The sequence below is a fragment of the Trichosurus vulpecula genome, chromosome 8, assembly GCF_011100635.1.
Source record: "Trichosurus vulpecula isolate mTriVul1 chromosome 8, mTriVul1.pri, whole genome shotgun sequence".
Lineage (NCBI taxonomy): Eukaryota > Metazoa > Chordata > Mammalia > Diprotodontia > Phalangeridae > Trichosurus > Trichosurus vulpecula.
The window spans coordinates 195,820,079-195,964,257 of record NC_050580.1 but is presented as its reverse complement, the minus strand read 5'-3'; the positions used below and the strand labels follow the sequence as shown (position 1 = coordinate 195,964,257).

General features: G+C 38.5%; 2 protein-coding genes across 4 annotated transcripts in view; both read right to left on the bottom strand.

Moving 5' to 3' along the window:
• Positions 1-18,399, bottom strand: part of MAPKBP1 (mitogen-activated protein kinase binding protein 1) — an 85,853-nt gene extending 67,454 nt beyond the window's left edge. Inside the window, exons 1-2 of one of the 2 annotated variants that reach the window (XM_036735526.1) lie at positions 18,237-18,399; positions 17,511-17,726 (exon numbers count right to left, since the gene is read on the bottom strand). In XM_036735526.1, coding sequence (XP_036591421.1) covers positions 17,511-17,627 — 117 coding nt within the window. In that variant the 5' untranslated portion in view covers positions 17,628-17,726; positions 18,237-18,399. The remainder of the gene's footprint in view (positions 1-17,510; positions 17,727-18,236) is intronic. The other variant, XM_036735525.1, reaches the window with a different exon arrangement.
• Positions 18,400-29,508: 11,109 nt separating this feature from the next.
• MGA (MAX dimerization protein MGA) lies at positions 29,509-124,720 on the bottom strand. Of its 2 annotated transcripts, none has more exons than XM_036734255.1 (24): positions 124,641-124,720; positions 115,401-116,543; positions 104,004-104,952; positions 103,162-103,240; positions 102,391-102,486; positions 90,067-90,198; positions 89,761-89,865; positions 87,476-88,128; positions 85,962-86,307; positions 66,140-66,366; positions 61,733-61,894; positions 55,794-55,866; positions 53,643-54,163; positions 51,708-52,002; positions 50,109-50,738; positions 47,989-48,282; positions 45,811-47,414; positions 42,395-42,522; positions 40,743-40,794; positions 38,815-39,021; positions 37,697-37,808; positions 37,209-37,442; positions 35,457-35,633; positions 29,509-33,527 (listed from the first exon to the last, which is right to left on the bottom strand). In XM_036734255.1, the coding sequence occupies exons 2-24, from the start codon at positions 116,462-116,464 to the stop codon at positions 32,245-32,247; spliced, it is 9,423 nt and encodes a 3,140-aa protein (XP_036590150.1). In that variant the 5' UTR covers positions 116,465-116,543; positions 124,641-124,720; the 3' UTR covers positions 29,509-32,244. The 2 variants fall into 2 exon arrangements, with proteins under 2 accessions (XP_036590150.1, XP_036590151.1); XM_036734256.1 differs by having other exon boundaries at positions 51,708-51,855.
• Between the last annotated feature and the right edge of the window lie 19,459 nt (positions 124,721-144,179).

Here is a 144,179-nt window from a genome sequence, read left to right as displayed (position 1 = left end):
CAGGGTGGCATGTGATTCATATTCCTACTCTCCTGTTGGCTGATCATACGCCCTCTTTAGGGTCATGCAAACCCCCATTCTGATGAAAAATGATCTAGACAGTAAGTCCCCAGGGATAAGAAAAAAAAAAAGTTCCTTTTTATACTAGTTCTAAGGAGTCAAATTGGAGTTCCACCTGGTATTAGGAGGAGAACACAATACTAACAAGTGCTCACTCATGCCCACAGCGGAAGTACAAGGGTACTTGTATGAAGGACATACTTCCTAAGCAACCTCAACAGTATGAAGGAGAGTTCAAGTGCTCTAATGCCACTAATCTGCCTCTGGTTCTGAAAGAACAGCTGGGGAAGTGACCAACTGGGCAGCCAGGGTGGCCTTAAGAGTCATGGCAGAAGGAGGAGACACAAGACAGGACTAATATGGCACTAAAAGACCTAATTCAGGAATAACCACTCTTACTTAGCAGCTAAAGCAGGGCTAAGGGAGTAGAGTAGGTAAGTACTTTCTCTCCCCACTGAAGAGAGGCTGAAATTTCGAGGCAAGGGAGAGTGGAGAGGGCCCGTGTTCTTCAATGCCCACAGGGAACCCCACGTGGTTAGAGCTCACCCACACTCTGCTCATACGGGAGCTCACCAGACTAACTTGGACTGCTGACAGCAGTTTCCATGGCAATGAATATTATATTGTCACAAGCTGAAGAATTTGATTTTGTATACAAATGGAGGAGAGAAGGAAGTAGGAGCCTCAGCATCAAGAGGAAAAGAAAGAGGGACTAGCTAAAAGACCAAGTTGTAGGATATTTAAACACCAGCACCCATCGGGATAAGAAATAAGAGAAATAAGAAAACGGGCTACTGAGAAGCGACAAGAATCTCCTCCATCTGCCCATGAACCAGGAACCTAATAGAGACAGTAGTCCTAGCAGTATTCTCATAATCGATTCCTTTTCTAGAGCTACCAAGAGGAGGAAGACAGAAGATCTCTAGATATGTCCCCGGAATCCCCAAGGTTATTTTGTTTGGGGGCCTCAAACCACTCTTTCCCCATCCTACAGCCCTTCCCCTTCTCCAAGTCCTTTCTGCTTGTCTCCTGAATGAAATTAGCTTTTACAAGGGGTTTGATCAGCTTACTGTTAATGGTACTGACACTTTAACTCCATAACACCGTAAGCTTTAAAAGTGTAATTTCAGCAAGGCAGTGGACCAAGTGTTTTTGGAAGTAGGAAAGAACTCTTCTTAATATCCATTAAATGACACCACATAGACTCAGATCCACCTATTTATAAAGCTGGCCTTAGAAGGAAGGATTGGGCAATCCTCTATTACTTTTTTCAAAATGCCAAAGAGTTCTCAAAAAAAAAACTTAAACGATTACTAAGCATATGAAAGAGCGCTCCAAATCATCAATTACAACAGAAATTCAAATCAAAACATATTTAAGGGTTCACCTCACACCCTGGCAGGGGACAAGAATCCATGTTGCAGAAGACAGGTGCATGAGTCATTGATAGTGGAGCTTGAAACGGTCCAGTCATTCCAGAAAACAATTTGAAATTAAGTTTAAAAACTGACTAAAAATGTCATTGCTCTAGGGATCCTAAGGCATATATTCCAAGTAGGCCAAAGAAAGGAAGACAGGTTATAATCATAGCAGCACTTTCCTGTGGTAGTGAAAAACTAGAAACAAAATAGATACCCATCAATTGGGAAACAGCTGAGCAAATTACAGTAGCTAAACAAATCATACACCGATGTAATGTCACTTTGAAATGATGTGAAACTCAGAGAAGCGTGTCAAAACTTAGATGTACTGAGACAGGTGAAGCGAGCAGAACTAGGAAAATGATATATACAACGACAACAATGTAAAAAGGAAGAACAAAAAACAAATGAAGCATGAAAGCTACGTAATTATAATGACCAAGATTGGCCCTGGGAAGTTAAGAAAAGGCACCCGCTTCCCTTCTTAACAGAGGTGGAGAATTACAGATTCGTGAGCTGGCTCATATACTGTGAGACTTGAATGTGTCAATTTTGTTGAAACTGCTTGTTTTCCCTACTTCCTCATCGTCTATGTGGGCTTCATGTTTGTGGGAGTTGCTAAATGGTAATAAGCCTGGAGCAACAGGGGCCAACAGCCTAGATCTGGAAGAGATCCTGACCCATTTAGAGGTGTACCAAACACTAACTTTTCCACGCACCCACCAGCAGCTACAGAAGGAATCAGAATAGTTTACAAAGCCTGTGGACTTCTGTTGGTGGTTTGCTTTCTGGTAACAGAGAGAAGGTGAAATTCTCCCCAGATGTACGGTCCCTCTGCCAAGGCTTCTAAAGTGGCAAAGATTTAGTATTCCTTCCATTTCCACACTCCTGCCCCCGCCTTGATTGAGGGTAGAGACCCCCAAGGAAGAGAAAGTCCTGATTGTGGGGCGGGTTAGGGGTATGGGGGGAGGGAGGAGGTGGCACAAGGCAACAGAACTGGCTGTATGCAACCCCTTTAGGCATCTTACTAAAGATGATCCTAACCCATGATCAGGATCAATGACTATTCCAGAAGTGACATCAACTATCCTACAGACTTGATGTTCTTGGTACGGCTCCTCCTCACCTGCTCACTGGCACTGCTTTACATCAGGAACCCACTGTGAACTGCAAGGATTTGGCACCTATCACGCACCACATGGACCAGATCATTAATATCTGGACTCAGTCCTTCCAAAGGGTGGAGGTGGGGAGTGGAGCCTGGGATTTCTGATCTTCATTCTCTTCCATATTCGGTCATTCCCTCAGGAAACCATTACATTGCTGCTATCTTTCTGTTTGAATCTCCTTTTGTTAACTATTAGATGGTCTGTGCAGGTCTTGTTTTCCTCCTGTCTCTAACTTGTCAAACCAGCACGAGACAAATATGAACTACTACATTTTGCTGCCGTTCAATCATTTCAATCATATCCAACTCTTTGTGACCCCGCTTGGGGTTTCCTTGGCAAAGATACTGCAGTGGTTTGCCATTTCCTTCTCCAGCTCATTTTACAGATGAGGAACTGAGGCAGACAGGGTCACACAGCTAGCGTCTCAGGCCACATATGAACTCAGGTCTTCCTGACTCCGGCCAGGCCCAGCACTCTATTCACTGTGTAACCTAGCTTCCCCAATTTCTCTGAACTCTTTATATTCTTCATTAGGTCATATAATCTATTACATTTGTGTACCACAATTTGTTCAGTCAGTCAAGCCCTAATTGATGAATACCCGCTTTCCTTCCAGCTCTTTGGTACTACAAAAAGCTGCTATAAATATTATTTTTGTCTGTAAAGGACTTTTCTATCTCGGGATATATATATATACATATATATATATATATATATATATATATATATATACCCCTAATTGTAGTATTAATGGGTCAAAAGGTATGACTACTTGTCTATTTCTAAAACACAGGTCCTCTCTCACCATTTCCTGTCCTTTCTCACCTTTGGATCATGGTAGTTGTCTAAATAATGGTGAAGGAACTATGGACTATCAAGGGTGCTCAAAGCAAAGACTAAGATTATTGGATTTTTAAAAAAAAATAACTCTCACATGGATACATCTACTTTTTGCAATGAAAACAAAAGAAAGAAATTCAAATCCAAGCTTAAAAAAGAGTGAGACAAAGCCAGTGAATGTGCTTCAACTGACAGAGGCTGACAAAAGAGAGTGGAATAGGCAGTGGGCATGGGAGTGGGCAGAATGAGAAGACTCTCCCTCACCTCCATCTGCCCCCAGCCCAGGGCACTCATATTCTCCTTGAGCTCTAGACAGAATTCCCTGAAACAAGAAGAAAAGGCCAAGACCCTGTCTGGGAGGGGACAGGTACACATTCATGGTGGCAGAGAGTATGTGAAAGTCTCCCACCAGCCAAGACCAGTGGGAGTGAACCCGGGGTGCTCAGAGGCTGATCCTCGAGAGCCGCTGCTCTAAGAAGCCCACCTCAGGCTTGCCATCTCTGTTTCAGATGAAGGAAGTTCTCAGTCCAGACTGCTGGGGGCTTTGACAATAGCTCCTTGACTTTTCCTTTCCTGAGGTCTCAGGTACCTCCCTACGTCCTCAGGTCCCTGCACAGAGTTTAAAAGTTTAAAGATAATCTCAAGTTTACAGATGTACAAAGACTGGATCCATCCACTGCTCTCTTATTTTCCCTTCAACCAGGAGGGCAGAGGGGAGGTTAAAGTCTGAAGCCCAGGATTTCACTGCAGGCCCTGCCCCTGCTCCCTTGTGTGGCCTGGGGCGAATCCCGTAACTTCTCTTAAGTCTCCATTCCCTCAACTATAAAATGAAAGGACTAGTCAACTGACCTGGGATAATAATAAAACCAAAAATAATAATTATCATTATTATTATTATTATTAATAATAATAATAATAAATATATACAGATTTTTTATGAAAAATGCGTTGGGAGGGTCAACAATTTTTTTTGTTAAAAAAAAGGTGCTGTGCCTATATAAAATTTGGAAACCACTAGTTTATGCCAATCCCTACAAATGGAATTCTCTTCCCCACTATCTCTGCCTGTTAAAATCCATCCATCCTTCAAAGACCTTTAGTTCTTCCCCCAGAAACTACTTCACATTTACTTTGCAAAGACTTATCTGGGGGGCAGGAACTATTTCATTTTTGTCTCTTACCCCAGGGCTTATCACAACTATGTATGGATTGAACTACCTCAAAGATCTTTCTCTAATCTCTCTCCTTCCTCTCCGCCCAACTTTGCAGAAGAATAATCTGAGCTACCTGGAATGGTAGAGAGCTGTGCCCTATCTCCCCTACTAACTTCTGTATTCTCTAGGGGCAAGAAACATCTTCTAAATCTCTTCATTTCTCACCCATGTCAAGTAATCCCACCACTTTTTAAATACAGCACCCATGTGAATGTCACTACAGCTCTGAGAGGTGAGCAGGGCAGGTATCACTAGCCCCATTTTACAGATGAGGAAAAAGGGGGAGGGGGAAGAACTCAGTACGCAAATGGCAAAGTTGGATCTAGAATGCAAATGTCCAAAGTCCCTATTCAGTACTCCATTATAATAGGAGGGATTCTTCTCATTTTTTTTTTAATGTGTAGGGATAACGCTGGCTGCCACCCTATTTTATTCTGCTCCTGGGCTTCTATAAAGTAAAGTTAGCTAAAGTGAGGGAAGAAATCTTATCACTTAAGAGAATGTCACAAAAACTGGCCAGGGCCAAAACTAAGGGCAGGACAGAAAACAGGACAGAGAATTTTAAGAGCTGAAAGGAATGTCCGTGGTTCTAGTCTAGTCCAAGCTAGATCCAAAAGGAATCCCTACCACAACACATCTTATTGAAAAAAAGTCCTCCACCCTGTCTGAAGACCTCCAGAGAGAGGGAACCCAGCGCCCCCTTTGGAAGCCTCTTCTACTTTGGTACAAATGTACTGGTTAGGAAGTTTTTCCTGACAGCAAGCCTAAAAAAAATTCTCTTTGCAACTTCTACTCACTGCTCCTGATTCTATTACGTAAGGCCCTCTTCTTCACACACATTGAGTCGTGTCCACCCCCACCCACCCACCCCCCACCTGCCTTCTCTTCTCGAGGTTAAATACTCCCAGTTCCCTCCACTGACCCTCCTGTATTCTGAAATTAAGGCCTTTTGTTCTCCTGGTTGCCCTCCTCTGAATGCTTTCCAGTTTATCTACACCCTTCTGACCACTTAGAGCCCAGAACTAAACATAATACTCCAGACGTGGTCTCACTATCACAGAGTACACAAAGCCTATACTGAGAAGAAAAACCCTCAATGCAGCTGTTTTTTAAGCTGTCACATTGCTTACAGTCCACTAAGCCCCCCAGATCTTTTCTTTCAGTCTATACTTCTAATTCTGTGCCCTCTAAAAGCTACAAATCTTTTTGGAAGGTAATATATGCACTACAAAGAGATGCCAGATGTGCATACTGGTGCGCTGACAAGCCAAAATGGGGTCACTTTATTTACCCAAGCTAACTGAAGCAGGCTTTCGTGAGGTAAATGAGGAGTGATTGTCTCCAAACAGATTAACCAGGTATTTCTGTCCCACTGCAGGAAGAAGACCTCAACCAGCAAGCTTCTTGTATCGGATATACTTTCTCAACCAAATAACTAGCTGTAAATTATAATTTAAGTAATTATATTCGTGATTGCTTTCAACAAAACATTTATTTTTAACTGAGTTTAGCCTGAAATGTGAAACATGACTTGCCCTCTTTTTTTTTGGTTTTGCATCTGCCTGTTTTTTACACCACAGTAATTCTCCTATATCCCCTCCCTGCCCCAAACACCATGATCCAAAAGACCCTGTAACAAAGGAAAACATCTAAGCAAAACCAACTGGGTCTGACAGCCTACTCCGCATTCCCTGTCTGATTTCTGCCACCTCTTTACTGAGAGGACTGAGACTGGTCATTACAATTAATGAATCTGACTGCTTCTTAGTATAATTCATCTTGATTTTTAAAAACAAAAAATAAAATATTTCATTCAGCCCAATAGGAGATACATAAAAACACCGGGTTATGTTGACTCTTTGTTCATCCTGTTTATTCAAAGGTTGGAAGAGAGATTTTTACTTGTTAAAAGTTGACTTCTTAATTTAATATTAATTATTCCAAAAGAAGAAACCAGTTCCTCCTATATCTACAGGAGACGATGCTGTTAAAAGCTCAATTATTATTTCAATAGTCTCTGATCTATCCAGGTGTTTAAAATACTTCTATCCGTTTGCTGATAAAAGGTTTTCTTTGAAAAGTTCATGAACAAATATTTTCTGAATGGTTCACCCTTGGCCCTGAAATTCATTCTATAGTAGCTGCTGTTACAAAGAGATATTAACTGTTCATCTTCAACAGTTGAAGTCCTGAGCACTGAGAACACCGGCAAGAAAATAGTTGGAAATAGGTCACTGCTATTTACAGACAAAAGAACTGAGAAAATGAATAAAAGTTGGACACAGAAGAAGCTGTACCAAAAAGCATCGACCTGTTATAATCAGAAGTCTGCAGGGGGAAAAAAATGTCACCAGAGCAAGAAAAGGTTCCCTGGTAGTATGGAATCTAAAGGCAAGGAGGAGAAAGGTTGCTTATGACACACTGAAAACCCTTCCAAAGGCATCTGAGAGAAAGGCCTGGGCGCAGCCACCACTGTCATCCCACACCCAACCAACAGCAAAGGGAGTCAGCCAACCCGACAGCCTCTATACCTGGCTGAAGCTGGAGAAAAGACAAACTTCTGCACAGCAGAAGCAACCTGAAGCTACAGGCTCAGAGCCCAACTTCTCCCAGTCTTACCACCAGGGGCATGCCTGGAGAAAGGAGCTAGTTCAGTCCCAAGTCCAACCTCCAAAGGCAGCAGCTACCAGGAAGGTCTTCAAGAAATGGCTGACATTAAGACTTCAGAGACCCAATGAGACCCCCCCCAAGGAGAAGACAAGAACAGGTCCTAGTCTAGATGGGCTAACTCAGTTATCACACTGGCCGCTTTACTTACCCCTATGCTAGGCGGGGGCACCCTATAGTACCTTCAGACCTTCCTAGCTCCCGCATACCCTGAAGCTGAGCCATGAGAGAGGCACCCAAGAGACCCACACTTCTCACCCTGGTGATGTCACTTACACAGCAGCTGAAATTCCCAAGAGAATCTAGGGTTCTGAAATGCTCCTGGACCCTCTCTACAACAAGCACAAGAGTACCACCCCACCCAATTCACCTGGCTTAGGGGAAGCATCTCATTATTTGGCAGGACTGCTACCTAGGGAGGATAGGGAAAATCCTATCACCAACCCAAACTACAAGTCTGATGAGGGGAAGAGCACATAAGCAGCCCAAAGGACAAGGAGGCAGGCAATGTACTCCGTTTCCTACTCCCTGAAACCCCAACAATCAACACTCATATCACCCTTGGCATAAGGGGCTTCAGCTCCAATTTCCTCTACAGAAAATATTTGCCATTTTGGACACAATTTATGTCTCACAGGAATTCAAATGGAAGCTCTGTGCTCTGTTCTGGGCACCAGCAGAAACAGAGGAAGGCGGAAGGTAGGAGAGACCCGGAGAAGGGCAGAGCAGCCCTGCAGGGGTGGGTGCTCTGCTTCCAACCTGGCTACTGAGGGACAGAAGAGTTTTCAATTACCAAGATACACACCAACCATGACTTCTGTCCGTATCCTCAGGACAGAGAAACAGCAACTGGTTGTGGTTTATGGTCAGCTGGAAATCACACAGCTGCACTATGTCAGTGTCGGTCTCGCATGCCCACACTCCACACAGACCCTAGCAGGCTGCAGAGGACTAGATGTGTGGGTATTAACTCAGGAAGACAAGAAGTTGGGGGGTGGAGAAAACTGGTTAGAGAGAGAAACAAAGAGTGGATAATTGCCTTAAAATTGTTTTTTAAAACTAGAAAACAGATTAAAGATACTTTTTGTTTATTTTTCTTGGGTTTTTTTGGTCTGTGTTTTCTTTCACAGCATGACTTACATGGAAACGTGTTTTGTATGACTATACACATATAACTTATGTCAACTTGCTTACCTTCTCAATGAAGGGGAGAGGGAACGGAGGGAGAGAATTTGGAATTCAAAATTTGAAAAAAGAATGGTAATATTATAGTTTTTACATGTAATTGGGAAAAAATAAAATATTAAACTTTTTAAAACTAGTAAAAACCATCTTTTGATGGGTAATGACAGGAATAATCAAGGAGCTGCCTGGGTTCTTCGAATCCAGCTTGTCAACAGGATAGGAGAACCAGAAATTGCATCTACTCCACCAAAGAAGGATTAGGGAATCAAATAATATCAGCTATTCTGGTGATCAATACCATGATCTGCACACACAGGTCTGCAACTTATTAAAATCAATTCATTCAACGAAAATTTATTAATTTATTTTTTTGGAGGGGGGAAGGCAGGGCAATTGGGGTTAAATGACTTGTCCAAGGTCACACAGCTAGTAAGTGCGTCAGTGTCTGAGGCCACATTTGAACTCAGGTCCTTCTGACTCCAGGGCAGGTGCTCTACTCACTGCGCCACCTAGCTGCCTCTCAATGAAAATTTGTTAAGCTCCTATTACATGCAAAACATTATGTTGGGCACTAGGGGAGATAAAAAAGAAAAAGATTAAGTCAATTCCTGCTGTCATGGACCTCTGTCTCACAGGCAAATACCCACGTACAAATAATACATTAAGTGCACTAAAAAGCACAAATGAAACACTAGGTAAGGTCTAGGGGTAAGGAAAAGACCACAGTATCCCCTCCTACTATTCACACACACACACACACACACACACACACACACACACACACGCCTGATAACCCAGATGATTTGTGGTCCAGAACACTGAGATACACACATGAAGACGTCTATTCTCCAGAAAGCGACAATAATTCTGATATGGCCATCTGGGTCTCTAGAAATTCAGACCTCCCAGAGGAGAGCTGGGAACCTGGCCAGGGTACATTAAGATAGCCAGATGGAAGGAAGTTAGGTAGTCTAGGGAACTCAAGTGTGAAGTGATTTTTTTTTCCTAAAGCACAGGTCTGACCATGTTACCCCCCACCAATAAAACTCATTGGTTCCTTATTGCTTCCAGGATCCAATATGAAGTCTTCTCTTTGGCATTCAAGGCCCCTTCCTATTCAAATCCTCTTTCAAATCTTTCTCTCCTCCATGCACTCCACAATCTGATGACATTGGCCTACTTGCTGTTCTTTGTCTCTTTTCCATCCTTGAGAAACTGGCTATCTTGGCTTGCCTAGAACACTCCCTTCTCACCTCCACCTCTTCACAGCCTCCGCTTCCTTCAACACCTAGTTCAAATGCCACCTTCTGCAGCTTCCTAAGCCCCTCAAGCCTTCCTCTCTAAGGTTACCTTCCTTTTACTCTGTATATATTTGTGCTTGTACCTATCTATTTCCATGTTGTTTCCCCTAGAATGTAAGCTCCTCGAAGGCAGAGGCTGTTTTTATCTTTCTTTATATCCCTAGTGCTTAGCACAGTGCCTGATAAATGCTTGTTTATTGTTTGATATTCAAATCTAGAAGTACATAGGAGCCTTCAATATTATTATGTGTGCCAAATTTCTAAGAAAGAAGACTGCAAGACCAGAACATAGTCATGAAGCAGCATAAAAGACCACTCCAAGATCTTCAAGTGAAGGACTTCAGTAGAAATGAAAAGAAAAAGGGAGACAGATAACGAAATATTCAACTTCATTCCAGCCTTGGAACTGAAGATAAGGATTAGCTGGGCAAATACAATAACTGAAGGTTGGAGAATTCTTTTCTCTACAGGAACTGGAAGGGAAAGAAAGAATTACAGAAGTTCTCTCTGAAATGGAAAGGACAGAATTTAAGTTAGCCAACACCCCAAGCGCATTCTTTAAACGTCCTTCAATAGCAGGGGAAAATATTGTGGCCAATCCAGTAATGAAGACCTTGCCGATACAGTCACTCGCAGAGAGTAAACCAAAACTTGGAAAATCTGAACATATGAAAATACCAGTCCAGTGGACCCACACAAGATCCTGTTTCACACATTCACCACTTTTCTAAGAGGGAGAAGTAAGAAGGACAGGGCTAGGATTGAGAAATAATATGCATATTTCTTAGATCCTAATATCCTACTCTGAAACATAACAGTATTCTGATTTTGGGCTACGCTAGTAGAACACAAGTTCTGGCAGGTCCCTACAAAGCTGGAAATGATGAGTAGAAATCCAATGACAGACCTTATGTCTGTAATCTGTGGACCAGCCTACCTAAATGTGGTGGGTGTTGCCACCAGATTGGTTTCCAAGTAACAAATTTTTCTAGTACTTAACTCATAAAGTCTAAATCAGGGGTGGAGAACCTACGGCCTTCTAGGTCCTTTGACCGAGTCCAAGTTTTACAAAAGAAATCCTTTTACTAAGGGGATCTGTTGTGTGAAGTTTAGATTCAGTCAAAGGGCCACACTTAAGGACCTAGAGGGCCACATGCGGCCTCGAGGCCCCAAGTTCCCCACCCCTGGTCTAAATTGCTTCAGTGGAAGGAATACCACATCAACAAGTTCACAAAACTGAGCATTAATTTGGCAGCTCAAGTCTGAATACAGATACAAATATGAATGCAAACTTCCAAAAAGATGATCCTACATCCAAGACGCCAAGAACTGTGTTCTTAAGGAAGGAGACAAAGAATCTAGAAATGCCACGTGACAGATATGGCACCTGGAGAAATAAAGCAAGTGACAGAGGAGCAAAGCAAATTAGCACTTCATCTTTTTTCTATCGGGATTACTGTCTAAACATGAAATGAAACCAAGACACACTCTCCGGACAGACATAAAGACAGGATCCCCTGGAAAATGTTTTGAATTAACACAAGTCCTGAATTTCATTTCGGGCCTGCAGCAGTTTTCCAAACAAAGGTAGTAATGACAGCATTAAAGTCTAGCTTTGGACTAAGAGGGACAGGTATAGAGATCAAGATAAAGCCTCATCTCTGCTAACGTTTTCAGGAGTAAGAAAATGAGAATGTAGGTGTAGGTAATTAATGGGAGATAGAAGTATCAGTGGTCCCCACAGATATTAGAAATCTCCCAATAGGAAACAAAACTGTGACACAAAATGACCCCTAGCATTTGTCCTAATTTGCAGTGGGGGGTTTGGAAAAGAGCAATGCTGTTAATTCCTAGTGTGATAGAAGCCAGCAGACCAGGAAAGGGTTTTATAAGCCAATTTGTGACTCTACACGCCTATGCTATTTTAGGCAGTGGAGGAAAAGGTATTAAGTCCTAATGAAAGAAAAAGAGCCTCCCAACTCCTCAGAGATTCATTCTAAAGGCTAATCAAGACAGCAATTAAAAGGCCAGGAAACAACTTCCATTTTATAATATCTGTTCTGAAGAGGTTAAAACATTCTACAAGTAAATGTTGGATTTTTTTCACTGATCTAGTGAAGCAAATATACATTCAGAGATGACAAGTAAATTCAGAAAGGGCTTGTCAAGTCCACACACAGAAGAAATTCAGAGTCAGAGCTGCTGGCAACAGGGGTCTCAACTTTGTTCCCTGTTCTAGTCAATAGAGCAAAAAGGCACAGGAATGGGTCTTCAGTGTTAGAGAAAACTACCAATTCTCCTATGAGTCCCAAGGGAATTGGATAGTAGAGCACTGACTGAATCAGCATAGTGAAAATTGAACCTGACCAAAGTATAAAGCAGAATTCATTATTCCTATCCCCGCAGGAAGCTTTTGCTGAATTATTAAAGCTCCTAGTGCCAGATCTGAATCTAGGTCATTCAAAGTCAAATGACCATCACATCCTCATCACATCACATCAAGAGTTCTGAACTAGGGGGTCTGCTGATACATTTCAGAGGGTCTGTAAACAGGGGTGGGGGAAAAACTGCATCTTTATTTTCACTAACCTTTAGTTTAGAGGGGAAAGGGGAAAGGAATAAGCATTGATTAAACACCTACTATATGTCAGGAACTATGCTAAGCACTTTACAAATATTATCTTATTTGATCCCTGGGAGGGGATTTTATGGCTGAGGAAACTAAGACAGACAGAGGTTAAGTTACTCACCCCGGGGAACTGGATTTGAACTCAGAACTTCCTGACCTCAGGCCCAGCACTCTATCCACTTCACCACCTAGCTGCCTCAGAGAAGGGTTTAAAGGCTTCACCAGACTGTCAAAGGGGCCCACGACACAAAAAAGGTGAAGAACTCTTGCTTCAAGACCTATCATTGGAAGAGGGGTTTTCCAGGGTAGTTACAATAATGTCCTGTAGAACAAATGCCAGGAGACACAGTGTGATGCAGTAAACAGTGTTGGAAGTGAAGTCAGAAGACCCAGGTTTAAATCTTATCACTAACACTGGTTAGCTGTGTGATCAATCAAGTCACTTAATCCCCCTTGGTCGGTAAAACGAAGCTGTTGGACTCAATGACCCGTAGAGCTCTAGCTCTAAATCTCTGATCCTAAGGGGTTAAATCTACCTTCTGGGTTGGTATAAGGCTTGAATGATACAGTGTACATAAAGTGCTTTGCAAACTCTAAAATTTTATATAGTGTCATTCTGATACCTCAGAGATGACACAATGCTGACATAGATACTCAGAAAGAGAAGGATTCTTACTAGGAAGACCCACTAAAGAAGCCCCAATTACGGACCCAGGTGATAAACTAGTAACCTGCAGAGGCATCCAGGAAGTTGGCAAGGGCTTTAAAGATTAGGAAGCTTTCCATCACCAGAGAGCAATGAGATGACAGTCTCATTAAGTAGTTATAAGCTGCAAGTAATCAAATAATCAGTAATAACCTAAAATATATTTCAACCTTTCTTCCTGATGAAACCCTCAAATCTTTCTTGAATATATGACTTGGTTTAAATACAACCCTATAACTCTGGGAAAATTAATACATAATGAAAAGGTAAGGTCTGATAACATAAGATTCTAAGGCCAGGATGGTGCCTCAGGAGAATCTTACTTTATTTTCCAATCTCCGGGAGGGACAGCATTTAACCCAAACCAGATTAATAGCTCTTTTCTTAGACGCGGCTCTTCTCTGTATACTCCACAGTGCCTCACACAACCACCTCAACATAAGAGTCATTCAATAAACTTGTTCAAGCGAATGTTCTAAAGATATCTGAAACTCATTAAATCCAAAACTGAGCTCATCATCTTCCACCCTAAACAAACGTCCTTATCCAATTCTTTTATGATATTAATAGCTACACAATAGCACCTAGGCCCTCTTGGTTCACACTCTTGAATGAAGTTTTTAATTCTTCACCTCCGCGTTGGTTCCCACATCCAAACCACATCAAAGTGAGTAGGCCTTTCTGCGGGATGCTTCTTAGATCCTTTCTTTCCATTTTTACAGTTAGCGCTCTACGCATAGCAAATCCTAGTCAGGTTACACCTGGATTAGTTAAACAAAAAACTTTTCTAACCATCTCCCTTCCCTCAAATACCATTTTTATTATATCATACAGATGGCCATCATGCACTGTCCCCAATTCCCTTCTGCCAAGGTGGGGAAACTTTTTTCACTGGAGAGCCAAAAGTAGTCACAAAAAGTTTCCTTCAGGCCAGTAACCTATGTAATTATCTGCACAATAATCAAAATGAAAATCCCAGTTTCTATTTGTCTAGATACCTACACAGGGTTTATACTAACGTTCAGTAAGACAGTATCGAGGGTCACCGAAGGAAGGTCTCCCATGCCTGCCCTGTTGAATAAAATTTAAATGCTCCACGTTGGGGGAGCACCCCTTAACTCCTCCCCACAATTCCACAACTTCACAAAAGTGCTTCCCTCTTCCCCAGCTGATGTTGCTATTCCCTACCCATAACTCATCTGTTTTCATCTGTTCTGTACATGGCTTTTCTTTTTTCCTGGACTATCCCCACCCCTTTTTACCAACCAATGTCCACATAATCTTTTTCAAAACTCACTCTCCTTGAAGAAACTTGCCATGTTTAACGCTACCTAGCGTCCTCTCCCCTTAGTATGCCTCCAACCCACGAAATGCATTCATTTGCATTACCTAATACAACTAACACATCTGAAGAACACTTATAAACCTTCTCTGGTGCATCCTATCTTTCTGACTAAACTAGAAGCACTGAGGATGTGGGCTGCTAGATCTTCTATTCGTTTTCTAACACTTTCCAGAGCTCCTATTACAGCGCAAGACATACAGCATCCAGGGGTGAGGAACCTGCGGCCTCGAGGCCACATGTGGCTGAATCCAAACACGTGAAGTTTGGATTCAATGGGCCACACTTGAGGACCTAGAGGGCCACATGTGGCCACGAGGCCGCAGGTTCCCCTCCCCTGGGTAGGCACTCATCTTCTGACTGACTGAGCCCAATAAGCTAAATAGACAACTTAGCTGAGAATGTCCAAGTCTTCAGTTCTAATCTGTATTATAATTCCAACTCTGAAACCGTGAAGACTTTTCAGTTTTTAGAAGCTTTTACACGACCCACACAGGTTTCGCCTGACTGGAGCCACTGCTTGCCCTCTCAGCTTTCTGATCAAAGAAAACTCAGGAGCAGGTGGCAATATTTATTCTCTCATATACTGAATTCTCATTATTTAGGTGGGTCCAGGGACGAGAAAAGATTCCCTGGTTGAATCTGCTTCCAAAGTTGAATATGACATTCCAGTTTCATAAAGCAGATCCCCGGATTCTGCTAGAGGTAGAATAAATCCAAATAGAGATAAATCTTTATCACACTGGCTCTTTTGTTCACTCACTAATTTTTACCTGCCGGTGTGCTGTTTCTGTAGCATGCAGATAAGCCCACATGGGAAGCAGAGAATCGTCTCCTTCAGCATTTATTTCAAAACCATTTAAAATCCCACTTGGGCTGACCTATGCAATGCTACAAAATGGCTACTGTCACTGAGTTACCAGGGAAGCAACATGTGGACAGTATATTCCTTCTCACTCTGAAAAGATGACAGTACAGGGCCCCGTCATTCTCATCTTTAAATTCCATTTTAGAACTAATCCCACAAGCACAACTAGAGTTCCCCCAGTAGTCAGTCACCATTAACACCAAAGAGGACCAGCTATCAGGGCAACTGGAAAGCTCAAGGATTTCAGAAGCTGTTTGGATAATCATAAGACTCCCAAAATAAATACGGGGTTCCTTGTCAAATTTTTTAATAAGTCTTAAGAACTGCCTGAGCTAAAAGGCTGCTTTTCATCCTCAAACCAGCCGATGGACCCTGGTCTTTAGGAATACAGCCATATAAAAGCAGTTGCTATTCTTTTGGACACTAAAGACCTTTCTTCGAATCCCTGCTCACTTAGATCATGGCCTTACCCTTTTTGGTCAAAGCTACACAAACTTTACTAAAGTCTTTCCATCATTGCATGGCTCTACATTAGGAAAAGATATAAGATTCCTGTTTTGAAATATGGATTTCCAAGATCTGTATTAAATTCTCCTCCCTGAACCAGAAAGGTACAGCTTCCACAGAGCTTCCCAACTTCTGGGGCAAAAATGCAACCAGCTTCACACTATTTGCTGACTAAGTTCCCTTAAAAAGTCCTCCAAACTCCACCATTATCAGCCGTCACATACAGGCTAGAGACACAAGCTACCTGCCATGCATCTATACCAGCATTTCTAAGGATAACCCAACATTTCTAAAAATCAAGATCACAGATTTAGAGCTGAGAGGGACCTCAGAAGGCATCTAGTCCAACCTCTTCAATTTACACATATGGACACTGAGGCTTAAAGAAGTCTAAGTGATTTAGTCAAAGGTCCCACAAAGTAGAGTCAGCTGGGATCAAATCTATATTTATACTAACTACAGCAAACTGCACCGGAGGGCCACAAATCCCAAAACCATAGCAGCATGGAAACAGGGTCAGTTTCAGACCAGGGCTGTTTCTTTGCTAGAATACACAGAAAGGCTGTTTACCCACTGACTAAGTCCAAGTAAGGTTCTCCTGAGGCACAGGGATCTGAACAGAGCTCTCTTAAAACTCTACCACACTGGATAGTAGTGCACTAAATCACGGGCTGCCAGGTTTGCTCACCCAATGAAGAGATGCAGGCAAAGCAATAAAATGTAGCTGTCTCAAAACTCGTCTCCCTGTGGCAAATCCTCTACTCACAGAGCTGTTCTACAAGTTTACAGGCCTAGTAAGACACAAAAACCTAATCTGATCCTGTGGAATTGAAGCTCTGGTTTCCCTCAGGGATCAAACTTCACTCTACTTTGGCATTCCCAAGACTGTGGAGTCCAACAAATGTGTCCAGCACATGAACCAGAACTCGAAACAAAACGAAAACAGAGAGAAGAAATGAAAAGGACTAACTTAAAGGCTTAACTCCCTCCTAGGATCCTTTTGCAGGGATGTTTCCCATTCGGAACCATCCCTCTTCTAGGTTTTGAAATGAAATACCTACTACACTTTGCTGGTAGGAAGCAAGGGGGCTACCTCCAGGTTCTGATGGGCATCAACCTCATTATGCCAGCAGAAACCAGGCAGACTCCTTAACATCTTCCTTTTGTTCAAAATTTCTAATAAAAGCTGACCAGTTTCGTACTCATGCTTTATCATAAATAATTTGCCTTGAGCTCTGGGGATGTTACCTAGGAGAGCACCTAAAATCCAAGCCAAACCCCCAGGCTAAATGTTTTCATAATCCTCTTCCTGCTCAACGAATTCTCACCTGCTCAGCCCTCGAGGAGGACTCAGCATTAGTCACAACTCAAGTTTCTAAAAAGGCACACAAGCTACCACTATCCCCTCCCAGGAAGGGAAACTGAGTCACAACAGGACAAGTGGCTTACCCAAGCACAATCAATCTGTAGTGAGGCTATGACTGGAAATCAGGAAGCTTACTCCCACTGATCTGGTCCGATCTCTTAAGCCTCCCGGCCTCCGCGCCCACCCCGACCCCCCAAGCCCTTCTTTCTCGCTCCAAAGTCGAACCCAGCCTCACCTTGGTGCTGATGTCCTCCCTCCGGCTACCAGCCTTGCTCCTGCGCAGTTTTATGGATGGGGACCTGAGCAGGTTCTTGATCCGGCTGGTTATGGTGGAGCCTTCCACAGACATCATGGTGAGGGATCCCCAAAAGGCGCAGGGGCTCAGGCGGATCCCCGGCCTCGGCACGCGCTCCTCATTCCATGGGGTCTCCCGATCTGCCCCAGCACCGACCTACATGGGCGGGGGTCATTACATCAGCCCTGCCCCGGCCAGGCTCCGCGGTTCTTTCTACGCTACACCCCTGGCCCGCCGTGGGCTGCTAACACGGCCAGGAACGAAGACGGGGAGAGGAAGGGGAGAAGCCCCGAAATTGGGAGGAGGGGAACAAGACGTCAGGCCCACCCAACCATCCGTGCGACCGGGAAGCGAGCGGGTGGGACCGGCCCGGCGGGAGCCCGGGGAGATTCCCTCTAGTGTTCCCATGGCAACGCGCGGTAGGGGATGGGGTGAGGGGGGGCGCGGAGCTGAAGGGAGGGGGCAGCGGAGCCGGGAGCAACAGCCCGGAGACCCTAGTCCCAGCTCCCGCCGCTCTCACCTCGGTCTCCAGTTTCCACCACCCTCCCCCCCAACCCGACCCCGGTCCTGCCCCTTCTCCGCCCCCTCTCCCGAGGCTCCTCCAGGATCTCCGGCCTCCAGTCCGCGGCCCCCCAAACACAGCCCCACTCCGGGGCCCCACCTCACCAGCCCGGGGAGCCGAAGATCGTCCCGTTCGCAGGTCCCTCGGGCATCGCGCTCGCAACTCCAGCTTCGCCGCAACTGCGGCTACAGGCAGCTATGGCGGCACGGACGGCTCAAAACGCGAACGGAGGCCGGGGCCGCGACTCCCTCCCGGGGGAGGAGGCCGGCCGCCGGGACGGGGCGGGGCCACCAAGGAGGGGAGGAGCCAGAAGGGAGGGGCGGGGTCTTTTCCAGTTGGGGAAGGAGGAGGAGTTGCAGAGGCGGGGTTTCAGAGAAGAAACCAGGCTTGAAAGGGCAGAGCAGGAGAGAGACTGGACCCCGGGAGGAACGTGGATAAACCGTTCCTGGGGAGTTTTGCACCAGAGAATGCAAGAGTGGGAAGGAACCTTAAAAGTCCACCTGGGCACATTCTCTTATTTTATGGGGAAGGAAACAGGTCTAGAGAAAAGCAGTTAGGTACGTCTGAGATTTGACAGCTAGACAGCAAGATCTACGCCCTGCTGAGCACTGAGTTCATAGTTTCCTTACACGTAGGACCCCCTCAAAGACAAACCCGTCCCTTCTTCACCCCGCCACCCGCGAAGAATAGCGCGCGTGGAGGGGTAGAACTGGTCCCTAGGCGCGGAATAAGCTGGACCCGGGTGTCCAGTTGCCCAAGGGAGGTTCGTAGAGTCCTTGGCCTCTGGGTTGGGGATAAAGGGAGTTGGAAAGGGGCTTGCTGCAAATGTAGCGCGGTCAATCTTAGTGGTAACGGAGGAATTTTGCACCCCACGCGTCCGGGCTGCAGCCTTGTCCTTGAGATTTAAAAGAGCTGTTTCAGAGTTTCTTGTTCAATTTGGGACTCCAGGTTGAAGCACCATTTCCGAGGCCGTAGTACATGACGTCAGAAGACGACGTGGAACGAAACTCTCCATTCTTCTCCGGCCGCTTACTACGGAGAGCCGGAATTTAAAGTACTTGGCACCGAGCCATGGAAGGCCCATGAGTAGACGCCTCCGCTAAGATAGTTCCTCAGCCAATCACGAGCCGGCTGACCTGTTGCTATTTGCATAGAACCTGCAGAGAGGCCGACATGAGGGACTACAGAAACATTTTCTCATTTTTGGCTCTTTGGCTGTGAGATTTAATTGTCCTACCCAACTACCTAGATAGACTAGCGTGAGTCTAGGGAGTCCTGTACCTAGAGCTTGGCGGTGAGGGGGTGCAGGGACTGGCAAAAAATGCTCCTGGGCTTCTTTTCTGAAGATTTATTCTAGGCAAAATTAAGCACAATTTGGTTTCATACTAGTTTTAGAGGTTCCCAAAGTGAGTGATACTGCCCCCTGGGAGTGCTGGAAGGATCCAGGGAGGGGGCGGTAGTAGCCGAATTGGCTAAAAATAAGGGGGCCATGGAAGCATAAGGAAAGAAGAGAAGAAAATTCTGAAAAACCTTTGGTACGTGTTTCATCTGTTGTATAACAGAGTTAAGGTCATAGTGTTTACATTATTTTCCAAATAAACATACAAAATGCAAGTTTTAACCTAACAGTCGTCAAGTTCCCCAACAGGTCTTAACAAGCAAGTGTTGGCAGGTGATGGTGTTTCGAATGGTCTTGAAGTACAGCATATGCACCCTCAGGAATATATGCATGCAATGACTTGTTTATAATACTATACAGTTACATGATGCAATAATTCATCATCAAAATTTCAATGTAGGAAAAACTCACAAATTTACAATAAATTCTTAAATTTAAAATACAGCATTTTTTTTTAAAAATCTATATAATTTTTAAACGATGCAAATTTTTTTTAAACTATCAAAAGTTTAAAGAAAGTAAATTTCCAGGAGGATACTGAGTTTTTGTTATTTTTTTAAAGGAGGTAATAAGTCAAATAACTTTGGGAACCTCTGAGTTAAATGAACAAACAAGAATTTATTAAGCATATTATATGCCAAGTACTAGATTGAAGACAAAAGGAAAAGGGGATGGCAGGGGACCAGAAGGATAGTGTCATGGAAACAACAAACATGAACTTGGACAGACCTCAAGAGATAGTGGAGGATAGAAGGGCCCTGTGGGGGGGTCACAGAGTCACAGGACTGAACAACAATATGTCTAAGTAGTGGAGATTAAAAAATATAAAAACACAAAAGAGAGACAACAATAGAGAAGCTAGCCAGTGAGCCCCTGGCTGTTTAACATCCTTATCAATGACTTAAAGGTAGAGACGGAATGGTCTTTAAAGTTGCAGATGACACAAAGTTGGGGTTGATAACAAATCGGTTGACCTAAGATCTTGACAGGCTAGGGCACTAGGTTGCAACATGCTAAGTATAAAGTCTTAACATTGGGTTCAAATAGTCAACATCACAAGTATAGGATGGGGATAGCATGGCTAAAGTTTGTCCGAAAATAAAAATTTGGATGTTTTGATGCACTGCTAGTATGAGTCAGCACTGTGATGCCGCAGCCTTAAAAGCTAATGTAATCTTGGGATTAAACAGCATAGCTATAAGTCATGAGGAGGTGATATTTTTTTCCCATACCTTGCCCTGCTCAGACTACATCTATAATTTTGTGATTAGTCCTGGGGATGAGAGTTTAAGAATGACATTGATAAAGTGGAGATTATCCAGACAGCAACCAGGATGACCTGGGGTTCAAGTCATATGAGGATTGATTGAAAGAGCTGGGTATTTTTTGCCTATAGAAGAGAACACTTAGGGGTATGTGATAACTGTGTTCACATATATGAAGGGCTGTTAGATGGATTAGGTTTCTTTTGTTTGGCCGAATACAGCAGAAAACAGGAGTCATGGGTGGATGTTTCAAAGAGATAAATTTAGGCAAAGTGGCAGGAAAAACTTCCTAAAGATAAGAGCGGTCCTGGAATGTGCTGCCTCAGGTCATTGAGAATTCCCTCTCAATGGAAGTCTTCAAGTAATAATAATAATAATGTTAGCTTTTATTTAATGCTTTAAGACTTGCAAAACACTTTACATAAGTTACCTCCTTAGATTCTCACCACAGCCCAGGGAGGTTAGGTACAATTATCCCCATTTTACAGACCAGGAAACAGAGGCTGAGCAGTTAAATGACTTGCCCAGAGTCAGGTAATTAGTGTCTGAGGAAAGATTTGAGCTCATTTTCCCGACTCCCAAGTCCAATGCTTTTATCCAATGCACCCCCTAGCTGAGCAAGTAGAAATTGTAGGTCTACTTGTCAGGAATGTTATAATGAGGATTCCTTTTCAGGTATAGGTTGGACTAGAGCAGGGCTGGGGAACCTGCAACCTCAAGGCCACATGAGGCCCTCTAGGTCCTCAAGTGTGGCCCTTTGACTGAGTCCAAGCCTTATGGAACAAATTCTTTTATTAAGGGGATTTGTTCTGTGAAGCTTGATTCAGTCAAAAGACCACGCTCAAGAACCTAGATGGCTACACATAGCCTTGAGGCCGCAGGTTCCCTACCCCTGGACTTCTTCAAATTCACTTCTGTGAGTGACTTGTAATCAGCCCAGAAAAAGTGGCTAGAGTCAGATTGAAAAGGGCTTAAATGCCAAACTAATGAGTCTGTATTTTATCCTGAACTCAACAAGAAACCACTGGAACTTCTTGAGCAGAGAAGTGGCACGGTCAGACTTGTGCTTTAGGAATTTCAATTTGGTAGCTGTGTAGAAGATGAACTGGAGATGGGAGGAACTAGATGAAGGAAGCCTAATTAAGAGGTTATGGGCAAAGGAGGGACCAATTCCTAAAGCAAAGGTGATGAGGCCCTGGATGGTGTGACTGTGGTGTAACTAGAGAAGAGGGGACAGACGTAAGAGATGTTGGCGAGCCTGAAACAATTAGATGTAGAAAGTGATTGAATGTGGGAATGACTGAAAGGAGTCAAGGTTATCTTCTAGGTCGCAAACTCAAGAATAGAAAGAAGAGTGGTGCCCTTGACAGAAATAAGCAAGTTAGAACAAAATGCGATTTTAGGGAGAAAGCTCTTATGAGTTCTGTCTGGTTTGGACATGTGGAATTTGAGATGTTAAAGGACATCCAGGGATTTCCTGCAGACAACTGGAGAGTCAGAACTAGAAATCAAGAGTTGAAGGTGGTATGTGTAAATTTAGGAGTTATCTGCATAAACATGATAATTGAATTTGTTTGTTATTTGGTCACTTCAGTTGTGTCAACTCTTCATGACCCCATTTGGGATTTTCTCGGCAAATAGACTGGTTTGCCATGTTCTTCTCCAGCTCATTTCACAGGGTCACACAGCTAGTGTCTCAGGCCAGATTTGAACTCAGCAAGATGAGTCTTCCTGACTCCAGGCCTGGCACTCTATCCACTGAGCTGCCTAACTACCCCAAATAGATGAAAGCTAATGATATTACCAACAGAAAAAAGGGCCCAGGACACAGCCCCTGGGGAACACCCACAGGCAGGATCCATGACATATGGATGATGATTCTGTAAAGAGAGAGAAGTATAAAGACTTGATCCGACAGTCAGGAAGAAAGCCAGAAGAGCAGGAAGTGGCCAGCAGTGTCAGGTGCAGAGATGATGAAGGATGAGGACTAAGAAAAGACCATTAAGAAGGAGATGCAAAATTTCAGTTGTGGTGGGACAGAAGGCAGATTAGATTCTCAGTTTTCTTTGGGGTGAAGTAAAGCCTTTCCTGCATTCCATATATTAGCCTGAGTGCTCAAATAGGAGCTGACAGCCCTCTAGAGGGTGAAGTGAGGTGAGTAAGGAATACATTCTAGGTATGGGAATAGCCTATAATCAAGACAACTCTCCCTTTCTTACATAGGAACTGAATTCAAATTCTGATCTACATAATTTAATGTTGAGCAAGTCACCTACATTCTCTGGGCCCATTTTATTCATCCGAAAAATTAGTCAGTTGTCTTAAATGATTTCCAAGTTCCCTTCTAGTTCAAATCTATAGTCACGTACATGACATTCTATATCCTGTCCCTGTGCATCCTCCACATACAGAAGGCACTTCAGGCTCACCTATGGCTCATAGAATCCTTAGCTTCTTTTAAAGCTGAGCTCAAGCGCCGTGTTCTAAGCAGTATCTATGACTTAATAAATGCTAGTAAGGGGAATTGAAATGCCAAGTTGTCAGAACTACTTATAAATCCACTAAGCTTACAACACATGAAGGGAAGTAACGTGAATTATCTGGAAAGGTTGGTTGGAGGCAGATTGTTAAGGGTTCTAAATGCCAGACTTTGTACTTTATCCTAGAGGAAACAAGAAAAGTGCTGAAGCCTTCTGAGTTGGAGTGGTTATACCCTTCCCCCAATCCCTACCCGTAGACTCCTATTGTTTTCTCTGTCCGTGTCCGAACTTACCTGTTCAGTGCAAAATCCTCCAAAGTCACTTGCTAGCTAATCCATCTCTTTACCTTGGGGATGGGGAAGGGAAACAGGGAATTAAGCATTTGTTAAGCACCTACCACATGCCAGTCACTGTGTTAAGTACTTTTACTAACATTATCTCATTTGATGAGATAATTGGAGAGTAAGGAAGGTCCTCACAGTGTTTCCGATACTAGTGGCAGAGGAGTTGGAGTGGGGGAGAGGGGGACCAACAAGAGAGTTTATCACTCAAATCAGACCATCTGACAGGAGATCCAGATCTTGTGCTGAGATAACATCAGGTTCCCCTGGGACCCAATTTACTCTTTCCCCACTCTGTCCCTACCACTGTCATAAAAAGGCAGCAGAGTGGATAAGCTGTAGCTAGATGAAATACAGGAGATAAAAAGCTATTTTTGGAGTCAGGAGGACCACCTGAGTGTAAGTTCCCACCTGTCATCTCTGAGACCTAGGCTGGAATTCATTCTCAGATACTTAATGGATAACAAGTTGGCAAGAAGTCATTTTACAATACAATACACATTTATTAAGCACCTGTGCCAGGCAAGGTGCTAAGTGCCAGGGATACAAATAAGAAAAAGACCCTGCCTTCCAGGAGCTTACAGTCTAATGTAAAAGCTTACCATCTAACACACAAAAGGAAGCTGGAAAGCTGGGGAGGGTACCCCTTGGAGGGGACGGGGAAGGAAATGATGGTGGAATCAAAAATCAAGCAGTACAACTGCTGGGAAATAAACCTTCGCTCAGCCCTAAGGACAAAGACAACTGAAAATTAAAGAGACAGCATCACCAAAGCTGAAGCAACCTCCATAAAGCTTGGTGAGGAGCTGGGGAATGATGATAGAATTGAAATAAAGCAGCAAAGCAAGTGGGAAATGAAGGGTGGGCAGTTTTTAAGCAGCCACTGGCACTTCCCAGGAACAAAATAACTTAAGGGAAGCTGCAGCCCAAGAATGGTAGGGATGTAGAAAAAATTGTTAGGAGCTGAAAGGCAGGATGGCACAATGGAGAGAGTTAGTCTATTTATCTCTGACTTGTACTGGTTATATGCCTCTGTCTCAGGACCCCCAAGCACTCTAATACTCTAAATTGCAATTAGTTGCCAATCTGCATTGGTAGGAGTTTCCTCCAACACCAAAATTCGCCAGTCTGAATCAGTTAGGGACCACAATGATCAAGAAATTGCTTCTTTTCAGGAAAGTGACTTTGTCGCACATTTACATGTTTCCTAAGTAATGCCCAGAGGATAGGGCCTACATATCGTGTGTAGGTTTTGTAAGTGGTTTACCTACCATACCTGGATAAAAAAATTTCAATGGTATCCAATTGTGCCACCAAGTGTCAATTTTTGGTACTACAGGCTTCAACCTAGAGCTTTAGGTTTTGTTGTTTCGGTTTTGGTTTTTTTTTGGAAGAGGGAAGGCAGGGCAACTTGGGTTAAGTGACTTGCCCAAGGTCACACAGCTAGTGTGTCAAGTGTCTGAGGCTGGATTTCAACTCAAGTCCTCCAGACTCCAGGGCCGGTGCTCTATTCACTGCACCACCCAGCTGCCCCAACCTAGAGCTTTAAATTGAGTTCTTAACCTGGTTTCGGTGAACTTTAAACTATGTCAATGAGATCGATTTCCTTGGTAATCTCATTTTAATTTTATTTTCATTAAATTTTAATTTATGCAATTTAAAATGTCATTCTGAGATGTCCACAGGATTCAAATGGATCCATGGCACAAAAAACTATGAAGAACCCCCTTTCTACATCCTCAAGACAAGCTAGGTGTATTCACATAGAGGCAACTCTGAGGTCCAATGGCAGATCCAGCAACACCTGATCTTTATCCAGACATCGTCTAACATCAGACCAAACCCATTAGAAACATTGTGGTTAAAAGACTCCTCCAGCTATCCCCCCTCCCCAATTCAATAGAACTTTTCAAAGGCACACCACTGATTTCTATACAATTTCTTAGAAATAACTTGTCATTATTGTATGAACTCAATACTGTGCCCTATCTCCCTTCTATATACCTCACCTTATACCTCTACCTTCACACTATCGATACTGGAAAAGGCACTTGATCAATTTTATTTTGTATCTACTCCACATAATATTCTAAGATTTCAAATGTATTGGCATAGATTTCACGTAATTATTTAGCATAATACTTGAAGATACAACTTTTGATAATTCATATTATGAAAAGTAATATTAGTTTGTTGGATTTTGGAAAACTGCAAGCTGTAGTCAACAGTCACCGCCTGTTTTGACAAATGTTTATTGAGCTCCTATGGTGTACAAAATGCTGCAGGATAGTGCTGATCAATACTTGTGATTAGAAACAGACTTTATCTTGTAAAAAGGCTTTCAAATCCGTTCAGGAATTCACCTAACACAGGAAGGTTTAATAAAGTATTGGTGGAAAATGACAGTAGTTCCCAAGTCTGGAATTTTGGCGCTTAGTGTGTATGACCAATCATTTCCTACTTCCGTTAGAAAATTTCCAAAACATATTATCCTTATTTGAATGATTTTGCCAATTATTCCTGAGAATTGAGGTTCAAAGTGGTCCAAAGCATCACCCATGGTGACCCAACAGTTGAGTCAGGGCTGATAGTCAAATTCGTTTCTTCTGGCTCCAAAGCGTATACATCCCCCTCCCCTCCCTGTGCCAATACACCCAATAAAAAGTAATTTTGGAGGGGAAAGCGTTAGCACCTTGGGGGAGATGCACAGGAAGACATGTTGTAACGGTAGAGGCTTTTAGATCTGGCGGCTGATCAGGTAAGAGTGAGCTGAAAATGACTCCTAGGTTATGAACCTGAATGACCAGACGGATGCTGGTGTTCTTTGTGGAAATACGTTCAGAATGGGTAACCTCGGGATAGGGGTAGAAGGAGGGCTTGAGATGGGGACGTCCAGTTGGAAATTGTCTACTGTGTTGGGACTGGAGGGAAACAAAAGCATTTAAAGTGCCAACCGCCAGGAACTATATTAAGTGATTTTCACAATTACTTCACTTGCTCATGATAACCCTGAGCAGGGGCTATTAGCATACCCGCTTTACCATTAAGGAAACTGAGGCATATAAGATGACATTCCCAGAGCGTCTGAAGTCATACTTGAGCTCACCTTCATGACTCCACACTCAGTAACACTATGCACTCTACCACCTAGGTGGTTGACTAGACTTGGATGTACAGACCTGGGAAACTTCTGCACATAGAAAATGAAACCCATGGGAGTTGGAGTCACCAAATCAGAGTAGAAAAAGAGGGCCCAAGACAAAGCCTTGGGTAAAACAGAGTTGTGTAGTGGGATGTAGATGATGATCTGCAAAAGATAACGTAGTCTGAGAAACAGGAAAGTAGTAGTGTCATTAAAATCCACAGGAAGTGGACAAATGTCAAATGCTGCAGGTGTCAAGAATGGGGACTGAGGCCATTAGATGTAGCAATTAAGAAATCATTATTAATTTTGGAGAAAGCAGTTTCAGCTGAATAATGAGATCATAACCCAGACTTCAAAGGGTTATGAAGTGAAAACAAGGCCACTGAAAGATTGAATTTATCCCTAGGAGTCTCATTGGAAAAGGCAAAGATATAGAAAAATAACCTGAGTGAGGATTAAGTCTACAGAAGATGGGCAGCAGGGAAAAGACCATTATGCAAGAGAGATTAGATTTGAATGGTCTACAGAGAAGGTAAAATCATGTAGAAAACTGCAAGATGCAAAGTAATGTACTTGAGCACGTGTAAAAGGTACCTCTTCAGAGACAAAATGAACAGTAGTGAACCATGTTAAGAGATGAGATGTGAAAAAATCACATTGTTTCAATAAAGTATGAAGTAAAATTTTCAATCTGGGGACAGGGGTAGATGACAACCTAGAACAGCCTCTATTGATTCAGCATAGAGTTAGGGAACCAATTAGGATTAAGTTAATTGCCTTGCTACAATGGAGACCCAGTTGAGATTAGCAAACAAATTTGTATAGGATTTCCCCATTCCTCATTTCTTTTTGTGTACCTGAAAGAAAACTTGGGTCTATTTCACGGGTGAGGAACTTGGGGCCTTGAGGCTACATGTAGCCCTCTAGGTCCTCAAGTTCGATCTTCCGACTGAATCCAAACATCACAGAACAAATCCCCTCAATAAAAGAATTGTTCTGTAAAACTTGGACTCAGTCAAAAGGCTGTACCCAAGGATTGAGAAGGCTACATGTCACCTCAAGTTCACAGGTTTCCAACCATTGAAGAAGTGCTACTGTACTACAACGCAAATTACTTGATGGCTAGACTTTTTGGGGGGGGGGGGGTGTGCGAGGGACAGGGGGAAAATGAAATCTTCCAGTATCTTTAGACTTGTCATACACAAATGAGATTAGACCTGGATACACAGAAAAATAGGACCAGTGAATGACAGTTCGAAAAACTAAGATTGGTCTAATGTATTCAGATGGCAAGAGTCTGCTTTTCAATCAGTGAGTACTTATTAAGTACAGGCATTTTGCTGGGTGCTTAGGATACAAATACCCAAGTAAGGTAATTCTTGATCCCAAGGAGGATAAAGTCTACAATTCAATTCAATGTAAGGAAGACCTAATGACTAGAAAACAAGGAATGGAATCCGGAATTAATGGATTCCCTCTCACTTGAATTCTTTAAATGAAAACTAAATAATCATCAGGTAGGATATTGTAGCATAGATTCTCCATGATGGCCTTGCAGGCCCTTTTCAACTCTTGAGATCCTATTTCTTAACACCCAAAAAAAAATTCTCAGCATTAGTGGTAATAGGCTATAGGTGTGAAATATTGCATATACTGTTAGCTATCATCAGTGGATTCTGATTAGTTTTGAACTGCCTTTCTTCTTTCGAGATCTTTGTTAAAACGGAGGTCCCTCTGTGTAGGAGTAGGGGGAATGATATATTCATAAAGTTTTTTTCTTTAAAGCACTAATCACATCTACAAAAAGTTTCTCAACATCCTAGCATCTTTGTAAAATTCCATTACTGACAATACCATTACATGAAAAGTATTAATAGCAGCTTCATGTTGGGTAGTGATTAGTCAGCAGAGTGAATAATCCTGAGTGTATTCAGTGGTCTCTCACCATCTAAATCACTTTTTAAAAAAGTAATTCATCATAAAATTTTGCGTTCCTTAATATTGGGCATATTTCTTAGGAGGTAGGTACGTTGGATTGTCCTCACACAACATTTTCCTTCAACTTACCTCATCTCCCTCTCAATCTCAACCAGCACTTCGAGAAAACCCCAGCTAAATTCCCAATCCCAAATAAACCACACATGTCCCTCTTTCCTTTATGTTCAAAACACTTTTTACTTGTTGGGTATCAGCTACTTGACCTCCAGCTCTCAAACAGCATTTCTAACAATAGGTTCATTTTAAAATTCTACAGAGAGAAACATCTGCATGGCATTCATATAATGGCATGTTACCTGTAGTTAATGATCACAAAACAAAGGCACTAATGGAGGACAATATTGAAAGGGACTCATCAGTGAATCTTTTCAATAAAGGGAAGAGATTTTCTGCAATATAATAATGAATTTATTAAAGTAGATCAATCCTGTTCACTTTTTGAAAAAAGGTTGTCTTCTATGTCCTTTGTAACTCCAAAAAGCAACAATTAACACAGTGCTTTTGCATACCCCTAGCCTCAGTTCACTGTGGTACAAGGACCTCCTCTAAAACCTAGATACTTGAGACACAGAGTTTTGAAGCCATCCACACCTTATAGTATCTCAAAACTTTTCTCAAAAGGTATTGGCAGGAGGTTTCAAAAAAAAAAAAAAAGCCAGTCAAAGATAAACTTTCAGTGTTAAGGTCTGTCTCGGTATTTCCACCCCCATCTCCAAACCAGCATAAACCTCCCAACACCAGATCCTGCTTTAATCAACATGATTGATTTATTTCAGGTTTATACATTATGCCTCTCTCAGTCACCAAACATTTCCTATTGTTAGATTTCTAAAAAAATAATCATTTTTCAAAAGCAGAAAAGAGGGAGTTATATTTTTAATATATAAAAGGAAAAGCTAAATTTGACATTATTATATTCTTAAAAACATTCCATCTATTTACAGATGTGTAAAAAACAAAACAAAACAGGATTCTTGGTCTAGCAAGAACATGCTCTTTGCAGGGTGGGGGTGAAAGCCCACTGTCCTGATTTCAGATTTCACAATCCCTCTCCACACAGCTATATCTTTCACAAATCACATACGTAATTTTCATTCAATCCCTTGGGATAAGAATAAGTCTGGGGTCAGTGAGGAGCCACTAAAATTAGTGGGAGAAGAGGGAGCCTTAGAGATTTCAGATTGCTGGCAAGTTATAGGAAAAAGACATGTGGACTCTTATTTCTCTCTGAAGTCTGAGCCCTTCCCAAGCTGGCCTTGCCAAATATTAGCATTAGGCAGCTCAAGAGCACTACACAATTGGGCAGTACACCATTTGCAGCAGTTATTCCTGAAAACCTCGGGCCACCTATTCAAGTCTTCATGTAATTACGCAATACCAGAGCCAAACATGGCCTCCATATAGGAAGAGGTTATTTATTTTCTTCCAAGAAAGAGAAAGAAAAATGCTCAGAGTCTAAAATGCTCCTTTTATCCTGAGGATGATTCCCTCGGTTACTGCTGAGTGGACCGTCCACTAACAGCCACCAAAGGAGCCTGGAGAAGCCAGGAGGAACAGTTAAGAGGGGACAAGCAAGGGAGGCAGATGCTGGTCTCCTTGGCTAAGGCATTGAATGAAATCTTTTGGACATGGAAAGGGGAGAAGGATGAGGAAGGGTATCCTTCACCTACTTCCTTCTTCATTTGGGAGCAAGGAGGTCAGAGCTCAGGACTTCTAGGTCCTATCATTAACAGTAGAAGACCAACAAAGCATTTATACTTACTGGACTCATACCTTGCCAGTATCTTTGTATATAATAAGACTACAGGGAAGACATCCCATTCTTTCAAGACTGGCAGGAAAGATGCCAAACATAGAAATTAGAAAGAACTTGTCTGCCAAAACCATATCAAACAACCTCACAACTCAGGTTGGGAAGATATGCTGTGTGGGATGCAGGGTAGAGAAAAGGGGAAAGAAAAGAGATAGCATCTCCTAGGCACTGCCCAGGAGCTTCAAAAGCTGGAAGCTCTCGTGCTAGTGTTCTACAACACAAGGAAATCCTGCCAATGAAGGTGGTGAAGACAAGGGTTACATTCCAAAATACAATTACGTAAGAAAGGCAAAATGCAGCAGCTAGATCCCAGAGTCAGAACAATTTCAGAGCAGTGATTCTCACTTCTAGGAGTTTTCAAGAAACCCCTCAAGTGCACCATGATTCCTACTTATTTACAAACCAGATAGGAAAAAAACATTTCTATACGCATTACAAATCTCATCTCTTAGGTTGAAAACTTCAGCCTTTAAGGAAGCTATGAAAACAACTGTGTACAAAAATATAAATATCTTTACAGGCTGCCAGGCCTTAACAACCTGATAGCTTATGAGTGAAAAGGCTCTATATATCATTGAATCCATGGTGGCAGAGAATAAAAAATACATCTTGTGATTCAAATACTGCCCTATTTCCCTGGTAATGAGTGTCTGCTATGACTTTATTTTAATTTTTTTTTGCTATACAACCCTGTGCAAGTGCAGCAAAACCTTGTCCAAGCACCATTCTTGTATGCAGAGGAGACTAGTTTGATCTAGCAAACAGCCCCACAATTTTTTTTTTTTGGCTGTTGTCTTGGGGAAAAAAGCATACCTTCCACGAACCAAAACCATATCTTAGCAGGGTTGTCACTGGGGTGACTCAGAACAGGGAAGGGATGAAAGGATTCCCATACACACCCTTAGGAATACTCCAGGAGGTATTTTCTGGGGTAATAAAATGCTAATTTAGGAGCCCATTAGGAGAGTAAGAAGGAATATAGCTATTAAATGAATTAGGCTAATTAATTAGCTTTGAGACATTTAAAAGCTTCCCTACTTTACCAGAAGGTTTGGGCTTATAGCAGAAAAAATTTTGGAGTGAAGCTTATGAGTAAAGTGAAGCTTCTGCTGAGAAAATTCCTCCCTTTTGGTACTCCACAGTATTTATTCCCTCTAACCCCTAACTCCTAGAATGCCAGTAAGTTCCTCTGGACTCCTTTGCACAAGCTCATCCAGTTCCTTGGGTTCTACAGAAACTTCAGACACAACAACCCTGCATCTGCATAGACAGTTCTGTACCAGGAGCAGAATTCATAGCAGCTCCTCAGCCTCAAGCAGCTTTTTCTCTGGGAGGAAGAAATCAGGGCTACTTTCCCATGCTTGGAAAAATACCTTGGTAAAAGGGGTTCCCTATGTCCAGCAATGATGGATGACCATCCTCCCCCAGAAAATAATGGAACCCAGCACCAAAAGTGAGGTAACAAACTTTAGCATGATCAGAATTTCATAGCACTGATTCCAGGGCCAACACTTTCCATCACTTACCCCACCCTCAAATTAAAGGACCATAGTCCCATGACAAAAACATAAGAAGATGCCTACAGAAAAGAGAGTGAGCAGGAGGCAGTTTTTTTCCCTTTACAGCCTTAACAGTTTTAGGCTTTTTAACTTGGCTTCATGACAAACTTCCTCATTTGCCTGAAGAACTAGAAGAGGACCCAGAGTTACTCAATTTAGCCACCACAGGTGCTAATGTTGGCATCACTTTGTTCTCCTGTCCTTCGTGGTCATTATGGCCTACTACTGTAGTTTTCAGCCCAACTGGCCCTCCTTTAGCAACTATAGGTGCCAAGCAAGGCATCACTTTAAGACTCTGTCCATCTACATCACTGGGAGGATTAGCTAATTTAAGCCCTAATGGTGCCAATTTTGGCATGGGCCTCCATAAAGTATCTGTGCTGCTGCTCTCTTGGCCAGTCTTCATATGAAGAATGGGGGGTGAGGACATGTTTTCAGGCTCAGCTGGGAGGACAGAGGTTATTTTCCCAGTATCACTGGCCCTCCTATGGGAAGGAAATGATTCTTTTATCTCTGGGTCAATAACAATCTTAAGGACATCTGTTTCTGGAGGTTGCCTTTCACCCTCAGCAAGGTCATCATCCTCCAGGTGCAAAAGGAGGGGACTGATGGAACCACTGACTTCTTGTACCTCAGGCAGCTCTTTCAAACTACTCCCAAGCGTGCCAAGCTGAAAAGTGGCTCTACTGCCAGAGGCCAGCTTGCTGGCAACAGCCCGACGGGCATTTGCCAACCTAGGGAATTCTGCACCTATAGAGCTGGGGAGCTCAGTCATGCTGGAAGAGTCATCATTTAGCTGCTGATTGAGGAAAGTAATCTCATTGAGCAATGAGGTGAGTGTCTCATCTGTGTCATCCTCCTCCTCCATGCTAGACAGAAGCTCATTAGGGTCCAGTGTTGCTTCTTCAATGGCAGAGGCCACTTTTCTCAGCTCTATCTCTATACTTGAATCTTTAAGGTCTTTCACCTGCAGTTTGCGAAATGGAATTTCCTTTAATTTCAACCTCTCACCTCCTGATTCAGTTTCCTTCCTCCTACACTGGCTCCCACTCACAACTCCTCCAGAAACTTTTCTGGATAAGGTCTCTAGAGGTGTCCGCATACTAGAAACATTGACTATTTGTGGGAAACTAATGTCTTTGTTTTCCACAAAATCCTGTGCTGGCCTTGGCACTATCCTCCCATCTCCATGATTGTTTCCAGAAGAGATTCTTGTCAGGTCTTCAAGGGATGTATTCTCATTTCTGATGGTTTCTTTTACTATCTGGTCAGGTGGCTTGGCATGAGAAGCTTCATGAGAATGCTTACTGGCACCCACATCTAAGCTGAGGCCTCCATCTGGGGCCAGTGAGGTCACATTAACAATCCTGGGCATCATAAACAAGTCATCACTTTCTGCAAAACCAAGAAAAGTAGAACTCATTATTAAGATCTGTAGTGGTATCCATGTTATCTTTTATCAAATACAATAATTGAACATCCCAAGTAGTTATATTCAAGACCCACCATTCAATCAATACTCTCCCTACTTGTCCCCTGAAAATAACAGCATTCCTTAAAATATTAGAACTAGGCTAACAACAAAATAATGGCCTGGCCTTAAGACAGTCTCCCTATAGCCTATGTGGATAAGTTCTTAAGTGTCCTGTGTTAAGAAAATGCCTCCCAAGGCCACTCCTGGCTAGTTCCAAGGATCTATTCTTTTATCCCAAGACAGATACTCATCTCAGTCTTGCTTATTATCCTATTCCACAGGGGAAAACAAAGCCCCAATGAAAGAACACCAATTACTCAATTATTAACCCAAAGCAGGTTCAGGGCTATTGTCACTGTTAAAGCCCTGGGGGTGCTGTCACTAGAAGACAGCATGATGGGACTAAGGAGATGTAAGAATGCCTTTCATTTGGATAGCAATTGGCGTATCCAGAAGCTGACTGAAACAAGTGCCCGTTCTAGCCCCTGTATTTGCCCAATGATCTACTTCAGAGGTTCAAGAGGCCTTAATATTGGAAATCCATTTCCTCCCTCCCTCTCGCTTCTGTGATTTAAGGTTTGCTCCCTTCTCCTTTTGTTCTTGCTATTGAGCAAGGCAAGTGCAAGCCTCCACACTCTAGGAAGATCCTTCCTGATAGACGAAACATAGCCCTTATATGCCAGAAGCTTTATACTTGCTCTAGCATTTATTCTCCTAGTTTTGAGGGAAATCTTCCTCTGCTTTTTTCTCTTAACTACTCTGTTTCAAAAAAGTCCAGGAGAAACAAATCTATGAGCTTCTCCTGCCTAAAAGTGTGCTTTTAGAAATGGTTGAAATATATTCTTTCAAAGTAACTGAACCAATGAATTCTCACATAGAAAAGTATGCACCTAAATAGTTACATATACATATATTCCTCATCATGGGCCTGAATTTCAAACGCTAATCTGCCTCCCTCATTCCTTTAAACAAGAGGAACAGACATATAGGCAGTGAGGTGGCAAACTGGAGGTTCTTCCCTCTAGCTTTGGGCTGTATGTTGAGGTACCAACAATATCTCTTCAAAGATTCCTGAGGTAACAATTTAAAAAGAGACCCAAAACAAATACATTTTCTTCCTACCAATTACAATACTGCAAAAAGTCAAAAGTGAGATGAAGAATCAAAGAAAACTATTAGGAATATTAAAGCTCACAGAGGGAGATGAACTTCCTCATGGTCCAGAGAAGGAGTAAGAGGAGCTTTCTTGCCTTTGGACTACTAGATCCCAGATGCTGGCACATATACTGATGGACTGGGGAATCCACTGGTGGATTTGAAGCAAAAGTCCCACAAGCCTAAAGGAACAACCCCATAAGCAGAAATGCCTTGCAACCCCACATCTGCAGCTATGTATCTGCCATGAGGCAGAATGCCAGTCAAATGCAACACAATTTCATTCTAGTAATTTGATTTTGTATATAAACCCCAAAGAACAATCAGTACAATATCAGTCTATAACCACTAAGAAAGTGGACACTAGTCCTCATAGTACTTTTCCCTTTTATCACAAGAGGCATATTTTCTACTCTTTTATCCCCAACTTCCACTTAGAGGTAGTAGCACTTCACAACATAGTGCCTTTTTATGGAAGGAGATCAGCAGCAAGCCCCCAAAAAGTCAGTGGGTCATTTTAACAGGCCAGACTAATAAAAACTGCAAAGACAAAATCAGGTTAAAAACTACATCTAGATAAGATCACGCTTGATGGCCAGCAAGGCAAAAGACCATCAGATATAAAAGCTTCCTCTGCATTTGAAGATGTCAGAGACAAATTTCTTCACAATGTAGGTAGGACAGCACTGACATACCTTGCTGAACTACAGCACTGTTGGTAACTTGAGGCTTCAGTTCACTTTGTAATAGAGCAGGAGAAACAGTTACCATTGGTCCTGAGACTAAGGGTCCCTTCAAGGTGAGCACTTGCCCTTGTGGAGTCATCACGAGACTTGCAGTATTATGTATTGTGTGAGAAGGTGAGATCTTTTCTATAAAGAAGATCAGAAGTCAGTTAGGATAGAAAGTCTTTAAATAAACCTAGGAGTCTAATTTAAATTTCTAAAAGTGCTCCTTCTTTTAATAGGCAAACACAGCTTAATTTTAATGTAGGTCAAGAGCCACATTTAGGAATACTTTTTTTTTTTTTTGAATCACAGTGAACAAGGAGTTAGTTTCAGTTCCTTGTTTACTATTCCTCCACATGGAGTTATTTTTCCTACTAAAGAACCTATCTTTGATACTACTGATTCAAAGAGGAGCTTTGACAACAATTTCAGCAAATACACCAAGATTTTATACAGCTGTCCAAGATAATCAAAACATCGGTTTGTTACACCTTTTATAAAAATGTAGGGCAATATAGTATAATAAGAGTGTGCATTTATATAGGGCTTTAACGATTGCAAAGTGCTTTAGAAATGTTTCATTTTATCCTTACAACAACCCTAAAAAACACCGAAGAGAAAACTGAGGCAGCAGTTATGGGACTTAATAAAGGTTACACAGCTACTAAGTGTCTGAGGCCAGATTTCAATACAAGTCTTCCTCACTCCAGGTGTAGCACACTATCCACTGCACTATGTAGCTGCCTCTAAGTATAGAGGAAAGAACAATGAGAATGAATCAGTAAATCTGGATCCTAGCACTAGACCTGCCACAAAAGTTACTGATTTGGGGTTTCAGTTTATTAATTAATTTTTTAAAATGGAAGATGGACTACATTATCTCTGAAGTTCCATCCTGCTCTAAGATTCTCTGAATTGACAGCTTGTGAAAATAAGTCCTACTCAGGACTCAACAGCATGGTTTCACCATATCTATTACAATAACTCATTTATCATCAAAAAGTTCAATTTGACTATAGCATTAGAAAAGTTTTAGTTACCAAGTGGCTGATTAGTTTCTTTTTCCTTCTTAATTTACTTGTCCAATAGTACCTTACAGTGAAGAAGTAAGAGAAACTCAAACTAGTCCACTTTGCTTCCTATTGGTAAAAAAAGGGGTAGCAAATAGAAGTTCTAAGTTAGAAACCATCTTCCTACCTAAATCACAATTATATTTTGGGGTTGCTATTTATCGAAGCTATACCTAGAAATACTGGAAACCCAACCTAGAAACAGAACTACTGGAACAAGAACTGAATGCAGCCAGTCTGAAATTAGTATCCTTAGAATCTTTTTCTCAAATACTGACCATTTCAAATTAGCAGATAACTTGTTGCTCTAATCACAGACTGGGTTTTTGTTTTGGGTTATGGCTTTCTGTTTTCAACCACTATGCCACCTTACTAGAAACCAAATATTCAAAATATCAGTTTAGATTCAGGCAGGTCTTAGTTACCAATTATGGAAGTCTTTCAGAATTTGATTGGAATAGGTAAATAAATTCTCCTCGGAAATATATACTGAAAGGGAAATTAAAAATTTATTGTATGACATAATTAGATACGCAATTTTGTTTTTAGTATATTTCATAGAAGAGCAAATAAAGGCCAAGGGGAGTTACTAGTCCAGCAAATTAGAATGCTTTGTAGCATTCCTGAAATGATCATGAAACAAACCTACCTGTGGATGGTGCTCTTTTCCTGGCGAGTATCAATGGCTTTCCCCGTCTGCTGGTCATGACCACCTGCCCTAACTCTATAGAGGATGTGCAAGCTCCTTCTTGCTGTTTGACTACTCGAGGGGGCACAGTAGGCTCATCCTGGTCCATCTTCTTCTTTTTCTTTTGTGCTTCTAATGCTTGCTGTTTGGCATAAATGTATTCCAGCTTCTTCAGGACAACTTCTTCTGTCTTACCTACATGTTAAAAAGAACCTAAGCAATCTTCTCTCACTATCTAGGGCCCAGATAAAAATGAGAAACAACAGCAACTGAAATCCATTTGCTCGCAAGCACCACTTTTATAAAGCAGCACTGGCTGTACCTCTGAAGAAATTTCCTCATGAGTTAAAGCCAGTACACATCTAGTCTCTCAAAACACATAAAATCTGCCAAGGTTTGTTTCCTTCCTAGAATTACTATTCCTTGTCTTCCCCATCTATAAGCCTTACCTGAAAGAGAAGACACTTTGCGGATCAGATTATTCCGTTTTCGAGTTAGGAGGTTTTTCTGTCCTATCAACTTGTCTGCCTGGTCCGTTAGTCCCTGGATCTCTCCAAAGGCCTAGAACAAAAGGAATCCCACCAAGTCAGTCAATTCACTTTCTTTAGAATGGTTTGGTATTATATTCTATGCTGAAGTCTGCCATTATATACTCGATATGGTGAAGGATGAAAACCCACAGATGAAAGAAAACTTTAAGATGCCATTTTAAAAATCCAGAAAGTATTGAAGAGTTTTGTTTATTTTTAAAATTACAGATGGTTGGAAGCTTTATACTAGCAAGGCTCTAATCATTATTGCTATTTCCAAAGTATATCCCTGGATATTTAGTATTATACTGACAAAGAGCTGAGTTCCTATGGGGTGTTCATTCAACAGATCCATCCAGTGGTTGATAATACACTACTGTAAGGTCACCTATTTGTTTTCACAATTAAAATGGCTTCAGAATCAGCAACTTAAATAGCTCACCAAATCACTCTATTTGAATATTAAAAGTTTTTTTATCATTTGATTAATATAATCTTTCTTTTACAACTGCTAAACTTAATCTAGAGAAAGTATGATTAAAATGTTCTAATGCCTTCATGTAATCCATGCTAGATCACCTCTAGATTTAATAATTTAAGATTTTAAGATCCTCTTACGTTGACACGAATAGGATATACTCAATAACCCAACATAGGGAAATTTTTTTCCTTCTCCCTTATCAATTCCAAACATTTACTAATCTATTTTGTACATAGCAATGTACTTGATATTGTAGAAAATTATAAAGTAGACAGAATGTGATCCTCTCCGTGAATCGTTTCCCTCCTTAACTTCAAGAATGGGATAATCTGGCCATTTAGGAATTAGTTTGATGCAACAAATGAAAATCCCCCAAACATGAAAATATCATTGTGTTTTAGTGACTAGATTTTTAATAGTCTACTTACCAATGTAAAATACATCCATCCCAAGTTACAAACGATTATCAGAAGGTAGTCAATACTCCTCCCTCTTAATCTCTCTGAAAATAGCCTTTTAGCTCAATCCATATATACCAATTGAGTATAAAACTCACCCTTGTGAGAATGAGGCTTTTGGAGACCTTAGAAGAATGAAGCAAACCCAATGTTGTCTTCAATTTCTCAAAGAGCTCCCGCATTTCACCACGCCGACGTCGTTCATTGGCAGTGTGTGTTCGGCGATAATAAGCAAAAGCTTCTGCTTCTTTTTGTAGTTTTTCACTCCAGAATTCAGGTTTCAGTTTTACAGGAATTGGTGTTTCCTATTAAAATTAAAAATGGACAAATCAACCGAACTTTGAACCAACTCATCCAAATGCATTGAGACCTAAATGGAAAACCAAAAGTATCCTATAGAACTGACAATTTTTCTGTTTTAAGAGTGTACTCCTTTCAAATTCTGGCCAATTTGCTCATTCAAAGGTGCAAAGACAAAGATGGATGGTGAGTTTATAACATAAAACTTTGTAACATCAATTAGGTTTAGGTAGAGAACATATGTCAGAAGAGACTTAGGTCTATCTAACCTATAAATAGGCTACATAAAGGCAGTTCAGGAGAAATGGTTACTTTTTTGGCTACATGTAATGCAGTGTTGAATTAGTTATAATGTTGTACTACTTAATAAATGTATATTATTAATACTGTATTTCTCCCCTCTGTCTATGACTGTTGTGCATATCATCCTGTCAGGTGGTATACTTTGCAGTAAGAAGTACACAGAATGTACTGTGGACTTGATGTACTCTTAAATTATTTTCAGGGGGCTGAAAATTTTTGGCTGCAGGGAGAATGTAAACCTTGCTTACAGCGTCTACTTTACAGAGACTTTTGGGTCTGTTACTATCTTTTTAACAGCCAGATAAGAATTCAGATTACTGCATTACTGTAACTTTAAGATGCAGAAAGAATTATTGGGAGAATGGCGATTGGGAGAGACAGGTAAGAAATGTATTGATATGAAATATCTCTCTATAACATTAGGGAGAAGGTATGATGACATATTTATAATCAATGTACCTTGCCCTACAGAATCCTGGCAAGAACGTAAAACTACGAGTATCTACCCAATAAAAACTATTAAAAATATTAGATGCAGAAGAGGACACAAAAAAGAAAGAGATAAAGAGGTCTTTCTTCCTAAAAAAGCTATTTTAAATTTTATTTTATTAAGAATATTTGGTAGGAGAGACTTTTCATAATATCTTGAGAGACAATGAAGTAATATTATTAGATTGTAATCTCCTTGAGAGCCAGATCTGCCTTCAACCTTTTTTTGTATCTCCTGGCACAAAGTAGGAGCTTAATAAATGTTTTATTATTATAATATTGAATTTCCAGACAAAGGAAAGAGGCATCAATGATATTTTAAAAGTATTAGGTAACTTTGATCATAGCCAAGATATTGAGAATGTGTATGCATAAATACAAATTATATATCTTGATGTTACTACTGCTCTCATTTGTTATTAAGTTATATATGTGGGTCTTAGTAATTATGTTAGTAATTTTAAGACACTAGTGTTAGCCAGTCTCCCGCAAGAGTTGCCCTCAGGAGCTAGGGTAGGAAATCAGTCCTCTGGTGAACTCAAACCTGTGAGTGCAGGGGGCATGGAGAGTGGGGGGTGAGAGATGATATGCACACACCAGTGTGTTAGGAAGCGGAGCTGAGATATGTGAGAAGGCTATATTGGAATATTAAGCTTCACAAAGATTCAGAGCAGCAATTGTGGGAAAACCATAAAGGACTCATTTTGGCATGATTTATCCAATCAAAGAATTGATAGGACACCAGCAGACTAAGCTGCCTTCAATCAAGAATAGCTAACAAAACTTTCAACAAAGAAAAGACCTAGCTATGTACGTGGCCCTTCATTTCTACTAATAAGGAAGGAAAGGAGGGAGGGAGAAAGGGAGAAAAAATGAAAGAGAAAGGAAGGAGAGAAAGAAGGAAGGAAGGGAGGAAATATATATTTGAACAGACCTTTCGACTCTTCTCAGGTGCCTTCTCTTCTGAAGAAACATGGCTATGGCACCTGAAAAAGTAGACAGAGTCATTTCAAAACACCCTATAATTGTAATTTTATGATATTACAGCAAGTCTTTATTCAAACAGTCAGTTCTCTGGCAACTCTTACCTAATGACTGCACACCCCTTTATATACAAGTATAAAAATGCCTGAATACGCCTTGAAATCATATCAAATTACATTTACAGTATGCTTGAATCATATCCACTCTTAAGGCAGCTTGTAAACGGTTTTGAAGATAAAAGAAACTACTGTCTTCTCACGTTCCCAGCCCTAACACGAGTTCTCTTCTCAAATTTTGCTTGTATTATACTCATTGCTGTAGACATTGTATCCCTGACCAGCATGATAGAAGATCATTGGAGAAGACACTCTTATTTATGTCTTTGAACACCTAAAATTTAGCACAGTGTCTTATAGATAGAAAACACTTAACATCATTTACTGAAAGGCATTTAATGAAGAGGGAACTAAATGAGCATAAGGAAGTTTGTTATGCTTTCTCTATTCCCTATCAAAATATGAAAAGAAAGATGGGGTAAGCTGCTCATCTCAAAGCCCATCCTTTCTATTTTCTGCACAGAGGAGATGAGACACAGCCATAAGGTAGGGGATAGAAAGCTGGCCCTAGAGCCAAAAAGACCTGGGTTCGAACCTTCCCTCTGAGACACACCAGCTATTTGGCTCTAGGTAAGTCATTTAACCTCAAGCAACACTCTCAGTCCATACTTGGCAAAGAAGGCACTTCTCATCCAGAAGCGCCCTTTGTCAATGAAACCCTAGGTCCAGTGTCTCTACCTATAAAGTGAGTATTTATGCTATATAATCTATGTAAAATGGAAACGCAGGTGGGAAAAGACAGTGTGTTTAACCTGGAAGATGGTCCACAAGAGGCAGTCTTCACTACACATGCCTAAAAACCACTGGTGATTTTCGAAAGACCATGGTTTCTTTTTTTCCCTATGTTTTTCTTTTTCTATGGTTTCTTTTCATGAAAAACTCTGTTGCCTAATTACCTGTTCACTTCAATGTCATGTTTATTTGCCTTTGCTTTTCTTTTGTGCCCCAATTTGCCATTTTCCAGAACTTTTCTTTCAATAATTGTACAACTAACTGTTCCTATTTTTTCATTTTTTGGTGTGAGGTCTAAAATGTTATCTACTATCAATTTCAAAGTTTAATGTAGAATTCCTTAAACTATTTTATAAAAGTTTTATATAAGACTAATATACACAATTCATCTAAATCCCTCCCCAGGGAAGAAAAGGTGTTTATGGAAAAGGTTATTACTATTTTGTAAGTTATTTCTAATGAGTATAGATGACCTCCAGTGGGTGTGTTTAAAATCATTGTCTCTCAGTGCCAAAGTGTCATTAAAATAACTAGATTAGGTAGCTGTAAAAGAGAATGATCAACATAACAGTGAGTAAATTCTTAATCTAGTAATTTCAAAAGAACTGAGTATACTTTTTGAATTTTAACTCATGTTCTTCTATTATCTAGAACAAAGCTAAGAGGCTAGAAAGGAACCAGGGCAGTTACTGAAGTTTCTAAACATTACATTAAATTTAAATTACTTAAGAACAAATTAAGGAGAAAAACTTACGATTGCTTAGGAGAACGTATATGAGCAGCTGTGGCCTTCAAGCGAGCAATATTAATTTTCTCTGAAAACTCCTCAACAGTTTCAATGTCTACTTGCTCTTCTTCTTCAGTGTAGTCCATAGAGTTACTCTAAAATAAGTAATTTTAAATGGTAAGCTATATACTAGCTAAAACAGAACAAACCTGGGGCTTTCATATTATTTCTCCCATCATGAAATTAAGCTTGAGAAGGCAATGCAACACAGCAGGGAGTCAGAGGACCTTGTTTCAAATCCTGACTGATTTTCACTACCTGTAGACTTTAGGGTAGTCATTTAACTACCCCAGACCCAAGTCTCTTCATCTAGAAAAGAAGGTGATTAGACTGGATATTCAACTTACAAGAGATACTTATTAGCTATATCACATCAGGACACAGATCTTCAGACTGAAAAAAAAAAATCTAAGTCTCAAAGGACTATATTACCTAACTCATGCTAATGCTAATTTTTATGAACGGTAATCTTAAAAATTTACGTGAATCTCACAAGAACAGAATCTGATTCAGGATTTTTAAGGAAAAAAAAATCCAGCAATTAAGGATCAATTTAAAGTGAAACTCTATGCCAGAGAATCACAAAGTATCACAGGATTCCTCAAAGTATCTACACAACCAGAATAAAACACCTGGCATATTTTTCAATCCTATAGTTCGTTTTTGAAAACATTCAGATTCCAGAGCAAGTTCCATATCGGATTATCTACTATATTATGGCATGTTATCAATTAATAAGAATTTACTGAGCAATCTACTGTATAGATACAAAACTGTACTTAAAATGGCATATGATATAGCCATTTTAACATCAGTATAGGGTGTCTCTATACTAAAAGATTTGGTGTAGTGAGATAAAAAGAACAATTAACATTTAGCCAGAAAATCAAGCCTGAATCCGGGCTTTGCCACTTTCTAACTCTGGGTCATTGGTTAAATCACTTAAACCCTCCTCCCTGAAAAGTGTTTCTTCAGGTGCAAAATGGGAAAAATCACTTTACTTCCTGCCTCAGTTATGAGGCTCAAAACAAGATGATGTGAAAGTGCTTTGCTAACATAAAAGTGTTATATAACCAGATGTTATTAACATTCTCTAGCTTTAAAAATAGTTATTTCCCACACCAGAAATAAAGAAGCCTTATTTAAAACTTCTCTATGAAGTGTCAGGCTTGAATATAACTCAAGCAGTACCCCCTAACTGCTTAACAAAATCTGAAGTTGATGAGATTTATTTCATCACACCCTCCTCAATTCCTACTGAACTTGCCACCATTAATGAGTGAAACAGAAGCTAGATTCTTCCTTCATGCTTGGCAGACAAGAGTAAGGTTACTGAACATTTGTTTTCCACAATCACAATATAACTACTGATTTGTTTTTCTGTTCAACCCACACAGTCTAAGTATCCTTTTCTGACTGAACACCAACCTTCCTGACCAAAAATTCTTCTGGGGATGGAGTTCTTCCAAGAAGAGGTATTGCTACTCTATTGCTCTTAAAAAGCCTACTTTACTACCCCTTACAACTAGGATATACAGGAGGTCTAACTACCTCTCAAACTCAATGAATTCCATGACGGAAAAGGGCAAACAGTGATATAATCTAACAGCTCAGTCAACATTAGGTAGTTGTCTAGGGATGTGCTAGATGCTGTATACAATTTAAACTAGATTTTTTATCTACCAAATGAATGTCTTCTACTGGGCAAGCTTACTGACTTACTTTCCAGAAATGGATATAAATAATGGAGGGATGAGACAATCACTGACATTCCAACACTAAAATGTCAGCTCGAAAATATTGTGAGCAACAGATATAAACACATACAAAAAATTTAGTGCATGCAAAAGCATCTTTTTTTGTTAGGTTGAGCAAAAGAGCAAACGTTATACAGTGTTACTAGCTACAACAACTAGCTGGTTTTAAAAGCTGGATTGTTCTTGGTTTTCTTGTTTATCTACTACTGCTTAAAACAGAAGACTCTACAAAAACCTGAATATTTCCAGTAACACATTCCAGGGTCACTAGATTAGAGAAACTTGTCTTTCAACTTCATTGTAATCTACTAGAGAGGACTAAGTGATAGCAAACAGTTGAGTCATAATAAGACATTGGCATAAACATATTCTGAATGGTTTATTTCATCAATGTCCTACTCTGGTATCTCCATGGCACAGTGACCTAGAGTTTTCACATGTTATATGAAGTTCTGGCAGGTCTTAACAGATTCCAATTATGGGCCTATTGATTGCCCATCTGTTGTCTGAGGAAGTTTAGTCACGTTGAGAGAGGCTCATCACCATGTTGCATAGTGGTTAATTCTCTGTTCAAAGAAACTTCAGAAACCCATTTATATGTTACAGAGGGACAGCAACCTGCTTTAATGCACTAAGGACCCATGCTGATAAAATTACAAATTCCTGAAGTACTTAAATATTTTTAGCTTAGTTCCACTTAGTTCCCTACATCCCCACAAAATTGAACATAGTTTTTGTTCTTGCTCAAATATGAGAGAATATGTCAACACAAAAAAGTTAGGTGACAACAGGGAATGGATAAATAAACAAAAAGAAGGGGTGACTGAAACAGCTTCAAGTGGAGTATATTTAGGGTAACCAGCTAACAATGCTAAAATAAGAAAGATAGAGTGGGGATGGTGAGAGATCCAGGTAGATAGCTAAAGATTATTCAGAAAAATCTCAGGCTACATTCAGCCCCTCATTTTGACACGATAGCAGCTACTTCTCTTTAGTAACAAAAATGGTTAAAAAATACACTGAGTTATAGGGAATAGTGATTACAAAGTAAGAATTCAAGAGACTTAAAGATCTATTTTTGAAAGACGTGAAAAATCATTATGGCAAGATTAAATTAAAAAGACTAAATATAGTTACTTTATATTTTTAAAATGTATGTTCCAGTGTAAAAATAATTCATTTAATAGAAATGAAGGTAGGTGGGTTCTATACCAACACAGTTGTGATAGCAACACTGAGACTCACATAGAGAACAGAACCTCAATCATACCAAATAGAATAATGGTTTGGAAAAAATAAAAACATAATTTGTTAGTATGATTATTACCACGAAGTCTCAAGAGAGCCAAAGTTACTTTTCAACCATTTCAGATATTCAAACAAGTGTCAAAAACGTGCTCTCAATATGGTGAGCAATTTGTATTTGTTGCCTGACAGTATGGAAATCCAACAGCATGGAAATCAAAACTAGAAAAGTAATTTATTTACTTATGACTTAAGTCTAAACACCTAATTGAAGATAGAAATCTTCAATAAGGTCTTGGTGATCCTCTGACGAGGCAATTGGCTGTATCAAACTACTGAACTCTGTAAACTCCACAGTTAAAACAAAAAGGAGCTCACCACCTTTTCTACTTCTTCGACTTCTTCGCTCTGGTAGTCAGAGATGCCATCAACCATATCATCAGCAGAATCATCAGTTTTCTCCTCCTCCTCCTCCTCTTCCTCTTCTTCTTCCACATCTGAAAGAGGGAGGTCAACAACGGTTCTCCCACCCTTCTTCCTTTGCTTTAGATGTTGTTGTATTTGCTCTCCTGGTAGGAGCAAATGACCTTGAACAACTTTATCCTCTTTTCGGGCTCTGTCAACCACCTGAGGAACAATGGGAAAGGCTGAAGAATTAGGAATCTTGTTCCAAGTATCAGATTCAACATCAAAATTTCTGGCGCTCTTAATAATTTCACTTTCCTCCAATAAGCCAGAAGAGCCTTGCTTTTGATCAAGAACATTAGGGTTTTCCTGACTTGCCTCAGTTCCTTCATTCAAATGCTCATCTCCAGTTTGCACATGTTCTCTTGAAACATCATCGCACTTCTGGATCAAATTCTCTTTCAGGTGGTTTTCCTGATTTTCTCTTGCAGTACTTTTTTTCTCTATGGAAGTCCCACAATCCTTCTCTTTTGCTTCAGGCTGTGCTGTCACCTCTTCCTGTATTACTTTGCTCCTGGATAATTTTTCTTCCTTAGAGCTAGTTGAAAGTTCACTGTTCATCAGATTCTCCTCTGGGTTCTTTATACCTCTCTGCTCCTCATTTACACTTTTCAGCTGAGAAATCTCTCCCTGAACATTAGGGCTTTTCAGCTGTATATTATTCATTGTTTGAACTGCTTTATTTTTGACTTCTTGGGGGATACATTTATCTTCTGGAACCTCATTCACTTTTTCTTCTGAACAGCTGAGATTACAATTCCCTTTCTCTTCATTAGCCTCTTTATTGCTTTCACTTGCCCGTGATCCACTGATGTAGGAGTGGTCTGAGGATATGACATCAGCAGGAATATCCTCTTGTAAAAGGGGGTCTTTATTGGAAGGACCACCCCCACCTTCTTGGAGATCTTTCTGGGCTACTTCAGAAGCAGTAGTAGCTTGGTCTTGCTTTACTGCATCAGTCAAAGGTGCCTCAGTCCTACCAGGTAATTCTGCTTCCAATCCTAAATTATTCTCTGGCTCTGTGACATCTCCCTCTTCTGAACGTAAAGCCTTTTTATGACTCTCCTGCTTCAAAGAAGTTGTTTCATCTTTCTGATCCTGATTTTGAGACTCTCTCTTCATCTGCAGTGAAGCAACATGCTGAATAATTGAGTTGGGAACCGGCTTCTGTCCTGGGAGCTGCAGCAAAGCGAAACTACCAGACTGGAGAGGAATGAGACTAGCTGTACCAACTGGCTGCCCACCTGAGCTGTAAGTTATTTTGGATTCTGAGCCCGCTTGACTTGCAAAGCTGCCTGCTCCAGGAGGGGATATTCTCAAGGTCAAGGTACCAGCTTGAGACACAAAGCTAGGCACAGTGGAAAGCACAGATGATGCCTGAGTAATTAAATTCATAGGTGGAGAAGAGCCAACAGTCTGAATCACGGGACTCATAGTTGAGAAAGTTGAGGGAGAAGCAGAAGAAGGTGGTGTTTCAGGAGGTTTGGAAGGTGCAGGTAAGCGGATTCCAACTGCAGAGCCTATGAGAAAAATGAAAAGACAAATTGTCATTCCCCAAATACAGCCTCTCTTCTTGTATAGAACACGTCGCTTTTTGAGAGATTCAAAAAATATACAATTCACTCACTATAACAAAAATCTGGATCCCCAGTGTCTTAATTTGCTACTTTCTTTAACAAAGTTCTACCTAACCTTTCATCTGCCATGAACTCAACATAAACATGACCCTTTCTTATTGTGTTATCTCTCTCAATTAGAACATGAGCTCCTTGAGAGCAGGGATTATCTTAACTTTCTTTTTTCTTTTTTTGGAGGCAGTCAGGGTTATTAAGTGTCCAAAGCTGGATCTTAACTCAAGTCCTCCAGACGCTAGGGCCACTGCTCTATCCACTGTGCCACCTAGCTGCCCCCATCTTAATTTTCTACTTATATCTCCAGCACTCAGCATAGTGCTTTAGCACATAGTAAGCACTTAAATGCTTTTCTATTCGGAACAAGATATACAGTACTAATTCAATTCAACTAATTTCAGAGGGGGGAAAAATAAGGAACAGTCTTGTGTGAGAAAAAAGTTTATACAAATGACTCCCATACCTGGGTTCCGAAGCATAACAGGCTGTAAGTTGGGCTGCGTACTAGAGCCCCGCACCTGCTGCAAAGGAACAAGCTGGACAATCTGACCATTGGGGTGTCTGAACAGGTTCATTCCACCAGGGCTCCTGACAGGTTGCAGTAGCATCCTCTGACCCTGAACAAGTTGCATATTTTGGAGGGGTCGAAGACCAGGAGAGCCTTGCTGCACAGGGATCAAGAGTAGTCGAGGTCCAGCACGCTTTTCTGGGCTAGGAGAGACTGGAGAGGTAGCCACTGGAATCTGAGGAGCATTTTCTGAAAAACAAGGAACAGACACATGGCATCCTAACCTTCTTTCTCCACAAACAGAAACCATTAATACCATGGACTCTAAACCAAATGCAAATTGCCTTTCAAGATGCTTACTTAAATTATGAAATTGGGAAAATCCTGAAGCTCTGGATAGATCCGTCACAGAACTATGGCTCTGTTATGCTATAAAAAATTGCCTTGGGGTAGCTAGGTGGCACAGTGAATAGAGCACCAGTCCCGGAGTTAGGAGGACCTGAGTTCAAATCCGACCTCAGACACTTGACACACTTACTAGCTGTGTGACCTTGGGCAAGTCACTTAACTCCAATTGCCCTGCCCCCCTCAAAAAAAATGCCTTCCAGATATAATTTTAAATTTAAAAAGTTAGAGACTTTGTTAGAAAAATGCATTTAGAATGTTTAAAAGGAGAATCACCTACTGTAAGGAAGGACAATTCAATAAGAACTAAGGATTCTGTTTTATAAGAAACTTAGACAAAGTTATAAAATTTGGGTACTCTTCAGAGTATAAGCAGGAATTTTGAATTTACAAATCCCTCATACTTTCACTACTCTTTGTGTGAAGTACTGCTTGAAGCTGGCAGCACTATGGAAGCATGCTTGTAATGTTGTAAAATCACAAGGAACATTTTTAGCTCAAATTCACATGAGATGAAACCAGGGGCACAAATTTGAGTTGTAAAAGGTGCTTCATTTCATAATTCATTAAAGAGTGGGCAGCAGTTTTAAGATATTTAAGAAACATTTTCAGAAGGGGAAAAAAAAGGAAGACTCCACCTGTGAATAGAAAATCCAGGGGGGAATCCAAATGAAGCCACAGAGCTAAAGGGAATGAAATCTACACAGAGGCTGGACAGGAAAAGGCAAGACATGATGTTAAAAAACAAGCAAAAGCAGTAGAGATTGTCACAATACTTAAGTACAAGTGACTTTAAATAGTTAAAAACGAATTATGGAAGAGCTTTTATTTTTATATCTAAACATATGGGATAAATGTAGACACAAAAGTAGCTCTGCAGGGAGTAGAGCACCGGCCCTGGAGTCAGGAGGACCTGAGTTCAAATCTGGCCTCAGACACTTGACACATGTACTAGCTGTGTGACCTTGGGCAAGTCACTTAACCCCAACTGCCTTGCCCCCCCCCCCAAAACCCCAAAAATTTTTTTAAAAACATGAAAGAAAAGGAGTTATGTAATTAGCTACAAGGATATAAAAAGGAGAAAGTTTCTGGTAATCAACAAAAATAAAAAGTTTAACCTAACCATTTAAGATTGGTGTATTTGCCTCAAAAATATGTTCATATTGACCCACTACTATGAAGCAGGAGATTAAATTAACCAGAATTAATAGTGACCAACATCAGAACTGTTTATTCCATATATCATATCCCAAGTTGATAAAAGAAAAACTACATCCTTAAGATTTACATTAGTCAAAGAAGTTGTATATTATAGAAAGAAGACTGCTTTGGCAAGAAAAAAACACTAAAATCACATGGCTCCCTGTCTGGCACAGAGTAGACCCTTAACAAATACTTGCTTATTAAGTGTTTTAGATAAAAAGTCAATAATAGAAAACAAGAAATTCCCATTAAGATTTCATTTGACCAAGTCAACAAGTAAAAGTTTAAACATCCAGCCTTGAGATGAATACAAGCATCTGACATGATTTTGTGGGGTTTCAATCCTATAAAGGTCCTCTATTTTCTGTACTTTCTCCCTTGACATATCTACAATCCTATTATAATCAAACCACAAAAGTGATGAAAACATTTATACAATAAATCAGCTAATAGCATCTAGGCCTTACCTGGTCTCTGGCTCACTGGTGGACTCGCATTAATTCCCGACAGTATAATAGGAACAGAGCCAAGAGATGAGGTTGGTGTGGTCACCATGGAGGAAGATGCAGCTGTGGTCACTATGACTACAGAGGTGGAGGCAGTGGAAGCAACAGGAAGAGTGATGGTTGGTGAAGATACTACAGATTTAGGTAAAGCAATGGTAGTTATAGGGGCAGCTATCCCAGTAGCTTTGGTAACGTTCACAGTGGTTGAAGGCAGTGTGGGTGTAATAGGGGTGCTGACGCTAGTTTCAGACATCTCAACAGTCCCTGCAGAAGTGGTGCCAGAAGGAGAATGAGTAGTTTCTTTAGTTCCCAGGCTGGAAACAGCAGTCACAGGAGATGTCACAGTAGTAATACTTTCTAAAGATACTTGAGGGGTGGTGGTAGTGACTGGTTCCATCACAAGGTTGCACACCTGAGATGGCTTGGAAGAAACCACAGGTGTGACGACCATTACTGGAGAAGGCCTGATACTGAACTTCTGTGGCCCTGTTAGGGGTTGGGGTGTGCTAACGCCAGGTATCTTCTGTTGCAGGGCTCCAACTTTACTCATCACAAACTGTGTGAACACACCACCAGGAGAGGGTCGAACTGCTGCAAATAAAAATTTGCAGGTCAAAAATTTCAACAGGCTCCCATCCTTCACCCTCTGAGTGACTGTGTTTGTTAACATTTCTTATACATTGTTGGGTCAATTTTCTTACAGGTACCACCTACCTGCATTATACATGCCAATTTCCACCCATGACAGTTTAATGCAATTCTCTTTGATGTCCAACCCCCTTTCACTACTCAGAGAATAGGGCTTTTTTCAGTCTGCCTAATTAACTTAATTTTTCTGGTCATGTAAAAGATTCAGGTTGTTGTGACACTAGAAAAACAACATAAAGCAGCACACAATCTTATCACACAGAACAAATGCAGCATGAGAATCTAAGGGATTTCTCTTAGAACTCTTATGTAAGATTTTTTTCACCATCTTCCTCCTCTCCCAGCACCTCCACCTCCTTCACTGCTTGACTCTTGAAGGTCAGGACTAGAGTCCTTCATATTCCTGAACCATGCATATAATTCTTCTTTCACAAAAAGGCAGGAAAAGACTGCATTTTTAATAGCAGTTAAAGTTGTTCCTCAATAAGGGAAAATGAGATCTGTCAAGGAACACAACACATCTTCCTTGGCACAACTCCAGCTTTTGGCCAATTCAGAGATCTCAATGTATTATAGCAATCAGCACTACCACCATGTCTTAGTCTAACAGAATACTGCTGAATCTAATATTCCCAGGGATCCAAAAGATCTGCAAACAGCCTGTAAAAAGGGTAGTTCCTAATTGCTAAGTCCAGTTCATGACATCTAGAAAAAATTCAAATCATATGGTCAACCAATTACCAAAAATAACACTGCTTAAGAGAACTATAAAAAGGAAAACTATTATGTAAAACAGACATCAAGAACAACACTGTAATTCTTGCTCCTAATCTCTGTAACCTCTCTATTTGCACCCAACCTTCAATTATTTAACTACAAACCACATAGAAAGACAAATGGGTTTTAACTTACCAATTGGCCTCTGTGCTGGGACGAACGCCTTCAGAGTTGTCATCGTGGAGGTGGTTGTAGTGCTGGATGACATCGTTTGGGAGGTGGATGGCGAAGGCAACTGGGTGCGTGGTATCCTGGATGCAGCCACCTTGGCATTGGATGCTACCTTGGAGATGACAGTACTGAGGGTTGAGAGGTCCAGGACTGAGGGTCGCAACCTGCCTGTGATATATGCAGCTAGCCTATTGGCTGGATGCAATGCCCCCATCTGTCCCAATAGCAACTTAGCCTGCGGGTAACTTTTACCATTAACCTGAAACAAGTGGCAAAGAGAAATTCTGTAAAAATAAAATTCTCTTGCTAACTCACCTCCCTTGACAAGTGCCGCTTAAAAAAAAAAAAAAAAACTACTTCAGTGGTTTGTTTTTTTTTTCCCCAAATTTAAAAAGGGAAAATTAGACTCTTTTTACTCAGGATGATCTGAGTAATCAAGGGGTGAGAGAGAATACTGCTACCTAAATAACCTACATGTTTCTAGTGTCCACTTTGTAGTTTGGAAAAAGGGAATCTTAGATGCTGTTCATTTCTCAGCACTGCAATTGGGGGAAAATTGTATCAAACCAACCGGGATTTTTGCTTGCTAACAAGCAACTATGATTCAATAATTTATTGCCAGAAAGAGGGAAATGACTTACGCTCCTGAAAGTTTCTTTTAGAGGGTACCATAAAGTCCTACTGAGGCTCTCTTTTGTAGGATATCGTAAGTTTTCATTGTTACCTCTTACATTCAGTCTCACTTTAACTAATAAGCCCTCTATAACTTCGGCTGCTAAGTCAAATCATTTTTTAGTTGGCAAAATCAGGAATGATACCTCATTTTCTCAAGGTTTAACAAAGCTTGGGCTAGCAATAAGACAACTGGCTGAGATTCAACCTAGCTTATCTGAAAATCTAGCAAGAGTAAGTATAGGTGCAGTTAGGAAGAAGAGGATATAATAATGATCAACTCTGCTGCCTAGGTTAAAGAAATAGGCATTGTCATAAGAGATAGCACAGAAAAAATATCCTGCAGGATGTTAAGGGACAAAATATTTCTCTCCCTACTGTTTATCAATTTGTTACAAAAGCAAGCAATGTTAGGCAGGTACGGTATGCTTGTATTTGCAAGCTACGCTTTTCCTCATGTATGTCACAAAGACTACAACAGGCCATGAAAATGGCCTGTAGCAAATAGGTTCTTTCACAAGATCAGTAGCAGCTAAAAGGTAGATATATTGAGGAAAACACAGTCCTGTGATTAGGCCTTCAGGTTCTATTTAGAAAATTCTCCATCTCAAAGTTTTTCTAAAAAAAAGTCTGGTCTAAATGACTTTGCAGTGAATAAGATGGGCAAATTCGTGCTGTTACAATGTCCCAAAAAATATTGTAAATGACACTAGGGAAAGTAATCCTGTGGCCCTAAGTGGTTCCTGAAACCACTGAGGAAAAAACAAAAAGTTAAATAACTAAAAACGTGCATGTATTTCTCATTTTAGGAATGAGTATATCAAAGTGAACTACTCAATAAAATTTCCCATCCTAAAGGTGGGTTAATAATTAATTACTGTCAATGATAAATTATAGTACACAAGTTACACTATTAATCTTATTGGTAGTAAAAAGAAGTAAGAAGTTCATGGGAAAAATCAAAAAGAAAATGCAATCTAATACATGGGCAAGATATCTACTTCTACAGCTATTTCTGGCTTTGTTACTGGCTTCCACTGTGATTTTGGTCAATTCATGCCTCCAGCTAAGGCCTGGCTTTCCTCATTTATGAAAGATGTAATTATTTGCCACCCAGCTACTGGATATGAGAAAAAATAGCATTAGGACCACAAAGGGTCATAAAAGCAAATTTATTTTTCCAAGTTCAATATCAAGTGTTATATACAGATTAAAGATAGTTCTCACCTCTATTGGTCCTGATGTCCTTGAACTGGGTTTTTGCTTATAGGCCACTAGCTTCCCTGCAGGAGAAAGTCCAGCATAGAACGGCAGAGCTTTGCCTCCATGCAATTTTTCCCTCAATGCTTCTAGGGCATTTGCCTGTTCAAAGGTGGCATCATCCACTTTTCTGTGTGATGGTGAACCATCAGGAGTCTCTGAGTCAGAGTTTTCAGCTGTATCATCCTGATCTTGGCATGATGGCATAGATATTTTCACCCGAGAAGAATAAATGGGAGGGTTCTTTTCACCCCGACTCTTTCTCTGAGAAGCCAACTCAATGATGAAGCTGCCCACCTTTAGGGATTGTGGTGGCATGTTGCTATTGATGTGCTGGGACAGAATGCTTAAGATCTTGTTTCGATCTTCCTCCCAATTGCAGTCTGAGATGATCTCTATCAGTTTGGTGGGCCCACCAGGGGAAGTCTGATGCATGTAGGAGGTAGAAGATGATTCCCCTTCATTGCAGGAGGACCTCCAGCTTTTTTCTGAAAAGAAATTAAAATGAGTTTCATCAAACCTCCTTGAGACTAAACTGTGATTAATTCATATTTTCTCTTAAGAGTTCAGAAAAGCACCTAGCAAACATAACACCGTATATTTCATCTATATGTGACTCTAAAACAGATCATGTCTGTCTCACAATTTCCATTTTAAGAGGACAAGTGTTCCCTTTCTCCAGGATATGATCCAGGAACAGGAGATCACAAAGACTTTCATTACCCCACTGAGCAGAAATTTTAAGCCTGTAAAATTGTGTTAACAGAATTTTAATGAAAATCCTACATTAGAAAGAGCTTTCTTGCCAGGTCTGCAACAAAGGCTAAGCTTTTGTCATATTCTACCATTCATAAATGTAAATCAAGCACGAACAAGATGTTTAGCCATTTAACATATGAAGAGTTTGACTAGTCCATCAGATCAAAAAAGATGTTGTTATGGCAACAAGCTGCATATTCTACCTTCAAAGGTTCCTACTGCAAGTTGCTCAGAGATTGCTTCTACATAAGATTCCTGCATCTCCACCTCCTCACTAGCCTCCACTTCATCTGCTGTGTCGTTATTAGTGTGCAATAAAGAGGTAGATTCTAATAAATAACTGCCCAGCAAATTCCAGTCTATAGTCTCTTAATCATTTAGGTATTTTGGTAGCTGATGGAAATGAGAAAACCCTTGTCATTTTTCTTTCCTTCAAACCTACTCCAGCACACAACCCTTTCTTTCTCATCTCTGAGGAAACAAGCTCCTATAGACAAAGTACCTTTGTCCAGGAAATGGTGGAGAAAGGGTGGAGAAAAATCAATTGGAGAAGAATGCTTCCCCTCCCGGTTAAGACCCAGAAGAAGTCTACTTTTAATAACTAAATCCTTCTGGTATCCCATTTGAAAAAATTGTTTCATCATTAGAGGAAGAATATGCTTTAACTGAAAAAAAAAGAGCTAAATACTTCTGTAGGAGAAAAGAAATGGAAACAAAGTAGATTTCCATCTACTGGGAATGGCTTAAAAATTCTGATTACATGAATTGTGATTACATGAATAAGAAATGATGAATATGAAGAATACAGAAAAGCATGTGAAACCTTATATAAACGAATGCAAACTGAAGCAAGCACTACCAGGAAAACATACATACATAATGACTACAACAATGTAAACAGAAAGAACAACAAAAAAATTAAAATTGAATATTGTGAGAAATTAACAGCCAAGGTTGGCCCCCAAAAGAGCTATGGGAATGTACCTCCTTCACCTTCTTTGCAGAAGTAAGGGACCATAAATGAAGAACATAGAGTATCAAGAACTTGGTTGATGCATTGCTCAAATTTTGCTAAACTGGATTTTGCTTTACTTTGTTTTTCTATTTTTAATTCTTTACAATAATGGGTAACTACTGTTTGTGGGTAAGAGATTCATTGAGGAATTAAAGCAACATGAAAACAAAGGATATCAACAGAAGTTGCGATTTTTAAAAGAGACCCACTAATAATTTTAACTTAGTGCATTTATTCTTAGGTAAAGGGGCAGCTCTAACCAAGTCCATTTTCAGAGACCTGGATTACTTTATTTAACTGCAACTTAAGATAACTATACTATAAGAGCAAGTTTTAGTCTTTACCTCCTGATTTATCAATATCCTTCTCCATTTCATAAGTATTCTGCTTCATGGGTTGATGTTCAGAATCATGTTCCTATGAGAGAGATTAGAGAGAGAGAAACAATTCAATTGAGCAAATTTACTTAGCATTTACAAAGTACGTAACAGATTGAAAAATTACATTTGAGCGCATTTCTGTCACTGCAAAGTAACATACAGCTACTCTAATTTTTAAAAGACTAGAGTGGATGAAGGATCATATGACTGACAAAGGAGTAATTAATTGCTTTCTGCAAATTTCTCAAACACAAAAATCTTAAAAATAGGAATTATCAACCATATATAGGCTGATTTATCAAAACAAGACAAATGTCGAACAAGGCAAAAACCTCACAACTTAAATACAAAGATACCTTCCGTTGAGCATCTTCACCTCCACCCCCACGCTACTTGGGCACAAGGCTCAATCAGGATAAATAACCAGCAGAGCCAAGGAAACAACATACGTAATGACTACCGTGAAGTCCCCTCAATCTGGAAATATCCTTCCACCATGGTGAATCTCTTTTCCCACTGACAAGTTCCTCCAGAGCTCCGAGGCCAACCAGGGGTGGGGAACCTGTGGACTCAAGTCCACATGTGGTCCTCTAGGTCCTCAAGTGTGATCCTTTGACTGAATCCAAACTTCATAGAACAAATCCCCTTAATAAAAGGATTTGTTCTATAGAAACTTGGACTCAATAAAAAGGCCACAGCCAAGAACTTAGAAGGCTACATATGGCCTTGAGGCCGCAGGTTCCCCACCTCTAGCCCAGGGTAACCTTCATTTCTTTCTGGGATTTGTTTCCAACTTTCTGGACATCAATACCATGCCCCTGGGATCCTCATACCCTTCCCCACCTTTTTGGCTCCCTTGATTGTGTTATCTTCTCCAATCAGAATGTAAGTTTTTTTTAAGACAGGCCCAATCTTTCTCATTGCTTGCAACAGTATTCTTTTTTAATATTTTATTTTTTCCAATTACAAGATTTTTAACATTCTTTTCCAAAACTTTGAGTTTCACAGCAATACTCTGACATGATCAGCAATGAATGACTTAGCTATTTTCGGCAATACAATGATACAAAATGACTCTGAAGGACTTGGAATGAAAAATGCTATCCATCTCAGAGAAAGATTCATGGTGTCTGGATACAGATTGAAGCACACGGTTTTTACTTTCTTTATTTTTCTTGAGGGGTTTTTTGGGTCTATATTTTCTTTCATAACATGACTTAAGGAAATGTTTTGCATGACTGCACATGTATAACCTATGTCAAATTGCTTTCCTTCTCAATGAGGCGGGAGGAGAACAAAGGAGAGAATTTGGAACTCAAAATTTTTTAAAAAGAACATTAAAAATTGTTTTTACATGTAATTGGGGAGAAATAAAATGCTGAACAATTTTTTAAAAATCAAAAAAAAAAATTGAGTTCCAAATTCTCTCCCTCACCTCCCCCTCACTAAGAAGGCAAATAATTTGATATAGGTTATATATGTCCAGTCATGAAAAACATATTCGCATATTAGGTGTGTTGTGAAAGAAAACAGACAAAAAAAGCCAAGCCCAAGAATAATAAAATTTTTAAAAAATTATATATGCGTCAGACACCATCATTCTTTCTCTGAAGGTGGATAACATTTTTTATCATGAGTCCTTCAGAATTGTCTTAGATCACTGTATTGCTGACAATAGCTAAAGTTGTTCACAATTGGTCACCATACAATATTGCCATTACTGTGCACAATGTTCTTCTGCTTTTGCTCATTTCACTTTCAATCAATTCATGTATGTAAGTCTTTCCAGGTTTTCCTGTAAGCATCCCGCTTGTCATTTCTTATAGCACAACAGTATTCTATCACAATCATATGTCACACTGTGTCCAGCCATTTCCCAATTGATGGGAATCCCCTCGATTTCCAATTCTTAGAAGAGGTGCTATAAATATTTTTATACATATAGGTGCCTTTTCCTTTTTTTTAAATCTCTTTGGGATACAGACCTAGTAGAACTTTGCCGGGTCAAAGGGTTTGCAGAGTTTTATAGCCTTTTTGGCATAGTTCCAAATTTATAATAATAGCCTGAGCTCGTAGCAAATTACAAGAAACAATCAAAAGTTAAAGCTGCAAAATTACAAATTAGAAGCATACTTCTACCCCCATTTTTGGAAGAGGTAGAAGGTCCATGGATATTATATTTTCTGACTTAAGAAGATAGCAGAAATGAAATCAGATTTGCAGAGCTCTCAATGAAGAATTTAAAAAGGGGGGGGGGGACTGTGGAGAATATCTTCAAAGAAGCAGAGGTTCTGAAATAGTGAATAGCAAATTTGGAATGCAAAAATACAGAACAAAGAGGCACTAGCTTTCATAAAACACATTTAACTCTATATGTGATTAGCCTTGAAGACACAATGGTAACTTAGAGATCATAGGTCTCCTGGAAGAATGTAATAGATGAAAAAACCTGAATACTACAAAGTAGGAAATAATACAAATGCACTTCTGAATATAAATTACTGTTGAACTGAATCCACAAATAACTTCTAAAGAAAAAGTACCATCTTTAAAATTCCAAGATATGTAATAAATTTCATAATGTCAATAAACAAGCAAGCATTTCTTCATCATATATAAAGAAATGCTAATTTAAATAGTTTAGAATTATTTCACCACAGTCAGGAGAAAACAAAGAAAACAGAAAAATATATTCAAAAAAGGAAAGGATCTCAAGCTATATAACCCAAAAGATTATATCTTGCAAAACTAAGGTGATCATCAATGAAAAAAATTGGATCTTAAACAAACAAGAGGCATTTAAGGGACTGCTAGAAAAGAAACCAAGAACAGGTGAACAGAATACTGGATTTGAAAAGACTCCAACCAAAAAGACAGAAGTATAATCACCAGGAATAATGAAATCAAGTTTCTCATGTTTATGAGATGTTTAAAAAAAGAAAGAAGGAAAGAAATTCAACTGCAACACAGAAGAAAAAAAGAGGGATTAAATTGATAAGGGATGGAAGGGACTAAAATTTTAAGGGAAACTTTAAGAATCAGGGAAACAGGAGGAGGAAGAGCTACATTCCTTAAATTGATTGAATTCTGGTAAATGAATCTCGTAAATCTCGTAAATGAATCCATATATTGTAATAAGGATAACAATAACTTGCCTCAACAGGGAGAGGTAAGAAACAGAAGGGAGTCAGAAATGGCCATTCCTCCCAACTCCCCAGCCCCGCCCAATGACCAGAGAAAATCATCTTAACTTTTTAAGTCCTAATAGGAGTAGAGGCCCAATAACATTTTAAAACAATGAAATGCCCAACGCCCAACATTGATACTCCCAAAGTATACTCCACAAAGGAGACAAAAGTTAGCCAACATATGGGGATTTTAACACTCTTATCTTAAAAATGTAACCAAGGTAAATGAAAATTGAAGTGCAGAATTGAACTGCTGGAGAAGTGAGAGCTCACACCATAAGTCAAAGACTTATGGTTACTTATGAAAGTGAACACTAAAGATTTTGTATGTATATATTTCTCAATGATATGGTACCTTCACAAAAAAATGACCATGTGGTAGACAGAGCACGGTGAAATCACAAATTAACGAAAAAGGGGAGAAATACTAAATATCTCCACTAGAGACTACAATGCAATAAAAATAATAACATAGGAAACACAAAAACTACACAACAGAATTAACACTGAAAATAGTTAAGTGCTTCTGATAAGCCACAGAAACACAAAACCATGTTGGAGAACATGATGAGACAACATACTAAAATTTCTAGGACGCAAGTTAAAGTCTAAATAAGTCAAATTAATTCTCTGAAAACAAATTATTTAACAATAATAGACCAACATTTAACCAACGCGGCCAAAAGTGAAATGGGAAAAATCAAATATGAACAATGTGCAATAGCCAGACACAAAAATTATCAAAATCTATGACACATAATTAAGGTCTAACAAGACTCTTAAAGGAAATGGATTATCTATAAGTTATATAAGCTATAACATAAAATTAAAAATCTTAAAAAACCACCCAACAAAATGTCAAAAACAAAACCTCAATAAAAAATAAATTCCTAATTACATCGTTTTCACATTATCTATGTCTGAAATTATATTTCTCTTTTTGCTTCTTTAAGTTCATCACCTCTGTTAGATGGTGGGTAGCATGTTTCATCTTCATTCTTTTGGACTCATGGTTTATTATTTTGTTAATCAGAATTCTAAAGTCTTTCAGAATCATTTTTCTGTATAATGTTATCATTATATAAATTGTCCTCCTAGTTCTGCTCACTTTGTATCCATTGATAAAAAGTTTTCTCATTTTCTTCAGACATTGTAAATTTCAACATTTTTTCTGGTACAGTGATATTATGTTACATTCATAGACCAGATCACAGCTTATTTAACCTTTGCCCAATAAGGAGGACAGCCTCTGAGTTTCCAATTTTCATCTACCATGAAAGGACCAAGAAATATGTAGATCATTTCCTTTTTCTTTGATTTTTTTCAGGCATGGGCGTAGTAGTGATAAAGTTAGCCAAAGAATATACTCAGGTAATGGCTTACCTATTCCTACAGCCCCTACAATACTTGTTATTTTCTAATTTTGTCGTCTTTGCTAGTATTGGACAAGGCATGAAGTGGCACCTTGGAGTTGCTTTAATTTGCATTTCTCCAGTAACTAGTGATTTAGAGCATGTATTAGAGCTTTGATTTCTTCTTCAGAAATCTGCCCGTTCATATCTTTTGACCATTTATCATTTGGGGAATGGCTCTTGGGTCTTAAAATTTTTTAATCAGCTTCTTATATAACTTGAAAATGAGACTTTTATCAGATACAGTTACTAAAGAGATTTATTTTTAGTTGTTTCCATTTTTACTATATTCAATATATTTGTAGAAAAAAACTTTAATTTTTATAATTAAAATCATCCTTTTTAATCATTTGTGGTCCTCTATATCAGTGGTGTCAAACTCAAATGGAAACAAGAACACAAAACTGCATGCAAGGGTCCCTGGATATAACATATTGACTTAGAAAAACCATATATTAATATTATTTGTGGGGCAGCGAGTAGAACACCGGCCCTGGAGTCAGGAGAACCTGAGTTCAAACGCAGCCTCAGACACTTGACACATGTCCTAGCTGTGTGACCTTGGCCAAGTCACTGAACCCCAATTGCCCTGCCCCCCAAAAAATATTATTTGTATTCTATTGTATTTTTATTTATTTTGTTAAATATTTCCCATTTATAGTTTAGTCTCTGAGCACCTCTGCTCTATATTAACTTGTAGTTTATCAGGTTTTTATACTTTTTTGGTTTGTTTTTTTTTCTCCTCTTATTGTCATGGTCTGACCTTTTGCTTTTTTTAGTGTTCTTGCCTCTTTTCTTGTTATTACTTTCTATTTCAGTTTGGTGTATTTAGAAAACGAGATAGGTAAACTTGTTAGAATTTGGTCCTGTGTACAAAGTGCATGTGCTTAACAACTGCTTACGAGTGATAGTATGAGAAGAGCATCAATAATGGAGCTAGAAGGAGGAGTTGATAGGAATGAAGGAGTAAATTTGCCAGTAGACTATGGTGAGGAAGAACTAGCTATGGTTATTCCTTCAGTTTCTTTTTCTCGTCTTATTACTATTACCAGCGTTTCTAATACTGTGTCAAATAGAAGTGGTGACAGTGTGACATCCTTGTTCCACCTCTGATTTTATTGGAAAGGATTCTAGTTTATCTCTGTTAGATGTAACGGTAATTCTTGGGTTATTATACTGTTTGCCTTCTCAATAAGTTAGAGGAGAGTCTCAAGGGAGGGAAAAAAATTTCAAAATCAAAACCAAAAAATAAACATGAAAATATTTTTAATTAAATAAGAAAAAAGAATAAGAAGTATCTCACCTTTGTACTATAGCTCTTAGTACTAGGTTGACATGAGCTCTGTTGCCTTAATGGTGATGGTTGCTCTCCTTCTTCTAGTTTCCGTTCGTATACTCGAACTCTAGCACAAGTCATCATGCTCTCAAAGTACAAGTATACAGGATCTTTGTCTTCTTCTCGAATCTGTAAGTTAGACAAAAGAGGACTCCATCATATTATACTGTGATACTGTAATCAAGGTGCTTTGCAAACTCCAGATCACAAGTTAAAAATGAGCAAGACAAACAAATAAAAAACTTCAAAATTTGAAATATGTCTACTCTAAGTACTAAACATTTCAGAAAGAATTATGGGGGGGGGGGGGCGCGGAGCCAAGATGGCAGCTGGTAAGCACGGACTAGAGTGAGCTCCGTACCCGAGTCCCTCCAAAAACCTATAAAAATGGCTATGAACCAATTCTAGAATGGCAGAACCCACAGAACAGCAGAGGGAAGCAGGGCTCCAGCCCAGGACAGCCTGGATGGTCTCTGGGTGAGGTCTATTCCACACGGAGCTGGGAACGGAGTGGAGCAGAGCCCAGCCTGAGCGACTTGGACCATCCAGACCAGAAGCCGGGCGGAGGGGGCCCTAGCGCCCTGAATATGTGAGCTGCGGCAGTTACCAGACCCCTCGACCCACAAACACCAAAGACTGCGGAGAAGGTTAGTGGGAAAAGCTGCGGGAGTGGAAGGAGTTCCCCCTTCAGCTTCCAGCCCCGGGGGCAGCGGAGGTGGGGCAGCTACAGCTGTTGTTACTTCCGGCTCCAGGCCCACCTGGTGGGAGGAATTAAGTGGTGGATCAGAGCAGGAGTGCAACAGCCTGCTGAAGATCTAAGCCCAGTCTGGACTGGGGGTCCTTGGGGAAGGAGGAGTGCGGCTCTGACAGAGCTGGCACCTCCCCCCCAAACGTAGAACATAGAACTCGTTAGTCTACAAGCAGTCATACCCCACTGAAAAACTCAAGGGTCAAGTTAGTTGGTTGGGAATATGGCCAGGCAGCGAAAACGTGCCCAGATTCAGTCTCAGACTTTGGATTCTTTCTTTGGTGACAAAGAAGACCAAAACATACAGCCTAAAGAAGACAACAAAGTCATAGAGCCTACAACCAAAGCCTCCAAGAAAAACATCAACTGGCCCCAGGCCATAGAAGAACTCAAAAAGGATTTGGAAAAGCAAGTTAGAGAAGTAGAGGAAAAATTGGGAAGAGAAATGAGAAGGATGCGAGAAAACCATGAAAAACAAGTCAATGACTTGCTAAAGGAGACCCAAAAAAATACTGAAAAATACACTGAAGAAAACAACACCTTAAAAAATAGACTAACTCAAATGGCAAAAGAGCTCCAAAAAGCCAATGAGGAGAAGAATGCCTTGAAAGGCAGAATTAGCCAAATGGAAAAGGAGGTCCAAAAGACCACTGAAGAAAATACTACTTTAAAAATTAGATTGGAGCAAGTGAAAGCTAGTGACTTTATGAGAAATCAGGATATTATAAAACAGAACCAGAGGAATGAAAAAATAGAAGACAATGTGAAATATCTCCTTGGAAAAACCACTGACCTGGAAAATAGATCCAGGAGAGATAATTTAAAAATTATTGGACTACCTGAAAGCCATGATCAAAAAAAGAGCCTAGATACCATCTTTCAGGAAATTATCAAGGAGAACTACCCTGATATTCTAGAGCCACAGGGCAAAATAGAAATTGAAAGAATCCATCGATCGCCTCCTCAAATAGATCCCAAAAAGAAATCTCCTAGGAATATTGTTGCCAAATTCCAGAGCTCCCAGATCAAGGAGAAAATATTGCAAGCAGCCAGAAAGAAACAATTTGAGTATTGTGGAAACCCAATCAGAATAACCAAGATCTGGCAGCTTCTACATTAAGAGATCGAAGGTCTTGGAATGCGATATTCCGGAGGTCAATGGAGCTAGGATTAAAACCTAGAATCACCTACCCAGCAAAACTGAGTATCATCTTTCCAAGGCAAAATATGGATTTTCAATAAAATAGAGGACTTTCGAGCTTTCTCAGTGAAAAGACCAGAACTGAATAGAAAATTTGACTTTCAAACACAAGAATCAAGAGAAGCATGAAAAGGTAATCAAGAAACGGAAATTGCAAGGGACTTACTAAAGTTGAACTGTTTTGTTTACATTCCTACATGGAAAGATGATGAGTATGATTCATGAGACCTCAGTATTAGGGTAGTTGAAGGGAATATGCATATATATATATATATAAGTGAATGTGTATGTATGTATATCTCTATGTGTATATGTATGTATGTGTATGTATGTGTGTATATATATATATATATGTGTTTATATATATATATATGTAAAAGAGAGAGAGCAGACACAGGGTGAGTTGAGGATGAAGGGAAGATAGCTAAAAGAAATAAAATGAAATTAAGGGATGAGAGAGTAACATACTGAGAGAGGGAGATAGGGAGAGATAGAATGGGGTGGATTATCTCGCATAAAGGTGGCAAGAGGAAGCAGTTCTATGGGAGGAGGGGAGAGAGCAGGTGAGGGGGGAATGAGTGAACCTTGCTCTCATCAGATTTGGCCTGAGGGGGAATACCATACATACTCAGTTGGGTATCTTACCCCACAGGAAAGAAGAGGGAGGAAGATAAAAAAAAAAATAAAAGGCGGGGGATGATGGAGTGGAGGGCAGATGGGGGTGGAGGTAATCAAAACAAACACTTTGGAAAGGGGACAGGGTCAAGGGAGAAAATTCAATAAAGTGGGATGGGTTGGGAAGGAGCAAAATGTAGTTAGCCTTTCACAACATGAGTATTGTGGAAGGGTTATACATAATAATACATGTGTGGCCTAGGTTGAATTGCTCAACTTCTTAGGGAGGGTGGGTGGGAAGGGAAGAGGGAAGGGAATTTGGAACTCAAAGTTTTAAAATCAGATGTTCAAAAACAAAAAAAGTTTTTGTATGCAACTAAAAAATAAGATACACAGGCAATGGGGTGTAGAAATTTATCTTGCCCTACAAGAAAGGAAGGGAAAAGGGGATGAGAGGGGAGGGGGGTGATAGAGGGGAGGGCTGACTGGGGAACAGGGCAACCAGAATATAAGCCATCTTGGAGTGGGGGGGGAGGGTAGAAATGGGGAGAAAATTTGTAATTCAAACTGTTATGAAAATCAATGCTGAAAACCAAATATGTTAAATAAATAAATTGCATTTAAAAAAAAAAAAGAAAGAATTATGACTAAATACTACAAGTGACTAACATTAAAACCATAAGAAGTAAAGCTTCAGGACAGCTAGTAGCACTTAGCTGATATCAGGGATAATAATCATAATATCATCACCTTATGTTTATGATGTGTTTTCTAATTTCTTTAAAAGCGACTTTTATATGTTTTTTCTTTTATTTGACTCTCATGATCATTCCATAAGATAGATATCGTAAGCAAATACAACTTACCCTGCTAGCAAGTAGAAAAATGGAGACATTAATCCAAGCCTCCTAACTCCAAGGTCAATACTCTTTTCACTAAACCATGAATAATAAATACTCTTTCACAGTATTTTTACCACTATAGCATTTTCACTATACTTGCCTCTTGAGCAGGTACCATATTAGAGTGGAAGATTTTTCCTCAGGGTAAAGAATTTGTTCTTAGCCAAGAAAATAAAACTTAGTAGTTTGAAATTTGTTGTCACAGCTTCTTCATATATTAATACAATTCAGGTACTGTCAGATGTCTGATTACAAAATTCCCCATTATTTTCTAATCTAGAACTTAATGCTTCTAACTATAAAATGTTTCATAAAGGCATCCAATAAAAAAATTTCCTTGGTACAATACAGATTTCACATTACAGGATGGGCCATTAATATGGGGCTTGAGGAGGTGAGGGAGCATGCCATGGTACAAGGCTCCTTTTTCCTACACTACACCAAAATCAGTATCAAACATCTACCTTATGGCTTTGCACATAATAGGGGCACATCAAATGAACTGTGGAAGGAATGAATGAATGAATGAACCTCACTAATGAAAAACAAAAGGTATATCCTACTCAAAAAACTCCAAAAGAAGAGACTTCTGAAATACTACAAGCTAAGGCATGATAAAATTAAATTGATGAGTATTATTTATAAGGATGTCAAAAAGAGAGACTACAACTTTTAGTTTAGGCAGTTCTATTTGTAGAAAGTGAATAGTCACAATATATCACACCTCTATCCATGCTGACCTTTGAATATTATAAATTCAATTTGTTAAATGAAAAGACAACATATCAAATAAAAGGAACAAAAAATGATTCATAGAGAGAATTAACAACAAATTTGATAAAAATACACTATTTTTATACATGAAAGGGAAAAGGGTCCTGTCTTTAAAAGTGAAGCCCCAGGCTTACCACAGGGTTGGGTTTGGGAGTATACACACGCACTGGTTTAACTCCATTGGTAAGTTTGTTCTTGCTGCTGGTAGGCAAAATCTCTGGGTGGGGCAGAACTGTTGGTTTCACTGGCTCAACAATAGAAGGTGTTGGAATATAAACTGGCTCCGGATCTACCTCGCCTTCTACTTTCACCCATAATGGATAATGACGAATGGGCTGTTCTGGTTCTGTATCACAGATAGCTAAAAAAAGAAAGAAGAGAAAAACCATGGTTGACTTTAACAAGTTCAGGTCTAAATAACATCCCTCAAAGCACTGCCAAGATAATGAAGAATAAAAACACCCATAGGAAAAAGGGCCAGGTTTATAATTCAAACTCTCCTGAATCTCATGAAACTTTGGAAAAACAAAATGTCTCCAATAGAAATTTCTTCAATTACTCCTTGTCATGCTTTTTCGTTCACCAAAGTTCACAAGGCAAAATAGTCCTAATTCAATGGAAGAGAGTGTGTGTGTGTGTGTGTGTGTGTGTAGAACTATAACAGAATAAAAGAAAAATTTCATTAGCATGAAATACTAAATATGGAGAAAATCTTTTCACCATTTAATCAACTAATAAATTTACTTATCACAAAGACAAATATTCTGTAAGCATGTCACCCATACTAAAAAAAACAGTGGGGGAGGTTATAGCCTGACATACTTTACTTTGCATTACACAGTGAACAGTTAATACATACTTGTTGATTGAAGATTTAAGAAGAAGCAGATAAATAACTGGCAATACTATTTGTTCTGATCTCCCATGAAGGCCCAACTCAAATCTGTCTACTTGAACAACTTTTTCTTCCCTCTGTACTTTAGTTCAAGGTATTCTTTCCCACCTCTGAATTCCTGCAGCACATATTGTCAGTAACACATTTAGCAAATCCTTTACTGCTTTGTAAAAACCTTCCCCATGGGACAAGTTCCCAAATGGCTAAGATCAAATTTAATTCTTTCAAATAGCTATCTAGTAAGTATTTAGTTCTATGTGCAACACTGTACTAAATGAAAATATCAAAAGTGTAAAATGCAGTTACTTACGATGCAATTTACTCATGAAAAGTACAGAAAACAATAAACATTTAAGTGCTAAATTATACAAGACTGTAAGTGTTATAAAGCTAGTATTGGGGTTTAGAGGAAAGAGAGAAAGAGATCAGTGCTGGCAGGAAAAGTTGTGAAAGGATTCCTGGAAATGGGATTTGAGCCAGGTCTCAAAGAATATACAGTATCTGGATAGGCATAAATGTTGGTATTCAAGAAGAAGCAAACAATGAATGAAAGCACAGAAAGAATGAACGTAGCATATTCCAGGACAGTGTGATATCAGATCAAACTAAAGGGGAAGAGTGAAACATAGGGAGAAGTGGTAAATATGAATAAAAAGCCTCAAAAAGACACAAGTTCAGAGCAAACAGAGAAAGTAAGCATAAGCAGTATTGAAGATCAGAGGGTCCTTTAAGGATTAGTTTGGCAGATGAAAAATGAAATAAAGTGAGAAATACAATCAGGGATATACTGTAACAATCCAAGTATGACATAATAAAGATCTGAACTAAATTAATAAAAGTAACAGTGCAAAAGGCAAGGATATCATACATATTTCACAGGAAAGATTAAGACAGCCTTGAGAGGGGATAATAAAGGGGAAAAGTGATTCAAAGATGACTCTTTTTTTAAATTTTAAACCAGACTATGTTCAATGTTTAGAGAGCATCAGAGGCATCTTAAATCATCTAATCAAAGCCTTTTCATTTTACAGACAAGGAAAGTGAGGTCCCAAGTGCTGTCTTTTAATAGAGGAGTTGACAGAAACTAATTTGAAATAGATGAAAACTCTGATTTAATGCAACAACCAATCCTAACTCCAGAACATGGTGATGAAGCATGCTTCTCACTTCTTGAGAGACAGTTAACAGACTTGAGTTACAGAATGAGACACATTTTCAGAAACAAATAATATGTGAGTTTACTTGACTATATTTGCTAAAAGGGAAGGCTTTTTTTTTGAAAGTGGGAGAGTTGTAAGGTGAGCCAATAGTGATTCAAAAACAAGAGAATAAATAAAACACTTTTAGAAATACACAGTAGACAGAATAAAGTTCAGATGGGAAAAGACACAGATAAGGTGGTGGTACATTTCACATATGCAGTTTAAAAAATCAATCTGTACATAACAGATTCACATACAATCCTCATTTTCTGCTTTTTATATGTGGATATGTTCATATTTATTAATATCTGTCAAGTTCATAATTGTCACACAGCTAGTACATGTGTCAGGTGTCTGAGGTCACATCTGAACTCAGATCCTTCTGACTCCAGGGTTGGTGCTCTACTCACTGCACCACCTAGCTGCCCCTCAAGTTCATAATTTTAAAAAAAAATGCTCCATTTAGGATATATAGAAACACATTAAGTAGAAATGTCTAGTAACAGCTGAGAATAGAAAATGAATAATGTAGCTTTAGAAATTTGCTGTCAACATATACTACTCTCTTAGCCATGTAACCTAACCCTTCTACCACCCTTCAAAGGAAAAAGGAAAGTTGTCTTCTCATATCACTTCTTTGGAGTCAAGCTTATGCTTTGTTATTTTAAAACACTTTTTTTTATTCTATTGTAGTTGTTGTTCCTTCCATTTACATCGTTATAATGATTGTGTATATTGTTTTCTTGGCTACTCCACTTTGCATCAGCTTATGTCAAATCTCTGCATACTTCTCTGTATTCATCATAGGAATTGTCTGATAGCATACTATTTCATCACATTCATTACCACCATTTATTTAGCCATTCCCCAATGTATTGGGAATTCATTTCCAGTTCCTTTGCTACCACCAAAAGTTCTGCCATGGTCTATATGGGGCCTTTCTTTTTGATCAATGATCTTCTTGAGGTACATAGCTAGCAGTGGAATCTCCAGGCCAAAGGCTATTGAAGCTCCACCAACAATGCATTAGTATACCTGTCTTTCCACGTCAGAAAACTAGGTGGCAGAGTAGATAGACCATTGGGCTTGGATTCAGGAAAGTGCATCTTCCTGAGTTCAAATGTGGCCTCAGACACTGGCTGTGTGACCCTGGGCAAGTGACTTAACCCTGTTTGCCTTAGTTCCTCATCTGTAAAATGATCTGGAGAAAGAAATGGCAAACAACTCTAGCATCTTTGTCACAAAAACCCAAATAGGGTCATGAAGAGTTGGACACAACTGAAATGACTGAATATCAGCTTTCCACATTCTATCAGATACTGACTATTCAATGTTTCACTATCTTTGCCAATTTCTTAGGTATGAGGTGAAATCTCAGGGTGGTTATGATTTGCATTTTTCTTGTTACTAGTGCATTTGGAACATTTCACATAGTTATTTAAAATTTGCAATTATTTTAAGAACTTTTTTTTTATCTTTTGACAAATCATCCCCTGGGAAATGGCTTATAGTCTCCTATTTTTCGCTAAGTTATCTATATATCTTGAGACCCCAAACCCTTATCTAAGAAATCTGATAAAAAGATTGTTTTCCTAATTATTGCCCTTCTGATCTTAGATGAGATGTTTGTTTATATAGAAGTTTTCCAATTTTGTACAATCAAAATTACCCACTTTCTCTTTTGGAAGAGTTTCTATACTTTGGATAAGAATATAACTTCTAACCATAGCTATGAAAGGTATATAAACTCTCTCTCTTAATTTTTGTATGGTATCATCTTTGACTATTCAGATTACATATCCTTTTTAAACTTACTGTTGAATAAAGCATAAAATGCTGGTCTAGGCCTAATGTCTTCCAGAATACATAGAAGTTTTCCCAGAAATTCTTACCAAAATGGCAGTTATTTCCTCTGTCATTTATGTTTTCTAGCTTATTAAACAATGGGTTGAATGCCAGTATTTCTGAATCTCTCTTGTCTAGCTATGTATTTTTTAAACAATACCAAATGGTTTTGATAACTACAGCTTGATAATGTAGTTTAAGAACTGAGAGTACTATTCCCCTTTCATCTCTCCCTTTTTTCATTACTTTCTCCCATATTTTAAATACTTTTCAAATTTTAATTCTATAAAATATTCCTTTGAAAAGTCTATAGTGAATAGCATTTAAACTGTAAATTAATTGATAGTATAACCATTTTTATAATATTGGCAACAGTCTAGCCATGAGCACAAGTATTTAAGTTGTTCTATGTCTTTAAGGAGGACTTTATAATTGGATATATACAATTCCTGAGTTTGCTTTAGTAGATTTATTCAAAAACATTTTACGCAGAATGCAGTTACTTTGAATGGAATTTTCCTTTCTATTTTTGCCTTATGGTTTTTGTGCTTGTTATATTTAAATGCTACTGATATTTGTGGACTTATCTGGTAGCCTGCAACTGTGCTGAAGCCATTAGTTTATTAACTGAACTCCTAGACTTATCTTGGTAAATAATACAATCAGCAAATAGGAATACCTTTACCTCCTCTTTGCCTATATTTAAGCACTAAATTTCTATCTCTTCTTGTTGTTGATACCATTTCTAAAGTATGTAAAATAATAGGGAAGAGAATGGGTAGCCTCTTGTATTTATTAGGAAAGCTGCTAGCACATTCTCATTGTATATATTTCCTTTTGGCTTTAAATATTTCTGTGATATCCAATAGCCCTGTCTCCATGAGTATGAATGTATGTATGTATTTGTGTGTCTATCACATACGTACACTTTTTTAAGGCATAAATGAGTTTTGTACTTCGACAAAGGCTTTTTCTGCATCTATCAGGGTAATCATAAGGTTCTGGATGTTTTTGTTTAATATGATTAAATGTTTATTTTTTCCTAATATTTAATCATCACATGCATCTTAGTTGAAAAATATTTGTTAAATGTAAAAATTTTTTAAATGTCTACTATGCTAAGCACTAGAAACACAGCGATCAGTCTAATGGAGTAGACAACATGGAAACAATTATGTACGAACAAGCTATATGTAGGTAGAGTTGAGGAGAGACAGCATTCCAGCAAAAAGGCCTGGAGTCAAGAGATGATATGTTATATCTGAGGAACAGCAAGGACATCAACGTCACTGAATTATACAAGACGTGGAACAGAGTATGGTATAAGAAGAGAGAGAGAGAGAGAGAGAGAGAGAGAGAGAGCGAGAGAGAGCGTGTGCACGCGCAAGCGCCAGGTCACGAAAGTCTTTGAGAGCTAAACAATTCATATTTCGTTCTGGTAGTGATAAGAAGCCACAGGAGTTTATTGGGGGGTGGGGATGGGGCTAAAGGGTGACATGGTCAGATCTGTGCTTTAGGAAGATCTGATAGAGGATGGACCAGACTGGGGAGAGACTCTGACAGGGAGACCAACCAGCAAGCTACTAAAATAATCCAGGTACGAGGTAATAAAGGCCTAGACCAAATTGGTGGCAGTATCAGAGGAGAGAAAGGACATATATCAGAGATGCCACACAAGTAAAATCAACTGGACTCTCTTAGTGAATGGTGTCAACTTTTTCAGTGAAACATGAGGCAAGATTCTCAGATGGGGGAATGGGAGCTATCATTTGAAGCAGAATGAACAGGTTTGGAAAAGCTGTTACGGTGAGTGGAAAAGTTAGTTGATTAGAGAGGTAGAAAAGGATTGCCTTCTCATGTTTATGTTATGCAATCTCAGCTGGTCTCTTTTCACTTCTCATGGTGAGAGCCAGTTGAGGTTACGTAATATAAATTTATAGTGAACCTAGTCAACACAGCTTCATGATTTTCTCCAGTGGCACTCCACCATCACTTAAGAAGGACTGATGGTGGGAGCAATCTAGGGCTGAGCTTGGCAAGTGAGAACTGGTGAAACAGTAAGGCGGCAAGAGTCTCAAAATAGGAGTGTAGGGTTGAATACAGTTCATAAAGAGGTGATGGGAGAAGTATATAGCCAGTAAAAGGGTGATAGCCTGGGAAAAAATAAGAAGTAAAGGATATAGGTCACAACAAGGGATGAAAAACAAGTTTGAATAATGGCAGCTAGAGGGTTCAGGATTAATGGAATGAGTAAGAGGCTAGCTGGGTGGGATTTTGTTAGTCATTGACAAACTGAGTTCAGGTGGGTTATTAACATTATGAGGGTTTCAAGTTTTAGGAGTCTACTAAGGTTGTTAAGGCGGGTCAAATAAGGAGGGGTGAGGTGGGGTGGGGGTATTACAGAGGTTTCTGTGTTTATAAAACAATGTTTTTCTCCTATCCTTCTACACGCAGGCCAGGGCAGGAGACAGGTGGGGAGTACAGGAAAGAATGGTGACTCTGTCCCATTCAGATGGAGAGGAAGGCACCTCTGCAAGTCAGAAAATCCCAGCACACTATGGAATGGCACCCCTCTGATTGCCAATGCTTAGTACAGTGCATGACACATAGCAGGTATTTAATAAATACTTACTGAATGACTACTGACTTGAACTGGGGTCTTCTTGATCCCTTACTGGCAGGAAAAAGTCAGGTCAGGGGAATGCCACGCTCTTTGATTGGAGACAGAAGGTATAACAGATCTCCAATATAAATCCACCTTCGTAATAATGCATAGTTTTCTTGGTAAGATTACTCTTGTCTATTTCACAAGATATTACTTAAAATTATTTAAGATATTGAATTGGTATTCATTAATGACATTAGATTATAAATCTCCTCTGCTTTTGTGTTCTCTGGTTTCAGAATTAGGACTATATTTGTCTCATAAAAAGAGCTTGGAAATCGTCTCCAAATTTTTTAAGAATAATTTGCATAGTACTGGTAATAATTATTCTTAAAAGTTTCATAGAATTCTTCTGTGAATCAGCAGGAGGGGGCAACTTAAGGCACCTAAGTAGAGCAATGGTTCAAGAGCACTGTACTTGGAGACAGTGATCTGAACCTAAATTCAAATCTTGCTTCAGACTGTTATTGCCTGCCTGTGTGATCTTCGGCAAGTTGTTTACTCTCTAATAATAGCAATCAACTTCTCAGGAATGTTGTGCGGGTCTAATATAAAGCACTTTCCAATATTAAAGGACTATATAAACGCTGTGATATATTCTTTTTATTAATCCATCAAGACAAGGAGAATTTTTCTTTCCTTTGGCAGTTCCTTTATCCATGTACTTTTTTGAGATTGGAGAAGTTTAGATCTCTGTTTGGTCTTCTGCTACTTTGAGTATTTTGTATTTCACCTTATTCTCTTCATTAATTCTTTTCCCCTTCTCTCTAGTCTAAATTTTCATTCTCTGGTTCATGATCTTGAGACATATTTATTTCTTCTTTAGTCTTTTTGTGTTCCATGGAATTGAAGCTTCTAAAGTATGAAATTTGAGTTCCCTCTTCTAAACAATTCCCAATGATAATACTAATTTGTAGATCTTGTCTCATCTTTTTCCTGTTATCATGCTCTTAAAAGTATCAATTCATGAAAGTAATGAAGATATGTATTGTCTCATTGTAGGGGTTTCCCTCCATCCTAGGTCATTTAGTCCAATTCTATCTTCTGTTCTCCCTATGATCATTTTCTGTTCTAGTCTGCCAAACAATCTCCTCTCTGGCTCGAAGTCCTTCTATCCTGACAGATGTCAGTTGCCCCCATGGAGCTCTGGTTTGTTTTCTCCCAAGGCAAGATGTTATCATGGAGGGAGGTCCATATTCTTCTAGAGGAAGAAAGTAGTCTCCCTGCATACCAAATTCCTCCAGATTAAGCCTACTGCAAGGTTCGCATTTCTCACTGCAGAATAAACCTCTTCCTCCATGGACATCTTCTTTGGGGAACCCTTTCCCACTACAGAGTCAAGTTTTCATTCCTTTCTCTCTTTTCACTCTCCTTCTGACACCACATCCATTCTTCAGGAGCCCATCTTCTTCCTAAGGCGCTCAAGGAGTCGTTTTCCCTATGTTGTTTATGATGGATTTGATTAGGGTAGATTCACCTGTTTCCCTATCTTCTACCTTCTCTCCGCCTAGCCTTAAATTTAATCCTACAAAATTCCCTGATTCAACTGTAAAGGAAAGGGTGGATTGTAGGGATTTAGTACATGGTATTTCAAGTCTGCGCCCAAATCATTATCTCTCCTTTTTCTTTAAATTCCACTTTGATGGAATTTATCTCCTTCTGTACTTTTAAGAAAAAATCTTTTAGAGGTCCCTTTGTTGATTTTTTTTTCTTTTAGTAGCTTTAGAGATGGAGTAATTTTTTTATTTATGCTTTCCTCAAAAATTGTATTTATTCACATTTCATGCATTGTTATTGTTTCGGGGTACTTGTAAATTAAGAGTGGTTTTCCCCTCAGGAACTTCAAATGTCTCACTGGAAATCCACCTCTTTCACTGATGATTAGGCTCAGGTTTACAGGGTATGTAGTTTTGGGTTGTATCTTGATCTCTTCTTTTTTAAGGTTATATTTAGTCCCATACTTTTTTGAGATTTTTGATGGGTAGTCTTGTATTATTCAAAAAAGTCCTTTCTTTTACATTTGAGAGTATTTCCCTGGTAAAGTTTATCATTTGTTGTTTCTCATTAGAAATGTTCAATTTAGCCACTATGTGTACTAGACTTCAAAGCATAAGAGAGTTTGGGGTTTTTTTCCCCCACAATTCTAGAGACAATCTGTGGATTCTCTCTATTTGTGCCTTATTTTATGTAAGGTCCTGGGCAATTTTCTTATCGGTTTTTTTTTTCATTATGATGTCCATGTTTTTTTTTGATTTATGCTCTTGTGAAAGGTCTATGATCCTTAAGTTATCACTTCTCATCTTGTCTTTGATATCATGGTGTTTTTGCTTGTAGAAACCATGTGTTCTTTTAATGCTGTTGGTTTTTTTTAAACCCTCCTCCTTTCAAATGGTCCTTTACTTCAATACATTTGTATTCTTAGTCTGTTGTTCTTTCACTTCTTTAGAAAGACTGACCACCACAAATAAGTATTTCTATTTTGCTAATTATTTCTACCATGCAAATCATAAAATTTTACTTTTTGTTTTCATCTAAATTCTTTTCTCAAGTTCCTAATTTCTCTCAAACTATTCTGGAACATCTTGCTATGGTTCTAAGCTTCTCTAGACGGAGGTCTATGATTCATCAGGTACAATTTCCTTTACCTCAAAATATTTGGAAACATTTACAATCTTTCAAATGTCTTATTACTTATCTTCTTATTTTATTTTAATATATTCCTTGCTAATTTATCTGCCTGCCTCCCTCCCCCCCACCCCCTTCCACTCCTGCCTAGATAGAGCTGAGGTCCACTGCTTTTAACATAAAGTTGGGATAATGATAGGGCAGATAGCATAGCCAACAGCGAAATTAATAGGTTCTAGACCACTAGTAGTGCACCCTGGGAAGATGGCGTGGAGGAGTACTGAGTGAGGGCTAAAGATATGAATTCTCTAATAATTCATAAAGAAAATAGAGCTGTGAGGAAAGCATTCTGTACACCCGAAAGTGCTATATAAATGTGTAGCATTCATATAATTAAATTCAAGTGAAAAAGAAACATTTATTAGTTATCCCTATTGCTTTACATATAAGGCACTATGCTAGGCGAGAGGGATTTAAAAACAAAAAGGAAAAACAGTCCTTGCACTCAAGGAGCTTACAATATTACTTACTATTAAACTTTCTAAACTATTATATAACTGTCATTCCAAAATCTTTAAAGGCTCCTCTGTGTCTATACCATAGCATTTCAACACCTCAGTCTTTCCTCCTGTGATTTTGCCCCGTTTTTTTAAATTCCCAGTGCTTAGCACACCACCTGGCATACAGTGAACACATAATAAATGCTTGTTGACGAATTTTTTTCACCCTCCACAGTCTACCCTTAATTTGCCTTTTCACACCTTTATCCAAGACTCCTGGCCCTGCTTCCAACCTGTTGACCCACCATTATGAACTTATGACCAGCAACTACCAATGAGACAGACCAAAAGTCCTTGGGCTCACACATACTACTGGCTGCTTCCAGCCCACAACCACTATCGAAAGGAGCAATTTCTGCCTTCCTTTAAGTGTCAGCTAAAAACCTACCTACTACAGGAAACTTTTTTAGTTTCTGTTATTTTTAGTACCTTTTTCTGTTATTTTGTATTTACCCCACACATAGCTTGTCTGTACATAGTTGGTATGTTGCACCCTCCCCCCACCCCCCGCTGGAATATGAGCTCCCTGAAGGCAGGAACTGTCTTTTGCCATTTCTTATATCCACAGCACTTAGCCCAGTGCCTGAAATGTATTAGGCCCTTAATAAATGCCATCAAATGCCAACCAATTACCACCCAAAAAGGCTGGAAATCCAGCCTAGCTGAAGTAGTAAGGCATGCTAAGGACAAGACATGAGGTGGCATGTGCCAGGCAGATCACATCACTGCCACTAACTCCCCTCATAGCCACATAAACAGCCCAGATTAGGGAACCGAAGAAGCCAAGAAATAGCTTGCCACGCCATTCACTCTCCAACCAATGGACCCGATTCCAACATAGCCCCAAAAGCTGTGGAGATTCAATATGGCGACTGCTACTACAGGTTAGTTATAGTTCCTTCAGCAGTCATAACTACTGAAGACCCCAAAAAGAAAGTTTTCTCCATCAAAGTCCTTGGTACTATCAAGTGGTTCAACATCAGCAACAGTTATTTTAACATAAGAAATGTTTTACCAATGGAAATGTCATTAAAGAAAACACATTACCACATGCTTTGCTACTACATTTAAAGAATCTTGAAGCCTTTTCATCTAACTTGCTACTGAAACATCTTCTATCTTCCTCACTAATATGTGAGCTCCTTGAGGAACAAACAGTCTTGCTTTTCTATTTATATCCCTAGCATTTAACACACTGCTTTGGACAAAGTTACGTATTTAATATACTTTTTCATTCATATGCAGGCTGAACTACTCAAGTATGTGATGGATACTGGAAAAGAAACATACTTAACAAGTATAAATCGATAACACTTCTAAACCACATTTTCATATAATACTTTACTTACTGAGATGCCATCAAATAAGTATTAAAATATATTAGGAGGAAGCATAATGTAATGAAGAATACTGGATCAGGAATCAAAAGACCTGGGTTCTCATCCTAGTTCCACCACTAATTAGCTAGCCATGTGTCTGACCTTAAAATTAAAAGTCACAAAAGAGGTACAGAGATTTCATAAATAAAATAATGATATGTCCATTGCCAATCTCACAAAGCTGTTAGGAGAATCAAATGAAGAAACATACGGCACTTTTGTAAATGACAAAGCCATATGTAAAGGTGGTATTATTGGTAGGATTTTAAAATAAACTGATCACGTAGTGTGCCACTTCTCAAGTCTGATGCCCCTCGTTCTGGATAATATCCTCCACCAACCAGATCTGAACATCACTCCACCCTCAGTCATACATAAGGATGGTTTTACCTTTGATTTCATGCTCACTAATACTCTACCTCCAAGATCAAGAAGTTGGCATTCTGCTTCTCCCCAGACTTAAACTCTTCTAAACCTAATTTCTATTCATAATAACATTCATAAAATGCTCTATAACAACCTTCTATTCATGAAAATCTCCATTTACCCCTCCCAACTTTCACATACCTTCACCTCTGCTCTGGTCTCATTTTACTCTCTTCAAAATTCTGACCTTCAGAGTTTAGCAGTTCAACTTCATATGCCTCCTTTACTCCACCTTGTTGCTGCTTATCCTCTTCCCAAACCCCAACCCAAATACTCACACCATCCGCCTTATACACTCTTACAATTGTACTAAATGATGCTGCTAGAGTAAGTCACCTAACTGGGCTGACTAGGTATACTATGTGGTTGACATTGGGTAACAAATTTGTAGTATACCTAGTCAGGCCTAGTTAGTTGACTTACTCTATAATCTTTCTCAGTGAACTCTGCTCCCATGGGTTCAACTATGATCTCTAAGCAGATAACTCCCAAATCCACACATTTATTTCTTATCTCCACACTGAGTTCCAGCTGGCATCACCAATTAGATATTACCCCTTTAAAGACATGACAAATTCAACATGAGCCAAAAAAACTCATTACCCTTCCCCTTAACTTCCCTAATTTTAACAAAAGCACCTTTATGTTTCCAGTCACTCAAACCTTAACTTCAAGTCCAGAATTTCACTTTCCTATGCCTCCTTACAACATCCATTCAGGTGCCATATATTATTGATTTTATATTTTGCATTTGTCCCATGATCACCAATGAAATGCTCATCAAACTAATTCAAGCTTCGTTCTTTATCTCTCACCTGGGCTGCTGCAATAGCTTCCTAATTAAGTTTTCCCTGCCTTCAGTCTCTCTCCCTGCTCCAATTCAACTCACACAGCTGCTGAAAAAGATTTAAAGGCTTCTTATCGCCAATAGGAAAAAAATACAAACTTATGTTTAGTGTTTAAAATGCTTCACAATCTGGCTCCAACCTATCCTTCCAGATTGATTTCTCCTTACTTGTCTTTGCTGACTCTACTTTCCAGTCAAACTGTCCTACTGGATATTCCCCAAAGACAACATGCTATTTTTGGACTCCTTGCTTTTGAATAAGCTGTTCACCATGATAAAAATGATCTCCCTCACCTACACTGTCCTGGAATTCTTTCAATGATCAGTTCAAAGACAGGTCCTAGAAGAAGTCTTTCCTTATTCAACCTCAATAAGCATTTATTAAATTTTCTGCATGTCCCAGGCAACATTCTAAGTGCTAGAGATACAAAGAAAGGCAAAATGATGATTTGTACTGTCAAGATGCTCACATTCTAATGGAGGAAACAATGTGCAAATAAATATGCATATACAAATTATGTACAGCATAAATGCAAGGTAATCTTGCAGGACAAAGATAAGGTTGAGGGAGTAGGGTGGTTTAAAGTGGGATTTTGAGTCTTGAAGGAAGCCGGGAAAGATAGGAGTCAAAGGCAAGGGACAGCATTCCAGCTAGTGCAAATCCATTAGTCAGGAGACAGATGGAGTGTCATGTGGAAAAAACAGCAAGTAGGCCAGTGTAGCTGTATCATAAAGTAAATAGACACTGCAAAGATAGGAAAGGGCCAGGTTTTAAAGCGCTTTAAACGCCAAACAGAGGATCCTGGAGGTAAATGAGAACACTGGACCTCATTGAGCAAGCAGGGAATATGGCTGGTCCTTCACTTTAGGAACATCATTTTCAGAGCTAAGTGAAGGATGGACTGCCTCAGCAGGGAAACCAATCAGAAGTGTGAGAGGTGAGGAGGGCATGCGCAAGAATGGTAGCTGTACCACTGGAGAGAAGGAAACACTCATGAGAGATGTTGTGAAAGTTAAAATAACAATATTTGGCAAAAGATTACTTATGTGAGGTGAGACACTGAAGTTTCAAGACTGTATGTGAGAAAATGGTGGTACCTTCAACAGTAACAGTAAAGTTGGGAAGAGAGAAGGGCTGTGAGGGAAGAAGAGTTCTGTTTTAGGCATATAATAGTTCAAGATATCTATAGGACATCTAACTCATGATGCACAAGAAACAATTAGTGAAACATGACTGGAATTCAGGAGAAAGAAGGTAACTAACTACATAGATAGGGGAATCATCTGTACAGAAATGACAGATGGACCCAAGTGCTGATGAGATCACTAAGCAAGATACCAGTGAGGGAAAAGAAAAGAAGGCCCAGGGCAAATCTGCGAGTGAAATTCATGGTTAGCAGGTGAGACTTAGATAAAGATACAGCTAAGAAGAGTAAGAGAGGTAGAATGGATCCAAGAGAGAAGAGTGTCATGAAAACCTAAAGAAGAGAGCTTTCAGAAAGAGAGGGTTATCAAAAGTGTTAAGGGTTGCAAAGAGATCAAGAATGATTAAGATTGAGAAAAAGCTACAAGATTTGGCAATTAAGAGATCATTAGGGGACTTCCGAACCATGGTATCAACAAGATGGAATGCCAGACATTTTCTCTAATCTCCACAACCACTCAAACCTCCTCAAAAGAGAAATTATAAACCACAAATAAAACAACTTCAGCTGTCTCCACGGTCTAGGAGAAAGGTATCAAACATATAATCACTAGTACTCCCAAATGTGGCCAGAACCAGATTAAAATGTAATCAGGAAATAGTTAACAAAATAAATAAAAGTATAGATAAAATTGCATTTTAAAACTCAATCAAAACGCGGCCCAGAGGGATCCCTATGTATGGATTACTGCCCTGCATTTTTATTTGAGTATGACACCATTTGTCTAGGATACCCAAGAACCCCCCAAAACATTTTAAAAAATGAATTGATACCTACCCCAAGATCACCCAACACCCCTTTCTCCCTCCCTATGGTCCACTACACTACTAGCAATGAGGCTGCATTAGCCAACCCAAGTTATGGGCTTGCCAGAGAATATCAGTATTCTGGGGCCTCAATGACCAGTGCTGTGCTCAGCAGCACGCGGTGATGCAAAAGATCTCTGTCAGAAAGCAAAAGAACACAGAGTAAGGAACAGGACACGTTTCTGGGTTTGAAACAGAGGTCAATCACACACCCCAACTCTCTTCTCCTCCCAATCTCCAAATGACAGAAGTCATCCTCACCTGCAGTGGCGAATCAGTGTGGCAGCACTCTGAACTGCTGCCAGGCCAGAGAACTGAGAAACAGAGGGAATGGGACAAGACCCTCTGTGTGAGGGGACTGTATAGCACTTCACTAAGTTGGAGGTCATGGGGCCACTTGTCACTCTTAAAAGTCATTTGGGGCAGAGATTTAGGCTAATAGACCCATGAATTGTCCACAGTAGGAGGAGACTGAGACACTTCAAGATTCAGCCCCCAGGGAAATTACCATGAGAAGGGATAGTAAGAAGGGAGCAACCAAGGAAAATAAGTAAATAAGTGGGGCGAGGGGTAGGGGAGAGAACAAAACTAACAAAGATCTCAAGAAGAGGAAAACTCAAAGACTTTGAATATAAACAGCTAAATCTACTGGGAAAACAGTAATAACAAAAGGAAATATGGCCTCCAGATCTAGTAAATGAGTTCAGGCATCTATGAATAAATACCACAATACAAAGGAAAATGATCCACACTTGATGAGACAGAGGAATGGAGAACATGGAACCACATGTTCTTCCCAAGTAGTTTAAAAGAGAAATGAAAATTATGAGAGCAAAATTTATGGCCCGCACAACAAAAATAATGGACAGAATAGAAAAACTTTAATCTAAGATGTCAAATCTCCTGAAAGGAACAAAAGAAATAGCAACAAACTGGGGCTGTAAATAGAAAGAAATGAAGAACAATCTAGAAGAGGAACAAAAAACAATAACATTAAAAGAAAATTTATGCTCTAGCTACACTGATCTTGAAGACAGGACATTATAGTGCAAGAAATAAAACAAGAAAGCTACCCAGAACTTCTGAACACAAGAACTTAAATATCAAGTGAAAGAATACATTGATCACCTCCAGAAAAAAACCCAAGGCTGCAAACTCCAAGGTTAGAAAGAAGTCAAATTAAACAATTCTATTCAGAAATAACAAGTTTTGCAATTGAACAGGAAAAGGACTTTCAAATACATAGGAAATGAATTCTGAACAACATAAGACTATTCCGTCTGCACCAACCAGAAAACTCACGAAGGAATGGAAAAATGTATTCTGAAGAGCAACAGAGCTTAGAATGCAGCCCCAGGTGATCTATTCTGCAAATTTGACCTGAGCTACAAATGATTAAAAAGATGAACAATTCAATAACAAAGAGATATTTGAAACATTCTCAGAAAGATAACCAGACTTGAAAAGATTATTTGCTTTTCAAACAGCCCAGGCAACAGAAACGCAGGAGGGATGAACAAATGCAGCAGCCAAGAGCAGTAACAGAGTGATGCAGAAAGACCAGTAAGAGATTTCTTTCTAAATATACACAAGGGGACGAAACAAAGAGACAGGAGTACAGGTGGAAAATCAAGTGGAGGTAATATAGGAGAGGTGCGCCTGGGGCATGATGTACAGAACCTGGTGACATGCTGCCTACAGGTGAATCAGTGATGAAAGGTCATGAGAGGAGGGTGTAACATGCCTGGGGCAAATCGAGGGCTAGCAATTAGAGGAGCAAGGAAGAAACTACTTTTTGGCAAGAGGAAGAGTTCATGACCAAAGAAGGGTCAGAGGATCACAGATGATAAAAAAGATAATTTTGATTACATAAAATTTACAAAACGAATGCAGTTAAAATTGGAAGGAACAGGTAACTGGGGAAAAAAAATCTTGACAAGTTCATCTGATAAAGATTTCATTTCCAAGATACAGAAGAACTAATCTAAATTTATAAGAATAAGTCATTCTCAAACTCATAGTCAAATAATTTGAACAAGTAGTTTTCAAAGGAAGAAATCTAAGCTATCAATTGCCATATAGAAAACTTTTCCAAATCACTAATAAGAAGAGAAATGAAAATTAAAGCAACTCAGGCTCCTTTATCTTACTCCCACCAGAAAAGTCAAGGTAACAAAAAAGAAAAATGACAAAGGTTGGAGGAGCTGTGGGAAAATAGGCACATTAGGGCATTGTTGGCAGAGGTGTTAAATGGTACAGCCATTCTACAAAGTAATTTGGAAATAAGCCCCTGAAAATCATCTTGGCTTATCTGTTGATACAGCAATGCCACTACTATATGTCTATATCCTAAAAAGATAAAGAAAGAGGAAAAGGAGGCATATGCATAAAAATATTTATAGCAGATCTTTTTTAAATCAAGGCCAAGAATCAGAAACTAAGTAAGCGTACATCATTGAAGAACAGCTAAACAAATTATAATATATGAATGCAATAGAATACTACTGTACCATAAGAAGCAACCAAGGAAATATTTTCAGAGAAATCTAGGAAGACGTATTTGAACTGAGACAAAGTGAAGTAAGCAGAATCAGAAGAAAAATTTATGCAACAGCACTGTAAAGTCAATCAACTTTGAAAAACTTAATTAGTCCAAACAATAATATGACCAGGTACCATTCCAGAATACCAATAGTAAAGAGTACTACCCACCTCCTAAGAGAGGAAATAAGACTCAAAATGCAGGGTGAAATTTCTGTTTTTAGACATCATCAATATAAGAATTTGTTTTGCCTGATATGTATATTTTTATTTTTGGTTTTTATTTTTTGTTCCAATATGGGGGAAGGTAAGAACAGAGAAAATATTTGTTAATTTTTTTAAAAGATAACTGATGACTTTGGATAGAATAGTTTCAGTGAAGTGGTAAGGTCCAAAACCGGACTGCAGAGGGTTTAGAAGCAAATGAGAAGATAGGAAAGAGGAGTACCTAGTATACACAGCTTTCTCAAGCTTAACCAAGAAAGAGAGGAAAGATAAAGGAAAATAACAAGCAGGGATAATGGGAAAAAGTTTGTTTTTTTTACAGTATGGGGGAAAGCATGGCATACTTGTAGGCATCAAGGAAGGAGCCAGTAAATAAGGGATTGAAAATTAGATAGAGAAGGAATAAAGGTGTGGGTAATCTGCTTGAGAACACAGGAAAAAAGGGGAATCAAGAGTCTATGTAAAGGGGTTTGCGATGATAAGGAAAGGGGCCACTTCATTTGAGACAGAGGTGAAGGAGGGGACGACGGGAGAAGACATATGAAGACATATGAGTGATATAAGAAGTGGAGAAGAGGAGAGAGAGCTCTCAATGAATTGATTCATACTATCCAAGTCCTCAACTGAGAGGACAGGAGAGGGCACTACTGTGAGAGATTTGAGGAAGCACGAAAAGGTTTGGAACAGTCACAGACAGCAGTGAGCAGGAAAGAGAATCAATGACATAAGTGTAAAAACAGTGCCTTGCTGCAGCAAAAATACCCTAACCGTTCTACGATTTTCTCCAGCACATTCAGTAGCACAGGAATAGGAAGAACAAAGAAGGCAGATGATGGGAGTAATAATCCAAGATGAGTTTCTCAAAGCTGTTAGTGCTCTTCCTCTACTCTTCTACCAAAACCCACTACATACTTTCTCTTTACTCATCTATGGATGATGGCCTCTAGAACACTTCCTAACTACATCTCACCATGTTACCATATACTCAGCAATCATCCTCATCCCCATACCTCCTATTACAAACTTGGACTTGAGGAATCCCTAGGTCTCCCAACTGAGAGGCAGGGTTTTGTCTTATGCTGTCAACCCTCCATGCCGCTTCCTATACATCCCTTCACCATGATGTTTAGACTCTAGCCACCATCTTCATTTACTACTCCCCCACAACCTTGGACTCCCTACCCATGGGTTCCCTAGCTCTGAAAGGCAAACTATCACCTTATCTTGCCAGGACTAGGCCTCTATATCATTTCCTCACCATGACAAAGCATTCATATTCCACTTCAACCACCACACCTTTTCAGCTTCCCTTTAATTATTGTCTTCTCCCATTAGAATGTAAGCTCTGTCAATGCAGCGACTGTCTTGCTTGCGCCTATATACATCCTATATGCTCTTTGCTTAGCAACATGCCTAGCATATAGTAAATGCTAACTGAATACTTTAGTTGTCCATCTATTAAGGTACATGCCTCCATCACCAAGTAAAGTCAATGCAAAAAGTAAAATACTCCTTGAGAACAGTTAACAATTTTGTCTGTCTTCCTATCCTCAGTGCCTAGCATAGTGTCTGGCACACTGTTTTATTAAATTTGTCTATTAGTCATGCTAATGAGTAAAAGGAATGCAATAGAAAATTGAATCCACAAATTCACTCCTTGGTCCCAAACAGCAATAAGTACATTAAAATAGACAAATCTGATTTTCATTGCTCTGGATGAGGTGTCAAATATGAGTCGTATTATATCTAAGAATGGCAAGTAATAGCAAGATCCTAGGTAAACTACATTTTCTGGAAAATTAAAGCTGGTTGTATCAACTCTTTATCATAACGGTTAATGGAGAATAAATTATAAAGACAGAAAAGGGAACACAATAAAGCCGAGTCTAAATCTAAACTCAGGTATTCACTCAATAAAATGCAAGAGTACATGAGGGAAGGGACCCTATTTTGTTTCTACTTACACTCTCAGAACATAACAAAATGTCTTGCGCTTAATAAATGCTTAACAAGTGTTGTTCGTTTAAACTGTATATTACCTTAATGAAAGAAAGAAAAAAAATACATTTAAAGACAAACAATATAATGGTCTCTGAAATATAAACTGACCTTGGGCCAATCAAACTGTTTTGGACTTTCTGCCTAACTAATGGAAGACTAGAACAATAACTGAATGTCATGCTAGAAAGTAATCAAGGGAAACTCACTAAATAAAACATGTAACTATTTTAAAACTTCATGCTTAATACTGGATATATAGTAGCAAGATATGGAATACAAGTCTCCAAAGAATTAAAAATGAAATTATCACACAGAGGGCGATGAAAAATTGCATGGTAGATATAAACAGGCTGCTTAGGAAAAACATCAGTAAAAGATACCATTAAGGAACTATATGATAGGAAGAGAACATGAGTTAGTCAATGGATGATAGGTGGACAGCCAGGTTACTCCACTGATAACCTAGAAATATCAGGAAAAAGCAAAAGCATGTCTCCAGTAAGTCAGATTTCATGTCAAACTTATGAGAAGGTATGCCAAGTATGGATGGGATGCAATATGAACTGATGCAGAATTTCCAAATCAGAAGTCATCAATCCACTGAGTAGAAAAGAATCATATGGATTACTAAAGCATTAAAAAAATCTGAAATAACCAAAACATACATAAATGTTCTCATAAGACTTCTCAAATAACACAAACTCCCCCTCTATTCAACTCCAATTAATACTCACTATATTCCACCTTCTTTCTCTTCTTTTTTTCTTTCAATCGATCTTCCTCTCTGGCCACTTCTTTTCCTCCTTCCTTTTTCTGATCCCCAAGGTTGCCAGAAAATATTGAGTCTCTTCGAGCAGCCTTCCTCAGGAAACGCTTTTTCTTGGATCTTCCTTTAACGAGCACAACTTTTCTTTTCAAACAGGTGCAGCCAAACATACAGTCAGGCCGGCGACAGTGAGCAGGTTGGCGTTTCTCCAAGGCTAGACTAGCACATATGCAGCCCAGTCGGCAAAAGTCATTGTTACACGGGGGAGCTCGTTTCTTGATGATTTTGTGGATGGGTTTAGTTTTGAGAGATGCCTAAAGTTAAAGCAGACACTTGTAATTTATTACCGACATCAGCTCTAAATGTAGTCTCATATAACCTATATCAATATCATAGGTATAACTTTAATGTGTTCCACATTATAACTACACTGAAACACCATCCTTCATTTGAGAATCTATAAAAACTAGCATTACTAGATTGATTTTCATCTAGAATTCAAAGGACAAAGTGATAGCATAGCCAGGGCCAAGGTGCAATATATTACAAGAATGCATGGTTACAGACAAGCAGGAGAATGTTCTTGTCACCAAGAATGGACTTAGTCTCAACTGAAAACACACACACACACACACACACGCACACACACACAGTTCTTTATAGCAGGTAAGGGAGAATATAATACATGTAGAATGGGAGCATTAGGAGTTTAGGGATCAGTAAACTACAGCCTCATTCCTCATTAGGGATGACTAGCAATTAAAAATACTTCCTACAAAAAAAAAGTCCCAACACCTGAATGAGAAGATTTTCCGTTAAGAGAATTTAGTCACTCTGGGATTCTGATAAAACCCAGGTTAGCAGACTTATCAGGTTCTCCTTCTCAGATTTTTGACTCATTTTCCATTTAGGAGATTAAAGATTAAAAGTAGAAGTTGCTATGTTCATTGTTTTTATTGTTTTTTTTAAAGGTATGATCAAATGTCATCTGATATACACCCAGGGACCACTGTATGTACCATTACTGAGTTAAAAATTCTTACGGCAAAATTTTAAACCAAAATGTTACCTTTACCTTCCCCCCCCAACCCCAGATCCACAAATTTAATTAAATTGCTGGGACTTAGTACCTTTAAGCATAATTTTTCAAAGGTGTCTTAACAAGATCAGAAAATGTACTTATCCACATTCTGGGAGTTGAAATTAGAGATTTCAGAATAGCAAGCTGCCTTTATACAAGAGAGGGATGTTATTAAAAAACACAACTGTACTATCTCCGTGCTGGCAGGAGATCTATACCCATGTGTCTGGCTGGTAAAGAACAAATAAAGAGGACATCTCCTTAGCTTGTTTGTAACTAAAAGTAAGCTAAATGCAATGAAATAACGGATCCTCCTGTTGACAGGCCCTACCCCCACCTCCCTTCACTAATCACACTCCTTCTAACCTAAGCTTATACTCTGTAAAATGAAAGGTACGTACTTGAGCCGTAAGCAGAGTTGTTAAAGATACATCTGCCCTCTCCTCAGTTATGTAGGTCCGTGGTTTCCCTTCCCACAGAGCACAATCTTCCAAGTCCATCAGCTTCACCTGAGATTTAGACAATCCTGGAGGACGCGTTGCTGGGTGCTGTTGGTGATGTGCCTGCCTAAGATTGATCTGCTTTGGCAACACATTTTCATCCAAAGTTGGTACAATGAAGTTTTCCCCTTGACTTTCCAACATGCTATTTGGGGAAGTCTTGGTGGTCTTATCTCCTGGAGCTAAATGAGATGATTTTTGCTTTGGTGAAACAGGAGATGGCAAAATGGGTTTATAAGACGATTTCGTTCGGCCACTGGAAACTGTTTGTTTAGTGAGAGACTTGGTCTTACGAGGTACAGAAGGTACAGGATGAGGCTTCAGAGAGTAAGATGTGGATGGGGTAACAGTACATTGCTTCTTTAGGACACTATCTAATGTTCTTACATAGCTAGTACTCTTGGTTGGTAGTTGATATACTACAGGTGACGTGGGAGCATTTGATGAAAAACCCATGCTAGTTTCCATTAGTTTGCCTTCATTTTCTAAATATTCATCAAGTTTGTCACTACAAAAAGCAGAGCGATTCTTCAGGGAACTCTCTGAACTGCCACCTAAAATTAAAACACATATTTCTTGAGAAAAGTACAGTATAAATTCTGAAAAATGCACTGTAACAAAGAGCAAGCCTTTGAGCAATAGTGGAATAGAACATTACTTACTTGATAAGATATTCTGAGAAAGGAGAAAAGAAGAGAAGTACAAAAATTGACTAATCCTATATCCTATGCATTTTAAAACTTGTATCTTTTTCTCGCTTCTTGTCTGTTCCTTCTCCAAATCACCCTTAAAAAAGCAATTCAAATAAGTCTTCATAATTCACCACTCTCACTATATCACAACTCTACTAAAAAGCCTTTAAGGAGTCCTCAATGGGTACTCATTAAAATCTAGATTTGTTTATTCAAGGCTCTCTACTATGTGGCTCCAATCTAGTTTTCATAGTATTGTCTTTCATTGACTCCTCCTGCTCTCTCCCCCTTCAATACATTTTCTCAAACTGTCTCTAATGTCTCAAAGAGACTCCTTTCTATCACCAATGTATTGAAGATCATTCTTTCTTCCACAGCACACAAACATTCCTTAGTGCAGGTGGGGGGGGGGGGGGAGGGGGAGAGAGAAAGAGAGGAGAGGGAGAGGAGAGGGGAGAGGGGAGGGGGATAAGGGAGGGAGGGGAGGAGAGAGAGAGAAAATCTCTCCCACCTGCCCATAAATATTCAGGACATTTTGCTAAGCCATGGGTATAAAAAAATAGAAGTTAACGTAAACTTTTATTTCAGAGAGCTTTGAGAGTTATCGCATCTATTTTTATAGGCCAACAATTTAGTAAAATGACCTGAATATTCAGGGATTTGTGATTTTATCAGAGAAAGTACTTCATCTACTGACACAGACAAAAAGTCTTCAACATTTGATAAAAAAATATTTCAACTCAAAATTAGAGGGCTTTTGTTTTCAAAACAAGGACTCCCCACATCTCTATTTTGCCATTCAAAGCTTGTCATTTATCGACTAACCTGAAAGACTTCAGAATTCCAACCAATGCAATGACAATCACGACTCTACAAGACTGAAAAAACATGTCTCCTACCTCTAGGCAAAAAAGTGATGGACTAGAGGCACAAAATGAGAATCACATGTTCAGAAAGAGCCAAAGTGTGAATCTGCTTTCCTTGACTGTATTTATTATAAGGACTTATCTCCTGACAAAGAAGGGATAAGACTAATATGCAGTATGAGACACCCACTTTTGGATATGGTCAATATATGAATTTATCTTGCTTGACCACAGATAACTGTGACGAGGATTTCTTTTCTTTTCCTTCTTTCTTTCGGGGGAGGGAGAATGAGGAGGAGAAAAAATGCTTGATAACTGAAAAATAAACATTTTTCTTTAAAAAAGGAAGATGATTCTTGCTTTGTTGTCCTGTACATAATGGAAAGAATTAAGTAGCCACATGAAAGCTGTTGCAATAATCTGAGTCTGAATTGGTTAAAGATAAGAACCAAGGTTATAACTGTAGAAATGAAGGGAACAGAATAAATCTGAGAAAAATACATTTGTTTTCACAATTTCTGGTTCAATTTAAATCACAAGGGAAAGAGCAGCAAAGAATAAGTATCAAATTTCATGCTTTGTAGATCATTTGTTAGAAGTAATTATTTCATTCTAAATATTTAGTTACCTTCATTCTTAGAAGAAGAAGCACTATGAAGCTTTCCTCTCCAACCTTTGATCTTAGTGAAGTCATTGGTCTTCCCTGTTCTGGAAACAAAAGGAAATCCAGCATCTGAAAAAGAAAGAATTCAATAAATATTCAGTCACTAAAATTCCAATTACTTAACATCTCATTTGCTAAGATCCACACCATTACACATAAGACCTGATTTCATTTGTTTTTCAATAAACATAATCTTATATTCACATAATATGCAACCTTAGGCCTAAATAACAAAAATGGTGTTTGATTTTTCAAATGCTATTTACTCACCAGGAGAGCTAGGATTGGTTCCTCCAAGGTTCCAGAGAGGAAAGCTAGTAGCAGGAGCCAGAGGCAGCTGTACCCCCAAGTATTTAAGGTCAATACTCATTGTTGGGTCCACTGAGTTCAGTTTCAAACCCACTGCCAGAAATAACATAATATAGCATTATAAGTCATATTTCAAAAATAAATGTAAGTAAAAATATTACATTTTACAGATGACAAAACTGCCATGTTAAGTGACTTTGCCATGGCCATTCAACTAATAATACTAAATGGATCATCACATTAAGATATACTTGACACATTAAGAATTTCTAAAAGTTGGTAGAAATTTTCCAAGACAATTTTAATTTACATAATGTTCTATAAATAGCTGTTTTTCTAAGAGATGAAACCTTTAAGAAGCTATTACATATGCCAAGTGTCCACACAGCCAAACAAAAAGTGTCTCAAAAAATTGTAAAAAATAAAACTGGAATTAATAAGCCTAACTCTGAAGAACAAAGCCTTATTCCTGAGACTATTTGAAAATGCCTAACGTACAAAACAAAATTATGTAACTTCACATTATACAACATAAGCATTCAATCATGTCTTTTAAGGTTCCTACCAACAGGTGACCACAGAAGAAAATAAAAGAATGAGCTTTTCACCGGATTGATAACCAAGAGACCTAGATTCTAGCTGTAGCTGTGAGAATGTAAAATAAACAAGTGAATGAATGAAAGCCTATGCTCTCCAAGCCTTAGCTTCCTCATTTGCAAAATGAGGCGATTAAACAAGATGAACTCTACTTCTATAATAGTGGAGTACTGCACAGAAAACTGGACTTGGAATTAGGGAGATATGAGTTCAAATCTAGCCTCAGACATTTACTAGCTATGTGACCCTGGGCACATCACTTAGCCCCTGCCTGCTTCAGCTTCCTCATCTGCAAAATGGAGGTAAGAATGCAGCAGGAAGAGAATAAGGATTTATTCATTCCTACTATGTACCTGGTAACGTGCTAAGCTCTTTACAAATATTATCTCATTTGATCCCCATACACAAACCCAGTGAGGTAGGTGCTGTAATTACCAAGGAATCTGTCTTATGGGTGTGGTTTGGTTCAATTTGTGCAATGGGCATAGGGGAGTAGTAGAAAGGGCAAATTAAAAATATTTCTGACAAGGATGACAGAACATAATGATTAGCACTGGCTCATAAAATAGCAGCTCAAAAGAAAATGAGAGCCTGAAGAAAACATCAAATTCACCTAAATCAGATCACTCCAAGGGCTTTTATGAAGAAACCTGGAAGAGGACAACAAAGAAATATAAAATGGAACAGATTTGCCAGAAATGTTAAAGTGATCTACTATCATCTTTAACAAGAGTAAAAATCCCACATTTGGACTATTTCATCTTGATAACTCAATGCACTATATGAGGAAGCGTCAACAGCACAAAAGATAAAATTAGGAAGACAGGGTAGACCTGATCCACTATGTACGATGTATAGGAGAAATTTTTGTTGAAGATGATACTATTTCAAGGACACTCAGGAATCAAATGTCATGGCAGCTAGAGGAAAGACTTTTAAAAGAGAAAAGACCAGGCAGAATATTTAAAAAAAAAACCCAATAATAATAACAAAATATCAGCAACCAAGAATCAGTAATTACCCATTGATATCAATTCCTTTCTTAGTTTTGGAAAATTTTGAATGAATGAGAAGAAAAGATTTTTCACAGTCTACAGCAAACAACATATTCATAGTCACAAAACTGACAAAGAACATAAGATCTCACTGTGCCTTTTTATTGACATTTAAAAAAATTGACACCAAATTGCTGTCCTCAAACTCTCCACATGTAAGAGATCTCCCACAAATATGGTGATGTGACCACAGATAATGCTAATCAGTAATTCACAGAAAACAAACATCAAGCTATTATAAAACAAGGAAGAAATTTCTCTTCTAAGGCAGCTACTGCTATCTTGGAAGAGACTGTATTGATATGCCCATAAAGAAAAAAATTCCTATTGATATCCATATGCTCTTATTCAAAGATGGTACCAACACTATCTAGCCTACCAAAGACCCTTCAATTAAGTCCAAAATAATTTAAGAGACTGGTCACATTGCAAAAATAAGGCAGTATTTCCTAGGTTATAACTTAAACATGATGGGCTTAATGTAATATAATATGTACACACACAAGCACACATATGATTTTCATAATCTGAGTCCCTGCAGCTATTTTTTTTGATCCAAATTTGTGATCTCATAAGTGTACAGAGGTCTCTAGGGAGATACAGTCTTCTCACAGTGTTACTCAACAAAACCAGTCTACAACTTATAGTCTTGAGAGCTGCACTGGGCACTGAGAAGTTAAGCAACTGGCTCAGAGTCAAGCATTCAATATATGTATAAAAAGTGGAACTTGAACCCAAGGTCTTCCTGACTTGAAGCAGACACACTATTCACTACACCATACTACCTTCCTATTGAGTTGTATACAGAAGCAAAAGTCATCATAAAACAAAATTATTCACTCTACTTGAACACTTTCAAAATTAGTTCCCCTCTCCAATATTAGCATAGACACTTTGACATTAGTGTTTATGACCCTGTCCAGCATTACCAATGCCTTTATCACTCACTTGCATACAAAACATATTTGCTATTTATGGACATTTTCTTCTGCAATTTCAAAATATTTGTTTTTTTAATAACCATGAGCTTAAAGTCAAATATTAGTGTTAGATTATATAATAGAAGCAAATGAAAATTTAAAAATCGTGGTTAATATGAAATTAGAAGTTATTTAGCCTTTAAAAAAGTAACAAATGAGTTGATATCACATGTTCTCTTCACATACAAAAAACTTTGTATTTATGTTGAATAATGATGCAGATACTTAAAGCAGAGCTAAAATGATGACAAATGTATAAAAATCAAGATATAAAAGGAGTGTGTGTCAGAGATAATGGAAATACAATAACATGGATAGATCTTTATAAAATCAACCTGAGAGGGATTTTAAATCAAGGAAAATTTCAGTAACTCTGATGTGTTGGCAGAAATGTAAATGGCAATTTAAAAACCAAAACTAAAGTCTTTGTGAATACAATGAAAATCTCTTACCTTTGAAAAATAAATCTAAAGGCTTTCTATCAGAAATACACAGGTCACAACATAAAGTGTGGCTTTTCAGGTTGCTTTGACCCAAATGGAAAAAAAAAAAGGCGAAAAAGGGCATTAAAGGCTCTTATTCTGAGTAATGCTATAGGCAGCACATCTCAATTCTAGTAACTTTAACAAATGTGGATCTGGCAAAGTTACATCAGTTAACCATTAAAGAGAATACAGAGGAAGATGAACTCATCAAAGAAAATGATTTGAATATCAAAGCATCAAGAGAAGACTTTGGAAAAGGAATTAATGAGGCTCTTATAATATTTACATAACATCATCTTTATGATCTTTCAGAAAAACTCAAACTTGAAATAAAAGAGGACCTAGCATGCTATAATGGAATTTGGGAGTAGGGGAAATTATCCCCCACGAAAAAAAACACCTCCAAGACTACTAAAATTTGATTCAACAACAAGCACCTCCTATACATCACATACTACGCAAAGACCAAAAGGAAATACTGATTTGATAATATTACTTTTTTTGGGCCAAAAAGTTGAAATGGGAAGCTCACATGAACCAAGTTATATTATGCTACCATGTTTTGCTGGAAAATTACCTCCCCCCGCCCCAAATCCACATATCTTCATTCTTTGTTCACTCTAAGAATTAGCATAATTGAAATTATAACCTAAAGGCTGTTAAAAATAAGATACTTACGTTCAGATCCAGCCTCAGACACTTGACACATGTACTAGCTGCGTGACCTTGGGCAAGTTCACTTAACCCCAATTGCCCTACCCCTCCAGAAAAGATGATACTTAATTTTTCTAGTTTTTAATTTCACTTTTTAATGTGACATGCCACAACTTTTTTCCATTATTTCCTATGAACTGTTGGTTCCTGTTTTAATTGGATTCACTTTAAGTAATCTTTTCCAGTACCAGTTAGTTTCAGGGTGAAAAAAAAAAACCCAAGTACACCTTGGCGTTGTGTTTATCTACCCAACTGTAAAAATCTATAAACTATAGTATAAACATAAGCTATATATGGATGCAATAGAGATATATATAAGTTGACATCACATGTTCTTTTCACATGCCAGAAACAACTGATTATACCACATACCCAGTCAGCATTTAGATGGGTGCTTCTGAAAGACAATAAGATAGGCCCTGAATTGAGGAAGAAATCAAGCAGTATTCTGTTTGGGAAACTGAAATGTGCTTTTAATAATTCCAAACTGCTTGCAAGAGTAAATCCCTGAGACTAATATTCTCCTGGTGATGTACCACAGATGTAGATCATGGAATTTTAGAAGTACAAGTAACCCACAGGACAATAAAAATAAAAAAAAACAGCATGGACATACAGAAGTTAAAACATATTAACTAGAACAATATGCACTCAAGCAACAGCATAAAAGATATCATAAAGAGTAGGCTTGAAAGATTCTGTCATGAATTGGGAGTGAACACGCACTTTAAAGAACATAAGCAATACAGCAGTATGTTCATGTAAGTTATCATAACTAGGTATTGGTCTTATATGAATATAGTTAACAGTTTTATGAATATAACTACATATGCCTGCCCTAAGTTCTTATTAAGTATATAACCACCTGTGCTATCAATACCAGCATATTAGTTTATTGGACCCAAAACCCTTGGAAACTGATTATTTATTACATAATCCTTAAGTAGTCTGTCATGACTACCATAAAACCAAGCCATGCTAAGCCTAGGGTTACACCTTTGATCAGATTGATCCGGTGCAGCAATATTAAGCAATGTCTCTAATCTGGCTGTGGTATCGTAGAAGTCCACATTGATATGAGCCCTATAAGCAGGTAAGAACCAGAGCATGAGAGTCAAGCTTCTAGAGCATGAAGGAACTTATTGCAACTACTGAGACAAGAGCAAGGAGCATCTAACTTCCAGTCATCATTGTCTACAACTCTAGACCTAACTGCATAGAATTATTCCAGCCATCCATACTCCCAGACCACATGCCTTCCTTCACACTTTCCCCTTATCCTGAGGGCAGTAAAATTTGTCCTTTGGGTGATACTGATACCCAGCAGGCAATCTCTACATTTACTGTAGGAGAATTAAGAAGTTTCCTCTTTGTGACATGGAAACATGGACAGGAGCTTTTCCCTTCCTAGTAAGTAACTTAGTGCTTTATTATTGAACAGTATAGTATATTGGATATATCAGTTTAACTTGGAGTAAATGTCTAACAATTAAACATTTCTAACAATTAAAATTCACAGCACGTACCCACACAGAAATATAAGGCATGTCAAATATTGATCACTCTTATAACATCTTGAGCACCTGTACACAAGTAACCAATAAAAGAGCCTATGACAACATGACTGAAGAAATAAAAGGCATAGTGATCTGGCTCTGGAATCAGAGGACCTGGGTTTAAATCCCACCATTGATGCTTACTGCCTGTGTGACCTTGGGTAAATCACTTAACTTCCCTGGGCCTAGGTTTTCATCTGTGAAATAAAGAGGTTAGACTAGATGGCTTCTGAGGTCCCTTCTAGCTCTAGATCTTTAAGTCTATAAGATAGGCCTATGACATCTCCAGACTGCATATGGACAGCCTAATGCTACACCACTACCTACCCTTGATAGGGTAAGAATCAGAAGATCCCTGGTATATTGCGGCATATCATCTATTATTACAAAAACAAAAGGATAACAATTATACAAAATGAGAAAATATGGCAAAACTCTTTGCCTCCATGGAGAAAACATACCAAACAATGAAACTAGATTACCAAAGTAATTATTATCATCATTAAATTTATTATTAAAATAAAACCTTACTACTTTAGACTAAAAGGAAGCCAAACTCAAGTGAATAGTTAGTTAAAAAAATATTGAACTCGATCAAAATACTAAAAAAAAATACTGAACTAAATCAACTAGAGTTAACCAAGTCTTTAATTATGAACAGAAAATTAATACATAATAATCATAGACATAGACATAGGGCATACTTTCAAAGCACTTTAAAAAGATCGAGAAAAAAATTTCTATTTTTAAATTTTCTTACACTGTTATTTTATTTAGAAAATCCTTATTAAAAGTTAGTGTGATGATAACCTTTCAACAAGTTCCTGTCCAAAGTTTCACAAATTCAAAATTAATGGCAGTTTTTATTCTGCATCATTTCCCTGGCTGCACAATTTGCAGAATTTTATACCTAAGTACAAAATGTTAGCCACTAAAGAAATGAAAGACATGAAGTGAAATGTGTAAAATCTCCTTCAAATGCACCTATCAAGCAGAAAAGGTCCATCATTAATTTTAAAAGTACACTAGTACGTAATTACTACTTAAAGCTATTGGCAGGGCAGAGCTAAGATGGTGAAAAGAATGACACTCCAGATCATTCCTAAATATGAGGAAGTATATTTGTTGTCAGTTCTATCTAAATAGGTTTGGACAGGTGCATTATCAGAAGGCTGACCACCAAACAACAAAAGTTTTTTTTTGATCACACAGTCTACTAAGGTAGAGAAGTGTTGCGGTTATGATCTACATTAGAGATAAGAATACCTGCACCAACGATATCACAGATCTTTTGTCTCTATTTTAAAAATTATATCACTGAAAAAGAAGGAAAAATAAAATCATTGTTACAAAAGTATATAGTCAAGCAAAACAGATTTTCTCACTGGTCATGTCAAAAAAAAAAATCTTACTGTGTGCTCCAAGTCTTTCTTTCACCCCTCCATCAGGAGGTACATAGCACCTTTCATCATTAATCCTTTGAAATCTTGGATAGTCAGTAAACAGATTAGAGTCTCTAATTCTTTCAAAGTTATTTGTCTTTATCATATTCTTGTCTTTCTATAATTTGTTCTTTTGGTTCTATTCGCTTTACTCCAAATCAGTTCATATATATTTTTTTTTCAGGTTTCTCTGAAACCAGCCTGTTCATCATCTCTTCCAACAGAATAGTATTCCATCATGTTTATATACTTTAACTTGTTCAGCCATTCCCCAACTTATGAGCATCTCCTCAGGTTCTCACCTCAAAAAGGGTATATTTTCATACATCCTTATGGTCTGTTTTCCTTAGGGTTAACCCTTTAACTTATTCTACCCTTCCTCTTCCACTTTTCTACCATTTCCCTCCTATCGTGTGTGTGTGTGTGTGTGTGTGTGTGTGTGTGTGTGTGTGTGTGTCCCTCCTTTTATCAGTTCAGATGACAATGAGGTTCTAGTGTCAGTCACTCCCTCCCAAACCTTCCTTGTTTGGGTCAATATCTACTTGTGCACCCTGATGATATCAGATAATTTTCCCTAACTTTCTTTCCTTTATTTCAAACAACTCTGACCAGTGCATTCTTCTTCCTCTCTCATTCCATTCTTCTTTTAAGATCATCAAGACAACTCAACCACTCTTAGGCCTTCTGCCTATTTAAACACTATCACTTCTAATGACAAGGATCAGAGAAAACACATTTATCATCTCTCCATGTTTGAATGTAAGCAGTTTGTCCTTGGTTGGCCCTTAATCATAGTCATTCATGTTTACCTTTTCATATCTCTGTTGATTTGTGTTGAACTTCAAAGTTTCTACACTGCTCAGGTTTTTCTCATCAGGAAAGCTTAAAAGTCTTCTCTTTCATTAAAAGTCCTCTTTCTCCATATAGGATTTTACTCAGTTTTGCTGGTTAAATAACTCTTGGCTATAAGTCTCTACCCTCTGTCTTACGGAATATGGTATTCCAAGCTCTCCACTAATTTATGGAGGTAATTGCTCAATATGTGATCCTGACCATGTCTCTCCCCAATACTTGAATTCATTCTTTCTGACTTCTTGCATTATATTTTCTTTGTCCTGGCAGCTCTGAATTTGGACTGCAATGTCCTTGGGAGTGTCTACTTAGGAGTTTCAGGAAATGACCAGTGTATTTGTTATATTTCCATTTTACCCTCTGGTTCCGAGAAATCTGGACAGTTTTAAGACTTCTCGAAATATGATGTTTAAGCTCTTATTTTGCTCATGGTGTTCAAGTGGTCCAATGATTCTTAAATTTTCTCTTCTCCATCTCTTTTTCATGTCAATTCCTTTTGCTAATCAAATACCTCACAAAATTTCTTTTATTTTTTTCAGTCTTTGGACATTCTTTTTAATAGTGTTTCATGGAGTCACTGACTTCTATTTGGTCCATTCTAATTTGGTTTTGGTGCCTACTGTTCCAAGTTATTCGTTCCTTGTGTAATTCTTTCTTCATATATCATTAATTTTCCAATTTTTTTCCTCTAGCATTCTCTCTTCATTGGTAAAAAAAAAAAAATTTTAAATCTTTTTATTCAACACTTGCTTTATACATCTCTTTCAGAAATTCTTGTCGAATGTGTGCCCAAGTTGTGTTATTCTTTGAAGCTTTGCATTGCAATCATTCTCTTCTACTGGGTTGGTGTTTCAACTGTCCTTGTCACCACAATAGCTATTTAATGGTAGGATTTTTATTTTAATTTGTTCATCTTTCCAGCCTAGGTCCAGACTTTGAAACTGATATTAGGGCCAGGTTCTGGGTATTTATGGAGGGAAGGTCTAGGGGATATTCCTGTCACTGCTTTTGGGGGTACAGAGTGTTGTGTTGTGCAAGAATCTCAGAAACAGCTCAGGTCCAAGATCTTGTGAGCTTTCAATGGTTTCAAAGCAGTGTGATCCAGAACAAAGTCTGATTGCTGCCTCCTTGGTCTGAGATCTACAAGTTCATGACCTATGTTTGAAGTAGATTGCTGCTGGTCTCAAGCAACTGTCAGCCAAATGGGAAACTCTGTTGGTTCAGAGTTACAGAACTGCAGACTCCCCTTTGGTCTGGGATTCCTGCCCTGATTATTTCTCTAGAAGGATCCCTAGCTTCCTTTAAAATAGGGTTCTTTGCCTTTTTTGTGTCATGGATCCCTCTCATAATGCTTTTATTTTTATTTATTTAAATTCTGGGGGGAGTTAAAAGTGATTAACACCAGATGATAAAGGGTCTTGAGGCTGGATGTGAACTCAAGTCCTCCTGACTCCAGAGCTGGTACTATACTCACTACACCACCTAACTGCCTCTCACAATGCTTTTAAAAGCATAAAATACTCAGCATTTTAATTATATTGAAATATATCCTATAGGTAAGAAGACTACAATCACATGCAGTATAGCATCAAGTCTAATAAATACAGTAATTTCAAAATAGTAATGATCATAAACAGCATTTCTAGATATTGGCATCAACTATAACGTGATGAAAATATTTCATTTGGTAATAATAAAGTAACACGTGCCACTAATATTACTTTAGTTTATTGCCTACATTCACAATTGAAGGAAATGAAAAGAAGGAACAAGTATTTCTTCAGTTCCTACTACCTATCAGGCACAGTGCTAAGCATTTTACAAATATTATCTTATTTGATGCTCACAATGACTATTATTAACCCTATCTTACAAATGAGGAAACTGAGACAGACAGAAGTAACTTACCCAGGGTCACACAGATAGTGTCTGTGGCCATACTTGAACTCTGGACTTCCTGACGTAAGACCCAGCACTCCACTCATCCTACCACCTAATTGTTAAACTTCAATTAGAGGTTAGTGAAAATAAAGATATAATCCCCCTCCCTGAAACCTACCCTCCATGGACTGCAAGTTAAGAACACCTACCAGCTGTTAGTGCCATCTCACAGAAGACTACTTTGCACGTATTTTGTATTTAATTTTCTATATCCATACTGTATCCTCAGTCCGTACAATGTAGAATGCACTGTTTGGAAATTCTCTCCAAATGTTAACTGATCTAATTTCATCAGATGCTCACTTGTCAGTTATTAGTGTCAACAATATGCTCAGGGTTATGATCTAAAATAAGAATCCTTAAGCTTTACATTTTCACCTTTTTTTTTTAACTTCTGGCAGGAAAAAGACCAAACACCTTATTAAACCAGTCAAAGCTAATGAACAACTATCTCCTCCCTCCCTCTCCCTTTCCCCTTTTTTCCTTCCTTCTTTCCTTCCCCCCTCCCTATTTTTCCCCATGCTGGAAGTGCAACAGGGGATTCATGGACTGGACTCCATTACTTATCAGCAAGAAAGCTTTGAGCTACTCCCTTTCCACCTTAGGTAAGTTTGCCTCTCTTTAAAAGGTAGCAAATATCTGATTGGCTTTAGCTTTAGGCAGCTCAGAATTCTTGAGGTCAAATGATCTACCAGCCTCTGCCTCCTCTAGAAGCAGATACTGCAGGGATTACAGGCTTACACTACCATGACTGGCTAGATTTTTATTCTTATAAGCAAGCTAAGAATTTCTTTTTTTTCAAATCAGTTTGCATTTCTACTAATAAGCAGAATTACCAGATCTATCAATGATTTAAAACATGCCTTCACATAAACGCAAAACATTCTTGGATAATGTCCAAGTATTCTATGTTGCTTACTTTATTTCCATCTATGACATCACTTCTCTTTTCACCTCAGAATGTTTTGCTGTCCTCTCTCTCAGCTCTGTTTTCACAATCTGTATCAACACTCAAGATGCTATGAACAGTTGTTTCTGGCATGTGAAAAGAACATGTGATTGATCAATCACTCATTTGCTACTTTTCTAAGGAACTTCTAACTGTACATCATTATTATGCTTTTTAATGTTTTCATGATTCCATGAGATGTTTGAACAGAAGTGTTTGGTTTGTACTAATTTAAGTTAACAAAAAAATATATTCTAATTGCAGAAGAAAATGTACAAAAACAAGAGCAACAGTTGGAGACAAACACTAACTTAATGACGCAGGAAGGGACTGATGTTTGAGAAGGCATTTATGTTTTAAGTTGTCAGTCAATTGAAAGAATTTCTTTGTCTTAATGTTTTGTTTCCCTACACTAACTTGTATATCCTCAACTCAGGAAGACCTAACTTTAAGTCTCACCACCATCTGCCATATATTGGCTGTTTAACCCTGGGCAAATCAGCTGTAGAACATGTGTTGATATGCATTGGTAAAGTAAATTTCCTCAACAGGAAATCCCTAAACATATGCAACCACACATCTAGATTGGAAAAAAAAAAAAGGCAACTATCACAAGTATAGCCACTCATATAATGAATATTGATAATGAGGATTCTCTGTACAAATTAAAGGTACCTTTATTTTCTAATCTGATATAAAAGGAAATACAAGTTAAAATACCTATAGAAAGATATGAGCAAAAAGAAAGCAAACAATATTACTAAAAAAAAAAATTTTAACACTGTGTTCATTAGCATACATTAAAACAGTGCACATAAATGAGCTAAATCAGCCTAAAAAAGAATTTGTACTGATTGGATTAAATGACTAACATTTATGTAGTACTCATTTTACAAAAAGTTCTACATAGAAAATCATGTTTGATGATGACGACAATGATGATGATGATGATGATGATAGCTAACAAATTCCAGGCACTGTGCTAAGCACTTTACAATTAATTATTATTTCATTTGATCTTCACAACTACCCTGGGGGCAGATGCTATTATTATCCCCATTTTACAGATGAGGAAACTATGGCAAACAGAGGTTAAGTAACTTGCCCAGGGTCACACAGCTAGTTAAGTGTCTGCAGCCACATTTGAATTCAGGTCTTTTTGACTCCAGGCTTGGCCCTCTATCCACCATACACCTAGCTGCCAGAACAAATATTATTCCCAGCATAGAGATAAGGAAACTGAGGTTGAAAAAAGACAAAGTGATGTGCCCAAGGTCACAAAGAGTTAAGTGATAATGCTAATACTCAAATACACTGGTCCACAAAGATAAACACTTTTAGTGAAAGGTTAGAGACAAAATCTAATTCACAATATACTTTCTAATAATAAAAATATAAATACAACACATGGAAATTTTTCAACTTGGTGCAGAACTTGCTCAGAGGAAAATGCATAGTCCTAAATGCTTGCATTAGTGAAAAAGAAAAAACCAACATAATAAATTGAACCTACAAAGGAAATAAAGTAGGAGACAAAAGAAAAAGGATAACTAAACCAAAGGTTATTTCTATAAGAAATTAATCAATTCTATTAATTATTTAACAAAATAAAAAAGGAAGAATTTTATGCAAGAGAATATTATTATTTTGTCTACTTCATTTAAGAATTCTTTTTTTAGAACTATAGTAACTACCCCCTCCCATTCCTACTTACCTTCTTGAAGACCAGGATGGATCACTTGTTTATGCCTCAAGGACTTCAAATCTTCTAACAACTCCTGTTCCAGCTGGCAAATCCTTGCTCTGCAACCTACTCAGAAAGTAGAGAGATTAATAGAATAAAATCTATGTCATATACCTCAACATTTCAAATATTATGATACTGTCAGTTTGAGTACCCCCTCAACTGACGGAGTACAATTTCACTACAACTTAGCAGATAAACTTTTGGGATTGTGGTAGACAAATAATTTATCACACAGAAGCCAAACTAGTTATAGAACTTCTTCAAACTTAGCTAAACTAATCCTCTGAAAACAGTCCATCACTGGGCATTGCTTGGCTCACCAGGCAAGAATCAAACCCCAGGCCTAAGTAAAGAAATGTTCTGAGTGGACAGGGAAGATTCTCAGACAGTTTTTATTTCAGCGATGACCATGAGTTGTGCTAGGTCCTTAGAGCTGGGAAGATGTTGCATAAACGCATACTAGACAAAGAAAATCCTGCATTGTTAGTACTTAGAGACCTGGACTTGGAATCTGGAGTCCCTTAACCTTTGTTTCAATTTCCTCATCTGTAAAATGAGAATAATAATAGCATCTACCTCCCTGAATTGTTGTAAAAATAAAACAGGATAGTTTTAAAGTGCTTAATACAGTGCCTGAGACATAGTAATTAGCATTTAATAAATGTCTGTTATCTATAATCTACTTACTTCCAGAGACAAATCATACCAGTATTTCTGGCTTTTATACTACTTCAATACCTGGATCACTGGTGGCAGACTCCTGAAGACCGGTGGGTTCTTCAACTGCTCTATCAACTGTGTGAATGTCCAGAGCTTCCTAAATACAGGATTTCAAATCAACATTAAGAGCTTAAAACTGAAGTAAAGTAGGTGGGTTACGTGTAATACCAGATTCATAGTTAACTGACCAATTATTATGTCATAACACTATTATAAATACATATTTTAAAATATGCTTCAATTTCTTGGGGGCAATAAAGTTGGGATCCATACTACAGTAGCCATTTCAACACTATGATGAAGTGGGAACAAGAAGAAAACAGTGATGGAATTCAGTATCACAGTAGTCAGCAAGAGAACAGAGCTGATGATGGGAGGATTATGAAGGGAACCAAAAGGAGGAGCCAGAGAAAAAAATCACTTTGGTTATACTACTGTGGAAAATCAATTTTATATAAATCAGTTAAAGGGAATAAACTTTGATTACAGAGACAATCTTTGGTTCTCAAAAGGTGCGTGGGCCTTATTTTTAAAAACACTGAATGAAAGTGTTTTCACTTTATGAAAGTCTCTACAGATTTAATGCCAATAAATGAAAAAGTACGAATTCTACTTTCAATTAAAGCAAAAATCACTCACACTGATTTAAAATAGGATTTATCTTTGAAGTTCTTGTAATGAAATTTCCAAGAAGGGTAATAATAGGTGCTAACATTTTAAAAAGATATACTTCAGGAGGACTCTAGTGGTTTCAGTGATAACAACTATGATTTCTAGGTACATTACCAATATAGAGTGAAAGCAAATCATTATAATTCTTCCCATATGACCTAAAAAAATGCTAAAAGTAATAAACTTACCTTTGATGCAAAGGAAACAAAAAGGACACCATCTACATCTTCAAGATCTGGTTTCACATCTGGAAAGGCATTCCCAGGTGCCACAGGGGTAGTTTTGTTGGCTGTTATAGATTTTCCTGTACTTTTAGGTGGCCTCCCTGCCTTGGAGAGTTTAAATTTTCTGGGCCTTCCTCTCTTTCCTGGAACACTTGGAGTGACATTCTGAGTAGCAGTGGAGGCTTTTGTAGCCCCTGCAATTTTTAACACAGTTGTTCTCTTTCTGCCCAAGTCATCTTTTTCTGAAAAAAAATCTCCATCTAAGCTTTTAGGATTAGTGCTAAGTATTTTTGACGTGCTAATGTTTTCACTCAAATCAGGATATTTCCAATCAGGATCTTTAAGACAGGAGTATTTCTGTGGTGCTCTGAGCTCTGGTGGCTGTTTCCTAAGTTCTTTCTCTACTTCCCTGGATAAGCAGAAGCTAGATTTCCTGGAATTCTCCAAATATGCAGGCATATAGTCTAATTCAGTCAATACAGGAGACCTCTCTTTCCGACTTTGAGAAAACATATTTTCAGGTAGCTCAGAGATCTTTACTGTGCTTTTAGTTACAGCACAAGGTTCTAGATAGACCACTGGCATCTTGCCACTATCCAGTTTTAACATTTTGGCTTTAGCAACACCTGATGGGCTACTGAGTGGCCGTTTGGCAGAATAGTCAACATCTGAGTCATCTATTTCTTCATGACGCCTTAGTTGTTTCTCCAGTATGGGTTCATCATCACTGTTTGAATACACATCAGTTTCTTCATCAGTGTCTTCTTGCTTTACTGTAACTCCCTCAGGGCACATACCAAGTTCATAGTCATATTCATCTAGGGGTTCTTCTTTAATAACCACATTAAAGTTTTCATTTGGGTCTAATGGTGATGCTACATGAGAGTTGTCTTCAAAGCTACTGGCAATAGGACTAGAGGGAAAAGGAAAAAAAGCTGTAATTATATACAAGAAATATAAAAGGAAAAAAATCTCAAGATACTGCTGGGGACAAAGTCATATCCATTCTTAAAGTAATATGCAGAACTGTGTAATTAAGGTTCTATGAAGTATTCAGTCAACAATAATATCCTACAACATATTTCTATCAACTATGTGATATCCATTAAAGAACAAACTTTTAAAAATAAATCAATCTTCTTGCTCTCCCCTAAGTGGAAAAATACATTACTGAAATCAGCTCACCTATTTTCCTAATGATGCTTTAACTGATCTCAAGATTGGAAGAAAGATAAATAACTCTCATCCAATTTAAAACCTAGAAAGCAATTATCTGCTTATCAACAGGTAAAAGCAAACTGACTTTCAACACATCGAAAAATAATGGTAAACATTAGGAAGGGCCTTTAAATGTGCCAGCTAATTTTATACATTTAAAATAAATGCATAATGCAAAAACAGTGTCACTAGATGGCTTTGGTTTAAGTTTCCTCAGCTACAAAATAGGGATAATAACAACACTGACCTCAGAGCACTGTTCTGGGGATCAAATGAGATAACATATATAAAGTGTCTTGCAAACTTTAAAGCTATTATTATTTCATGGCACAAGAGTTTATTCACATTTATATAATTTACAAAGCATTTTCTTACAAGATGAGTCAATACAATAGTACAAGTATCACCCCCACTTTACAGTTGGAAACTAAGGCTTAAAAAGGTAAGGAAAACTTTTGCCAATAGTAAAAAGCTAAAAGTGTAGCATCAAGCCCAGGGATTCTGACTTTTCTTTTTCCTATATTTGTGGATTATACTGATACAGTGATATAGTGATATCATACTGTTGTTTATTCCTTCAATCATGTCCTACTCTTCCTGATTTCATGGATCATGGCATGCCAGATATCGTACTACCTCCTCTTACAGTTACATAAAAGATCTGAGGTTTCACACTAAAATAGCACAGCTGAAATTAGATTTTTCAAATCAGGCACATCCAAGCAACTGCCTAACTTACCAAGCTGGTCTTAGAATAAAACATTTCAAAATCAGAACCTACCACAGAGTTACATCTTAACTGCACCTTTCTCAAAAATTCCTATCAGTGACAGAAAGTCAATAAAGGCCAATTAAAAGTGGGCTTCTCTGTTAAAGCTGGAAGAGGGGAAAAAAGAACATTAAGAGTAGTTTTTATTAACAGCTAAAAGCTTCCATGATTTTCTCTTGATCCAAATAAGGAAATTTTTTTTACATTTTCTAAAAATCTGCTAAAATATGCTTTTATGAAGTTTAAAAGAATTCTTTGAAATGCCTCTCTCTGGGGAACAGAGACTATCACTTTCCAATTAGTGACCCCCCCTTAATTAAAAATATTTTTTCAAATACAGAATACAAAATCAAACTATGAATCTAAGTATGAATCTAAAATCCTGTCTTGCAGATCCAAGGATTACACTAAATTTAAACAAGACTATATTCACAATTGTAATAATTGGAAAGATCAAGAATTAAGAAAATGGATGGGAAAACCTACCCTGGGTCAGGTAAGAGGTTTTCAGATGGGTTTTATTTCAGGGATTCACAAAATGCCAGAGTAGGAAAGGACCTACTAAAGGTGACTAGCCTAACACATGAATGACTAAGATTTCCCTCCACAATACATCTGACATTTGGGCATCCAGCCATTGCTTCAAGACCTCAAACAAGTCAGAACTTGCTTTCTCCTAAAGCACTCTTTTTTCCTATATCAAACCTAAATGTATTTCTTCACAAATTCTGCCTGTTCTTAGTTTTTCCCTCTGGGACAAAGCAGAACAAGTCTAGATCTGGCTCAATATTCTAGACCACATATTGTATCATGGACTCCTTTGGCAGTCTGATGAGAAGCCTATGGATCCCTTCTCAGAATACTGTTTTTAAATATATAAAACACAGAGAATTACAACAGAAATCAATTGTATCTAACTACAGTTATTAAAAAATAAATTTAAGTTCATAGACCATTGGTTAAGACTCCCTCGTTTTAGACAATCAAGGTATTTCTAGATCTTCACTGATATCTACCCTCATGTTAGTTATTTAGCCTATACTTAAGATACTTGTAAATTTGATAAGCATACTACAGAATCACAGATTTGGAGGTGAAAAACCCTATAGCAGTCATGTAGTCCAATCCCTACATTTTATGAGGGAGGAAACTAAAGCAGTGTAGTTAAGTGATCTGCAGAACTGAGACGTGAACCCAGGTTCACATCCCACAATCTAGTATTCTACTGCACCACATACCTTTATCATTCTAGCACTGATTTTTTTTAAAAACTAAATGGAATATTGCCAAGACCATATCCCTAAGTTATTCTACTTCAAACCTCGATGACATTAAACCATTAACTACTATTTGGGAAAAAGAAGCATCTGTATTTGCTCAAGAAGGAAGATGAATGACCCAAACAGTTCACTGAGGAAAGAGATCAAGTGAGAAAAGCTGATTTTTTCCAGGGTATATCTTTATTGTTCCCTGACAGAGATCATATTTTGGGGATACAGCCTATATTCAGATCAACAGCATATATACATACTTTCATAAGAATGGGTAAAAAATATTAAAGTGTTTAAATTACCTATATTGAAGGGTTATCAAATTCTATAATCTTTTAAAAGTGGTTATCACCCTACATTCCCAAATTTCCAAAAGAAAGAAAAGGAAAGGAAAAAAAAAAGGAAAAGGAAAAAAAAGAACTAAAACTTAGTATGTTTTTCATACTTCTGGGAGTCAGACCTTTACCAGCACCAATGTGGAAGCATAAAAGGGGAATTGAGTCAGAATTTGTAGAGAAAAGTCTAGATAAAGTCAAAATAGAGGGGGCAGACCCAGAATCAGAGTATGGTGATAACCAACAAGTGTTTCCCATTTTGGTTTGGTTTCTTAAATTTTTTGTAAGAGATGAGGGTGGCGGAGGTAGAAAATGCCTTAAAATCTTCAATAACTACTTAGTGTCCCCAACTTAAGGGCAATAAGTTGGCATCAATTCAGCAAATCTGAAGAGTAATTAAGCATTTTTCTCCCATTAAATTTACTCCTATTACTAACATAATGACGTTCTAGTATTCAAAGTTTCTCTGATTACTCACATAAGAACAAGTAACTTATAAAAACAAGTAGCTCTGCTACATAGGTGTAGTTTAGAGGGAGTTGAAAGCAGGGCTAGAACTATATACACAAAGACTACAGCAACATAAATGAAAATAATGCTGAAAGGCAGCTGAATTTTAATTAATTGTAAAAACCAATTTTGGTCCCAAGGAACATCTGATGAAACACAGCCCATCTCTTGATACAGAGTGAGGCATTACATGATGCAGAATGCTGCAGAAGCTGCCAGATTCACTATGTTGGTTGTTTTCACTTATTTTGGAAATACTGTAACGGTAAATCAAAGGGCAACAATAAAACTTTCCAACAACAAAAATGCATCTTTGCTTAACTGACATAAATAAATCTTCTTCAATTTACTGCAAAGGTGAAGCTAATGTGTTAAAGAAAAACCCTAAATCTTGTGGCAACCCCTACATTATGCACCCCTAGAGCTACAAATTCACAACCCTGTCTTTCACTGAAGCAAAAAAAGTGGAAACCTGGATGACATTTACAATGATAGTGGGTAGGATGAAGAGAAGAAAGAGAAGGGGCAGGAGATAAATGGATTATTGAAAGTCACTAGCACAAAAGATAAAACAGTGCAAAATGCAAAACGCAGTTCATGACTAACATTTTTCAAAGACAAGTATGTCTTCACCATCCCTCTGCTCTTGCTTCAAGGCCATGGCAATTTGCTTATTTCCTAATGGAAAGAACACCGGATTTGGAGTCAGAAGATTTAGATTCAAATCCTGAGTCCATTATTTGCTACCTATGTGACACAAAGCAAGTCACTAAATGGAGCCAAAGGTCCCTTCCTGTTATAATTCTATTATTACATGATTTTACCTTTCTGAACCTCAGTTTACTCATCCAGTTAATATTAGATGGCCCCTATATAGAAATCTATTCCAGCTCAAAATACCATGATCTATCTTTCTTACGTAATAATTTCAATTTTGTTAGGATATTTTGGTGGTATCCTATTTCTTAAAATTCAGAATTCACATTCATGACTATTCCTTCATCTCCAAATGGCTTGATATAACTTCTAATATGGAGTGTTTTTGCAACAATTTGGCTAGCAGCTGTTGTGGGGGTAAAAGACCAACACAAGCCCAACAACAAGAACGCTGCCAGCACAAGTTCTTTGATCTGCTTTACTAAGGAAAGCAATGTTAAGGTGTTAACAATCTTACTTTAATCCAACTTACGCATATAAACTCACTTAGTTCGAGAGAAATAGCCAGCAAACCGAACTTCAGAGCAAGTACAAACAAATTACAAAGTTCGGGCAGTACTCAGGAGTTTTGGGGGCTGATTTTAAGTTTAACACCTCTGATTAAAGGGACAATTTTGGAGAAACCTAGGAAGACTCATCTGAAATGACAAAGAATGAAGTAAGCAGAACAAGGAGAACTATTTATATAACAACAATACTTTGTAAAAAGAAACTTGAAAACTATGATCAACTCAATAACCAAATACCATTTCAGATGATGCATAATGAAGCATACTATCTACCTCCTGACAGAAAGATTATGTACTCAAGCATACAGACTGAGATATATTTACAAAGACAATGAGGGAAACTGTTTTCCTTAACTACACATATTTGTTGGCAAGGATTCTGTTTTTCATCCAAAATGTGGAAGAGAATGGCAAGTTTATGACATTAAGAGTCATCTTCTAATATATGTGGTAAATATATGAATAAGTAGTTCTCAAAAAATGAAACTAATTAGCATTAGCACATGAAAAAACTGTTCAAAATAGCCAATAATTAGATAAATGCAAACAACTCAGAGTACACCTAATAACCAATAAAATTGGAAGAGATGATGAAAGATGAAAAAAATCAATATTGGCAGGGTTTTGTAAAACAGGAAAGTCCTTACAATACTGGTAAAGTTGGACCAGTTGTAAAGCAACGTGCAATTATACCACTAAGTTACAGAAATTGCAAGTCCTTTGACACAATGGTCCCACTGCTGGGACTATACATCAAAAACAACAAGGAAAGGAAAAAAAAATCTATTTTAAGAGTAAAAACCTAGAAATAAATGAGGCTCATCATCAATTGGGAAAAGTCTAAACCAAATTATTATTTATGTATGGGATATGAACGCAAGACAACGAAATATTAAAGTATTACAAGAAACAACACACAAGAATTCAAAAACTATGGTAAGTTATATGAAGTGGTACAGAGTAAAAAGAACATTACCAAAATAATAAATGTACATAATAATTACAATTATATAATTAAAAACAACAGCAGGTTGTACAGACCCTGCCTTAGCTTAAAAAGGTCAAGGTCTCCCACTGCATCTAAAGCTATCTCCAGTTGTCCTGATCTAAATCTTGCCACTTGCCAGGTGACTCTGGGGGAGAAGGTGAGGCTGGTGACTTTGCAAAGCCCACCTCACTTAAAAAGTCCAGTTCACTTGCATGTCATGGCATCACCTCCCTGATGTCATGGTCCTCTTCAAGAAGGAAAGACAAACAACCAGGACCCCTTGCAGGAGGGCCAAAGGATTTCCAGCCAGCAGAAAAATGTAGAGGAAAACATCCTTTGCATGTAGAGGAAATCCTTTAGTGCTGCAAGCAGCCCAAGAACTGAGCCACAGGCCTGAGCTAAGGTCTTTAACAGGTCTCAGTCTGACTGAGGCAAGGCCCATTCAATGATCAAGGCTAGGTAAGAAAAGAGGCAGAGAGAGAATGGCCTCTTTTACCTAGTTAAAAAAAAAAAGTCAAACTGAGAGGGAAACCCCACAGGGTTTCTGGCCAAAATAAAAACAATAGCTATTTACATTCACTCTGAGCCTGTCAGGGCCCAAAACAGTGCCTATTGTTGGCCAATCAGTGAGTGCCAGAGTGATTTGTGTTTAAGACATTGGTCCTCAAGAAAAAAATCTTGCAGTAGACCCGGTATCTTGCAGACCTCCCACTGGGTGACGTTTCAGTGATCAAAATTTACATTTCTTTGGGCAGTAAGGGTATTATACCCTGGACAGAGGGAAAATGAGGAAGGCAGGGGAAAAGAAGGAAGGAAGAGGGAGGAGAGATGAAAGGAAGGGAAGAGAAGGGACGCTTTACTATAAACTGAGGATACTAAAAAAAAAAGTCCCATCCTCCTGGAGGATACAAAATGTACGCAGGCATTTTAAAGGAAAACAGTAGCAACTGAAAGGAGGTGAAGAAGAGAAGAAATAAAGAAACACCTCATTTAACAGATGAGATGTGAGCTGACTTTGGGGGGAAGCTATAGGAATTTCATGAACCCATATAATTCTAATGATTTTCTCAGTCGGTATCAACACTATTTCCCTCCTCACCGCTACCTCATAAATACTTAGCTTCCTTCAAAGTACAACTCAGGTGCCACTTCCTACAGGAAAAAAATAATATAATGTTTGTGTTCCAATAAATGTAAGCTCCTTGAGATAAGTGGCTATCATTTTTATCTTTGTATCTGCAGCACTGAGTATAGTGCTTGGCATATAGTAATTAGTAAGCTTTTGTGGAATTGATCTTGCTGCAACACAACAGTGGAAAGTGTGATGGCCTTTTCAGTCAAAAAAAGTGGTTCAAATTTTACCTCTGATACCCATGATCACATAGTCACTGGTTCTTAATACAGTGCCTGGCACACAGTAGGCATTTAATAAATGATTATTCGTTGACTGACTAACCCTTAACCTCTATGCATTTGTTTTGGCATCTACAAAACGGTGGTAGTCCTTGTAGTACATACCTCACAGCATTGCATGAGGCCCAAGTGTCATCAGTTTTTGTGTTAGAAGAGACCCGAAAATAAGAACACGAGAGACTGCCTTGGCAAGGTTACACAGTCAATGAACAAATCTAGGTCCTCTGATTTCAAATCTGGTGCTCCTTTCACTTAAATTACTACTGTACAGAAAGAATTTCCTAAAAATTACTCAAGTAGAATAATAGGTTACCTCCAAAAAGAGTTATCACTTATCACTCACTGGAGGCCTTAAGGGTAAAGGCTAAATAAATGGTAATGAATAGAGAAAGTTGTACAGCAGATTTACTTCTTTAGGTATCTGTCGCTGAAATCTCTTCCAACTCAAGAGTCCATGATTAGTGACCTTCAAGTATGTACGTATACAAGGTATGTATGTATGTATGTATGTATATGAGGTATAGTAAAATAATACTTCCTACTAGTATAGAGTTAAAAGAAAAAAAGGGCAGCTACATTGCCACTTACATAGAATCTGGGAGCTAATGAGAAAACATCTGATACAGAATTGCCCTGTGAATATCAAAACATTTGTATCAACACTTTTTGCAATAATAAACAGTTAACAAAATATGTGCCCATTAATTAGGAAACAGCTAAATTTTGGTATATGAATATAATAGAATGTGATTGTGCTATAAAATTATGAGTACAAAGAATTTTGAGAAATATGACTGAAGTGGTACAGAGTGAAGTAAGCAGAATGAAGAAATCAATATACAGTGATCACAACACAAATTAAAAAAAAAAACACTAAGAGGAAGCACAACAAAAAATGCATTTAATATAGCATGACCAATCTGGGACCCAGAAGTGATATAAGAGGAATACAAGCGCAGAACTGTGAATATACTATTACCAGACAGTTGCTGTGTCCCTTGGATTTCCTTACAGTTTTCTTTAGTATAAGGGAAGGCTCAACTGAATAGCGGGATGAGGGGTTAGAGAACATAAAAAGAAATGACTAATACAGGAAATGATGAAGGGCAGTGGTATCAAACTCAAATAAAAACAGATCCCTGATTGCTTCTGTTGACCTAGAAAACCACAAATTAACATTATTTACATTGTACTGTACTTTTGTTTACTTTGTTAAACACTTTCCAGTTACATTCTAATATAGTTCGGGCAGTACTCAGGAGTTTTTTGGGCTGATTTTATGTTTAACACCTCTGATTAAAGGGACAATTTTGGAGAAACCTAGGAAGACTCATATAAAATGACAAAAAATGAAGTCAGCAGAACAAGGAGGACTATTTATACAATAACAACACTACTTTGTAAAAAGAAAACTTGAAAACTATGATCATCTCAATAATCAAATACCATTTCGGGTGACCCATAATGAAGCACACTATCTACATCCTGACAGAAAGATCATGTACTCAAGAGTACAGACTGAGATATATTTACTAGACAAAACCAATGAGGGAAACTGTTTTATTTAATTATACGTATTTGTTTCAAGGACTCTTTTCCTTTCTTTTAGAATGAGGGGCAGCAGATTTTGGTTAACTGAAGAAAAAAAAATTTTTAAATGGTTCATGTAAACACAAAAATTATAAATAAAACTCCAAAATAATATTTTTGTTTTCAAGAAAGTAGAGCCCTATGCAAATCTGAAGAAGGAACCCATAGAAAGAAAAACTGGAGATGCTAAAAAAAAAGGAGGGGAAGGGAATAAATTCATGAGTGATAAAGAGGAAGGAGCACTGGATTTGGTGTTAAAGAACATTGGTTCAAATTCTAGCTCTATTTACTACCTTGGAAAACTCCATAGGTATTAGCTTTCTCATCTGCAAAATGAGGAGTTGGATTAGATGATTCCCAAGATGCCTTTCAGATCTAAATCCTACAATCTCTTTTGAGTGAAATGGAAAGGAAAAAGAGTTAATTTTTAGGCAAGCTGTTTCCCCTTCCTAGATGGGAGAAAAACACTTAAGAAAGAGATGTGGAAACATAAACACACACAATGGTAAAAGATAAAAGCAAATAAATGAGCTAATAATCTATTGTTTTTTGTTCTATCATTTGCTGATGAAGATAAGGAACTGGATGAATAGATATAAGATACCTAGATAATCCAAAAGTCTCGTTTTCACTATTAGTTTCATTCTTCTCCTCAACAAATTATTCAACCAAAATTAAAGGGCCAAAAAAAGGTAAGGAAAAAAGAAAAAGAAAAATCACCCAAAATTTATTTCAGTGTTACCTATCTTCCTTTCTCTAAGCCCCTGGTGGAGGTACTAATGATGAAAAGTTAAGAAGAGGGAGATTTAAGCATTTTAGGGTAGGGATAATTCACAAATTGTATAATCAGTAATTGCATGAGAGCTAACTGGTCTCATATTCCATTCAATATATTACCAGTCCTTGGTGGTGTGATGAACAAAATCTTGAATGGTCTATGAAAACCTTCAAGATGGAAATGGGGTTGAGATATCTCAATAGCTGGTTCATTAAATGCCTGTGCTCTTGCTCTTACTTAACCCCAATTGCCTCCCCAAAAAAAGTGTGTGCAAAACTAATTCAAGAACCCCCAATCATATCATCCCCCTGCATAATACTGATTAAAGAACCTCTACAGAGTTTTAAGTACCTGAGCACACAGTATTCAATGTAATCTGAAGGAAAAAAAATACGCAACAAATTTCAATTTTTAAAACTGTAAAGTAGTCACCAATAGCATAATGCCAGGCTCTGTTTGTCCTGACTGTATACCAGTTAACATATTTAACATTGGTCTTTTCAGTGATTAAACTCAGAACCTCACTTTTGCCTCCACTGCAGCTATAATCTACCCATGTTAATCAATTGCAGATGTTTGAAATCCAAAACATACTGAACACAAACTATCAATGACAGTTTTGATGAGACATATTTTAGTTACTAAGTCTGGAGAAAAATATTCATGCATTCTGTCTACAAGATGATAAGATCTGGTTTTAAGTCTGGTCTGCCTCCAAGACATTCAACTAGCTCTGCGACCCAGAGCAAATCACTTAACCTCTTAGAGCAGTGGTATCAAACTCAAATAGAAAAAGAGTCCTACATTGACTTAGAAAACCTCAACTTAGCATTATCTATATTGTATTGTATTTTTATTTATTTTGTTAAATTTGTTATTTTAATCTGGTTGAGCTATTAGTGCCAAGATTTGCTGACATCAGAGTTTGACACTTTTGTCTTAAAACATCCCAGACAACTACCAATCTTCATTGATAGGAGTTCCAAATTGGAAGTTCCTTACACTGAAGACATATATCAGTTCCCCACAAAAGGAAGGGGGATAAACAGTGAGGGGAAAATGTTTAAATTCAACTGCCCTTCTTAAGGACAAAAAGTACATTGCATAAAAGATATGAGAAATGGTCATTAGTTAACAACTACTACCACACAGTTTAAGTGTGATGCAGTTATCCATAATTGTCATTCCATAATACCATTATAATATAATCTCCTCTCTCCTCCACAGCTATCACTCTATAAAAACAAACAAACACTGCCATACCTTTCAGAAGCTTCCTGCTTTAGTTGTGGAATCTCATCAGGAGTCAAACCAGAATCTAGAAAACCAAGAAAATCTCGTTCTGCATTAAAGGATGCTTTCTCCAAGTCCACCTCTGATGGTTCATGGCCACTCAATTCAGTATCTTGGATACTCTGTTGTATCTCTGATCCATCACTTTCAGTAAGATGGCTCCTATAACCAGGAGAACTGGGAACACTACTCCCCTCCTGGTCTGAATTGTTCTTTTGTCTCACATCTCGTTGAGGTTTGCTGTTCAATCCATCATCCCGAAATCCTTTGGCGAATGGGTTGTAATCTATTTTTAACTGGGTAATTTGAATGTTCTGATAAGCTGTCACTGCAAAGAACTCAGTCTGTGGGAAGGTGAAGGTATGGACATCAGGGCCATTTAGCTGTATGATTTCTGTAGCTTTTTCTGCAGGTACCAGGTGAAGCCGTGGCAGATAACGATGCATAGAGTGTAAGATAATATGCCCTTCCTGATCCAATGTATTGTTGGTAAGTTTCAGTTTATAAAAAGACACTGGTTGATGCATCCAGTAATGTCCTGTAGAAGGAGATTCTGGATGAATGAACACCCTTCCCAGGACATGAGGCTCTGCCTTGCCACTGGGCTCCCACCAGCGGCCATTCCATTTATAGCGGTGGTTATCCACAGGAGAGATGTCCATTACCAGGATGTACTTTAAATTTGAATTCAAGCCAGTTATCCAGTAACGACAGTAAGGAAACATGCGTCTTCCCTGCTTAGTCAGAATCATTTCTGTGCTTCGATGATAGAACTCATTCCACATGCTATTGTTATCCAGGGTGACAGTGATGCCCCCTGAGGTACAATCAGCTGGAAGGCATGTCTTGACTTTAGTTTTTACTGGTGATGACACACTGCTGGCTAAAGCGCAGGCATCCCGATTTGCTACTAAAATGCCTTGATCAGTTTTACTATTTCCTTGCTGCTGTTTCAAGATGACAAAAAAGGCAGGTGTTGCTCCTGATACAGTCCCACCATCTTGATTACCCAATGCAACCTGCTGTTGCTCCATAACTTTAGTAGTTAATTCTCTCTTGAACTAACTGTAGAAAATACACAATCGAAACAGCCCGTCCTGTGTTCTCACCATCCTGAAAACAAGCAAAATAAATAACTGGAGCATCTTTAGAAAAAGATTATACATATTATAACAACTTATTTTTAAAATAAGGATACGAAAAATGAATCTAAATAAGGATAACGTATTCTAATAAATATACCTTAATTCTTTCATTTACCACACCACTGCTACAAAACTATAAGAATAGCCATTCTAAAACTAAAATGTCCATACCCTTTGACCCAGAGACTCCATTGCTGGGTGTGTACCCCTAAGGATGTCAAAGACAGAAAGGTCAAATACACACCAAAATATACATAACAGCACTTTCTATGGTTGGCTACCATAAGTAAGGGAATGGCTGAACAAATTGTGATACATGAATTACTCAAATATTGTTGTGCCATCAAAAATGACAAGAAGTTAGAGAAGTATTAGATTAGATTAGAGTGAAACAAGCAGAACCAAGAAAACAATATACACAATAACTTCAACTATTGGAAAAAAAAGGAATAAAAATTAAGTACTAAGTACTTAAGCCCCCTTTCTTCACTGCCAAAATAGGGACAGGGGACTGGGAGGGGCAGATAAGGGAAGGGACAAAGAGATACCACAAATGCTGTCAGAGAAAGTCAATGCAATCATTTTACTGAACTGTTTATCTTTCCCGTTTCTTTTCTAATCTTTTCCACAAAGGAAGGCACAGTGGATAAGGACAGAAAATGCATTTGGAAATGAATATGAAGTAAAATTAAAGGTGAAAAAAACTTAAGGTAAATTTCCCTAACAATGATTTTTTAAAAGTTAATTTTAATCTATTTCAAATAATTTCTCTCATTCAATTATTATATTGTTCACTATGAAGTCTTATCTCCATATATAAAAAAGTATATGGCCCTATTTTAGGGAAACTCATATTTAAAGATCCACTAAATTATTACAAGATTTTTTGTTTGTGTTGTTACAAAACATGTCTTCCACTTTACAAAAAGATCCATCATAGGGTTCCTTAAATATCTACTTCTTCTAGATATATAAAAATTCAATTTACACAAAACTTCTTCAACAACTCATCCACTCTATACAGTGAATTCTACCTAAACAACTGTGACTTTACTTCCAAGACTGGATTAGATATGGTGAGTGAATTGAGGCTTAATCTAAGTCTTCCAAAAACTACTTTCTGAGATTTTTATTATGTGGTGGGATTTGTTTTAACACAAGAATAATAAATTTATAAAAATAAAACAAGAAAAAAATGTCAGTGAAACCAAAAAAAAATGGTGAGAAGAGAATAAAAGTAGTTCAGAACATGACAGAGACAAGCAACTTAGTGTCATAACTACTGATTAAAATTTTATGTTTTAAGAAAATTGTATGCAATACAAGTTCATAGTGTCATATACAATCTTATTCCTTCTGTTTTTAAAATAAAGTAATATTGATTTTTATGTCTTTTATATTTGTCTCTGTCATTCCTCCTCTATCACTTATTCTCTACTGCCTCATTTCCTACTACCTACAAACATGCCCATGTCTCATCCATTCTAAAAAAAAACCCTCACTTAATCATTCTATCTCCTATAACTATGTTCCTATATCTCTTCTGTCCTTTCCAGCTAAACTTCTTTAAGGCTGTCTAAAATAGATGCTTTACTTACAATCCAGCTTCTAGTTTTATTCCACCAAAACTCTTCTCTCTAAAGTTACCTATGATTGCTTACTTGCCAAATTTAATGATCTTTTCTCAGTCCTCATTCTCCCTGACCTCCTCTGAGGCCTTTGACACCCATTCATCACCCTCTTCTCCTTGATACTCTCTTCTCTCTAGGTTTTCAACAGTACAGTCTGCTGGTTCTCTTCCTACCAATCTGACTACTTCATCTGTCTCCTTTGCTGGATCCTCATCTAGATCATTCACTCTTAACTGTAGGTGTCCCATAGGGTTCTGACCTGGGGCGTCTTCTCTCTATATACTATTTCACTGGGATGATTTCATCAGCTCCCACAGATTTAATCTCTGTACTTGATGATTTTCAAATATACCTATCCTGCCCCAAACTCTCTTTTGACATCCAATCTTGCATCTCCAACTGCTTTTCAGATATCCAGAAAAGGATGATCACTAGACACCTTAAAACTCAACATGTCCAGAAATGAACTCATTATAATCTTTCCCCCAAATCCTCCCCCCCTCATACTCTTCCTATTACTGCAGTCTAATACAAATCCTCCCAGTTCCTCAGGCTCACAATCTAGAAGTCACCCTTGACTCTTCACGGTCTCTCATCCTCAACATCCAAACTGTTGCCAAAGCCTGTCGATCTCGCCTTTACATCATCTCTTGAATACACCTTCCTCCGATATTGCCACCATTCTAGTGCAGGTTCTTATCACCTCACCCCTGTGGATCAAACTAGCCCACCTAAGGGTATGCCTGCCTCAAGTCTCTTCCTGCTCCAATCCATCCTCCACTCAGCCACCAAAATGATTTTCCTAAAGGACAGGTCCTATACCATGTCACCCCCTTACTCAATAAATTACCTTTCCAGTCTTCTTACACCTTACTCCCCAAGAAATACTCTCCAACCCAGTGACACAGATCATGTTCCACAAACAAGACACTCTATCTCTCCCCCCTAAGCATTTTCTCTGCCGGTTCCTCAAACCTAGAATACTCTAACTCCTCAGCTATGCCTATTGGCTTCCCTGGCTTCCTGCTTTAGAGCATACCCTGATGCTCTTGCCTTTCCTAAAACTGTGCCTATTGTTATTAGTCTTTTTTTAAAGAGAATCATTATTTTAAGAAGACTGGATACCTGTGACTTCACTGTTATAGAGCACTCCTGGGAAGAAGAAACTCCTTGTATCAAAGGACCTTCTCTACAAGTTGCCTAGAGCAGTGACATCAATTTCAAAGAGAAACGGAGACCACTAAATTGTACTTAAGGATCCCTTGAAGGACATATACTGACTTAGAAAACCACTTATTAACATAATCTATAAACAAATACAAAAACCCACATATCACCTAACCCTCCAAAAGCTTTGATTGTAAAAATGAAAAGCATATTCAAATGTAAGAAAATGAAAAATAAACACAAGAACTTGTGGGGAAGCTTCATGCATGTGGCATTTCAGATGTATTTTGAAGGAACCTATGGATTCTGAGAGGCAGAGATAAAAAGGGACTGCAGTAGGTACATGGAGGGCAGCTATGGAATGGCAAGGAAATGAAATGTTAAATTACTGGGAGAGGGGAGAGGAAGAGGCATAGTCATAGTACATAAGCCAATTCTGCTAAAGCGTAGAATAAAGATGAGTGATGTGTATTAAGCCTGACAAGATATCATAAAATTACACCAAATTTGAGTTGGAAGGAACTTCAGCAACCACTTAGTCCAAACCTACACACAAAAGGAATCCTCAGTATAACATAGCCAACAAGTGATTATCCAGCTTCTTATTGAAAACCTCCAAGGAGGCGGCATGTCTTACATTGCAGATTGTGAAGGAATTTAATCCTCAATAGAGGAGTTCGTATTCTGTGAGTTAAGAAAGATCTCTGGAGCTTTTTCAGCAAGCAAATGACTGTAGTCATACCTGTCTTAGGAATGACTCTTTAGCAGCTATGTAGAGAATAGACTGATAGAGGGACAAACTTGGGGACCACTGTAATAGTCCAAGAATGAAGTAAGCCTTGAACTAGAATGGTAGCCATATGAGCAAAATTAAGAGAGTAATGGCCAAGACTGGGATCAGATATAATGACAGAACCAAGGCTGAATCTAACTGTATCTGCAAACTTGGGTAACTTGAAGGATATCCTTTAAAGAAACAGGGACTTTAGGAAGAAAAGTTTTGGGAAGTAAAGAATGTTTTGTATATGTTGAGCTGGATGTGCCTAAGGGACATCTAGTTGGAAATACCTAATAGGCAAGTTGGTGATATGGACTGGCATTCAGGAGAGGCTCAAGATGAATAAAGAAAACATCTCCTATAATATGTTTACAGATCATTATTAGGGGAAGAGGGGAACAGAAACTTAAAAATAAAGCAATATAAGTTAATATCAATTTAAAATTAATTAGAAAAAACCTTCTGTGAGGTCATAATCTAAGAGGTGTCAAACTTAAATAGAAATAGATCCTTGTAGGCTCTAGGTTAACTTAGAAAACCATAAATTAACATTTGGATTTTTTTATTTTATTAAACATTTTCCAATTACATTTAATCTGATTCTGGCCAGGAGTCTTATAGGGGCTGAAAGTGTGACTTCTCTAAATCTTAGGGGTAACAATTCAATGAACAAACATCTACTTCACAAAAAAAAAAAATCACAGCCATATTACATATATTTTCACTGCATGGGCATAATTTACTTTAAATACTAATTCTCAATATACTATCAATTTTTTTTCCTAGAGTGTTAAAATTTGTCACTTAAATTTTAAGAATAGAAAAAATGTAGAATAATCATCTAATTGGCAACATACTCATGTAATAACAGCATAAATTCTATGCAAAATTACATACAAAACAGAATGCATATAAAAATTTTGAAATTACTTCCTCACCACCCTTTTAAAACTTTTTCCACTTCAGGATATTTACTGTCATTAACTTTTTGCACACACAAAAATAATGTGTGAAGAATTAAAATAGTAGGTTCATGAGATCATAGCCCTATGGAACTTGAGAGACCATCTAAATCCAATCCCTTCATTTTAAGTGGGGGAAACTGAGGCATGGGAAGATTAGGTGACATGTCCAAGGTCTCAGAAGTATTAAGCATAAGTAGAATTCATACCCAAATACTCTAATGCCACACCTCTTTTTATTCAATTACCTTTCCTCTTATCACGAAAAAATTTTGAAGTATCAAATGCTGCAGCATTTCCTAATCAAAATTATTTCTATTGTTTTAATACCAATAATGATACCAATAATAATAATTACCAATGTTTTCAAGAAAAAGGCAATATATTATGATAGTTCTCCCCTTAGGAGAAAATCCTCTATGTTATTCTATAAGAAATTAATAAGTCTCTAAGTCTACCTGGCATTTTAAAACAAATTTTATTGGCTTTTTTAAAATTAGAAAGATACTCAAAAATCAGGTAATATTGTTGCTTTTAGGCTCAAAAATAACTGCAACTGATAGGAGACTCTTAGAATATAACGAAAAGCAACTATTCTGAAATGTGTATTTGGGTGTTCTTTAACCAAAAGTTTAGGCAGCATAAGCAGAAACCATGAAAAAAGCAGCAGGAAAGGTTGTAGATTGTGAGGAGCTTGTTCATCGTTGACCTATGGATCCACAAACTTCATAGGGGCTGCTTGTATAGTCAATACTATAAAAGTGGGGTACTAATACCCCAGCAGGCATATGTCTAATCCTGGGCAAAATGTACAATTTTAAAGTGATTATATATATTCCCACACCTCACCTCCAAAAATGAACAGGCTGTGTACACTTAACCTCTCAGTGGCGCCAATGCTATTCTCAGCTATAAAGTGCCACAGTTATTACTCTGCATTGGTGAGGGAGTTTCCTCAAGTTTCCCTACACAAATGAAATTAAAGAAACTGTGCATCGATCCAATATGATTTAGCTGTCAGGGCTTGCATGGCCTCAATCAATAAACATTTAAGCACATACTATGTGCCAGGCAGTGAGTGCCAAATAGCTTGGTTATAAACAATATACCATTCAAAGTTTTCAGAATTGTCAGCATTTCTCTATTAGGCATGCAAAGTATTGCATTAGTAAGTAGAATTTTAAATGTGGAAAAGCAAAACAAAATGATATTCAGAAATGATACATCCTATCAGTTGTCATCATAGTTACATAATCAACAAAGGCAATCTTTTCAGGGAGTATTTTGAACTGAAGCGATGTTGCAATTTCAAACTGAGTTTAAATCTATTTTCGCCCATGATCTTTCTGCTAATTGTTCCTTGGCTGCAAAATAACACTTTTTCAGACTACAACTGAGTTAACTAATTTGATGATTAATTCCTATACATAGAGACAACATGGCCTAGGAGGCTGGCCTCCAAGCCAAGAAGATCTGGAAGTCTCTGACACATAACTGTCTGTGTTACTCTGAGCAAGTCAATTTAAGGAAATTTTCTAACGACTGTAGTCATTAGTAGCAGTTTTTTCACCAAGGAGTTTCATGTTTACCAAGAAAATCACAGATCCAGTTCCTAGTCCCTAAGTCCTATTCATATTTTAAAATATACAGCTAACCAACAAAGTCTGACATCCAAGATTACAAGTATTTCTAGACTTTCAAAAATACAAAATTAATTACTAAATGAGATTTATGCTTTCACCAAGCATGCAACTTGAAAGGACTTAAACTGTGACTTGAATATTACAGAACCAATGCTTCTTGATACCTCTGTGACACCCATGAGATATTAGCTATTGTGTTCTCTAAGGACCTTTCCATTTATCTACAATCTCCAATACAATTTTTCACTCCAGTTTCTAAAGCTCAGAGGATGTTATAAGAATAAATTCATTGAAACTATGGCTATTTAGTTGTTCCCTCTCCCAAGTCCCCTACAAGTTTAAAACTCGAAAGGGGGGAAGAGAGGCTAGAGTTAGGAAGCAGTGGGTTGGAATGGGAGGAAAGTATGGAATTTTAAAAACACATACGTAAAATGTTCTCAATCTGTTTTCAAAAAACAATACATTATTTTGTAAATGAAACTTTTTAGGATCTAAGCAATTTATTGGATTGTTCTCTGCTTCCAAAAACCAGGGCACCTCCATTCTAATGCAAATACGGATAGAAGAGTTCGTCCCTATTCCTAGCAAACTTGTACAGAGAAGCTTCTCCTGCCTAGAAGCCATGCAAACTAGAACCTTAGCTAAATTCACCCTTTCCAACACAAGGCAATTTCACTCATTTTTTTTTCTGGGTACTAAACTCACAATGACCTATATGATGCCGCCCCTCGGTCGAGATCGACAAGTCAAGACACCCAGGATACAAGGTTTCATGAAATTGTAAACGTTTACCCACTAGTAAGGTGGCTCAAGCCACACAAACACACTTTAGCTAGAATACCCGGTCGTGTAATGGGCTGTCCAAGTACTGTACCATTCTTCCGAAAGGGAATAAAAGCAAGTCACCCACCCCTAGAGAAAGGGCCTGGTCGTCTACTAAAGGCCAGCTCTTGCAGTAATTCTCACAGACAACGTCTGACTGGCTAGGTACCACGTGAAGAACCGCAAGAGAAAAAGCTCTTCCGGGGAAGAGCAACCCCGAGGGTCACGTGCAGCCCGCCGGAACCCGCAAAGGAGCTCCGAGGGAGCGGTGCAGCGTTCTGTTACCGTGGAGACCACAGAAAGCTTCAAAGCCCTCCTAGTCCCGCCCCCATCCCAGGAGCCATCACCCCGCCCCCATTCACTTTCCCTGCAGCCCACAAGCGGCGTCGTGCCCAGGAACAAGGAGTAAAGCTGCAGGGCTAGCCGATAGACTCAGCAGCATAAGCCGCCGTAAAGGCCGCAAATGCACGCGCGGATGCAGCTCGGGTGGGTTCGAAAGTTCTTACAGGATCCACGTGTCGGCTCTGGCGACGGAAACCAGGCCTGACAAGCTGTTCCCTACACTTTAACTTTATAAGGGTCAGCATTTCTGTTGCTGCCTTTCCTCTCAGCTCTCTCCACTCCATCCCACCCAGCTTAAGTGCTGGATGGAGGGAACCAAACCTAAATCATTGCAAGTAGAGGCCCGAAAATCCGAAGGAGAAACTAATCACAGCAAAAAGCTTACAACTCTTTCCCCACTCTCAACCACTAGAAATCACCTCTACTTACTTCACTTCGCAAGCACAACAGAGATATCCTAACTACAGGCAGAACACAAGGGTTGGTTGAGGTCTTACTCACACCCCACCCCTTCACCTAAAAGATGTAGGGGGCAGGTGAAATCTCGGTCCTCTCAGCCAGTTTAAACGCTGCAGCAGCCTGAGACTGCCCCCACTGATGGAAAGAGAAAATAGCACCTCCTCTCCCCACCTGTTTTCCCAGCCCTCTCTCATCAGCACCTACAGGCAATCAACCCTTTGTTTACTAAGGTTCCCGCTCAGACCTAGCTCCCTTCCTCACCAGCTAGCAGCCGACGGCTCCTTCTTAGTACATTGGCTACTCCTCAAGGAGTCAGTTCTGGTTTTACACGTAAGAACAGACGAGTGCACAGGTGTCAAAGCCAGGCAAAGTAACAGGATTACCAACGTCCCCTCTCAGCGATTCGGGTGCTCGATGTGAAGATTATAGCACTCATGATTCAATGCGTTGCCCACAATCGCAACAGACTCAAACTCTACAGTGTGTCGTCACGCAAACCGTGCCACGCCGCGCAGCACCCCACGCACGCGAGGGCAGGGCCGCGCCTAGGGCGCTTCTCACCCCGCCCGCCTCGTGGCCGATCCCTTTGGCGTCGATTTTTCCAGTTCGTCAGAAGTGCAATCCGGAAGTGGGAACGGGGGCGCGCATGAGGTGTCATGCGCAGTCTCGGTCGGGGGCCTGGAAGCGCGCGCACCCAAGGCTGCCCCCGCGTCGGGCCCGGCCTGGATAGGGCGCGCGAAGCTCTCACCGCTGAGTGCTTCGTGAGAGTCAAAAAAACCCAGGAGCTTCGAACTCTCGAAAGCCCCTATCGGGCCAGTACTATACAAATGCCCTCCACCCAGGCCCGAGAGTTACCGTGCTGGGCGCGGCAGACCTCACCCCGAGTCCTTCACATCCCGATGGGGGCGGGTTATTCCGTTCCGCTCGCACACCGTGTGTCTGCAGCCAGCTGAAGAGACTGCGCGCGCACTACCCCCCCCTCTCACGTCACCGCGCACGCGCTTCCGCCACATACCACTGCGCAGGCGTAAAATTCTCGGCGCGAGGCCCTTGGCCCACCCCGCCCCCCCCCCCCAACCCCACCCCACCCCCAGTTCCAGGAGGCCAAACGGACCGGCAGATGCTACTAGGCCCTCGGACCCGCTTCGCAGACTGGGATTTCCTTTTTTCCCAGTCCTCTGCGTCCTGGTCCCCAGTCCTGAAGCTTCTGGAAAAGGGAGGGGCGGGGCAGGCAAGACGCACCCCGATTCCCGGAGCCTTGCACACGAAGTCTTCGTGGGAGCTGGAGAATCGTCGCTAACCCTGACCTCCTCAAGCGCGCCTGCCACCCCCTCCTCCGCGCTTCACCCGCCCAGCTTGCGCTCCCTCATGCCGGCGTGCCCCGAGCCCTGCGAGGGCTCAACCTACCCCCCTACTACCCAAACACCTTTCAATTGAGGAAGGGCTTGCAGCCCCAGCGTGCCAGTCGCCTTGGCCTGTGCCAAGGCTTCTACAAAATTTTAAAGGAGTGACCTTGGGGGCCTGATAGTCGAACATGTCCAGAGGTCACAGACTGCAGTTGTGGCAATCAGAGGCGGGCCTTAGGGCTCCGTTCCTAACCCTCCTCCCAAGGGAACCAGGGAGGGTGTCTGTAAAGGATTTGCCTATTTGGACAGGAGAACACCATGAACAAGGGTTCTGGAAACCAGAAAAATAATGCCAGGGAAAATGAAGGAAGAAGATGCTGCAAGGCACGAACATACTATTTGATTAAATTAGATAGAATAGCCTTAATTCAGAAATGTAATTTTTAGACGTGGAAAAATGTTGGCAAGTTGCTTTGCTCAGAAAGGTTACAAATGTGAAAAAAAAAATTAAAATCACATCTTTGTTTTCCGGATTTGTGCAGATGATAAGTAGGATGCTAAAGAAATGCAACAAGATATATAGAAATGAAACCACCCTGAATTTTTGGCTGGTGAGTAACAGCCTATGGAATTGTTCCTATCTAACTAATGACAAAATCTTGCACATTTTAACTTGACTAGATGTTCATATCAGGATGTTAATTTCTTAGTGTACGTTTCCTATCAGTGGAGAATCTCCAAAAAATGAAGTTTTTTTTTTTTATCTACCACAGCTACTCATAATTCATTTACTGTTTGAGGCTGAAAGACTAAATAATGCACAGTAAGACAATCAATGGAATGAAAAAAACCTGTTGAAAAAGGAAAAGTTTTTTTACTGTATGGCCAAATTTGCAGACTTGGATAATCAGAGTTCACGTTTACAAAAAAAAAAAGTTACACTTCCATTACTCCTGACAAGTACCTATGAGATGGGGCAATCAATCATTTCAATTTGTAATGGAATTTATTGATTTACTGTAAATCTGAAAATAATTCACTGGTAATTAATTGTAAAAGACCATATATATTGCAGGATGTGTTTCTTCCTAAAAAGTAGTTTAAACTTCTGGATTAAAACCTGAAAGTGTTGTATATATTCATTACATTTTCTAGCAAGGAGTACTCCCCGTACTCTACTGTAATCAATTCTACTATGCTTAAGTCAAGAAACACCCCTTATGCCCTTTCCCTCCTTAAATGTTAGCCATTCCATCTCAATCTGAGATGCTGTTTTCCCTGTGTTTTTTCCATCTACCATGAATGTGCTGTGGATATATTTAATTAAAAAGCAGTACCCATCATAAATAACAAAATCCTAACTGCTTAAAAAATTAAAGTTGGATTGAAGGCAAAATACTTTTAAAAAGTAACAGAACACTGTAGTCTAATCCTAGGTTCATTATTCCTCATTACAATCAATGATGCTCCTACATTTGGAGTTTTAGAGGGAGAAAGCATCTAGGTGGAAAGGTAACCTGGCTTAATCCCTCCCCCTACTGGCTCTAAGTCAACTATACTACTGCAATAGCTTTCCATATGGTCTCTTTACCTCCAATCCAATTCATCCTCCAATCAGATGCCAAAGTGATCTTCCCAACGAGGTCTAACCACTTCACCCTGCCCTATCCCCTGAATAAATTCCAACAGTTCTCAATTACATCCAATTACATCCAGGATTATAACAAAGCTTCAGATGTTTAAAGTCCTCCCTATTACATCCAGGATCAAATATGAAATTCTTTTCACTTTAAAAGCCCTTCATATCCTGGTCCCTGCACGTTTCCAGTCCTCTTACACACTTCATTCTCCTCCACATACTCTGCAATTCGGTAACAAGAAACCTTCTTAGACTCAACAACGAAAAATGCTATCCATCCCCAGAAAAAAAGAACTGTTGGTGTCTGAATACAGATTTAAGCATACTTTTTTTTAACTTTTTCTTGAGTTTTTTTTTTTCTTGTCTGTTTTCTGTCACAACATGACTATCATGAATATGTTTTGCACAGCTACACATAACCTATTTGGAATTGCTTGTCTTCTCAATGAGCGGGGAGGGAGGAAGGGAAAAAATTGGGAACTCAAAGTTTTAAAAATGAATGTTAAAAGTTGTTTTTACATGTAACCAGGGAAAAATAAAATAATAAAAGCTTTAAAGAAAAAAACCACCCTATTCCTTACTGATGAGCCTCCATCTCTCCACTCCATGCCTTTTTACTGGCTGTCCCCTCAAGCCTAAAATGCTCTCCCGCCTCATTGCTGATTACTTGATTCTCTAGATTGCTTCAATACTCAGTTCAAATCCAACCTTTTGTTCATAGGAGGTCTTAATTTCCTGCCTTCCCAGTCCTTCCCTCTAAAATTACTTTCCATTTACACTGTTACATCTATGTTGTCTGTATATAGTTATTTGCATGTTGTCTCCATCAGAATATGAGCTCCTTGGGAGCAAGGACTGCTTTTGCCTTTCCTTGTACTTCCAGCACTTGTATCAATATGGCACATATTGCTTATTAATAAATGCCTGTTGGCTGACTAACTAAATTCATTTTACCAAGGAGGAAAATGAGGCCCAGAGAGGGGGAAATGCCTTGCTCAAGCTCACACAGATATGAAGCAGTGCTAGAATCTCAATCCAGATCTACTGCTCATTTCACCATACCATAATTATTTATTCTCTGGGTCTCTAAACATTTCCACTTTATAGAATTGTTTATAGTTGGAAGGGATCTCGGCATGCATCTAGTTCAACCCATATCCGAAAAAGGATTCCCAGTACCGTACATGAAAAATGGTCATCCATTCTTTGTTTGAAAATCTCCAAGAAGGGGGGAATCCACTGCCTCCTGGAACAATCCGGTCTACTTGTAGATAGTTCTAGATATTGGAAAGATTTTCCTGACATTAAGTTTAAACTTGTCTCCTTAAAACTGCTCTACTAATGTTCTTGAAGCCAAACAGAGTAACTAATCCCTCTTTCACTTGATAGCACTGCAAGTACTTGAAGACAATTAGGTTCCATTCCTCCTCTTCTGTTTCCCCCTCTTCTCCAGGCTACATACCCATAGTTACTTCAAATGAATCCTCACGACATGGACTCAAAGCCCTTCACCATTTTGGTTGTCCTACATGGGATGTTCTTGTTTATTAATGTCCTTTCTAAAACAAAATTCAACAAATTAATTTTTAATCTATGTGCTTCTTCACATCAGCTTTCTTGCTAAACTTGCCTCTCCTTCCAACCAGTCATTTTTATTGATAATATCACTATTGTATTCACCCAGAGTAAAAGTCTTGGCATGATATTTATCTCTTTCCTCTTCTTCAGCTAGCAAGTTGCCACATCTTGCCAAGTCTATTCAAGATCTCTTGCATCCGTTCAACAGAAAACACAGATGAAAATTTACTGTGTGATGGTCATCAAAGCTATACTTACTATCCAATGTGAAATCAAGTGTAGTTTAATAGCGAATTAAGGGATGTATCAAAATCTCATGAACTCAATGCCAAATTGTGTAAAAGAAGTGACTGCAATAAAAGTACATATTGGAAGGCTTATAATGTTGAATTATTATGTTTTATCCCAGTTAATTTGCACTGCACTGTACATATCATTGATGATGTCCTTTGTATTTCTTGTTTATAGTATTTTGCAGCCTACTTACTACACTAACACATGCCTCTCAATTGCCTTTTGGGAGAAGGAACTTAAATTTCAGTTTTTCTGGAGGCTATAATGTTCTTTAACTTGCAGCTATATAATATCACTGGGAAAATAGTAGCTTTGAATTAACAGAAGAAGCTTGTTTATTTCGGGAAGAATCTTGAGGTCATTTTTTTTTTTTTAAAACTTAACACTTTCCCGAGGACAATACGGTCTGTGCCTTCTACTCCTGTTGAGTTCTAGGCCCAACTCATTTATATGCCATGTCTGTCATTCATTCATTCAACAACCACTTATCCAGCACCATTATGTGCTCGATACTGGGGATACAAAAACAAATGAAACATCACTGTCTACAAGGAACTTACATTCCTTTTTTAGAGAGATACATACATATTTGTATACACACTGATGATTGAGTCCATCAAACTACATCAAGTGTAAAACTGGTCTTAAACAGAACATAAACAGAAAAAAATCTGCTTGCTGGCCATCTTTTGACACAATAGTCAGTATGAACTTTAGTCCAAAACAAAGTAAGTGGAAAAAAATCACAGGTAATGACATTATACAGTTAGAGCTACAAAACTGTAAGCTTTAACCTACTGATTTCACAACTAAAATTACATTCTAAGGATGTGATCGATAGGAGGAAGTCCTCTTTGTGCAAAAATGTTCCTAACACTCATGACAGAAAAAAAAAAACCTAGAAACAACGCATGTGTCCAACAATTATGATATGTGTAGATAATGGAATATTAGTGGACATGAGAAATGATAAATATGAAGGATATTATGCATGAAACATAGGAAACCATCAAAGTAGAAAAACAAGAGGAAACAAAACAATATACTATGATCTATGTCCAAAGGTGTTTCTAGACCCAGCTTGAATGGCTAGTGAGAGCCCATTGTTAAATTCTCAGTGTTAGCAGTGTTGGTTAACACCTCAGAAATCAGCAAACTACAAATTGACTTGATTTATTGTTTTGTTGACTAGCGAGACCTAAAGTGATGGAGAAGATGTTAATTATGTAGATTAAACTTAAAAGTGTGTCAAGTCAGGGAAAAGTTTACTATGCCTAGGCCTTGGGGATAAATGGACAGTCCTTGCCCTTCAAGAGCCTGTATTCTACTAGTTCCAACCTGGTCCAAATTCTCCACTCAAAAAAAAAAAACTGTCTTCATTACCCGGATTATCCTAATAGCCTCCAAAGTGGTCATCTTGCCTTCTGTTTTTCCCCTTTCCAATCTATTCTTCACATATCTGCCAAAATTACCTTACTAATGTAAAAAGCTTACTATGTCACTCCCTTGTTCAAAAAGCTTCATTGATATCCTACTGCCTATAAGATAAATAAAAACTTCTTAGCCTATAATTGAAGGCCCTGCACAATTTGGCTTAAACCTATCTTTCCAATTTTATTTCAGAGCATACACCTCCAAACACTCTAAGTTCAAGTGAAACTATGCTACTGGTTACCTGAGGTTACAGTGGGCTTGTTCACCTCCAGACATTTTCAATGATGTTGCTTATCTCTATTACAAGAGTGGAAGATGCTCCTTCCTCTGTCCTTATATTCCTTCAAGGACTAAGTCTGATACTACCTCCTCTACATAACCTTCTCTAATTCTGCTCTCCCCACAACTAGAAATGATAACTCCTACTTTAAACTGTGTTAAAGTACTTTATCTGAATGTCTCTTATGTCTCTATTCTGCCTTGTATCATACTCACTGGAGTAAATATCCCACCTATTAGAATGTAGGCTCCATAAAGGTAGAAGCCATGTGTCTTGTGTTTCTATACCCAGTAACTTGTATACAACAGAAAATTAACATATATCTGACAATCTGAATAGCTACTAGCTGGCCCTATTCTTGTTTCTCCTTGTCATTGTTGCTGAGCTTTCCTTCCATATTTGAATCCATGACTTAATTTTTCCCTGCTTGTGACAATCAAATCTGAATAGAGGTCTTCACTACACAATCCAGTTCAATATACACGTAATATATTAAGTTCCTATTATACACAAAGCACTATGCTAAGTATTAAGGATACAAAGACAAAAATGAAAAGTCTCATTTCTCAAGACGTTTAAAAATACCTGATGATAAATTATGTGACAGTACATCCATAGTGAGCCCTAAAAAGGCCACATCTGGATTAGTGTGTTCAGTTTGGGGTGCCTTATTTTAGGTAGGACATCCAAAGGAAGACAGCCAGATAAGGTGAAGAGCCTTGAAATGATGAAATCTATTGAAAGAAATGAGGATATTTACCTAGAAAAATACAAGCCTTGGGGGAGGGGAGAGTATGTGAAAGAGGAATTAAATTTATCCTGTGTGGTTAGAAGGCAAAAGTAGAATCAATGGGTGGTAGTTGCAAAGAAGCAAATTTATGCCTAATATAGGGGGAAATGTTATAACACTGATAGTTCTAATAAAGTAGAATAAGCCACTTAAGGAGGCATTAGTTTCCCCCTCATGGGAGGTCTTCGAGGAAAGGCTAGATAAACACATACTAGTTATGTTGGAGAAGGGATGGCCTCTGAGACCCCATCTAATTCAGACCCCATTCAAGTATGAAATTATACCATTATAAAACCGAACAAAACCCATGCTTAACACAATAGCTGACATATACTGAGTATTCACTTAATAAATGCTTTTTGTTGGTTGATTGATAACCCACTCTAAGAACTTGTTTAATAATTTGTTATTGGATTTGCTGATTTTTCAAGTCAATAATGACAGAACGTAGGAGTTTCCAACCCTTTTAATGACAGGATTGTCTTTTTACTTCTTAGAAAGGAAAAGATACCTTTGAAAGGGAGGGGGCACAGCACAGAGAATTGTTGGAAACAGCATGAGACTTGGGCGAGGGGAGGTGAACCTTCCCAGAGGCTGCTGATACTGCAACAGACTGACCTTGAAGATTATTATGTCATTGAGGATCCAAGGCCTACTGTGTAAAGAGAACTGTGAGAAGGATACAACATAATTGAGAAGAAAAATATACTCATGAGAACAAATGTAAAGCAACATATTAAGTACAGAATGAGAATAAGGTACAGAATGAGAATAAAGGAATGATTAAAGTGAGGTATATCAGAGAAAACTATGGACAATATGAGTTTTCAAACTTCTGTTGTTTTAACTTGCCCTAAAAAAAAATTGGTGCTCTCCTGGAATAAAAATCTATAGTGTATCTCTATTATATCACTCTTTTTTTGCCTTTTAAGTTCATGCAAAAACTCTTCTTTCAGCAATCTTCATTTCCTGGTTTTGGGAAAATGCATATAGAGAGTAAATTCTTAATGAACAACACATACCTCCCCTTCTGTTCTACTGACCTGACTGAACAATCTGTATCTTTTTGGTTTCACATTATCTCAATTTTGCCAGTCATGGCTGTGTTCATAAATCATTAACTCCAACTCCAGCTGATTTCCCAGCTTTCTTAAATTTGCATGTGTCTTAGGTAGACTTCTTAGCCCCTCCCTGGAATGTAATCCTTCTAGGAACTGTGAAGGGTGACATCCACAAACTTTACTGACCTGTCCCACTGGGTTCCAATTTAGACCTTCTTTATTACATTATCCAGCTTCTTCCCAGAGATATTCTTCCCCTCCTGAAAAGTTATGTTCTATCTTAGCTTCACAAGTCCTCTTCCTAAGATAGCACCCAGGGGCACAGGAAATTAAGTAGAAAGTGCAAAAACTCTTACTAGAGAATCATTCCACCAAAATCAAATGAGCACCAACTGTGTATAATAAAGCACTGGGCTAATAAGTGCTTTGGGAATAGAAAGGTTGAGAATAAGAGAACTTGCCCCCCACCCCAGCTTGCAAGAAGTTGTCAGAGATAAAAACACATACAAGTAACTATATTACAAGGCAAAAAGGGAAAAACTGAGTAAGAGTAGCTCAAAGTGCTATGGAAACTCAGATTAAACAAAGATCCTTTCTTTCCACTTGAAACATCAGAGAAGACTTCGTAGAGGAGGTGGTACTTAAGGGAGGGTTTCAATAAATTAGGAGTGAGAAGGAGGTACGAAAGTGACATAGAAGACAGAGAGAAATGTGTGAGCAGATGAACACAGTTTAGGAAAGCACAGAAAGGAAGACCAGGAACTCAATTTGACTGAAGCATAAGGGATGTGAAAGGGAGTGATGAGAAGTAAGAATGAAAAAGACAGATTGAGGTCAGATCATGGTGGACCTAGAATGCTACCCAATGAATTCTGAACATTATGTGATAGACAATGAGACGCTATTAAAAGCTTTCTTTTTTTTTTATTAGAGGACTGACATAGAATCACAAACTCTCAGAATTGGGAGGAACCAAAAAAACCATCTAGTCTATTCCAAAAACAAGAATGCTGTCATAAAATACCCAACAAAAAAGTCATCCAGCCTTTTGCTTGCAAAATAACAGTAAAGGTGAAGCCTACTTCCCAAAGTAGACCACTCCATTCTGGAAAGCTCTGATTATTAGGAAGTTTATACACATATACTCAATCAATCCCTCTCTCTCTCTCTGCTCCTCTTTCCAACTTTACGCATTGCTCCTGGTTTTGCCCTCTTGCATTTCGAATACTTAAAGACAGCTATCCTGTCCCCCACTAATATTTCTCTTTTTTAAATATCCCTGGTTCCTTCAGCAGGTCTTGATATGGCAGAAAGTGGAAGTCCTTCACCATCCTGGTTGCCCTACTCTGCATGCTCTCTAGCTAACCAATGTCTTTCTAAAACTATGGTGCCTAGAAATAAATTTAATAGTACAGATGTGCTCTGATGAGGGAAGAGTTAGTGGGACTATTACCTCCCTAGTTCTTTACACTGGGCATCAATTAACTAAGCATGAGAGAGAGAGGTATAATATAATGGAGAGAGCTTGTTTGTGGCTTTGGAGTAGGGAAAATCTGGGTTCAAGTCTTGCCTCCTGATACATACTGGCTGTGATGTCACATATACTATGTGATGCTGGAAAAATTACTTAGGGCCTCAGGAAACTTTCGAAAGCCTGTAAGTTGCAGGGGAAGTGCAAATCTGCACTGATATATGGAATTCCTCACTGGGAGCTCTGTCCCTACACTCAAAAAGCCATAGAACTAATTTTTTAAAAAGATTCCATTAGTTTTTTTTTAAACTCATATTAAGCTTGCAGATTTTTTTTTTGTATTAATGGCTGCCTAGCCACAACTCCCTTAATCTTGTAACTTACAAGGTTACTTTTTTGAAACCATTTCTAAGATTTTACATTTATTTTTATTAGGTCTAAAGATTTCTGAAAAGATTTTTTAGCTCTCTTCCTTCAACATATTAGCTATCCATCCCTCTGCTTTTTATTTTCAGCAAATTTGATAAACATGGCATTTATGTGTAGTATAGTATACTCACTGGGCTTACTCTTCCAACCCCTACTAACACTGGCAGGTTGAGTCCCCAGACAGCAGCTGGATACATCTCTCCTTAAGATTGTAGAGGTAACCCTGAGGAATTGGAGATTTTGAAGGCCACTAATCATGGGACTCCATTTGGTATGTTCCCCAACATCATTTAACCAATTTGCATCTCCCTAGTATCAGTTAAACAATGAATTTCAATTAGCTTTTAAAAGGGGTATTTACTGAGAAAGTATGGCAAGGACTAGAGTACAGTTATTGTACCCTCCCAAGAGTCTGGGCCACATTCTCACACAAGCAGGTACAGAGTCCAGGAGAAAGTAGGTTCAGGGTTAGAGAATACATATGGCGAAGAGTTAACTCACAGCTCCTGGTTAGATTAAAACCCTTTTCTCCCTTCCCGGAGTTCTCATGAAATTCCCCTTTCTTTAATGTATCTAGTTTGTCATCTCTCAGCTCATCTGATAGATGCATTATTACTCATCCCATCTCTCCTGTAACATGGTGAATACACGGAGGAGGAGGGGAGGAAAGGAGAGTAAACTCTGTCTCTCCTGCCTTCTAGTAATAGGCGCAAGAGTCTGATTCTTCAAAGTACTCCTCAAGCTTAACTCTAGAAGCAATTGTTAGACTATCTCCTGCTGGAATCGTCTTCTTTTGATATAGGCCAGTAGGCATGTCTAATTCTTCTAAACACTTTCAACCAATCCAAATATGTTTCCTGGGCTGCCACGTAAGCTTAAACCTTTGAATGAGAAAATCTGACCTCCCACTACTATTATTCCTGCCCTGGGGTTGAGCTGTCTTGTTGGTAAGTATAAATTCACCTAGCCTATTATGTCTAGCCAGTCCCAAACCAAAGCCTGCTTCACATCACTTCAAGAAATTGGCTGCCCTGTGGATCAAGTCAATATCTCTGTCACCATGACCCACACTAAAACTTTCTTCCCCGGCTACCACTCCCCTGTTTTCTCTCTCCTTATTAAAATATAAGCTCCTTAAGAAAAGGGACTGCCTCACCATGGTATTCATATTCCCAATATAGGGTACCATTCCTGGAATACAGTGAGTCCTAATTAAGTGTATTTTTTTTTCATTCATTCATCATTAATTCATTTATTCATTCAGACTAATGCTATATTGGACCATTTCAACCAACTCCCATTCTGCCTAAACATATGTGTACATAAGTATTTTTACATATGTAACATGAGTATATATCAATATCTATCTATGGATCTATCTATCTGTGGAGAGCATCTGGGTGGCACAGTGGATAATGTGCCAGGTCTGAAGTCAGGAAGACACCTTCCTGAGTTCGGATCTGGCCTCAGACACTTACTAGCTGTGTGACCCTGGGCAAGTCACTTAACCCTCTTTGTTTCATTTTTCTCATCTGTAAAATAAGCTGGAGAAGGAAATGGCAAATCACTCAAGTATCTTTGCCAAGAAAACCCCAAATAGGGTCATAAACAACTGAACAACAGAGACAGAGACACACAGAGTGTGTGTGTATGTGTGTGTGAAGTGCCCAATCCTATAAAAAAGGTGAAAGGTGCAGAGGAACATTGCCCACAAATTCTACCCAATCTTTTTCCTTCCCTCCTTTTCTCTTTGTTCTTTTAAAAATTCTATTAATCGCAAGTGCTTAATAAATGTTTTGTATTTATTGTTTTTGAGTTGTTATATGTTTTTATTACATTTCTATAACTTCCCAATACCCTCTCTTCCCCCTCCCTGCACCCATAGATCTCTTTCTTAAAGGAATATAGGTGAGTAAAACAAATGGACATGTGGGTCATATCTGACAACACATACCTGATCCACATCTATAATATACAACTATACTTGTGGTTGATCACAGAATTCTTGAGGTCACACCACGGCTCCTTTGGGGCTATCCCATGACCCCCCACATTGGAGACTGCTGCGCTATACAATGATCACATTTCTTATATCTTTCGATGCTGTTTTCCTTTATGTTAATATAATCAATGTAAACTGTTCTGCCTACTTCACTTCTAATCGGTTCGTATAAGCCTTCACAAATTTCTATGAAATCTTCATAGTCATCATTTTTATGACACAATAATATTCCATTACATTCTTATACTAAAATTTGTTCATCCATTCCCTAATTGATAAGACATCTGCTTTACTTCTAGTTTTTTGCTACCCAAAAGGCTACACACACACACGTGCGCGCGCACACTCTCTCTCCAGCATTTTCCCTCTGTCTTTGACCTCCCTGGAGTACATGCCCAGAAGTGATAGCAATTGGGTCTCAACATGTAGAATTAGGGTTTAGTGATTTTTCTAGTTTATTTCCACATTATTTTCTAAGACATTTAGAGCAATTCACAGCTTCACTAACAGTTCATTAGTGTGTCTTCCTCTGACAAAGATACTGGAGTGTTTTGCCATTTCCTTCTCCAGCTCATTTAACAGATGAGGAAACTGAGGCAAACAGGGTTAAGTGACTTGCCCAGGGTTACAAAACTAGCGTCTGAAGCCAGATTTGAACTGAAGAAGATGGGTCTTCCTGGACTCCATGCCTGGCACTCTATCCACTGCATCATCTAGCTGCCTTCTTGCCAATGCTGCCCAGCTGACAATTGTGAGGAGTTGTTTCAACTTGCATTTCTCTTATTACTAGTCCTTTGGAGTATTCTTTCATAAGGCTGTTGATAATTTACATTTTTCAATTTGCCTTTTAACATGATTTGCCCAGTCTACTGAAAAATGGCTCGTGTTCCACTTATTCTTTCTTTTCCTCAGCATATACAGGCCCAGGCACCCTGTTGTGTTGCACTGAAATTACAATCAAAAGACTTAGGATCAAATCCCAGTTTTGTAGTAGGTTTGTGACTTTGGGCAAATTATTTTTCCTCTCTAGAACCAAACTTTCCTCAACTGTAAAACAGAGATAACACGCATATATGGCTGATATAAGACTCAAGTGAGACAAATTATAGTAAAGTACTTTGTAGCTCTAACCTTTGTGACAAGATCCCCTGTTGTATGAAGAATCTCTATCATATTGTGAAGATACATCTTTGCTTACTACTAATTATAATAGTTCACATTAATATAGTACTTGAAGGTTTGAAAAACATTTTTCTCACATAAATTCTGTAAATTAGAGAGTATAAATGTTATTATTTGTATTTTACAAATGAGGAACCTGAGACTCAGAGAGGTTATATAAATTATTTAATATCATCAACTGATAAATGCTGAAACCAGGAGTCAAGGCTAAAGTTTTCTAATACCAGTGCTTTTTTCATATATTATGGTGCATCTCTACTTAATAGTTCTAAAATGTCTACCAATAATCCTGAGAAAATTGCTGCCCTAGACAGCTCAACCATATTAATATACAGGCCACAGCACAGTAGGGGCAACATTGTTTTATAAACAATAGTAAGGAAGAAGTGAAATTTCTGCTGGCCAAAATACAGCTTACATTTTATTTTGATCCAAATCCATTTGCATGGCAAGCCACACAGGATTTGGAAATTTCCAGTCCTAAATCAGAGAGATGCCTGGGACAAAGGGCTTAAATCTCTGTGGGTCTTGTGGTCCCTGCTGCACAATATTCCTGGCTACCAAGTTGGCAGCTCCATCTCTTCAGGACTACCCACCTATCACATTGGCTCCAATCTGCAATGATATGCTGACTAAAAAAACCTTTCCTCATAAGGGCAGACTGGAATCTTTTTATTCATAGCCTGAGAAAATGAGCCATCACAACCAACTAACAAAGACCAGAGTGTTAACAGGCAAAGATTAAATAATTTAACTCCTGTGTCTGAGACTGAGATGGCCCTCTAGGTCAGATGATAATCCAATGATTTAAGGTTAAAATTCACAATATAATTTTTGGCTCAGAATACAGATGTAGTCAAAACAAAAAGACAGTCAAGGAGGCAAAGTCATTGTTTTCCACCCACCCATCACTTACTCTTGATTTGATTATGTATATCTTATGTAAGAAAATCTAGCAACTGGAAGAGGGAAACATGCTGGAGAGCATTTGAGTAAAGATTAATGGAGATAGAAACAGAAGTAATATTTTCATGGCAACATACTCATATTACTTGGGCCAAAAGAGGAAATAGAAGAACAACTCGGGAAATAAACCAGAAGCTTGAAATGAAGGCATAATATAGTAGTGATGGGGGGAAAGTGCTTCAATTATCAAAGGCTGCTAACTGGCACAGCGTATACAGTGCTGGACCTGGAGTCAGGGAGACCTGGGTTCAGATGTAGTTTCATATACTTACTCTGTGTGTGTGTGTAAACCTATAGATAGATGGAGAGATGCACATATGTGTATATGTTTATGTATGTATGTACATATGTAAATATGTGTATAAACAAGATACATCCAAAGTAGATACAAAGTAACCTTAGAGATTTTGGGAATGTACATTGTGATCTAACGTGCCTAGAAAAGGCCTTTTCAGAAAAAACACAGAATCACAAAATTTTATTTAAAAGGGATGTAACTAACCCATCCAGTCCAACCTGTACACCACTGTTCCTCAATACTTTTTAATATATTTTTTTTAATCAGTGAACTGAATAAAGTCATAGGTCGCATGCTATCAGATTTGCACATAACACAACGCTGGGAGGGATAATTTAACACACTTTATGACAGTCAGTGTCCAAAAGGACTTTAACAGGATACATCATTTGGCTGAATATAATAACACAAAATTTAATAGCGATGAATGTTAAGTCTTGCATTTGGGCACAAAAAATCAAATTCACAGGTATAAGAGGGGTAGGTATGGATAGATTGCAATCTTGAGGTTTTGGTGTACTGTAAGTAAGCTCAGTATCAGTAAGCGGTGTGAGGTGAAGGTCAAAAAAGCTGAAGCAATGTTGGGCTGCATTAAGAGAGGCATAACCTCTAGGAATAGAGAAGTGATAGTTTTTCTGTACTCTGTTCTTGTCAGACGTCATCTGGAGTACTGTGTTCAATTCTGGGCACTTTAAAAAGACATTGATAAGCTGGAATGTGTCAATGAGAGGGTGAAAGACCTTGAGTCCATGACCTGAAGACTGGTCAAAGGAAATGGGCATTTTTAGCCTGGAGAAAAGACGATTCAGCAGAGACATGATAACTATGTTCAAGTATTTGAAGGGCGTCATGTGGACTTACTCTCTTTGACCCCAGTGGGCAAACTGAGGAGCAATGGTTCCAAATGACAAAGAGGTCACTTTATATTTGACATCAGGAAAAATTTTCTAACAATTAGAGCTCTTCAAAAGTGAAACAGACTTCCTCAAGGTGGGGGGGGGGGGGGGGAAGGGAGAGAGAGAAACAGAGAGACAGAGACAGTGTGTGTGTGTTTGTGTGTCTATTTATATTTGTATGTATACGTGTTTGCAGGCTTCCACTTCTTAAGTATTTTTAAGCAGAAGCCACATGTCCATTTGTTGGGTTCACTGTCATACGAATTCCTATGGTGTACAGGTTGGACTTGATGAGTTACTGACTTACATCCCTTTTAAATAAAATTTTGTGATTCTGTGATTCTGAAGAGGCCTTTTTCTGAACCCCTTAGCTACCACTGTGCATTCCCCTCTGAGGTTACTTTGTATGTATCCTGCATATACATATATTTACATATATATGTGTATCTATCCATCTATCTATCTACAGGTAGACACACACACACATACACACAAAGTAAGTATATGAAACTAGATCTGAACCCAGAAGAAGACTTCAAATTATAAAGAAGTTTGATTATGATTCCTAGCAAAAGTACTAGGATGTTTTATTAACAAGATGCTATGTGAGCATTTTGAAAGGGAAGAAGCTATCATTAAAAGCTAGAATGGTTTCATCAAGAAAAGAGCATACCAGACCCACCTCATTTCCTCTTTTCAAAAACTTACTAGTTCAGGGAAATGCTATAAACATAGTTTGTATAACTTCTAGGAAAAATGTTGATGAAGTATCTCATGGTAAATGAAATGGAGAGAAGTGGGCTACAAAAGTGGTGCTATTAAGTGAATTCAGAACACAAAGAATGATTGTACCCAAAAAGTAATCATAAATGAGTCAATGCAAACTCAGAGGGTAGTCTTATATTGCTTTCTCTTTTTTTTTTTTGTAAATTTTTTAAAAATTTAAACTTAAATAATACACATTGTTTTCAAAGCTGCCCAGCTTTTCTTTGCTTCCTTTTTGGTTTTCTTTTCTTCTCCACTGTGCACTTTTTGCTTTATTTCTCTCCACCGCCTCCCCCCACCTTAAAGAAGGCTGGAATTAAGTGTGGAGATATACATACATACATACATACACACACATACATATACACACATATATACATATATAAACACACACATACACATACCTATATACATGTACATATACATACATATACATGTACATACAGATGTGTATATATAGACACACAGAGACATAGACACATACATACACACACATATACACTCATACACATATATGTGAGATCATACTATGCTTATTTCCACCTCTGAAAGTGGATAGCATCTTCCTTCAGAGGTCCAAGTCTTTCAATGTTTTTCTAACTCAACCAGCTCATCATTTCCTACACCACAGTAACATTCCAACCCAAGCACATCCTATCTGAGAGATTGTCTATGAAAGTTTTTTCCCAATTTTCTGCATTCCTTCTATTCTTGGCTACATAGATTTTATTTATACAAGAAAGTTTTAATTTGAAATAATTAAAATTATTCTTTTTACACTCCAACAATGCTCTCCCTTATAATATAGTTTAAGGTCTAATATTGCTGAATCTACTTCCTTTACATCTTTTTTCCTGGTTTCTTTGAAGTTCCTGAACATTTGCTCTTCCAAATGAACTTTGTTGTTATTTTTTCTAACTCTGTAAAATAATTTTTTTAGTAATTTAGTTGGAATCATGTTTAATACATACATTAGTTAGGTAAAATTGTCATTTTAAAAATTATATTGGCTTTGCCTATGAAGAATAAATATTACTTCAATTATTTAGGTCTGAGTTTATTTGCTAAATAAATAATGATAAATAACAAATAAAGTTTATTTGTTAAAAAGTGTTTTATGTTATAGTGCCTGTGTCTGTTCTGGCAGGAAGACACTCAAGTATTTTAAACTGTCTAGGTATTTTAAATGGTCTAAAACAATGTTGAATAATATTGCTAACATATTATAGTTTCTCTACTTTTCACTTCAGATTAAATCTATTATAACTGTAACTTTGTCTTGGGTCATGACTACTATCCTTGCATATATATATATATGCATATACATATATACATATATATACATATACATATACACACATATATATACACACATACATACACACACATACATATACAATTATATATACACACTTACATACACACTTAATTCTACTTCTGCCCTTTATTCTATCTTTGTGTGTATCTCTCCTTTTGTTTCCTTAAAGCAACATACTGTTGAATTCAAATTTTAAATCTGCTCTCCATTTTCATTTTATGGGTAAATTCATTCCATTCACATTCTAAGGAAGAATTATTTGTTGTATGTTTTCCTCCTTCCTATTTTTCCTCACTATCCTTCTCACCCAATTTACCCTATTCCTCCTCACTCCTTTGCTTTACTTCTACCTACTATCTTGCCTTCCTATTCATTAACCTACCCATCCCTCTAAGGTCCCTCCCTTATCCTCTACCCCTACTCTATGCCCTTACCCTCTTGTTTCTCTCCAAATTTTATAAATACACACATACACATACACACACACATACCCCTCTTTAACCCATTCCCAATGAGAGTAAGGTTCCTGTACTACCTGTCCTTCTCCCTATTAGCTTCTTCTGTATCAATTTTTCCTTTTATCCCTCATTTATATAAGATAATTACTCAAAATCTCATCCTACGCAGTTTTTTTTAAAATCACCCCATCATACTCAGCTCAATCCAAGCCTTTCTTTCAAACTACCCAAATAATGATGACAATCATAAAAGTACTGTTAATATTTTCATATATACAAAGTAAACAATTTGATCTTATTGAGTCTCCTTAATGTTTACCTTATAGTTCTCCTGGATGTTATATGTCGAATTTTCCCTTAAGTTTTGCTGTTTTTGTCACAAAAATCTGAAAGTCTTTCAGTTCATTAAATATCATTTTTTTTAAATTCAGGATTATACTAAACTTTGCTAGGTAAGTTACCCTAGGTCATAACCCCAGCTCTTTTGCTCTATGGAATACAGTATTGCAAGACCTTAATTTTCTTGGATTGCTCTTTTGTTTTCTAATTTTTCCTCAATTTATCTTATTTCATTTTGGGGGGGGAGGGGATAAGGCAGGGGAATTGGGGTTAAGTGACTTGCCCAAGGTCACAAAGCTAGTAAGTGTGTCAAGTGTCTGAGGTCGGATTTGAACTCAGGTCCTTCTGACTGACAGTGGCAGTGGCTAAGGCTGCTTCTGGAGCTCTCAGCTCACAGACAGTGGGGGACTCCAGGGGCTGATCAGCCATGGATTGCAGGGATCTCTTTGGTGGCGCTGAGGCAGGATTCTCTTGCTTTGCCCTGTTTGGATCTGGGCTGCTATCCTGGGTGGAGGTCCTGGGGAGAGGAGGAGCGCTGGGTTTGCAGAGCTTGTGGCTGTGGTGGAAAGGGAATCCTCCTTACAAGTCCAAGCAGAAAACAGGTCACTCACAGACCAGAGCACAGAACAAGAGAGGAGTAAACACCTCTCTTTTCATCATACAACCTTGGAAGAACTAAAAATTTACAGGTCCCTAGAAATATCTCTGAAAACAGCCGCACAAAACCCCTGAAACTTGGGACACTATACCCTTCACACTGCAAGCAGAGAACTACTTTAACAAAGAGCTAAAAAGTAAAGTAATTGGCTGGAAAAAATGAGCAAACAGCAGGGGGGAAAAATCAGACTACAGAATCTTACTTTGGTGGCAAGGAAGATCAAAACATACAACCAGAAGAAGTCAACAAAGCCAAAGCTCCTACATCCAAAGCCTCCAAGAAAAATATGAACAGGTCACACGTGGTGAAAGAGCTCAAAAAGGATTTTGAATACCAAGTAAGAGAAATATAGGAAAAATTGGGAAGAGAAATGAGAGTGATGTAAGAAAATCATGAAAAACAACTCAACAACTTGCTAAAAGAGACAAAAAAATGCTGAAGAAAATAATACCTTAAAAAATAGACTAACCCAAATGACAAAAGAGGTCTAAAAAGCCAACGAGGAGGAGAATGCCCTAAAACGCAGAACTGGCCAAATGGAAAAGGAGGTCCAAAAGCTCACTAAAGAAAACAATTCCTTAAAAATTAGAATGGAG

What these genes read in the sequence shown, in the direction of transcription:
- MGA (XM_036734255.1), bottom strand. Translation starts at nt 116,464, where the DNA reads ATGGAGCAACAGCAGGTTGCATTGGGTAATCAAGATGGTGGGACTGTA. An exon ending in AAAGCCTCATTCTCACAAGG is followed by an intron (nt 37,809 to 38,814) that starts GTGAGTTTTATA and finishes CTTTTGTTCTAG; the next exon opens with GCCTTTGGAGAGATCCAGGG. An exon ending in CAAAGTGTCTTCTCTTTCAG is followed by an intron (nt 37,443 to 37,696) that starts GTAAGGCTTATA and finishes TTTAACATGTAG; the next exon opens with GTAAGACAGAAGAAGTTGTC.